Raw genomic sequence first — 144,179 nt, forward strand, 5'->3', positions numbered from 1 at the left:
TTGAAAACGTTTTAAACCTTTTGGAGCAGCAGCTCTTGGTAACTTTTAGGCGAGCTTTCTACAATTTTTATATTTTACTTATTTTGCAGCATATTGCGCAAGATGTTTTCTTGACCAAAATTGGTTTTTCACAAATTGTTATTACTGCTTTGCTTGATAAATTATATATATATATATATATATATATATATATACTATATTTAACAAACATTCTCTATTCGTAAAGAGCAAATTAAAGTTAATAAATTTAAATGAAATTTAATGCAAACAAATAAATGACTAATGATTCTTGCAAACTAATCTACAGAAGAAGGAAAATGGATATATTCAGTATAAGCAGTAAATGTGTGAAGCTAAATGGCACAATTTAAGTACCTTAATATGCATTTGATTTTAATCTTTATTCCTACATTTGATTTTCTCCTTACATTATTGGTGTGTCTTGTAACATAACTCACATTGTACAGTATTCCTATTACCTTTTGTGATTTTTGGCTTGAAGTAAAACAGTAAATGTGTATGTTTAATAATTTATTCTTTAAAGATGAAAATGAAGTGTTAATTTTGCATTTTTATATCAAATTATGCGTCCGTTTTACATTTTGTATTTAGTCTAGCTAAGAACCTTTCTCTTTCTTCTCTGAAGGAATGTATGAAGTTAAATTTTCAAAGTTAGAGGAAAGGCCTTTTTTAAGAAAGTACATGTAAATTTTGATATAAACTTTTATGTTTCAATAGCAAATAGACTATCTCTTTTCATAGAAATATATTGCGTTAATTGCATTGTAATGATCGGTGTTTATCCAAAGAATCTCCCTACAAATTCTTTGGTTTGTCCCCCATTTGGAAAAAAAAAAAAATAATAATAATTTTGTGTAACAATATAATTGTAAGTTTTATAGTAACTTGAGACCCAGTTTTGCTTTGTAGAGTGGATGCCAGTCTATTTATGAAACAAATGTTTTAACAGTTTGATTGAATAAAACTATAACAAAGGTGATATGAAGCAACTGAAAATTCCTAGTACAATTTTATTCCAAAATTTGTTTTAAAGACCAGATCAGTCTGGTACAGTACAGGGTTCTGTAGAATATATGGTGTGTGTTTTTGATTATGGCAAAGCCTCAAGGGCTATCTGCCTAAGAGGAGGGATGCCTTCGTGGAGGACTAAGGGAAACTGGCTCGTATACACGTTACACATGGGGAAAACCACGAAAACACCCATGCAGCCAGCCCGTTCGCGGGATTTGAACCTCGGACTGAACTACCAGTGTTCAGCGACTTTACCGCTCGGCCGCTGGTAGGCCCTATGAAGAATATATGAAAAGATGATATATTTATTAGATATTATTGTCCATTTTGTAGATAAAGTTATTATATATATTACCATTTGAGAAATTTCGATTTTGCTTAGCGTAAAATTTTGTATAATGTAAATGAATATCTCAATATATTTATAATTTTAAGTTATGGAGCTATAACATATATTTGATTAAACATAGTGTTATTTGTAAAACAATGCATATATTATTTTTTTATAGATTCTCAATAGTTCTCTCAAAATTTCTATAAACTGAACTCTATAAAATCAATATGGGATCTTTGTAGTAATTGATCAACAGGGCATTTACTTCAGTGTTGATTTTAATAATGCCTTTGTACTCAAATTATAGAACTTTCTATCTCATAATTGAGAATTTTCAATAGAAGCATTGTTTTGGATCTTCTAAAAGTGCTTTTGAAGGGGGAAAAAATTATATATTCATGCAATGGTTTATGCTAAAATTTTTTCATTAAATATGCATGTGCATTTATTTGAAAATTTAATTTAATGTTGAAAACGATATGTAAAAAGTAACAAATAAAAACTGTAAATAAATTTATATATACTTTAAAAGCTCTTGTTACTTTTTTTCCTTTGACTGACTGACATTAACAAACATAAAAAATAGATAAATATTATTTAATGTATTCTTTGCATATTTACATATTTCATGACACATTTTAAATACATATAGATCATTTTGCATTAAAGAAAGTGATAGAAATTGGTAAATATATTATTACCACAAATATCTGTGTTGCATATTTACCTCGTTAATTTACATATTTTATCTGTAATAAAAATAAAGGAACTTTCTGAGAGCCAATGCATATATTCTTCCTTTGCTAGTCTTTTAAGCAAACTGGTAGGAGTTGGCATTTGTACTAAATATGGATAATTATGTAAGTTTAAAAAAGGATGTTAAAAGTTACTCAGTAAAAGTGAGTATTTTCATTTACTTAAGTAAAAAATTCAATCCATTGATATACTTTTAGACTGCAATCCAAGGAATTAAATAAATGATATCTTCCAAATTAAAATTATTTTAGGAATTTTACAGGCCCATATATATAGACAAAAAGTAAAAAATTTAGAACCATTTCCATAAAGATCCAAAAGAAGTGAAAGATTCTATAATATATATATATATACATGTATGTATTATAAAACTATATAAATGTCGTTTTACAGAAAGTGTATAATCATTGATTTGCAAAGTCTTTTTGTGCTAGTTAAATTTACAATTTTTTTAAACATGTCTCCATAGAACTAATTTGTATACTTAGGTTATTAGCAATTTCATATTTTCAGTAACCTCCTTATAAGAATCTCCTGTGAAACTAAGAGAGCATTCTACTCGTAAAATCAAATTTCAGCCTTCAGTTGACAATGATTTTTCATAAAACCTCTTTAAAATTTAAAAATGTGTAAAGATTTTGTATAAAATCAATGCCAATTAAAGGATGAATTCTCATCTATCAACATAATTTACCTGGTTTACATCTTAAGTTCTGCTCATTTATTTGTACAACTAAGTGTGCGTTTCTCAATGGAGAGAACCTGGAACATAAATGTATTAAAAGTTAATCCATATATCCAGAGAGCTCTCATTTTTGATGGATGGCAGTCAGTCCTTCGTAAACTCTCCAGCTCATCAATAATTTGTAGAAGCATATTGTAAGGCTGCCATAATACCTGACCCAAATGTCACTGCAAAAAATTTTGGTACACCATGTACTCCAAGAATAGTTCTACGGTGTAAGATCTCAAAGAATGTAACATACAACAAAATTCCACATGTCAGTCCAATTATTAGTGCACCAACTAAAACTGGTATCTCTAGTACAGTGTTTCTAGCAAACATCGATAATGAGATTCCTGACGGCGACATAATAGAAAACACGCTTACATAAATTATAACCTGCAGCAGTTTGTCACTGTATGTTATAATATCTGTCCCTACAACAAAAGTAATTAGGAATTGCTGAAGACATACGAGCGACAACATTGTCCAGGATGGTGATGTTTTAAGTCCAGTAATCATACCCTGATAAAGGGAAAAAAATGACAGAGAAAGAAATATAAATAAATTATTTGTGGGTAATACTTGATGCACTGTAGCTGTTGTGTCTTGAACAATAGAAAGTACCCCTTCACCTTCTACTATAATAGGAGGCGCTTCATTTCTCCTTTCTTCGAGCAAATTGGATACAGCTCCATAATTAGGTACGGGTTGAGCGATTATTGACGATCGTATAAGACCTTTTGCATTATCCATAGACCTACATAGAAACACTGTATTATTATTTTAATGAATTAAAGATATTTAAGTATTCTAAAAGCAAGCATATAATAACTGAAAGTTCTTATTAATTTTTTTAATTAAAATTTAATTGAAGATGAATGATGTACATATAACGTGATTCTTATGCAATATTATGAAATAATTTGCAAGTAAGAAAAATATTGTTTTAAAATTTCATTTGCCATTGCCTATTATGTTATGAAAACAATCATTCTCTTGAGAACATTTAAACAATTTTTAAGGATATAAGTCGCAAAGACTTTTGCTTTACTTTCAAATGACATATGTTACTGGAAAGATAGATGAAGGGTATTAAATACCTATTAAACCCTGAACACTCTCCTCCGCCTGAAGCTACTGAAGCTGCTTCAGGTGGTAAAAGTTTCTTCTTCTCCAATCCAAATAACGTTTGATCTGGCTTTAGGACTTTAAATGTCCGGCTGCATTCTGTATGTCTTTTGGCGCAGCTGCAGAATCTCATTTTGGTATTTTCAGCTTCATCATTTTTAAGAAAACGAAACATAACAAAGCATATGATTTCCTCAATCATATAAGCAGCAAAAAATCCACACAAAATGACAAATTCTGGCAAGGGAAAGCCTTCATGATGGACATGTTCATTCCTGTCTGTCATAGGTATATTTTCTTCACCTGAAATTGCAAAATTATCACTATGATTTATATACGCAGCTTTGATACAAGAAATAGGTTATCATATTAATAAATAAGTAAAATGTAAATAAATGATTTGCAAGTTATTGTTGAGAATAATCACACTTACTCTCTGGTTTATGATTTGATGTTATATGTATATTAACCGTAACTGTTTATATTTTGCTTAGGTTGTATTGGCAACAGTCGTAGTAGTTTTGTTTTGGTGTGATATGTAGAAATGTGCTGTTCCATGTGCGTAATTAATTCCATCATTTAATAAAACCTCTACTTAATTATCATCGGCCTCTGATTCACCTTTTTAAATCATTGCAGCAGAGTGTGGTTCTGATATTGAACACGCTAGAGGCGAAGCATTTATGTTTGTTTTGTGGAACTTACTTGTTTGGAACAGAATCGCGCGTTAAGTGAAATTTGAAATGGCAGCGGGTGATGAGAACACAAAGTATTGTGTTGAGCCCTGTAACGGTAAAAACTTTTCTCTGTTTGCGTGTTGAAGCAGTGTTTGCGGCCAAACAACTTGATAAATATTTAGACGTTGAAGCGGATGAAACAGATGCTGAAATCAAAGATGCAAAATAGGCTTACGCATTGCTGCTAACCTAAAGTGACCACATTCGCATTGAGACAAAGCGGGACAAACCGAATGAAATGAGAATTGTAATGTAGTTATGAAAGCAAACCAATAATTCAAAATAATATATTTTATTCTATACATTCATTTACTTGTCTATAAATATACAAAAGTATATTTATTATTAACTATTGGTAACTATAAAAATATTTGTAAAAACTATAATTTTAATATTATATGATTTTAATTAATTTAAAATTTTATTAAAAAATTATGATTTTCTTTCACGGTCATATTTTTTTATCCGAGTGAATACTTTGCAATAGATTCGGATCATTTATTAGAATGTGAAATTTCTCATATGAATTGGTCAAATTATATTTTACGCTTAATACAGATTTTAAAGTTTTAATGTTCAACTGCGTTTTTTCAACTGTCCATATTTTATCGATACTAGAAAAAACACATTCTGTTTCTGCATTTTATCCTGGAAGGGAAAGCGCGTGTTCTACAATTTTCAAAATATTTTCATAAGGAATATTATTCTGTTTAAAATGAAGGAATAATTCCGTGCACTTTTTGTCTGTGTCCACATTTTCAGACAACCAATATTTAATTTTTTCTTCAGTATCGTAGCTTGTTACCAATGGCACCTCATCAAAAAGATCATTTTCGCAAATATTATTTTTCGGAAAATGGTTACTAATATATTAAAAAGATTTTTCCACATATGCCCATAAAAATCTCCTTTTTTTAATGTCACCCAAAGAAAATTTTTAATATCCTCGAATTGAACTATCCGTTCTTCAAGACATTCGAAGCAGTTATTATAAAAATTTCTCTTTCAGAAAATAAGTTCATTTCATAGCACCTCGTTCTTCTAACCTAGTGATGTCCTTTCAAATAACTAAAGGAACGTAATCGTTATCAATTCTCGCAATTTTTTGTTTTTAAATTATTGATTTCATTTGCCACTTCCGTAATTTCCCCGTCAATAATTTTCACAGCATTGTGAAATAATGTAGCTTGGTTGTGGATGAACTGACGCCAAATTTGTGATGTGTCATTTTCAAAAAAGAGCTGCAATATTCTTGGGACATTTATCTTGTGATAGAAAGTGTGATTTTAATGGTACGTATAATTTTTAAATATTTTCTACAGCTGGTAAAAGAGCTAGCCATCGTGTTTTGTTGTAATCAATAATTCTTTTATGGTCGATTTCTGTGTTTTCACAAAATCCTTCAAACTTTCAACACGCAAAGTATATATACGAATACAAATACGAGTATAATACGAATAATTTTTTGCAACAATATTTTCAATATCCACTGGAAGTAAGTCAAATGTTGTTTGATTAGTACTGTAGAATGTGCGCTACACAACCTACTCCAATAAATTTTTATTTCAAATGTTCGGTAAGTTTCGTAAAAACGATATTGATGCGTCTTCTAGCTTTCCCACCAAAATTTGCGTTAGTGTTATCCTCACAATAGGCAATAATTTTATTGCTCAAATTACTCTTTTTTAAAATAGTACTTATTGAATCAAAAATTATTTATGAAGTTTCACCCGGCAATGAAACAAAATCTAATATTCTAATTTTATTTCCTGTTTCTGGATCAAAAAGTCTAACAATTGTGGGAAATAATTTTTAATCTTTGTGGTTGGAATCATCATAATATATGGATATAAATGTACATTTATCCAATTCTTTCTGCAATTGTGAAAACGAATATAGTGAAAAAACGTTACAAATAATTGCTTCGTTTTTTGTCCTTGTACATCCAAATTTTTTGTCATACAATGTTTTGATCATTTACAGAAATAGCAATTCTGTTTGATTCTGCCGATCAACGTGACAGAGCGCTTGCTATCCTGATTAAGAAGACAATTCAGTTGATTAAGAAGGAAATTCAGTTTAGCACTTTTAGAGACAAGAAGGATTCTCCTTTAAAAGTTGTTATCAGAGGTCTCACGCAAGACTCTTCTACTGAAGAAATCAAGAAAGAGCTTTGCAATGATGGTTTTCCTATGAACAAAGTTACACAATTCACACGAAAAATTAACGGTTCAGAAGTGAAGCTTCTCGTTTTCTATGTCTCTCAAAGAAATGATGCTGGAAGGAGCATTTACCGAAAGAAGAAGCTACTGGATCTCAAAGTGACTTTTAGAAAGTTTAAAAGTAACAGGAACACCATGATGTGTTACCGGTGTCAAAGATATGGTCACGGGCAATTGTTCTGCAACAATCTCCCTAGATGTTTGAAATGTGGTCTATGTCATCTTATTTACACATGTAAACTTCAGAATGAAGCGAAACCTACTTGTGCCAACTGTAAACTGGAACATGTAGCGTCGGTAAACATCTGTGAATTTCGACTAAAATATCGAAATGTGGAACCTCCGAAGAAGCGATATCAATCGACTAATCAGAGAATCCCTGATGCTGTTTCAAGCAAGCCGTTGTCGAATGAGAAGCGAGAACTTGGAAGAAAACCTCCAAGTGTAAAATCCTACTCTGATGCTATTTTGTGTTGGACGAAAATCTTAAGAAACTTATTTGCAAACTTATGGAGTTTGTTGAAAAGTGTAAAAAGCTGCAGTCACCTCAAAAAAAAGTAATGCTTGCTCTTGGGATTGTATAGAAGAGATGACCAAAGCGGATTTACAACTTAGTTCACTTTCGGCGCAATTATTGGTAAGACCTCATTGTTAAGTATACTTACTCGGTTACGGACTTTCTGAATGGCTGATACTTATGAACGGAATTCAAGGGAATATTAAACGCGATGCTGATTCTCTAGCGACCTATACCCAACTTCTTAAAGACGAGGATGTGATCAAGAAACTGCGTACGGACTATGAAAAAATCAAAGCTTTTAATGAAGGAATCTACAGCATTTATCAAGGTACGTGCGATTCATATTGCGCTCTGAATCCTTCTTATGCAAATTTAACCTTTGAAGAAATACTTGTTTTAAAACATATGAGTAAAATTCCATGTGTTACTATCTGTAATGATAAAGTAAATACTATCTGTAATGTGTCAAATGTTAATAATGTAGATACTAATACCTTTAATAAGAATGTTGATATCTCTAATTAGAATGAAAACAGTAAACCTAAACCCCGTCGGCCTTCTAAAAAATTTCTAAACGTGTGTTTAAAAATGAGACTCAGGATAATGAAAGATATATCCTTCCTAAAAATACTACTAGACCCAGTAAAATTATGAAGTATACAATGCTGAAATTTCTCTTAAGAATAAATTTGAACAGTTATCTGTAAATAGTTCTGATAATGATGTGCAAATCATAAATGATAACATGGATACTAATTAAATTCTGATACAGCTCTTAATGTGGCTAAGCCAAAACCCAGACCAATAATGGTTAAACCGGATATCAAATTCGGCGATTTTATGAAAATTTTAAAAAGTGAAGCTAAATGTGAATTTGCGGGTCAGGTCAATGGGAACTTCCTTTAGATCTTTCCCAGTTCGAAGATGACCACAGAATTATTACTAATTATTTAGACTTGAAGAACGTTGATCACTATGTGATACTAACGAAACTAGACAGACCAGTTAAAGTTGTCTTTCGTGGCTTGCCCACTGACTGCCCAATTGAAGAAATTTCTGACGAGTTAATCATATTAGGATTTAAAGTGAGACGAGTTGCTCGTATGCATCGCATCAAAACGGGGGCCCCCCTGTCCTTATTCTAAGTTCAGGTGGAGAACTCCCCTGGGGTGGAAAAATTTTATGATATTGCCAAATTTTTAGATTTTTATGTCTCGGTTAAAAATACAATGTAAATGGAAGTTTTATGCAGTGTCATAATTGCCAACACTTCCATCACTCTTCGGATACCTGCAAGCTTAAGCCCAGGCGTGTTAAATGCGCTGGTCATCATAAAACAGTTGATTGTTCCAAAAAAAGATTAGAAGTTGTTCGTTGCTATAACTGCAATCAGACAGGACACAGTGCGAATTATTGGCGGGTGTCCTAAATTTCCTACACCCTATGTAAACAATAAGCCTTCTGAAAATGTTCAAACTAATGATTATGTAAACCTTAACTCCAGTGGCAATCATGTTAAGAAAAATACTCAGGTAGTTAAAAATAAAGCCTATTCTGATGTTGTTAAAAACCTGCATACTAGTAATGTAAGCTCTAGCCATGCCACAAGCACTAATGATTCTAATATAAGCAAGACTGATGACTCTAGCTTCAGTGCATTTCTTGAAATCATTAAACACCGCAGGGAGTTAGGTAAAATGTTTGAGGGTATTTCCCTCCGAGAAGTACTAGCTAAAATCACCTCAAAAATACCAGAAATTAAAGCTGCAAATAATTCGTTAGATAAGCTGTTTATTGTTTTCTTTATATTCGAAGATATCTTTAGTGCTATGCACAACTTTTAATTGCTTAAACTGTTGATGTTATTTACCTTACTATTTTGCATTCTTTACTAAATATCCTGTTAATCTGTATTTACATCTTTTGGATACATTTTTTGGTACCTGCATGTCAACCCAAGCTCCACCTATTAACTATTATTACTGCCTAGTATTTAATCATGTATTTTGTTTTTAATGTGTACATCCTGTATTATTTTCTACTGTTATTCTAAGGATTCAAAGTGCCATTTGATTCGTACTAACTAATATACTTTATTTTAGCTCTTGCTCATTAGCTCGACGGCTCTTCGCAGGTTTTCCCATTCGAATAATACACGATCAATTATTTAGGTCTTCCATCAATTAGTGAACATATCTTCTCAGGTGTTAAGTTATTAAAGAACACTTACATGCATCTTTTTGGCTATTTTTTGCACCTAGCATTCGAAATTTCTAACCTTTCTACAAGGGGTAGGGCTTTTGCCCAAGTACCCAGGTGATCTGACACCGTCTCACTGGAGACCTTCATTGCATCATTCTTCATATTCGAGGTAGCCGACCCAGTATCTTAGGCAGTCAGTGCAGTGTTTTTTATTTTTACTTACTACTTTACTAGCGTTCTGTTTTAGGTACCTTCGTGTACGTAAAAATGTCCTTCTTTAGGACACCGGACGACTTTACTGATGAAGATGACTTGACTTCGGACCAGAACTCAGAATGCTCATTTCGAGCTTCGAAATCTCAGCCAACAAAAAGAAATTAAGAAACCAAAGAAGAAAGCTAGGCAGATGCCTTTTTTGCCTCCTACTGTGGAAGAACGAGCAGCTCAAGCGCTGAAAAGTTATCAAACAGATCCCGAAGCATTTATGGAAAGAGTGAGGAATTCGCCCCATTTCGGAAATACTCCGAATTCGGAAAATGAGGAACAAAAAACGAATCAAAATAAACTTGAAGAAAAGGAACAATTAACATCTGATAAACACAGGATTTCTCCTAGGAAACAACAGCAAAAGCTCCGAAAAATCAAGAACCCATGGAAATCCCGCAAAGCAACCGCTTTGAAAACCTTGATGCTACTAAAACTGACGAGGAAACAAATAAACCCAGAAGAGATGCCTCCCCCCCAATAGTTTTCAAACAAGAAAATGTAGAATGGCTACTACTTGAAGAAGAAATTTGAAACTCGTGGAAGAATTTGAAGCTCAAATTAAGACAAAATCATTTTTCGTGAACGTAAAATCCATATAAGACTACAAATCCGTTCTGCAACTTATGAAGACGAAAAGCATACCCACCATACTTACCTAATGAGCCATGAAAACCCTTAAAAGTTATCTGCAAAACTTTCCGCACAAAATTACAGAGGAAGCAATATTTAAAGACTTAGAGAGACGAAAATACCCCATACCAAAGGTGAAGCAATACTGCAGATCCCGCAAATAAACTCTGAAAAACTACCAATTTGGCTACTCGAGCTGAAGAAAAGTAAAAATGGATATGCTATCCACAATGTTAATAATATGCTTAGTGTCAACATCGTGATTGAAAAATACAACACTAGAAAGAGACCGATCCAGTGTTTCAGATATAAGGAGTGGCGGCACTTCCAGCACAAACCAAGAAAGATGTAAATGTGGACTACTTCATCGAAGCAAAATTTGCCTAATTTTTGGAAAACCTACGTGCATTTTCTGTAAAAAAATCACGTAAGCAGCTACAGAGGATGTGCTGTTTATAAGACAAAATTCGAGCAGAAACCCGCCCCAAAGAAACTAGCAGAATTCCAAAAGAAGCCTGAAGACTTTCCACAGCTCGCTAACACAGAAACTGAAGAAGTTAAGAAAGCTCCCAGGCCACAGTACAGTGAGAAAGTGAAAAGGAAACCTTCAGAAATACCAAGAGAAGTAGAAGAGGTTATGTCTTGGTTATAAAACAAGAAGATAAGAAACTTCCTAGAAAATTTTATTGAATATCTAGAAAAAATACGCAAAGCAAAATCTCCGACTGAAAAACTTTCTGCAGGATTTAAAGCTGCCATGTACTTAATGAAGTTTGCTGAAGAAGAGAAGTAATTTCTTTTCTCCACCGAAAATGATGAAATTTACGAACTTTATCTCTTATCATGACTGAAAACCAAGCAGCATCGACTAAGGTCAGTTTCCGGGAGGGTGATCTCTCACGTGACCGGCCTCAACGTATCAGTGTTCCTTGCTTCCTTCTACCAACGCTGCATCCTGATTCGCCAGTTCCTGATCCAGGCTTTCCACTTCCAGAACTTTGGTCTTCTTCTGTCTACCGCCACCAGAGGGCGGCACATCCACTAACTCTTTTACTCTCTTTTCAGCCTCCTTATGATGCTTTCCTGCTGCAGAACCCACCTGATTTCCCCTTAATGCCATGTTCCTTCGGGATTTCTCTCAAGATACTGGGAAGTACTGTTTTATCCAGTAGATCAATCAATCAATCAATACATGTGTTGCCGGGTTATCGCTAATATGTGCGGTGTTGCTGACTCAATGACAAGTCTGCCCAAGAGGCGCATGACGTAACAGTCGGACGGAGTAAGAGAAGGTTTGAGGTGAAGAGAGGGGGCTGACCATACATTACAAGGTTTTAGAAAGCCAAACAAGAACGAAGACCAGGAGAGGCTGACAAGAGTGTGGTATTTGACTGATGTTAACATACATAAGAAAATGTATAGAATACATACATAAGAAAATGTATAGAAGTTTTATATACTAAAAATTAGTCAGAACGGTAAAATGAGAATGAAAGAATAAATGTGAAATACAAAATATATACATAATTATATACACATATATACATAAGGTGCAATTAAGTCGGGAAATTTGAGTCACGGGGAAGGTGGGCTGTGTAAGGTCTGATATTAACATCCTCAGGTAGTATAATATATTCGAAGGTGTTGAATTCTCGTAAGTGTGAGCAATTCTTGGTTTTATTAAAGGAATTTCTATTCATACGATTGATAAATTCTTCTACCCATTCAATTTTAAGGTCGTTGTGTAGAGTATCATTTGAAGCGTAGAAGTGCGCTTGGGTGATGAGCCTTAAGTATTTATTTTGAACAACTTGCAATTTATTTTTTTGTCGACCGCCGCCCATGCCGGCGAAGAATACGTAAAGATGGGTCTAATAATAGCAGTGTATATATGTCTCTTCCTTAGGAGATCCTGTTTGGAGTATTTCCTTATCGACGAAAATAGATTTTTCATCGTGGAGATAGCTCTGCCTCGAACCTTATTAATGTGATCGCTCCATGTGAATTTACTGTTAAGAGTGACACCCAAGTAGTTTGCTTTTTGCATTATGGAGGAACATTAACATCAAAAAGTAAGTCTGGCAGCGTGGGGGTTGTTCTTTTGGCCTTTTTCTCAATGATAAGAAACTGAGACTTCTGTGCATTAATAGAGATTCTCCACACTGGGCACCAGTGTTCTATCTGTGGAATAATGCGTTGCAATTTATTTAGAACATTTTCTACGCTAAGTGACTTTATGGCCAAGGCCGTATCATCAGCATAGCATCCTACGAAGCCATTTAAATCACTGAAAACACGCGGAAAATCCGCCACGTAGAAAATATACAAGATTGGGCCCAAAGTGGACCCCTGAGCTATTCCTGTGTTGAGTATTTTCTGAACAGAATAATCTTTGCCTATATTTACAAACAACTTCCGATTTTTGATAAAATTATAAATGAGTAGTATCCCTGTTAAAATCTAAGATTAATTTAAATATCAGCCCCTCAAGCCAGACCCGGTCGAAGGCTTTCGCCACGCCTAGCATGAGTAAGGCTACTTTCTGATGATTGTGAAGCGCTGATCCAATAATTTCATTGAGTGGGACAAGCTGCTTTGTTGTGTAGAGTGATTTTCTAAACCCGAACTGTTTTGACGGTAATTTGGCCAGATAAGGATCCATTTTTCTTAAAAAATAATTCTTTCGTAGATTTTGCCTAAACCAGGCAAAAGACTAATGGGGCGAAAACCCTCAGGTTTAGTGATATCTTTACCTGGTTTAGGTAGGAGAATGACTTTAGCGACGTTCCAACTCTTAGGAAAATAGTTATTCAGAGTGCAGGCACTTACGATACTTGTATATTTTGCGACGGTAATTATGGGCAGGTTTTTGCTGGCAATATTTGTTATTTCGTCGTAACCTGGCGCTTTCCTGTTCTTTAATTTTCTAATAACATCTTTAACTTCATTTGGAGTAGTCAGATAAGGTTTGCCTCTCAGACTTGGGCTGTTGACACAGTAATGTATAAAATAATTATGTCATAGGAAAACGTAAGGGAGCAAGGATCCATGTTTGGCATGAACTGCTTTTCCAGATGGACTGCCATAATTTTTACTTTATTAGTCACAGCAATTGCATCATCACCGTTTTACATCACCGTTATTTACAGTGGGCATATTCTTTAGATTCCTAGTAAACGATCAAAAGACATTATTTGGCTCGTTGAAGCTGGCAATTTTATCATTCCATCTCTCGTTTCTATAGTTATAAATATTCTCTTTGATTGTCCTATTAAGTTTATTGAACTCTCTTTTGATATTAGGGTCCCATGAGATGCGCCAACGTTTCCTGAGCTTATTTCGCTCCTTAATCTGGTTGCGAATAAACCAAGGGAGCCTTTCCGTATTCCGATCAACAGGGAATTTTTTCGTAGCTCTATTGTAAGCTGTGAGAATATTATTCGTAAGTGTCTCGATGGCTAAATTGATATCACTGATATTTCTCAGATTCCCGAAGTTCGGCGGGTTATTAAGAAGGTAATCATAATAAATCTCCCAATCCGTAACTTTTCTGTATTTAGTGTCATTGCACTGATTCGTTCCTAGCGTGACAACAATAGGGACATGGTCAGACGTAAGCTCCACTTTAACTTCCAGCTACATGGGTATTGATGCGGTGGCTAATATGATATTTAAAATATCTCCTCGTCTAGAGTTATCTGGAAAGTAAGTGTATCCTACAGGAGCGAAAAAATACATTGGATAAATATTAATAAAATCATAAATCTATTTTTGTTCGATCTTCGACAATCCCATTCGACATTTTTTTGCATTCAGCAAGTAAGTTCTCATCGAGTGGGTTTTTTGGCGGGTTATACATGGAACTAAAATAAACTACTCCAAAGAGATGGAGTAGAACAGAGACTGACTATTTCGCAGCCGTTCCTTCTATCTTCGCTGCTTAGACAAGCTTGAAGGGATCTCTTTACAAAAATTGCGACCCCCCACCTCTGTGACTCAATCTATCACACCTAAAACATTTATAATTTGGAATGTTCCAAGTTATTACTGGGGCAGGCATGGGCCGCAGTAATCAGAGCGAGGTCGATATCGTAGGTTAGAAGGAAGTTTTGAAAGCTCGTGAATTTTATTTAATACGCTGTGCGTATTCCATATCATTAACTGAATTGGAGCTCTTTTAAAGTTGTGTTGGCCCATTATTTGAACTATTATTTGTGTTGTTCTCCTAAGTAGTTTGATTCATTTCTTTGATTTGTTGTGTAAATTGTTAAAGGCCTGCGCTTTTTATCACTGAGACTAACTCAGCTAAGTCACTGAAAAGTTTGCGGGCCTCATTAATAGTGTCCCAATAAATACCCGAGGAAAGGGCTTGCAAGAAAGATTTACCTTCCACAATTCTGCTGGAATAAGTTTACTGCTTGTCAGCTTTTTTCTTTGGAAATTTTTCACACGCCTTATAACATGAGGTGTGAGATTGGCCACAGTTCGCGTACACTGGTGGTTTCTCCTTATTTCCCCTGTCAGGGTAATCTTTAATAAAATGCTTTTCTCCGCATCTTACACGCCTTGGTTTATAGTGACAGCCTGCCTGGGTGTGATTAAAACCCTGACAGCGGAAACATTGGATAGGTCCCTCTCTGCCATTGTACTTAACAATATTTATTCTGAGATCGCAAAGATATTTTTCATAATAAATTGCCTTAGAGGCCTCATTCTTTGGTAACGTAACTAAGTATAAGGGAAGTTTAATAACTTCGCATTCTCTCCTTCTTGACATCTGTTTAATCTCTAGTACTTTATATTTTAAGTCCTCAAGTTCGCTTTTTATTTCCTATATTTCAGTCCATTCAACACTACTTTGAGATTTTTATTTTCTGGAAGAATGTATGAGTGATGCTCAACACCTAATTCTTTTAATAATTTAAGAATTCCTCTATAACTGTCAGAGTTATTCAATTACTTTCACACCATCCCTAATATTTATCCCGATAAAGTCAAATTTGTATTGATGAAGCTTTTGTTTGAGTTTACTATATGTATATCTATTTTCTTTAAGAATATAAGAATAATTGGAGGTAATCTGGTGGATTTGGTAACTTCAGTATTAACTGCAGGAGCAGTATTACCTATGTCTGATTGTACATCCTCACACTGAGTTGTGTCAATGATTACATTATCAGCAACTGCGGCGTTTTCCTGTGTATTACTACACAGTTCCATTGATAGTATTACTATTTGTTGTGATTATTGGTGAAATAATTTGTGTTTGCGAGGTGAGCTTAACTTTCTTAGCCGTCTGGCGGTGAATTTTCGTTCGGACTGTCTGATCACCACGTCTACGTTTGGGAATATCATCGTCTGTGCGTCTGAGGTCTTTATCTAGCGTGAGTTCCTCATCAGCACTTCTGAGTGTAAATTAATCGGAATTCTAGCTCTTATTTTCAGCATAACTTTGGCTTGTACTAGCAATGAGTGTGACTTGATCCTTTTTAACATCATACTGTTTAGCATCATTATTTTCAGATTGCTTTTGTAAAGCCTGTATCATTTCTAGTGAGCTTATCAAAAAATTGTAGAATTTTACTTTCACATCAGTGAGTGAACCATTCCTATCCCTGGTGCATTCTAGTTCTGAAATCTGGGTATGATAGTGTTCAACAAGCTTCTCCATGGTCGCGCATGAAAAGGTAAGCATCCCAGCACAAAAAAAAAAAAAAAAAAAAAAAAAGAGTAAACTACCTTATTATCTGGGGAACAACTCATAACGACAGCGATGAAGCTGTACACTCCCACGTTAATTTTCCCCTCACCACAGGTAACTGTAATTGGACTTGATCCAAAAAGAAGGACAAACATTGTCTTCTTGTATGACTCATTTCTCGTCTTATGCAATGAATAGTAAACCACGCCTTGTAATCATCGCTAGATTTTTTTCTTCTAATACCTAATAAATATGTTATTTTGTGTGTGCTAATAATGATCGTGTTCCTTCCATCCGCAGTTTGGATTACACTTTATCAAGGTAAGAACTTTAATTCTGTTTTATTCCTCTGCTCGTGTCGATTTAGCGAAATTATAATAGTAAACAAAAATGAACCACGCTTACCTTCAACATTATCTTAGTATCTTCATAGCATATTCTTTTGCTTCTGATAAAGAGGGACTTGTACACCTTCAATAGTTAATAAAGTCTACGCCAAGCACAAGTTGTTTCTTTGCCTAATTTTATATTTTACTTCGGAACTACTCTGATACGCGCCCTCAAGGCGCCAAATTTCTCTCCACGCTGCCATATTGCTATCTAAATTTTTTTTTCTACATTTCGAACTGTAAGCCTAAAATGTTTCCAAAAACACGGTTTTCGCGTATGCTAGAACCACGTTTTGAACACACAATTTAAGCTAAAAATCCGAAACAAAAACAAAAAATTTAGATAGCAAAACCGTGAAGTTTCTAACCAAAATTATTTGACAAGAGTCCATGTACACAGCGATATGTTTTAACTTAAAAAAACATCTACGAATGGCACCATCTAAGCAACGAACGAATTTACGAACTACGCACACCTCGCTTTAATAAATTAACATAACAACAATAAATTTCAAAGAATACCATGTACACAGCGTTCTGTTTCAACTTTAAAAAACATCTACGAAATGCACAATTTAGACGGTACGCACTAATCAACAAAATAACTAAAATAAATTTCAAACAATTTCAAAAAACAAAAATAACGACAGAAATTCATACTAAAAGCAATGAACATAACATTCTACAAAATAAGAACAAGAATAAAATAAAATGCACTTACCATTAATGCTTTTTTGAACAGCAGAAATACCATTTTCATACCGCCTTTAACATGCCGCCACGTAATCACTATCGTATTTATATGACAGCCAGATACACTATCCAGAAAATTCATACTATGGTTCACAAATAAATAAAATAACAAATAATCACACATCCCTACTTCTATCACGCACAGCCACTAAAAATAATCTCCCATACCTTCTTTCCACACCTCCAAATAGCCATTGCCCCCAACAGGATGTCCACGACGATATATCCTTATGCCGAACTTCAATTCAACAACTTTCACCATTAAATCTTTCTCTCCTAGCTTCTCAGACACAAAGCATGACGGGAACCAACGAACTCCAGCGAAAAATTTTTCAACGTCAACAGGGTTGCCATACAACACGCAATCGCGCCAAAAACCAGCGCAGAACACATATCGCCACATTTGGTGAAATTAGGGCGCATATCAGAGTTGTACCTTTACTTCTGTCATGATTTTAAAATATCTTATTAAATAGACACTGGTTATTTTAATTACAGGAGCATAATCCTCTACCCGGCAATTCGATTCCATCACAGGGGTAGAAGTATAAAAAATGGCGGAAACGTGCTAGTTGCATAATATTTCAAATATCATGGAAAAGAGTTTCCTTAAGGTAGGTTGAAACGATATCTGAAGAAAGTATTATACTCGTTGTCTCTGTCTTGCAGACTTTACTCCTCGGCTTACCATGGAAATGGAAAAAAAAAATACAAAACTTGAAAAGAAATTCGATTTATGAACAACCAAAAAAGAGACAGGTGTGCACGCTGTGGTACTTCTTGGAGATCAGTAGAATGGTACTCGATACATGTATGCCTGGTCACAGGGTCTTACACCAAATCGAATAAACTTGAATTTTCCAGAGCTTGCAGGACGATAACTTACGGGGAATGAAAATTAGTGAAAAGAAGACATGAGTGCAAGTCAGATGGTGCAAGCATTACAATACATAAGTAGGTAAGGATCCGAAACAATATATACAAAGAAAATAAACTAACATGCGCTTAATGTAGTTAGAAAAAAGGTATTTTAGATTCAGAAAAAGACGTATTGAATTTTTATGAGCTTTTTGTTTCGTTTTGCCATTTAGGGATATTGTAATATTACTTTTTTTTAATTTTAGCTAAAATTAATGTAAAACTATATTATACATGTATGAAGAGAGTGAAATGAATTTAATTCATCTCGCTTTGGTCACTTACAAATTACAAATCCCTTCAGTTATAAGTTCTCACAGCAGATATATCTTTTGAAATTTAGCATTCTGAAGCACTGTATTAATTTATTGTATAATTTTAACTCGATTTTAGCATAACTGTGACATTAATTTTTATGCCATTTTATATGCTACTGCTATTCTAATTTATATGCTACTGTTATTTATATGCTAATTCCTTCTTAGGGACGTTGGAATTTCATTCTTATTCATTGTCACTGGAAATATTGTTATTCATTATCATCGCTCGCATTCTTGCAGCTGCTGCCAATGAATGAAGTGAGTTTAATACAACTTCAGCTATTGTTGCTAAATAAGCAAGCACTTGTTCTCCAGCAGCATTTTTATTTCGGAAACATTTCCCAAACATAAGAACTCTTTATTCTCTTCCAATGATTCTGCAGTCCTCAATAGTTGATTTTCTTTATTTATCTCTTCATAATTAGTTTCTTCAACCCGTAGAAAAATTTAAACACTACAAAAAGAGCCCGATTTGCAGATCTGCACTTATAGCATCGCTATAAGTTTCACTGTACGATTTCTGAGATTTATTTCTTCGAAAATTTGGCTAGAGAATTAAAGAAAAACAAATGCTTCAGAAGCGGTTAGTTTTCTGAAACATAATTATTAACTAAACCCCTCTCAGAAACGTTTCCATTCTGGCTTCTTGATATGCATTTTCTACGTCTAACATTCTTGCCCGATTTATCTCTTCTATGCATCATATTAGTAATGCATTTTCTATATTTTAATTAGGAGATTTTTTATTGGAGTTGAAACTGTTTTGGCTTGTTTAATTGTATTTCCTACTACTGTCAAGGTATAATGTTTGAATTCATATGTCGGATTCTCATGCTGCCGTTATTGTTATTATTCAGAAGGAAAGCATATACTAGAACATCAAAATTTAATTAAAACTATTTAGAGATAATGTAACAGTATAATAATGGTCTTTGGTAACCTTAAGTACGGCTTTAGCAACAAAGATTTCATGAATTATCAGAAAAACTGCTTTTTGCCTTATAAGTTCCCTTCGGAAAATTTGAACCTATGCTAATATGGGTGTTTTGTAATCAGTGTTCTAGTTAGCTCTAATCACAGGTTAGTCATATTAGTGCACTGTTAATACATGCACTTTTAAAATAATTTCACAACATCTTTCTTATTTCAACTAAATAAAAGCTTTGAAAACAAATTAAACAGAAATAGTATTTTCGGCTAATATTATTCTAAGTTACATGTACGTACTTTTATGCAGCTTTATTTCATGTTTCTCGAATTCCTTTCTTGAAGCAGGCAGCAGGCTCATAAAACAAGTTGAAATAAGAACACCTCCACTGAAATATATAAAGAAAGCTAGGATTTTACTCCTTCTCCTCGAAGCGTCTTCAGTTTCATATGAATACCCGACGATTTTGATAAAAAACACAGGTAAAATTCCACAAGAAAAATTTCCGACGAGTAAGATCATAAGAGTTGTCACCAAGACAATAAAGGGCTCCATTTCTTCTAAGCTTTATCTGCAACAGAAAAGGATAATCTTACATTAAAATATTTTGGAAGGGGAAAATGAAACACACAACAATAGGATGTAAATATTTAAGCATGATTCACTGCTTTAATAAAAGTATAGTCCTATTTATCGATCTAAAGTTATAATAAGTAATTATTCTCTAGCAGAAAGATCCTTTGAAAAATGATAATACTGGAAATGTAATCATTTATTTTACTCATAAAAATGCCAGACATTTGGACACTAAGTCGTTAGCCTCGAACCTGCTTCCCAATACTTAAGGACAATAGAATTAAAAGATGATAGTGTAGTGAAATTGTTAACCAGAGTTTCAAAGACTACAGACAAAAGAGTTCTTAAGTCAAATTTTAAAAAGATGGGCATTCAGACAATTATGCCAGTCAAAAGACGAAATAATGCCAAGGTTACATGACAAGGAAAATCTGGAATAATTGGCTTTGAACTAGTGAGACACTCCCAGGCCTTTCCCTTAGTTTCATTTGATAAGTAGGAGGTAAACCTTTTAAATTCTAATTTAATTAGGAGTTTGCAGAATTAAGTCATATGGTTATTAGTGGTTTGTAGAGACCAGTGAATTCAAAAACTAAATAAATAAAAATAAGATTAGAAACCAAAAGATTAAACAAAGGTAGAAAAACAGATCCATCACTGTTTGATTTGGTAACCTTGAGAAGCGTGCTTATTGTAATAGTGACTGCTTAATAGTATTAGATGTATTTCTTCGACAACATTGCTAATTATCCTTAACTGAAGACGTTTTTGTTTTCGCAAAATGTTTTCATCGGCGAAGCTTTCTTCAGTATTATTTTAACTTATGTGCTCTATTATTTTTAAAACTATCTGCTGTTCTGATTGTCTACCTTTAGGTAGGACGATTTGCTTTTGGAGCTAAGCATTTCTGATGTTCTGTCCTAAGTTTGAAATTTAGGACAGAGAACAGGAAAGATCTTCATTTAGAAAATATAACTTCAGTCGTTCAGCTTTTAAGTATTAATTATTCTTGTTTTCTAATTTTGGGATTGACAATAATTTCTATTAATTATGCTGTATTTTATAATGCTACGAGTATAAGGCTGAGTTACCGCATTTCTGCAGTAGACATTCAGCAGGAATATTTCTTTGATGTGTGGTCGAAATGAGTGTGAGCAAAATTATATAACAGTAATTCTGGGTTATAGACAAACTTTCCTTAATTCTTGTATATCGAACTAGAGGAAAACCATGTTGTAGAAGTGCCGTAATATAAAAGAAGATGATGTAAAAATTTTACAAGTAACCAAAAAAGTTCTGGCAATTTTGGACAGTCAGAAAGAAAAAGTAATAAAACAAATAATAATCACCGCTAATCCGCAAAGTAATCACCATCGGCATCCAGTGCCTTTCGTCAACGAGCCGCTAACTATGCAATGCCATCTCAGTTAAGCTCAGGAGTTCTGCATGAGAAGTCCGCGAGGGCCTTTCGAGGTCTGACCGGTTATTGGAGGATTTCCCAAGAAGATGACTGTCCAGGGACTGGAAAAGGTGGTAGTCTATTGGCGCAAGGTCTGGGGAGTATAGCGGATGTGGTAGTGTCTCCCAGCTCAGTCGCTGGTTGGTGTCCCTGGCCTCCCGAGCCTACTTAAATGCTTAAAATGCTAATTGCTTATGCTTATACTAGCTCAGTTGAGCTTTAACAATCTATATTGATCTAATCCCCTGAGGACAATCAGAGTGTCAACTATCAGCTAGTTCCCAGCCGGGAAATCGGAGGAGGTAAGGAAAAGAGGGCCCATCGGCCATAGTGACAAAAAGTCCGATCATCAAAGTAACTTAACTCTCAGCCCTGAGACAAGAATAATAATCACGTGTATGGAGCTATGAAGATGCAAAAGAAATGGAAATACATGAAATGTGCATAAGAAACAGTGTTAAACATGTTATAAGCAAATGAATGTGAAGTAATGTACGCATGAAAATGTGTTATTTACATATTTAAAAACGAGTGGGCTAAGTGACAAAATTGTGATCCCTCATTCTGGTGAGCCGTAAAAGGCCTGCTATTGTAGTCCTCAGAAATGCAGACATAGTTCAGTACAGCATTAAAGTTTCCTTTATTGCATTTCAAACCTATGTCAAAGAACTTCTGTTAAGTTTTTGCAGATATTTCTCAATATGTTCAACTTGTAAATCATCGTGCAGGAGTTGGTTACGGATGTAAAAATGCGCTCCTGTAAAGGTGCGTAAGATTGTGTTTTGAATCATCTGCAATTTGTTGATATCTGAACTCGTAGCAGTCGCCCAGACAGGGGACGCATAACACATAATTGGTCGTAAAATATAAATATAAATCTGCCTTTTCCTTCTCAGATCTAACTGCGAGCTACGCCCTAGCAGTACTTGTAATTGTTGAGCAACTCCTCTGGTCTTGTTTGCAATGTAATTGACATGCGAACTCCACGTGAGTCTTTGATTCAAGTAAACACCTAAATACTTGGCCATGTTTGCCATCGGGACACGTTGGCCGAATAGGTAAAGTGGCTGAGCTGAGACCAGTATTTTCTTTCTTCTAACAAGAAGTAGTTGTGATTTAGTCGCATTGATAGAAATCTTACACTTGGAGCACCACTCCACAATGTCCATAATAATATCCTGCATAACAGAAATTGCCCTGTTAGGCTGAATAGATCTGACCGCTACAGCGGTGTCATCGCGTAGCAGGCAAGCAATGTATTTCTATTGAGTATATACCGTGGAAAATCAGCCGCATAGAAAAGATAGAGTACTAGACCAAGACAGGACCCTTATGGGACGCCTGCAGCGATAGTTTTGCATCCAGAATGACTCTGCTTGCAACTAACTGTAAAATAACGATTTGCAATATGAGATCGGGGGACTAAGATAAGTTCTATACACAAATTCATCATTATCAATTTATATATTAAGCCCTCATGCCAGACGCTATCAAATACTTTGGCCACGACCAGCACGAGCACTGCAGTACAACTCTTATGATGCAGAGCAGAGCCGATAAATTCCACAAGCCTAATCAGTTGTTTAGATGTGCAAAGTTCGCTCCTAAATCCGTACTAATCTTCCGGAAGTAACTGTAAATAAGGCTGGAATTTCCTTAAAATTATTCGTTCAAAGATCTTGCCTATATTAGAGAGCAAGGTTATGGGCCTGTGATTCTCCGCCTTAGTGATGTCCTTTGCAGACTTCGGTAGTAGGAAAACTTTTGCGTACTTTCAGCAGTCCGAGAAGTAGCATAACGTAATGCAAATATTAAAAATGCTGGTGAGTCTTGTGATCCCACCGCGCAGGAGGTTCCTGATCATTAAGTTCGTAACTCCGTCAATACTCGGGGCTTTCTTGGGGTTCAATTTGGAGATAATATCCGTAACTTCTCTTAGATTAGTTAAACCATCGGCATTTAGAACCATGGGAGCACCTAGCCATTATTCTACTTTCATTCCGACTTGGTTCTCAAAATAAATATTACAAGGTGTCCGATTGGGAGAAAACTGCTTTTCAAGATGTGAAGCGAAAATCTGACATATGTCAGTATCTGAATAAGCAGTCATGCCGTTGGCAATAATTGGCCTATCACACTGATGCGTCCTCTTTAACATTTTTCTAAACTGCCAGAAGGCGTCACCGTCTAACTCCTCCATTTTATCAGTCATTAAAACATGTAATAAACTTATCAATCTCCATGTCAATATCAGAAGGGCTTTTCATAACACCTAATTTAAGGTACTTCACTTTCACAACATTGTGGTACATTCTCCAGTCGGTATGGGTCTTAACAGTATAATTAATACTGGTGACCCCTAGTGTAGCAATTACAGGAGTATGATCTGAGCTCAAGTCGTCTCGAACCTCCATCACCATATTAATTCCTATATTAGACAAAATGATATCCAGAATATCAGGCGTGTATCTGATGTTGCTGGGCCTGAACGTCGGCACGTCAGGCGCAAAAATACAAACTAGGTGGTTACTGGTGTACTCTCTCAGTATTTTACCATTGTGGTTGGTTCTTCGGCAGCCCAATCTTTATGCTTACTATTGAGATCGCCACCAACAATCATTATTGAGGAATTCGGAATAATATTTTGTAACATTTCCTCAGTTAGCCAATTAGTTGGGGGTTGTAGATAGCCGCAAATAAGGTAGTTCTAATCTTAGGCAAGTTAATATAGGCAACTACAGTTTCATAGCCCTTGGTATCTTTCAGTCGAAATTAAACATGATGAATATTTACAATGAACGTAGATCAGTGCTCCACTTCCTCTGTGATGTAACCTATCACATCGGTAGGTTCTATAATTTTTTATGCTAACTCTGTCTCCTGTGGTGGTGATGTGCGTCTCGGAGATCAGGCAAATATCAATCTCGTTCTCATACATAAAGTCCTCCAACTCATCTTTCTTTCGTCTCATGTTGTTAGCGTTCCACACTAACAACTTGATTGGCCTAAAATTATTGGCGTCCCTATCCAGGATTGGGTTTATTATTGTCCGCGTTGAAACTACTATCATTTGCGCTAGGAGTTAAATTTACTTGTAGAATGCCGGAGGCTTTAGTAGCCTCAACAAGGTTTTTAAGCTCTTCAAAAATACCTCTAGCTTCGTCTAGAGTATTCGTGGTTTGCCCGCTAACAACGGCGGCATAAGATTTATTGATAACTACTCTATCACTGAATTTCTTCAAAGGCGGATTTTGAGTATATGCATACATCCTGCCTGAGCATGATGAAATGTCTGACACCGAAAGCATTGTACCGGCCCTTTTCCTACCTTTGTAAGCTTCAACCTTAACATTGAGACCACATATCTTCGCTTTGTTGTGAATTCCTCTCGCGTTTTCATTCCTGCTCAAAATAACCAGAAACAGTATAATTAATTTTTTCTCCATTTCTGCGTCTTACTAATTGCGAGACTCGTTCAACTGGGAAACTTCTATCTATCAGTTCATCAGCTATCTCTGAGGTTAGCGTGTCGATCGGTAAGCTGCGTATAACAACTTTAACCTTCTTGTTTTCGGGTAAAATAAATGAGTGAAAAACAGGGGCAAATTAATTTTTTCTCCATTTACTAATTGCGAGATTCGTTCAACTGGAAAACCTGTATCTATCAGTTCATCAGCTATCTCTGAGGTTAGCGTATCGATCGGTAAGCTGCGTATAACAACTTTAACCTTCTTGTTTTCGGGTAAAATAAATGAGTGACATTTCACTCCTTTGGCATTAAGTAATGCTGTTAAACTCTTATGAGTTTCTATACTGTCAACTTTTAGCTCATAGTGGTCTTGAGCTTTCATTATACCTGACTTTAGCTTAATTCCTGCATCTTTAAACATTTCCTTCTATTTTGACCAGGAGTATTTACCATCTTGTATAATAATCGGGGGAGCTTTATTGCTCATTTTATTTGGATATATGAATTTATCCGCATCCTGCTCATTATTTTCGGCAGAATTGGTGCCAGCTTCATAATCATGAGCTTTACCTATTAGCCCAGCCGGGCACGTGACATCATCTGCAGTAACGATAGGCCGCCCATGCTTTCCGCCTGAGACGTACTTGCAGCCGGCTTCTCAGGGATCTCACTAGATGGCGCCACATTAGCGTGGCTACTGGACGCTACTTTAGATGAGGCCTTAGATTTCTGAGGCGCAAGCGAGAATACATCCTTAGGAATTGTAGCGAATTTCTTCTTTTTGACTTTTGCTGCGGTTTCTTGTATATTTGAGTTTTCCTCAGCATTTTCCGAGAAGGGATCAGTATGCACAGGGAGAGCAGCAAATCTATTGTTACATTTCGTAGTGAGAGAGGCCAGATCTCGTTTCCGCTTATTGCTCACTGGTTGGAAACCTTGGAAATCCATTTCCTAGGGGTCCTTATCTGGAACTGTTGAAGCAGCACCAGTGGTATGATTGAGGCCTAAATCAGGGAACATAGCATCGAAGTTGGGAAAATCCTTCACTAGAAGCGTAACAAACTTCTCGGTCAGTTCATATAGGAAGGTATCATCTGAATCCAGGGTGCCATTTTCGTTACGGCTCCTGAGTTCCTGGTAATCAATTGCGGGTTGTTTTAAGAATGCCGTAGTCCGTAAGCCAGTCAGTCGTTTTGCGAAAAAATCAGAGTGAAGAAAGCGCAGTCACACAGAAAAAAAGCAGGTACACTTTAAAAGTGCATCACACACAGGGCACTTAAGGCCGTTTTACAGTACCCAGAACGCAAAGTTCAACGGGACCAACCTTCTATTAGCGCCAGTAAATACAGAAAATTAACAGAGTGTCAATCCGTAGTAAGAGCGAGGGGAAAGCGCACCTTCACGCTCGAAAGCTAACTCGTAACTCCCTCCTGAGCCACATGCGGCATCGCATTGTCATGGAGAAGGTGTACACCCTTACGATTGACCAATGCTGGCTCTTTATGCACCACTGCCTGATGCACACGGCGACTAGTCCACCAGATACAGAGCATGATATTGCGTGAGTGGAGAGACGTTCTCGCAGTGTGAGACACAGGATCCCATGGTGACAACCAATAAATGGAACGCCTGGGTGTGTCATAATGGACCCACAGTTCATCGCTGGTGAGTACTCGTTCAAATATGGATGCACTGCGGTGCCGAGTAAGCAATGACAAACAGGCAGCGACACGCTGTTGCTTGTTTGCATCGGACCGTGAGTGAGGTACCCACTTGCTCAACTTGTATGCCTTTCCTATGGGGTGCAAATGGAGTCTGATCGTTTCATCAGATACCTGGAAAGTGTGCAGCCAGCTCACCACACTTTCTAGGGATAGTGTCAGGGGCCTCATCGTCCAGCGCTTGTGGTCAACCGTAGCCTGGTGTATCATTAAGAGACATATTCCCTGACCTGATCTTCTGGAACTATTGCTAGCGGTTCATTCGTTAACCGCATTATCTCCAAAGGTCTGGCAAACTCGGTGACTTGGTTCTGCTGCTGACAGGTCCACTTTAAAATCACACAGCAAACAACTCCGAACGAGCGCCCTTGACGCGGCCATTTCAATCAGTCACTGTGTGAGTTATGTTTGAAGTGATATTTTGTTTTTTTTTCCTGGCATTCAGCAACATAATTCGTTCCTGCTCTTGCCAGTATCCTCAGAGAATCCCGACTGGGCCTGACATATGATGAAGTCCTTACTCCACTTGTATGCCACGATTATCGTGCGAAAAAATACGACGTGTAGGTGTTTGAAGTTTTCATTTCCTTTTGTAACTATTGCCGTGTGTAGCTTGCAGATAGAAAGCTGTATACCGGCTGTCATGAATTAATAAGTACACTTCAAGTATAGCAAATGCATGAGTGTGGCCGAGGATGCAAGGTGAAAGAGGGCGTGACTACTTTGTCATGTAAGGCTGTAGCGGCATCCGGTAGGCTGGAGGGTGTTTGAAGTACCGATGTAACGCGCTTTTTTACTCTTGGTGAATGTCCGGATTCCCATCCTAACCACTTCATCGCCAGGTTTGGCGACTATTTTTACGTTGGGGTTCATTCTTCCAGTGTCATATCAGAAATGGGCCCACCAGCGGCCGAGCGGTAAAGTCGCTGAACACTAGTAGTTCAATCCGAGGTTCGAATCCAGCGAACAGGCTGGCTGCATGGACGTTTTCGTGGCTCTCACCGTGTGTAACGTGTATACGAGCCAATTGCGCTTAGAAAGTCCTCCACGATGGCATCCCTTCCTTTAGGCAGCTAGCCCTCGAGGCTTTGCGATAATCACACACATACACATATATCAGAAACGGCAAGAACTTTTTGGTTACCTCGTATGTTGGGGAGTGTCAAATTTATTGTTTAGTGGGAAGAAAAAATGATTATTGATTTAAATGACTGAGGGAAATTTTTGTTTTTTTATGAAGTTTAAATCATCAAAAATAAGTAAGAGTCAAAAAGCGTTGATTGCACATTTACGAAAAAAAGCAGTATTACTGTGATATGTGAATCTGCTATTGTCTGTGCAGAAAGTCTGAGGTTCATATGTGAGACAGAGATTGCAGTTGCCAGTTCCAACCTGATTCCAACTTGCGATTCTATCATCTTAATTCAGTCACATTTATTTTACTTAAAGAAGCATACCTTTATTTTGCGTGCTTCAATTCTCTATGTCTTATTACACTGAAGTATGCATTAAAATGTCTTTCAAGTAAAATATAAAAATTTGCGTTTAGTGAAATATAAGCTTTAAAAATATAAACCTTTTAATTAGTGAATTAGGAACCTTAAAATTTCAAAAAGTGCCCACAGGTTTGGCCATTATATCTGGATGTAAAATTAATCACCTATTGATCTTGACTTATGTATGGCTGATTACAACTATAAAATAATTTATTGTTTATATTGCAGTATAAGTGATAATGATTTCTTGTAACCGAAGATGACTTAAATTATTCAGGGGATCAAAACATAAACTTCTATTCATCATGAGCAAGCTCAACGTTTCATTATAAATGATTTTATAAGTAATTCAAGTAATGGATATGTAATTACATTTAACGGAAAGCAAGATCTCTCATGAAAGAGCATGACCGGAATATTTGAAACAGTTTCTAACAACGTACAACATGACTACACCTCATGTGAGAACGTTTTAAAGAAGCTCACATGACTGCTTATCAGTTGATTAGATTGCGAGTTGGGTCACCAAATTATTTTGCATTTTGATTCCGAGTCGCAGTTACGGATAAGCCTTTCGGTACAAAAAGAAACGGCTCGATGTCGTAGCAAAAACCGAATAGCGTTAACCTAGACTTTGAACTCTATTTTCCTATGACTCATTACTTGCGACTTTACGAACTTTTGTTTCAGCAGCAAACGAAAAAATATTAATGATAAGTTGATACTACGCATTTCGTATTATAAAGAATATGTATTATCCTTAATTATATTTTTAAAAAGGTTTACAGAAAGACATTTTACTGGCACGGTGTCATATTATCAGTTAATTAATAGTCCTATGACATTAAACTAAAGATTGCAGCTGGAAATTCTTCAGGCAGGAATATAAAATAAAATGTTAAATAGATTATTTTATTATAATTGTTCTGCTGAATTTTCAATCGGTTATCATGTAAAACAATTTTTTAAAATTAGTTTTATGCTTCCAAAATATTAATAATTGTGTCAAAATATCTATTAGAAGACAGCTTTATTTATAAGAGATTTTTAACATTCATTTAAGGCCTGCTGTTAAAAACTCGTGTTATTTTATTCTACGTACAAATGTATCTAATTTGCAGTGAACTAAGCAAGTAAGAGATACTCTAATTTTGCTTTTGATCATACAGGTCTCCTAGGAAGTCCGAACTTATCATTGACCGATTAATTGATATGTGATCAGTTATTGATCGATGGAGTTTCATAGTTTTTTATTGCTTATATGCAATGACTTCATTTAGGATTTTATTTTACCATTTTTGAACACAAATGTATTTGTTTTCGACATTGTAGTTAATACATTTAAATAATTTATTCATTCGTCATGTTATCTATATTTCATAAAGGAACAATGTTGAAGAAAAATAAGCAAATTACAATCTACATTAATTTATCATTACTTCTGTAACTTTTGTAAAACTACTCTGTGATGGTATTATTCATTGAAAGTGTTTATTCGTTGCTGCTGTAATTAATGAATACAAAAAACAGACTGTATTCTAATTCCAAAGCGAACTTGTTTAATTAAACTGCTATAATTTTAACAAAAGATATAATTTCTTATTGGTATTTATATTCATATTATTAAGATTGCACCTGTTGTTTAAATAGCGAAATCAGAATAAAGAACGCGATTACAAAATAATTATAATTAAAAAATAAAGGTGAATGAATAACATGCAATTTGCATTTAAGTTGCTGAAACAATTATATTCATTATATGGCATTTTTCTTGCCTCTTCACAATACTAGCCTAAAATGTCTAGTTTGAATTCGCTACCCATAATCGCTGTTTTGTGCTTTGTGGTGCCTTGTACTCTGATTTAATATATTGAATCAATGGACCGCTCTAAAGTTTACACGAGTTACGTGAAACTATGAAACCCGTTTCAGCAACTATAGTTCTAAGTAGAGTATTGTGTAAAGGGCTATATCCTATCTTTAAGAATTTTGTATATATGTAAAAAATTTTAGCGAAATTATAAATAAAATTGTAGCATATAATCTAATATGCTTATATAATGTAACATAAAATGCCTCAAGCTCCACCGGAAAAATAAGATTACAGAGACAAGGTTATGTAACACTGAGATATTGGCAACGTAACGCCAAGTTTTGTCTTCAAACTTGGCGAGAAATGTCGCCATACATGGTGACCATTTGTCGACACTTTGGTCCAATTCCTGTGCAACTGTAGGTGGTCCTATCACTATGTAATTGTAAATGTATCGAGAAATCGAAGCCTCTGGAAATTTCTGGGTTGCCGGAGGTAAACTATATAAGACCGGAAAGAGTATCAGTTCAAAGGTTCAAGATCACAGGTTCAAAAAATCCATTCTGACAGTTGGAAAATTCCCGATGTATTTGAATTCCTAATTATTTCTACCCGACGCTTTCTAAAGCAATCCACGCATGATGCAAAGACATCATGGTGATTTTACAAAATTCAGTTATATATATATAGTGACAGTAGAAAATGGGTGGGATTCCTGCCATCTCGCCGCTTCTCTGACAGCAGACGCAGCGGCTATCTGCTCGAAAAACTGAGGCTAGATTTTGAATTTGTATCCGTCACGTTGGAGTTACACTTTAGCGAGAAGTGAAAAATTTTATAGCTGGCTTCAGTTGAAATCTCGCCTACATAAGGCCACGGAAACACATCAGCAGCTCGCCACAGATGTCAAAAGGCTGTCTCATCTCGCTTTTCCGGACTGCTCAACAGAAGAAAGAGAAATCCTGCCCCTGCAGTACTTCATTGATTGCAGCCGGGATCTTGAGATTATAAAAGCCCTGCGAAAGACGTATGTCAGACGTATTTTTTTAATTTGCATTTTTAAATAATTCTTATATATAATTTTCAAAAAACGTTTTGAATCATAATCTATAAAATTTTTATCATCATCTTAAAGTAGACGTATTTCTAAGCATACCTGAAAAATTTTACAGCATTTTATTCAAAATTTCCGAACATATACGTGAATTTATATAATGGCGCGTTTTGAAATTTGATGCGTATATACTAGTATATACATATATATGGCATATTTGTTGAAAGCGATAAAACATCAAATGTGGTGTTTGCTAAAATTATTTAAAAGTAGGAATGAAGTGACTTTTTTCCCGAAAGGTAGGAACGGGGCCATTTTTTTTCCGCTCCAGCATAATGGAAGGGAAAGGAAAATTGGTCACCATATATTAAGAAGTTCGCCAAGTGAATTAATTTTTAAATAGATAAATTTTTGAATTTCTTCGTAAATTTCGCACTAAATTTTACAACGCGCTTTAGTGTATGCCATGAAATTCGAGGCAGTCCATCAAGCAACCCGTAGTCCATCAAGTAACCCGTAGACCACCATGTTCCACATCAGAGTTGCTCTGGTTCAGGAGCAAGAGGATCAACGAAATGTTCGTGTAGATTATTTAGTATGGCATGTCAATGTATTGAGGCGAGATAGGAGTGCAACAAACCGATCCCAAACTGCTGGAACTGCAGTGCTGATGGTCCCGTATGAACTAACACAGAATACCACAAGGCACGGAAGCTCAGACCGCTCCAAAGCAAGCAGGTAGGAAAAATATTAGTAGTTACTTCGCGGAGTGTAATTTGTCAGATGTTACGAAGCTTCATTTCAAAGAACTTCAGATTTCTGTAATGAATGGTGGCAGTGATCGATTCTTCATCATGGGACATATAAATGGAGTTCCTTGTAGCATGACCATTGATAAAGGAACATGTTACTGTAATACTTCTTTGGCGATATGAAGCAACTCCAATGATGGAACACAGCAATAACTTTTATTTAACACTCAAAAATGGCGACATACAAACAAGAAGAGAAAACATATTCTAACATTTAAAAATAATTTACATTCTTCGTGCGAGAGTCGCACGTGGCACTCGAGTCTGGTTTCAAATATTGCCATTCACAAATACCTTAATGTTCATCTATTTAAATTATTTAAACTACAAGATTTTAATACTATTTAAAGCTGTTACAACCTCTCCCCGAACGGAGAGACTTTTTCCGAAGGGAAAAGTTCTGTAAAATTTGACAGTTTAATAAGCTCAGCTTGCTCAATTACTTAAAGAGAAAAGATAACTTCTCTCATAAGTTTTCAAATATTCAGGCCGAAAATTTTAAATTTTAAACAAATATTTTTACACCACATTTAAATAGGAAGAAAATGGACAATGTTCAAATTAGTCTTCTTTTTTTTTTTCTTGACGGCGCCTAGATCTCTTCCATGGTGGACCAGTTCCTCGGCTATAATTCACAGCAAAGCCTTTCCTCAGTTCATCTGTGCCTTTCGGATAATATTCATTTGTCATTTGCTTTCGACAATTGTTTTCTTCGTCTATTAGTAGCGGCTTTAATATTAAATCAAAAGCCGAAAGATGATGATAACGCTGCATTGCAAAATGATTCTCAATATTAATTTCTTTATCGTTTTTCAAATTTTCGTGAACATCTTCCACGTTTAATTCTGGTGATTTAACTTCTTCTTCAAATACATCTCTGTATGCTTTATTTTCTTCCTTCATCCGTTCAAAGATCTGCTCTTCAGCTATTTTTCTTTTCCTTTGAGCTCTAGTAGAAACGGCATTAAAATGGTATCACTAAGTTTACGTTCAAGTGATAAACTAATAAAATAAGGCAGTTCAGTGTTAACAGGAAGTAATAACCTGATATCACTAATATTACGTTCAGTGATGAACTGATAAAATAAGGCAATTCAATATTAGCAGGAAGTAATAACCTGGTATCACTAATATTATGTTCAGTGATGAACTAATAAAATAAGACAATTCAATATCAACAGGAAGTTACGTTCAGTGATGAACTAATAAAATAAGGCAATTTAATATCAACAGGAAGTAATAATCTGGTATCACTAATATAACGTTCAGTGATGGACTAATAAAATAAGGCAATTCAATATCAACAGGAAGTAATAACCTGGTATCACTAATATTGCGTTCAGTGATGAACTAATAAAATAAAGCAATTCAATATTAACAGGAAGTAATAATCTGGTATCACTAATATTATGTTCAGTGATGAACTAATGAAATAAAAATACGCACGATTATTCGGTCTCGGTTGGTGCCTCCAAAATAATTATGACTGTAATATTTCTTTGGCGATATGAAGCAACTCCAATGATGGAACACAGCAATAACTTTTATTTAACACTCAAAAATGGCGACATACAAACAAGAAGAGAAAACATATTCTAACATTTAAAAATAATTTACATTCTTCGTGCGAGAGTCGCACGTGGCACTCGAGTCTGGTTTCAAATATTGCCATTCACAAATACCTTAATGTCCATCTATTTAAATTATTTAAACTACAAGATTTTAATACTATTTAAAGCTGTTACAAACTTCAGATTTCTGTAATGAATGATGGCAGTGATCGATTCTTCATCATGGGACATATAAATGGAGTTCCTTGTAGCATGACCATTGATAAAGGAACATGTTACCATAATCCGAAAATACTGACCTCAGCTATTGAAAGGTAAATTGATCTGGACGCCACCCTGCGTTGCACTCAACACTGTGTCCGGGGATAAAATCTAAATTGATGGAAAGTTAAAAGTTAACATCTCGTTTGAAAATGCCACCTACCATTACACGGCACATGTGGCAAGTAATACAGATACTTGCATACTAAAATTAGACTTTCTAAGGAAATATTTATTAAAAATAATGAACGGCATTCTGCCTCTGAGGACATAAACGTGTTCAGAATTAAAGTTGAAAGATTTATACTGTCCACCAAATCAAGTTTAAGAAGGTATCATAGTGCCAGTTATAAAAAAATTTTACTTAATGAATGCATAGCGGAAAACAGAAATTTTTGGTATGGCATAATGGAATATCATAACAATTCTGACGGACCGAAAGGATACAAATAACCTCGGCAGTAGTCGACCTATCGAGGGCCGTCATCTCGGTGCCAACGTACGCCATAAGGCGAAAGTCATTAGGAAAAGCGAAGTATTTGCAGCATGTACTCTAGTGACTCTTATTAAACAAACCAGTAATCCTTCAGTTTCTGAGTCTACGGAGAGCCTAACATTGGAGTTATTGCAGAATGCACGACTAAGCAATCAAGGAAGAAGGGCTGTCGAACGTGTCATTCAAGAATTTAAAGATGTTTTCTTTCGCACGTACCGTGGTGAGTCAGTCAGTGCATTGATAGCAGAGGCTAAATTTTTCTCTGCTGAGGCTTGGGCCGTCTGTAAGCTTCATAACAATCTGAATCCAGATGAAAAATAACTAGATCGAATCCGTTTAGCATATATAATGAATATGGGAGATCAATATACAAGACAAAAACCGTTTAGCATATATAATGAATATGGGAGATCAACATACAAGTAAGCAACATACAAGACGTCTATCCAATGCTAAACAAGAAGTAGTAGAAAAACTTCTAAAGGGCACACAAAAAAGCGACGTTATCTAGCTTTCAGCAAGCCCTTAGAGATCTCCCAACATCCTGGTTAGAATGAAGGATGGTTCAAGTAGATTTTGTGTTGACTATCGCTGGTTGAACGACACCATGAATATAGATCCTCTTCCTAGAATGGACGATATTCTGGACAATTTTTCTGGAAGACAATGGTTTTCGACGTTTGATTTGAAGAGAGGATATTGGCAGGTAGAGATACACTATGATGTGGTGTGAGGGGCCCAGCCCGACCCACCTGCCAGACTTTACGTCGCCTTTGTTATGTACACCACTAAGAACACCACTTCGGAGCAATGCAGACTGCATAGAATTCGAGAGCGTTTTAATAGGGTAATTTAAGGGCTGACATGCAAAACTGGTGCCAAACTTGCGATTCCTGCGGAGGTGGGAAGGAACCGACATATACAGCCGATGGTAGATGGAACGTTAGAACAGAGTGTCTTTTGAAAGTATTGCCGTCGACATCCTTGAACCTCTGCTGCGCCCGAAACTTGAAGTGGTTTGAAGCGTATCCTGTCTCTGATCAACGGGCTTTCACAGTAGCAGAGATGATGATAAAGCATTCGATTTCCAAGTTTGGAGTGCCTCTACAGTCACACTGCGGTCAAGCAAAGAATTTTCTCTAGGGTGCAATTAAGGAACTTTATAAATTATTCGGCAGACATAAAAACAAAATGACGTACTTTCATCCGTGGTCAGAGGGCATGTCAGAGAGGTTTAGTCGAACCATTCTTAATAACTTCTCCCGAATGGTTTTAAGAAACCAGCAGGACTGTGATGAGACGTTACCTCTGTCCTTGCTAGATTATCGCAGTGCTTTCTACGAGACTACCGACTATTCCCCATCCCAAATGCTCTTTGGTCGAAACATCCGTCTGCTTTGTGATCTCTTGTTTAGTGTCCTCCAGATGAGCCCTTGTCGCCTGAAGAATACACTCAGAATCTCCAGGCGCGATTTGAAATGATGCACAATTTTGTCCAAATTTTTTTTTATTGCAAAACTTGGCGAAGAAGAAGACACGATAAAGGCTGGAGGAATACAGGGCATGGATTGAGCAAAAGTGACAAGGCGTTCTTACGTAATCCGAATCGAGGGAAAGGACATTCTTCTAAACTACAGTCACCCTGGGACGGTGCTTACACAGTTCTAAACAAGATGAACGATGTCGTTACGTAAGTCTTAAAATTTTAAACTTAAATTTGTTCATTACGACAGAACTAGCCCTTTACTGTAGCCAGAGCAAAAAGTCCACATAGAGTATATAATGTAAAAAGTATACTAAGACCATAGTCCTGTTTGTATAAAAGTTTGTAATTCCACGTATTTATTAATTGATTTTAGTATTTGATTTGCTCTATCTTATTTATTGAAATTATTATTTTAGTATTGCACTGATTTTACTTATTGCAGTATGACTTCCCTTCAAGGGACGGTGTTGTGCGAGACGTGCTGTCCTTGGCAATCGAGCAACATTACGAATTCTGTATACATGTAAATAATTTTAGTTAAATGATATGTAAAATTATAGTATCTTTTGTACAATTTAACATGAGATCCATCAAAATAGTGATGCTCCGCCAAACAAATAAAATTACAGGTGCAGTCCTTTTAACATTGAGGGAAATATTTCTCTAAATCTGCCAACCTTAGCGACCATTTGGTGACATTTTGGTCTGACTCCCATGCAAACTATAACTGTTCCTATCACTATATAACTATAACTGTGTATGCTTTCCAGCAATTACGAGGAACCTGAGTTAGTGGAAATTCCCCGGTGGACAGAGAGAAACAATATAAGACCGGAAACAACATCAGTTCCCAATTTTCATTTCAGCATTGAGTTCGGTGTGCTGAGAGATGTCTGTGCAAGCTTTGCTCTTTAGATGCGCTTTGCATTGAGTTGTGTTTAATATTCTTAGTAGTTTGAAGTGATAACTACTGATGGTGCTCTGTCATTCTGAGAAGGTTAGGTTAGGTTATATAATTACGGCAAAGCCTCGAGGGCTATCTGCCTAAGGGGAGGGATGCCTTCGTGGAGGACTTTAAGGGAAACTGGCTCGTATACACGTTACACATGGGGAAAACCACGAAAACACCCATGCAGCCAGCCCGTTCGCGGGATTCGAACCTCGGACCGAACTACCAGTGTTCAGCGACTTTACTGCTCGGCCGCTGGTGGGCCGCATTCTGAGAAGAGTTGCACGAATACTTTTGTGAAAATTTTCAGAAAAGTATTCCTTTTGGGAAAATAAATTTTATCAAGCTCTCATCGGTTTTGTGTGCATTCAATCCATTTCACACCCGTACGAACGTAACAATATAATAAGGGCTTTATCATAGCATTATCAGTTTAACAAGTTGTTGAAACTTGACGTTAATTATCAGATCTGAATGCAGCTTTACTGGAAAGTATACTGGCTAGCGAAGGCTGATTGCAAGCTCGAAACCAAGAATGTTTGTTCGTTTGCCATGTTAAACATATATCATGGCTAGTTGTTTTAGTAGCTCTCTCTTGAAATACAGTCTTCCGCAACTAAGTTGAATGACGAATTTCTGTCCGAAATATTTTATAGTGATGAAAAAGCAATTGCTTTCGATGCTATCTTTGTCTATGTCAGTCCATCAGGAAGAAGGAAGTATCTCAGGACCTAGTCAAATAACGTACAGGGTGCGGTAAAAAAACCTGCGATTACGGACAATATTTTTTTTTTGGCTTATACAAATATATTTACCATTTTGTGGATACACGCACATAAGGTACATGAAATGTTATTGGTGAAAATGTTTTTGTTTCGGAAAAGTAGTTGTTCAAAATGCAATTGCTATATACTAAAAATCACGTCTTCTAAATGTCCTCCATTTCATCTGAGGCAGTCATGGCATCTTGCTTCAACATTATACATTGCATGTCAGAGCATTTCTCCGGGAATACTGGCACCCTCTTCACGAATAGTTGTTTTAAGTTCATCTAGATCTTTAGTGCGTTTGGCAAACACTTTGCTTTTGAGATATCTCCAGAGGAAAAAGTCACACACCGCTAAGTCGGAGGATCTGGCGGGCCAAGAAATGTCACCCCTGTTGGAGATCAAACTACCAAGAAAGAGTTGCCGTAAAGCATTCATGAAAAAGTTTACAGTATGGAAGTGGCTTCATCCTGTTGGAACCATGTAATTTCAAGAAATTGTGTCATTTCACGTGGCAAAAATGTTTCAAGCATATTCACATACTGCAGGACGTTACAGTCACTGCATTGCTTGCTTCATCCTCAAAAGTGAATGGGCCAGTGATGCCAAGACACGACATTGCACACCACACTGTCACTTTGGCACTGTGTAAAGGCTTGGACGCCATAGGGATATTCGGGGAGAGGACCAGTATCTAAAATTTTGTTTGTTGACATATCCGTTCAGTAGGAAATGTGCTTCATCAGACATCCACACGTGATCAAGAAATTCTCCATTTTCAGCAATCCGAGCAAGCATTTCGTGAAAGAATCTTATCCGACTTTCACAATCGCGAGGTTTTAATTGCTGTACGATCTGTGCATGGCGCCGTGCAGAACGCCTAGGGCTCCTGGCCATTGCCCTCTTTATCGCAGCAACGTTGTTTGGGCTGCGAAATGTTCTTCTGCCTCCTGGAGGTTTCTTTTTCAGGGTCGAGCCTGTTTCTTCAAAGTTCTGGACTCGTACTTTCATGGCATGACCTGATGGTACAGGATTGTGACGACCCAACTTTTCTATTTGACGAAACATTAGCTTGCCGCCTCGTAATTTTCGTTGTTCTGATAAAACGCTTTTACAGCAACAGCGCATTGTCGACCGGTCCACTGCTCCATCGTACCTCGAACGGCTTACATTTAGCTACGAAATAACGGTGCAAGAGAATTTTTCCTTCTGTCTGAAAGCAACGTATGGCTTAGCTATCTATCTTGTATTCTTTCTTCTTAGTATAATACACCCCTGTGGTGCAACCTGGGCAATGTTCTCGGTGATGAAGCGGTTAAATTGTCGATGCTTTCGGATAAAAATCAGATGGTAAATGCTCAACCAGCAAAAGTTTATCAAATCGAGGGGAATGATTTGAATATTTATCGTATCAAATAATTACTAATTTTCATATTCTTTTAAAGATGTTTAAGAGAACCTTGTTGTGTTGTTGTTCTTGTGACTTATCTCACTTTCCTGACAGAACATCAGATTAAGCTCACGAAATTCATCGTGGCAAGTATTGCAAGATTGCGCATGTCGTTAGAAATGGCCTTGATCATCATGTAGGTGACAGTACGACTTTGCTGAGTTCTGCCCTCAATTTTGATGCACAGCTTCCCGCGGAGACGGGTCCTAGCGTCTCCCACTTCTCTTTCCCTACCGCCAACCTCTCAAGAGGACTTTCAGCTCGTCGCATATTTAGAGTGCCCTCATGCCGGACAGACAGTATACATTTACAAACATCCATGCCTTTTCCGGGATTCGAACTACCCGGACTTTCAGTACGGTAGACAGAATCGTTAACCACTATTCCGGTTGGGGAGGCTATAGAATCTTGTAAATAATAATTATAATGAAGAATACGTTTATGAACCAGAAAAAAATCAACATTTTCTTTAACTTTGTAAAATTTGTAAAAATTACCTACAGAAGATAACCGAACAAATGGTAACATAAGAAAAATGTTATTCATAAAAATGTTATTGTTTAATTTCAAATGAGTTGTTGGTCTGAATGCAAGAAAGTTGTCTGTAGAGAAAACTTTGTATAATAGATTTTTAAAAACTGCAATGTGAGTTCCAATATTTTCATTCAAGTAAACTAGAAATTCTTATTTTCTTAGAATTTTGGTTTTTGTATTATCCTTATTATTTTATTTTTTAGACATAGGGTGCAAAATTCCAAAAGCAGCAGTTTTTCTCTCTCAGTAGACAGGCCTTTCTTACAGATCAGGGATTCACTATCTGAAGTCGCCCATAAATTAACGTAAATTAATTAAAGCTAGTTTTTGCGATCCCGTGTCTTTCAAGTCCGTTTCCTTCTTCTTGCAGCAAATTCTTCATATTTTTCTTTCGAAGTAAAATGAACAAGTCACATTTTTAAATTTTTCACCCAGAAGGTGAATTTGTAACAGTATTTAAATTTTCAGAATTGTTAGGCCTCATTTTAGAATAAATGATTCATAGCATTAAAACTCCACTGCAGTAACGTTTCACTAAACATTCTTAATCTTGATTAAAAAAATTGGGATAATAAATATTCAGTTAAAATCTTCAAAAGTTTGTTCATTGCGTATTAGTATTTAGATCAGTATCAAATTCTCTCTTAGAGCCTTACATAAACCTGTTCTAGACGACATCAAGAAATCAATTTATAAACTAAATATATTTGGGCGCCAACTGAATATATGTCATCCCTTCTCACAGCTGTTACAATTTTTTGAATGAGATAATTTTGTATTTCCCTTAAGGGCGCTGATAAGTTCGGAAACATATGACAACCACGTGCCGAGTCGTACGTCATAGTACGTTTTTAGAGACTAGCGGATTTCCTACATTAAGCTGAGTAACTCAGCAAGATGTCATTCGCTTTTTATGTATGAGAAATATTAAAATCTTATGGAATTAATGTGTATGTACAAGTGCGCGCTTTTTCAAGACATGTACGATAAATTTTACAATCAAGTATTCATTAATTTTTAAACGCAAGCGATCCGTGATGTCGCATTATCACTTACATAATATGCTTTAATATAAGATTGCATGCTATTACAAATATAGGCGAGTTATATATAATCTCCTTATACATTGCTGTAAGGCAATAACTAAAACCTTTTAAATTGTAAACACCTTTGTTTAAGCTCATATGTCTTATGCATATTGAAATCTAAAATACTTTAAATTTTTCTCATTTTGATAAAAGAAAACGTTTTTATTATAGATAATAATATTTTCAGTCATATAATTTTATTGTCTTAAATCAGACGTTCTCAAATCATGGGTCGCGATCCTTCAGCGAGATGTAAGGCAATTAGAGAGAAGGTTGTGTACACTATTTGGAAACGATTTCGATAATTCATTTTTATGCATAACTGGCATATTTCTATGGAAACGATTTTGATAACTGATTTTTATGCATAACTGGCATATTTTTTGCGGCTGTTTATTATTTCATAGCGTTGCTTTTATCTTGAATTTTCCGTGAAAGTAAACTTTTTCTTAGTAGCGTCATGCCAATTTTATCCCATTCCTCTCGGATGGTTTTCGAAATGTCCACTCAGTTTTTTCGATGCCGTTTTCCCAAGGCTCATGTTAACGAACCGAAAGTACGAAAACTTTTTATTCCTGTTCCTGATTCTTTCTTTATTAAATAAACGGAAGTTGGCTTAGACGTGTGACTAGAGGCTTAGTCCATATGAAGCTCAACATTATTGATGTTTTTCCACATAAGGTTCAAATTTCGTCTTCAAATATTGGTTCTGAATATCCTGGCGATAGAACAATGAACTTATTTTAGCCTAAATTGAGACTTTTTTAAGTTTTAATTAACCGTTGTAACAAAATCCTGCAGCTATCATAAATCCCGCAGGGAATCTTTCTGTACATCGACGAAACTATATCGTACTGTCATTTTCGTCACTATAGAAAGCAATAGAAAATTGATTTTTTATTACAGTCATTTAAATATATCCATGCTTCATCAGGTCTTACCAAAAATTATCATTTTATCAGCAGCTAGACATTTTCCATACAATTTTCTTTCCGCTATCTGCTTTCATAAAAAGATGAAATTTAAACATCTTTTCTAACTTCAAATTTTTATGAATGATTTTACCTATAGTGCTAGAAGACATTCCCAGTTCCTATGCAATGGATCTTCCCAGCTGGTGGATTTTCTTTCAAAAGCATACATTTCACGTACTCTTTTTTTACCCGTGTTAGAATAGTCTTTGCGACTATTTTCTTTTTCATTTTTTTCATCTAGATGCTTTTTGCCTTTCATATTCAATACATTTAAAAATACCTTCCTTTGAAATACAATAACCTCGGTTTTTATACGGATTTACAATTTATTGATACGAATATTTTTCTTCGAAGAGTGAATTTGCGTAACTTTCGAGCCATCTATTAATTTTAGGTGCTACTCTTATTCTGTATTTCAGTGAAAACAAAACAATACCAGATGATTGTATTGGAAATGACATTTTTTTATTTCAAAACACTGACGAGAAAATTTAAATAAAAGTCGTTTCCTTAAAGTTCGAATAATCTTCTGCATTGATGGACCGCAAAATTTCTTGAAGTTTTGTTTATCCTACATATATATAATAAAACAGACTTTGCAATATTGATGACTATGTACGCCCTAAGGAAAACGTCTAAAGCCCTTGAAGCATTAAAAAGTATAAATTTCAGGCGGAGAAGTAAACATGAAAGCAACTAAAAATTCTTCACAGCGATAATGCGAAAGAATTCGAAAGCAAGGAATTTAATCAATTCTTAGAATGCCAGTTCTCAGTTGAGTATAAACAGAATGGAGTTGCAGAACAAGTCAATCGTATCCTAGTTGAAATGGGCAGATTTCTATTGTTCAAATCAAAACTTTCCCAAAGATTATAGGCAGAAACTGGAAACTGTATCGACAGCCGCTTACATCCGTAACCGATGTCCTATAAAAAAACTTATCAAAAATTCCTGAAGAAATATGGTCTAAAAGAAAACCTACCTATCGCATTTGAGGATCATAAGAAGCAAAGCTTTTTCATTAAGAAACTCAAACAGGAAAAATAAATTTCTTCCGAAAAGTAAATAATACATTATTATTGGATATTGTGAGGAAGCAAAGGCATGTCATTTATGGGAACCTGGAATTTGTAAAGTAATACAAAGCCGTGATGTCAGATTTTTTTAAACCCCAGGAAACTGAAGCACGCTTGAAAACTTCAACAGTTAACGAAAAAGAATTAATCGAATTTGTTCCTACTTAAGAAAATTCAAAAGCCAACAAAAATTCCGAAATACCGAATGGAGGGAGAGCAGATGCTGAAGAAAACGCAGTTCAAGGTTAAAGGTAAAAAAAAAAAAAAAAAAAAACAGGAAGAACTACTATATTCCTGAAAACGGAGAAAACCGGGCAGACCAAGGAAAATCTCTCATCAAAACTTTTGAAATGAGGGATTTGAGCAAAAAAGAGTTTCGGCGTTAACATAAAATAAAATGAAAATGTATCTATTAGCCAAATTCAGTACATAAAAGAACTCTTGGCTAAATACGGTATGTAAGAATGTAAGCCTATATCAACACCGTTAGACCCTATCATTAAACTATGGAGGTCATCAAACATCGCCAGAAAGATTAAGAGTGTATACAAAAATAAGCATCAATCACTAATCGGATTCTTAATTTACTTACTGTAGATACATGACCTGATGTTTAAAATTTTGTTAGTAGACTTAGTCAATTTAACAGTAGCTCGAGATACTTTCACTGGATTCAAGCAAAACGCGAACTACAATACCTTAGATCTACCTTAAAAGCGAAAATAACTTATCCCAGAACAAATGAAAATCTTAAATGTTATGTTGACGAGGAATGGGCCGAAATGCTCTTGACAGAAAACTATTTAGTGGCTATGTTTCATATAGCAAGAAGCGTGATTTTCTGGGAATCACCCAAGCAAAGAATTGTAGCGCTAGCAAGCACTGAAGCAGAATACAGCGTTAACTGAAGCTTCAAAAAAATCTATGCACTTGAGTTTTCTATTAAGAGAGCTAGGTTTTTCGGAGAAGATAGCAGAACCAACTGTGTTATACAGTGACAAGCAAAGTACACAGCATTTCGTGAAAAATCTAGTTCATCACTATCGAATAAAATACATTGATAACCGTTTTCATTACATAAAGAGGACGTGTAAGAGAAAAAATTGACATTAAGTATGTATCTAAAGCAGAAATGCCCAAGAATTTTGGCTGAGACAAACATAGAAAATGCATGAATCTGTTATTCTCTTTTCAGCTCAGAGAGTTAGAGTGTTGGGAAATTTGAATCCTTCCTTTGTGACTGCGCTGATCCAGAAAAAGTAAAGTAAATTATCTCTCCGTAAAAATACAGGAAAGGAAGCGCAGACTGTATCCTCCCGAAGTATCCAGGAAAGGGAGCGCAGACTGTATCCTCCCGAAGTGCCTTATCGAAGTGGCCAACAGCCATGAATTATTCTGTGGTTGTGGATTTCAAGGTATCGAAATCTGTAGTGGAATATAGCTGTGGAAGACTATATTCTAATAGGAATATAAGCTCAGTTTCCCAGATAATTTACTAAACCGCTAAGTACCTAGATTACTAAATGAGCTGTCAAATAAACTGAACTCATGTTGCACCAGTCAAGTACATTCACATGTTATTCATCATATGGTTTTATTAACGTGTCATATTCTGACATTGTGTGCTCATCTACTCCGTTAAACTCAAGGAAAACAACCATTAAATCTTATGTTTTCAACTTACAGCAAGTGTACATATTCCTTTGGTAAGGAACCACGTTTTACACTACTTCGGATCACTCTCAAGAAATTTAGAAATGGAAACAACACTTCAAGTGCTCATTTCATATTTATAATTTATATATTATACTTTTTATTACCATTTTATTGTGCTTTATTTTTATATATTACACTTTATTTTCAGCACACAAGCACCTGAAATTATGAAATGGGTTACTCGGTGAACCGCGGAAAGAGGCCTCAAGTTGACTGCGATCAGCCCTCGACTATGGATGTTACTACTGCCGAATGTCCTTTTATTCTTGTATTTAGGGATGGCTGGGCGACTTTTACTTTTCTTAAATTTTATTTATATATTTTACCTTATTTATATATTTGTATGATTGCTTTATATATATATTAAGTAAGTAGGTAAAAGAAAAACAAGTAAAAAAATAATGTAACATAATTTGAGCATATTAATAGCATTACAAATGAATTTGTTTTTTTAAAATGAAACTAAAAATGAGGCCAAATAATATTTGTTATATCATATTAATTAAATACAGCTAGAAAAAAGACAAAAAGTAGAAAAAGCTGTATTCTTGTCTTCATACCCTGACATTATCAAGATAAGGTAAGTTTTCTTATTATAATACAGTTTTTCCGGGTAAATTTATTCCGTTTCAGAAAGCTTAAAAAGTCGTATAAATATTTTAAATGTACCTGAAAATAACAAACCCATAATGAAATAAAAATCGGTTTCTATTAAATATTATTAAAAGTCGTACTATTTATTACAATATATTTAATGGATTTTACTATTTATTGCAATTAATTATTACAATCTATTTAATTTTATTTCAAAACTATTTATGCATATTGTTTCTGATAGAAACTTCTTTTAGAAAGGCTAAGAAACGTCTAGATTAGATAAAACAGAAAACGAAACAAAATAAAGTAAAAGAGTAATGTAAGATAAGCTATCGGTTATTCAGAGAAAGAGAGGGGAAGACTTACCTAAAACTTTCGATAGTTTCCAAGGGCGAAATATTAGCTTTCAATCAAGATATATATTGATTAAAAAATCTCAAAAAATAAAAAATAAAAAAATATCATCAACGATTGATTTATGCAACAGTCCACATTTAAAAAACTTTAATCTTGAAATGTGTGTTTATTGTACTTTTGTCTTTCTACGCTGTTTGAAAAAGATATCATTACGCGATTGAGGGATCCTTAAATTAACTTGTACGGGAAGGTAACTTGTCTGGAAACGTGAAGAAGAAACGTGCTTGATGCGAGAAGGACGGCATGAAAGTGAGAAAAAATTTGAAATGAGTTTGGCTGTATTCCGAGAGTAGAGTTTGTCTTTTTTAGTCCAAAGGGATTTGAATCCCGAAGGACTATTAGTTTCGTTTTGGCATTTTGCGTCGGACTCATAAATGTCGGTTCCCTTTTCAAACTGTTGCCACAAAATGTTAGAGTCCTGCATTATATTTGAAGGAATTAAATAATGAAAAATCTGCATAAATGTATGTATATTTCTCGTATTGTGATAAAACAACGGTACATAGAGTCATCGAATTTTGAATAACGTAATCCTCCAACGAATATGAGCATGTGGAAGACCAAATTTGAAATTTGAAATTTGTTTTATGATCGATTTCCTATTTTTTAAAACTTTGACGAATTTTTGATTAACAAACTCAAGGATTTCAAAGCGAGCAATGGCAACGTTGTGCAGAAAAAACATTTTTATCCCCAGTGCGTGAGTCTCTGTATCGGAAATTCTAAAGATATGCTCGTTTTAAAACTATTTTGCGATATTGCTGTTGCACTGGATCTTATGGTTTAAGTGCGAGGAACATGATATTTAATAAAGAAAGGTAACACACAAAATGTTAAAAAACGCCCCTTTGGACGTAATTTAAAATCTGAAACATTTCAGATTTTTTTTTTTTTTTTTTTTTTGTTAAGAACTGAGAGATGCAATGTATTACTTGTGCGTTTGATGTAAATGTGAATGGCTAAATCGCAGAATAAGCTGCATCAGTCGATGCTGTGTTTACTTCTCTTATGCTTGGACACGCCTTTTTATGACGTAATATTGGTTACGCCTCTCCTTAAAAACAAGTTATAAGTATGCTATAGCTTCGTATTTAAAGAAAACTTAGATGAAGTTTTAACTGAGTTGAAATGGTAGGTTTATAATGTTCTGCGCGAGATTTTTTTAATTATAAATCTACTTTTGTGTGGTGTGTGGTAGTGTTAGCATTTAACGCAACGAATTATCTCTGACAAATGTATTATTAAGATACCAAACGATTGAAAACGATCATTACCAAACGATTGAAAATATTGAATGCATGAGTTAAAAATTATAACCGTAACTTCTGAAAATACAGAAAAGAATTCTTAAAGAATGTTTTGATTATTGATGAGTGTGTCAAAATCGGTGCTTACTGCAGAATGGATGAGTATCTGAATCTGGATTTTTTTAATCAGTTGGAGCGAAGAGGCAAAAAGAGCGTTATTGAGTGGTGTAGGGAGAAAGGTTTGATTGCAATATCGTATAAGTGCCCAATTTGTGGAACAAATATAAAACTAGTAGAGAGACGTTTTTGAGACGTATAGAAGATTTTCAGTGGTGCTCAATGCCGAGTTTGTGCAACTATGAGATTTTTTTAAGTGAAAATTGATCGATGTGCACATGGGCAAAGCCAACGCGGTGCGCGATGCCGAGTTTCTGGCAATTCTGGGATGTTTTTTTAAGTGAAAATAGATCGATGTGCGCATGGGCAAAGCCAGTGTCGTCCGCAATGCCGAGTTTGTGCAATTCTGGGATTTTTTAAGTGAAAATAGATCGATGTGTACGTGGGCAAAGCGAATGTGGCGCGCAATGCCGAGTTTGTGCAATTCTGGGATGTTTTTTGAAGTGAAAATAGATCGATGTGCACATGGGCAAGCCAATGTGGTGCGCAATGCCGAGATTGTGCGCGATGCCCAGTTTGTGCAATTCTGGGATTTTTTTCTAAGTGAAAATAGATCGATGTGTACATGGGCATAGTTAATGTGGTGCGCAATGCCGAGGTTGTGCGCGATGCCCAGTTTGTGCAATTCTGGGATGTTTTTTGAAGTGAAAATAGATCGATGTGCACATGTGCAAGGCCAATGTGGTGCGCAATGCCGAGTTTGTGCAATTCTGGGATGTTTTTTTAAGTGAAAATAGATCGATGTGCTCATGGGCATAGTTAATGTGGTGCGCAATGCCGAGTTTGTGCAATTCTGGGATGTTGTTTGAAGTGAAAACCGCGTTGAAGTGAAAATAGGTCGATGTGCACATGGGCAAGCAAATGTGGTGCGCAATGCGGAGGTTGTGCGCGTTGCTGAGTTTGTGCAATTCTGGGATGTTTTTTGAAGTGAAAATAGATCGATGTGCACATGGGCAAGCCAATGTGGTGCCCAATGCCGAGGTTGTGCGCGATGCTGAGTTTGTGCAATTCTGAGATTTTTTAAGTGAAAATAGATCGATGTGCACATTGGCAATTGCGCAATGCCGAGGTTGTGCGCGATGCCGATTTTGTGCAATATGGTCATTATAGTCATAATACAGGGAAGACCCAATCCTCCTAGTCCCACTGGACCATATGACCATAAAGGGTCGACCCCCTCAAGACCACAAAAGGAAAGAAGAGAGAAAAAGAAGCTAATTAACTAAAAAAATTGGAGGTTAATTAACGAACTAAAAATAAGGAAGAGACATACAAACAACGAAGCACAGCACGAATCATTCAAAATCCAAAAACAATTAAAAACCCCACGGGCAAACAGAGTGGCGGAAACTCTCAAGAAACATTCATTCACATGAATTTTCGGAACAGGCACAGGCGGTCCAAAGCCATCGAGGAATTCCCAATTTAAATAACCTGTATAAGGTCAAACCGAATTCACTACAATATTACTTTAATAGCATATTATTCGTATAATCATAATTCTAATTAAACTATTAATTTATTTCAAAAATTACTTTAATAGTCCTACCACTATCTGAATTCAAATGTATTAATTATCTTTAATAATCATAGAAAAGAAGCTCCAAGACTGCCAATAACCAAAAACCAAAAACCAAACCAAAACCAAAACTGGTAAAACTTAAGATTGCCATGTATAATATTAAAACTTTAGCAATTACTCCATTAAGAACAGAATATAAAAAAAAAATTTAAAACTTTAAAATTTCAGAACATTTTAAAATCAAAAACTACAATTTAAAATTTAAGAAAAAATATAAAAATTCCATAAAATTTAAAATTTAAAAATCAAAATCCTGAAACTCAAAACCACCATTAATTTCGATAATTTAAATCTGGTAATCCATCAGGATTCTCAACATCTGCAAGGCCACATCCACGCAACAACCAACTGCATCCCCTCGAAACACTATATACACAAAACATCTACAATGCATTAAATAAAACAATACAGAGAAAAATTTCAAAATTTTCGTAGTAAATCTATAAATACTCATAAATGAGAATATAATACATATAATCAAAAGATAAATATACATAATACTAAACAAATATTCCAAATTCAACTCTATTAGAATTAATCAAATTCATTGCACATTTAGAATATGTTTTTAAGATTTCCAAGTTCCATGACTTATCTCTTAAACATTTCCTTCTCAAATTTTCCAATAAGGAAGAATGATTCAAGAAGTGATCTGCGTTACCAACTTGATGGCAATGACCACACAAGTCTGAATTTTGTAAATTAAATCTCGAGAGGTACGCGGGAAATCTTCCATGCCCAGTTAAAAACTGGTTTAAATCAATATTACTAATTGGTCGCATACCATTTTGAATTTTAATAGACTTCAAAAGACCCACGCACCTCTCTGCTTCATTCCATCTAGTATTCCAAATATCATCATAAAAATTTTTCATGTTTCTAACTGCATAACTTCTCGAACCAGAAATTTCTATATATTCACAATTATCATTAGTGGTCGCCTCTTTAGCCAGCACGTCGGCCCTTTCATTTCCAACAAAGCCACATGGGCTTTTATCCAGTGTAAATGAATGCACATATTCTGCATCAAAAATTTCAATAGACATTTAATATCAAATATTTATAAATTAGTAGGACGGGCCGAGGTCAAGGATTGAAGCAAAGACATACAATCAGTATATATATGAATAGAATTAACACAAGTCAAATTTTTCTTAACCCATTGAAGGGCTTTAAGTAAAGCACAGCATTCCGATTGAAATACAGAATTATAATTATTAAGCTTATATTTTTTATTTTCAATTTCAGTTCCATAATGATAAATCACAAATGCTGCACCCAATTTATCATCTTGCCTGGACCCGTCAGTATAAATATCCAATTCTCCAATTATTGGGAGTTTACAATCAAATTCAAAAACACATAAATCAGAAGGATGTACCAAAATATTATTAATTCTTTCAAACATATGCCTTGTAATCAAAATATCTTTATACAATTTAAAATTAAGTCTACCAGTTCTGAACAAAAATTTTTCAAAATATAATTTATATAAAATTGAAAGAGGCGGCGTGCCGGCTAGAACGCAGAGCACCTCAGTTGAGACAGTACGGAAACATCTTGTAATCATTAAGCACCAGCTCCTCTGTATCGCATCGAGTTTGTTCCTCAACCTGACCAAATCCCCGGCTCTGGATCCCCAGGCACCAAGTCCATAGAAAACTCTAGGGATAATTACATTATTCAAAATATTTTTAAGAATGCATGATTTGTTACAAAGTGTCTCACTAGAAAAAGATCTCCTGTAAAACATTAACATATCATCTGAGTGCCGATGAATTGTTTTGAAATGATCTGCGAAGGTCAACTTGCAATCAACTTTGACTCCCAAATATTTAATATCATCAACGAACTTTATTCTTTTTCCTTGATATCTAAATCGTGGAGCTCTCACTTTGATCCCAGCCCGCGGGAAAAGGATTGCAAAAGTTTTTTCTAAGTTCAATTCAAGACCCTCGCCGATTGTCCAGTTTTCCAGTTTTAACATAACATTCTCAAATGATTTCTCGAGTTTTTCCAATGATGCACCATACATCAGAACAGCAAAATCATCTGCATATGCAATAAATTTAACATCACTGGGGAATTCCAAAATAAGAAATTTGTTTAATATGATATTCCAGAGCAGGGAAGCACTGCAGTAGCCCTGCGGACAACCAATGAAAATCTCTAGTTCTATCTCTGCAGTTTCATCCTTAAAAGCATTAAACAAGATTTTGCGATTGTTAAAATAACTCCTATAACATTGAATCAAATTCCTTGGCAATGTAAGGTTAATCATGGTTTGTAAAATAGAGTTCCAGCACACTGAATCGAATGCAGACGAAACATCCAAGAACAGCAGCACTACGTGATGCGAACTCTTATAGCTTCTAATAAAGTCAATAGTATCATATAATGCATCATCTGTAGAACAGCCAGCTGTGAAACCATACTGTCGCCGACTGAGTATCATTCTACTATTCAGGTAAAACTTCAATCTCTCAACCAAGATTCTTTCATACACTTTTCCAAAAACACTCAAAAGTATAATTGGTCTATATCTGTCATTCTGCTTTGGAATTAAAACAACTCGACCGATTTTCCAATTTCTTGGAAACACATAAAATTTAAAACAGTAATCAAAAACCAATATAAAAATATCCAGATATGTAAAAATTAAAATCTGAACAAATATAGGATTAAAACAGTCCGGGCCCGGAGCGCTTCGACGCCTCATTTGTTCAACTGCACTTCTGATCTCTGCCTCTGTAATTACAGCATCATCCAATGGACAATCAGAAAGTCTATCCTCATCTAATGAAATATCCCCAGGTGCTCCCAATTTGAGTGATTGCAAAAGCTGCTGTCTATTGAGTTCAATCAAATTGTCAACGTGCTGAGGATTATACAGAGCAACAGCACGTCTCACTTTTTTAGAGGCAATTCGATAAAAACCATCATAATAATAAAGATTATTAAGAAAAAACTTCTTCTCAGTTTCAAATTTTGTCTTCCGAATTAGACGTTTTTAAGTTGCCAATTCTTTTTTATATGCAATTTTCCTTTCATTACGTATATTGTCCGCTAAATTAAAATTTGCGAACTTTTCCTCAAAGCACGTATCTGGCGTTGCATACAAGTAAGTTGTGGAGTTCACCACGAAATCTGCCTACTTTCCTTTTGTTTTGTTTGTAACTTCTTTTTTACATCGATAGAGAGATCCTCAAAAAATTTTTCAATACAATTTTCAATTGTATCAATACAATTTTCAATTGTATTTTCAATTGTCCACCACGAAATCTGCCTACTTTCCTTTTGTTTTGTTTGTAACTTCTTTTTTACATCGATAGACAGATCCTCAAAACATTTTTCAATACAATTTTCAATTGTATCAGAGTCCTCACACTTCAATAAATCTTATTTAAATTTCTGCATTATCGGAGCAATTTTATAACAATATCTTGTAATACGGTGGACATCTCTTGTTAAAACAATCTTAGGAGCACAATGAATATTTTCATCATAATTCAACTGCAAATAACGATGATCACTAAGACTCTCATCCATCAGAACTTGCAGAGCTCCAGAATTGATAGACAAACATGGTGAGGTCATAACAAGATCAGTCCATCCCTCACCGATGTGGTGCGCAATGCCGAGGTTGTGCGCGATGCCGAGTTTGTGCAATTCTAGGATGTTTTTTTAAGTGAAAGTGATCGATGTGCACATGGGCAAGCCAATGTGGTGCGCAATGCCGAGTTTGTGCAATTCTGAGATTTTTTAAGTGAAAATAGATCGATGTGTACATGGGCAAAGCCAATGTGGTGCGCAATGCCGAGGTTTTGCGTGATGCCGAGTTTGTGCAACTCTGGAATTTTTTTTAAGTGAAAATAGATTGATGTGCACATGGGCAAAGCCAAAGCTGTGCGCGATGCCGAGTTTGTGCAATTCTGGGATTTTTTTTAAGTGAAAATAGATCGATGTGCACATGGGCAAAGACAGTGTGGTGCGCAATGCCGAGTTTGTGCAATTCTGGGATTTTTTATGTGAAAATAGGTCGATGTGTACATGTGCAAAGCCAATGTGGTGCGCAATGCCGAGGTTGTGCGCGATGCCGAGTTTGTGCAATTCTGGTATGTTTTTTGAAGTGAAAATAGATGGATGTGCACATGGGCAAGCCGATGTGGTGCGTAATGCCGAGGTTGTGCGCGATGCCGATTTTTTTATTTATTAATGCGTAGAATTCTAGCATGCCTACACAGAATGTGGCGTGATTTAGGAATTTTAGAAACTGATATGAAAGCTGTGTAATGATGTTCGTATGCAATAAAAATATTCTTTTTTTTATTAATGTAAAGTTTAAAATTTTTAGAAATAATGAAAATTGTCGAATTATTGGTATGTAAGGAATTATGTCGTTACGTAGCAAGAAGGTAATTTGTAAAAATGATAAAATTGAAATGATCAACAGTATGAATTTAAATTTAAAAAAAAAATTATTTTATTTGTATAAATAAAAAAATTAATAAAAATAATAATAATAATTTAATAAAAATCTTTAAAAATATTGAAGCTCTACAAGTATTAGAGACTGCGTCGTTGTTTATCGTTTTAATAATTGGTAGAATTCGCTCACTGTATCATGGTAATTTTAAATATAAACATTTTATTATACTTATTATCAGTAATGCCTAAGCTTAAATGTTATAAATGTAAATTAAAAGTAAATAATTTGATATTAATTTACAATAATAATCAATTTATTATTTTTATTTTTAAGAGAAAATAGAAAGTACACGTAGTGTATATGCGAGACTACATTGTGACGTCATAAGCTTAGTCCCACCCATTTATGGACGTCACGCAGCTCCTCCTACTGAACTTTGTTGATGCAGCCTATTCTGCGCTTTTACCATGTGAATAGAAGCAATACTTTGTGAAAAGTTAATGTGTATTTACAAAATAAAAAATATAGCTCATGTTATTCTTAAACCTGCATAAGTGTCCCAGTTTATTTCCTGCAAATAGAGTTGACTAATAACATTCATAAGTGGATGGAAAACGAACCGACCAAGATGAAGTGTCAAAGGATCAATGTATGACAGTGGTGGCAGCTGGTCGGATGTATATTTGTCGACTCGGAAAAACCTCAAGTGAGTTCCTTACGAATGCTGCGAAGCTTATTAAGTGGAATAGTTATCTTCTACCAGGTTCTCTCGTTAAGTGATTTATTTATGTTTTTGTGTTTATGAAAAATTTGCTGTTAATGTAAAGGTACACTTTAACAAGTATTTTATATGACAAAAATTATCAGTGTGATTATCATATGAGACTTGAACTACCTTGCAAGAGCATTTATCTTTTATTATATGAGTGAATGATCATTAATTTAAGTAATGCTTATGTTTTATTTATGAAATATGATTGCATTGGTAAAAGCGCAGAATAGGCTGCATCAACAAAGTTCAGTAGGAGGAGCTGTGTGACGTCCATAAATGGGTGGGACTAAGCTTATGACGTCACAATGTAGTCTCGAATTTACACTACGTGTATTTTCTATTTTCTCTTAAAAATAACAATAATAAATAGTTTATTATTGTAAATTAATATCAAATTATTTACTTTTAATTTACATTTATAACATTTAAGCTTAGGCGTTACTGATAATAAGTATAATAAAATGTTTATATTTAAAATTACCATGATACAGTGAGCGAATTCTACCAATTATTAAAACGATAAACAACGACGCAGTCTCTAATACTTGTAGAGCTTCAATATTTTTAAAGATTTTTATTAAATTATTATTATTATTTTTATTAATTTTTTTTTATTTATACAAATAAAATAATTTTTTTAAATTTAAATTCATATTGTGGAACATTTTAATTTTATCATTTTTACAAATTACCTTCTTGCTACGTAAAGACATAATTCCTTACATACCAATAATTAGACAATGTTCATTATTTCTAAAAATTTTAAACTTTACATTAATAAAAAAGAAGAATATTTTTATTGCATATGAACATCATCACACAGCTTTCATATCAGTTTCTAAATTCTTAAATCACGTCATATTCTGTGTAGGCATGCTAGAATTCTACGCATTAATAAATAAAAAAAAATCTAAATTCTCAGAATGAAAGAAATTAATATAATAAAATAAATACTACAAACTTGGAACACTAAGCAATGCTTCACATACGCACACACACACATATTATCAATGAACTCATATTATCAAGTGCAATTACGATACCAAACACTACGTATTAAAATATGAGGTAAACGTTATTTCAAGATTTAAAGTTAACAGTTTTGCTACTGTTGAGTAGATCGTCGGGCTATCGATATATGTAGTAAGTCGGAAAGCGTTATAAACATATCAAAGTAAAAAAATTAAAAATACAATTTAAATTAAAGATGACGTCTTAAATATAATTCACAATTAAAACAACAATACAAATTTAAAATACACTAACAATATGTTAAACATTGCACATAAATAAAGTTACATTACTGCTCGGCATCACACACAACCTCATTTTCTCTTCTACACAACGATCAGTATTCTCTCGAAAAACATCAAAGAATTCCACAAACTCCGTGTCCATGTGTTCATCCATCTATTTTCACTTAAAACAAATTCAGAGAATTGCTCAAACTCGGCATTGCGCACCACATTGACTTTGCCCATGTGCACATCGATCTATTTTCAATTAAAAAAACATCCAAGAAATGCACAAACTCGGCATCGCGCACAGCCTCGGCATTGCGCACCACATTGGCTTGCCCATGTGCACATCGATCTATTTTCACTTCAAAAAATATCCCAGAATTGCACAAACTCGGCATGGCGCAAAACCTCGGCATTGCGCACACACACTGGCATTGCTCATGTACACATCGATCTATTTTCACTTAAAAAATCCCAGAATTGCACAACCTCGGCATTGCGCACCACACTGGCTTTGCCTATGTACACATCGATCCATTTTCACTTAAAAAATCCATGAATTGCACAAATTCTGCTTTGCGCACCACACTGGCTTTGCCCATGTGCACGTAAATCTATTTTCACTTAAAAAAAATCCCAGAATTGCACAAACTCGGCATTGCGCACCACACTGGCTTTGCCCATGTGCACGTCGATCTATTTTCACTTAAAAAACATCCTAGAATTGCTCAAACTCGGCATTGCGCACCACATTCATTTTCACCATGTGCACATCGATCTATTTTCACTTAAAAACATCCCAGAGTTGCACAAACTCGGCATCGCGCAGAACCTCGGCATTGCCCACCACATTGGTTTGCCCATGAGCACATCGATCTATTTTCACTTAAAAAACATGCCAGAAATGCACAAACTCGGCATCGCGCACAACCTCGGCATTGCGCACCACATAGGCTTCCCCACGTGCACATCGATCTATTTTCACTTAAAAAATCCCAGAATTGCACAAACTCGGCAGTGCGCACCACACTGGCTTTGCCCATGTGCACGTCGATCTATTTTCACTTAAAAAAATCCCAGAATTGCACAAACTCGACATTGCGCTCCACACTGGCTTTGCCAATGTGCACATCGATCTATTTTCACTTAAAAAAATCCCAGAATTGCACAAACTCAGAATCGCGCACAACCTCGGAATTGCGCACCACATTGGCTTACCCATGTGCACATCGATCTATTTTCACTTCAAAAAAAATCCCAGAATTGCACAAACTCGGCATTGCGCACCACACTGGCTTTGCCCACGTGCACGTCGATCTATTTTCACTTCAAAAAAAATCCCAGAATTGCACAAACTCGACATTGCGCTCCACACTGGCTTTGCCAATGTGCACATCGATCTATTTTCACTTAAAAAAATCCCAGAATTGCACAAACTCAGAATCGCGCACAACCTCGGAATTGCGCACCACATTGGCTTACCCATGTGCACATCGATCTATTTTCACTTCAAAAAAAATCCCAGAATTGCACAAACTCGGCATTGCGCACCACACTGGCTTTGCCCACGTGCACGTCGATCTATTTTCACTTCAAAAAAAATCCCAGAATTGCACAAACTCGGCATTGCGCTCCACACTGGCTTTGCCAATGTGCACATCGATCTATTTTCACTTAAAAAAATCCCAGAATTGCACAAACTCAGAATCGCGCACAACCTCGGCATTGCGCACCACATTGGCTTACCCATGTGCACATCGATCTATTTTCACTTCAAGGAAAATCCCAGAATTGCACAAACTCGGCATCACGCACAACCTCGGCATTGCGCACCACATTGGCTTTGCCCATATACACATCGATCTATTTTCACTTAAAAAATCCCAGAATTGCACAAACTCGGCATTGCGCACCACACTGGCTCTGTCTATGTGCACGTTGATCTATTTTCACTTAAAAAAATCCCAGACAAACTCGGCATTGCGCACCACACTGGCTTTGCTCATGTGCACATCGATTAATTTTAACTTAAAAAAACACCTCAGATTTGCACAAACACGGCATTGCGCACCAGTCAAAATCGTCTATATGTCTCAAAAACGTCTCTCTACTAGTTTCATATTTGTTCCACAAATTGGGCACTTATACGATATTGCAATGAAACTTTTCTCCATACACCACTCAATAACGCTCTTTTTGCCTCTTCGCTCCAACTGATTAAAAAAATCCAGATTCAGATACTCATCCATTCTGCAGTAAGCACCGATTTTGACACACTCATCAATAATCAAAACATTCTTTAAGCAAAAGAATTCTTTTCTGTATTTTCAGAAGTTACGGTTATAATTTTTAACTCATGCATTCAATATTTTCAATCGTTTGGTAATGATCGTTTTCAATCGTTTGGTATCTTAATAATACATTTGTCAGAGATAATTCGTTGCGTTAAATGCTTACACTACCACACAGCACACAAATTAGATTTATAATTAAAAAAATCTCGCGCAGAACAATTTAAACCTACCATTTCAACTCAGTTAAAACTTCATTTAAGTTTTCTTTAAATACGAAGCTATAGCATACTTATAACTTGTTTTTAAAAAGATGCGTAACCAATATTACGTCATAAAAAGGCGTATCCAAGCATAAGAGAAGTAAACACAGCATCGACTGGTGCAGCCTATTCTGCGATTTAGCCGATTGCATTAATTTTCAAATGCTTATATATAAACATACATGTTTTTTTATTTATTGAGTATTTGGATGTTGTGCATATTTAATACAGATACCATGTGTTTATGATTCAACAGAAGTTAAGGATTTAACTTGATGTATAATTTTATGTAAGGAAATTTCGTTTTAATTTTCTGTTATTTTAATTAAGTTGAACATAAAGTCGCATAATGTCATTTTTGGCCAAATCTAGAAAGGCTGATCTAGTCGCCCTTGCACAAGAGTTTGGTGTTGAAGTGTTCCCTACATTTAGGATTTTGGACTTGAGGGAAAAGGTTCTTGCTAGTGAAAGCTATGAGGAGCAGGTAGCAAAGGATCTTCTGAGTGTTATCATTACAGATAGGGAGGCAAAGGAGGAAAGGCAGGAAAGGGAATATAAACTAAAGTTAGAGGCAGAGGAGCGGATTGCCATTGAAAAGTATAAGGTAGATTGCCAAGATCGTTACTCGAATAGGAGTACTACACCCGAAGGGGGGAGAACATGAAGGAAAAATCAGTAGAAGAGTTAGCGAGGACAATCAGATTATTGACAGCAAAGGTTTCAAGTAAAGCAGATGGCTGGGACTATTTCTTCTCCAGTTTAGAAAGAGCTTATGTCAATGAAAGTGTTCCTGATGAGTATAAGGACAAAATTTTGATTTACCTTTTGGGAGATAAAGCGGCAAATTTATTAACATTGATAAGCGAGGATAAGTATGGGAATTATGAGGAAATAAAGGAAACTGTGTTGAAAGAATTTAAACCTTCACCTCAGGTATGCCTGGAGAATTTCAGAAAGGCAAGACGAAGTTCAGAAGAGACCTTTGGCCAGTTTTCTACTAGAGTTACTGCCATGTGGGAAAATGATGTGAAATCAAGGGGGGTGATAGACTTTGAAGGTCTTAATCAGTTGGTGGTAGCGGACAAAATCTACCAGACCCTTGATATGGAAACTGCAGTACACATAGGTATAAGGCAGGGAGACTCGTGGTTCAAGCCAAGAGAGCTTGGAAAGGAGTGTGACATATTCTTTGCCGCTAAAGGGAAGTCCTACAACGTACGTAGAGAAGCTTGTGAAACTAAGATTTTAAATCAGGCAGTAGGTGAGAAACCTAAGGTGTCGAAGAAAGACGAGGCAGTCGGCATACGTCAGAAACCATAAGGAAAACCACACGGAACGTTAAAGGTTTAACATGTTTTGTATGTGGTTCAGCTTCACATTTTAAAAGGCACTGTCCTCAGCGTCCTCAGATTAAAGGTTCTAGGCAGTATAACAGAAATGAGGAAAAGGATAAAGCCAGGGTAAATTGGGTAAAGAAAGATCAGGATAATATCCTAGAGGACAAAGTTGGGGTAGCTCGTGTCAATCCTTTGAGGAAGTTAGGGGATGTAAACGACTATAAGCTGTGCGAGTTGAAAAGGGTTCCTATTAGTGTGAATGGAACAATAGGGAAGGCCCTAGTTGATTCAGGAACAGAAATTACGGTGGTTAAGAAAGAGTTAACCAAAAGTCTCCAACTGAAGGAAGGATCGAGTATGTATTTGAAAGGTATATTTGGTCCAGCTGTTAAATGCCCTTTGGTAAGCATTCCACTGAGTATTACTGTAGGAGAAAGTGCCAATGTTACACATCAAGAGATTTTGTGTGCAGTTGCAGAATCGCTGGCAGAGGATGTGTTGCTTCCTCCGGAAGTATTCACCATGTTAGGAGGTCGGTTATATGACACAGGTGAAGGTGTGGAAAACTTACCTGAAGAAACCACAAACATCCCAGAGGTTAGGAGAAAGGAAAAGTCTGTGAAGGTAAACACAGGGAAACTAGAAGGAAACGCTAGTATGGGAAGGAATCTCAATGAGGAAAGGAAGGTGGAATCAAGTGAAAGCCATAAACCTCAGCCAGGCAGACTATGTACAGCGGATGTATTTAGAAGAGAGCAGGAGACTTGTGAATCTCTGGTAGGTGCATGGGAGAATGCTCAGAAAGGAAAGGGGAATTATTATACAGTGGATAACTTTCTCTTTCATAAGGACAAAATTCATGGGGAAGGTGTGGGGCAATTAGTTGTACCTAAGAGTCGAAGGGAGGAAGTCTTGCAGTTAGCACATTGCTCGGTGTTTAGCGGCCACATGGGGGTAAAGAAAACTGTGGAGAGAATTAGATACTCTTTCTATTGGGAAGGTCTGAGGTTAGACGTTCATAAATTTTGCGAGCCATGTAAAGAGTGCCAGTTGACTAGACCAATTAAAACTGTTGATAGGACACCAATCACCCTAGTAAAGAAGCCAGATCTGCCCCTCCAAATTGTAAACATTGATGTGATAGGTCCGATTGATCCTCCCAGTTCTAAGGGTCATAAGTATATATTATGCTTAGTTGATCAGCATACCAGATGGGCAGAAGCAATACCTCTAACTAGCCTCTCCGCCAAGTCGACTTGTGAGGAGTTATTACATATTTTTTCAAGAACGGGTATTCCAAATGTAATTGCATGTGACAATGGAACAAATTTTAAAGCAGATTTGACTCAAGAATTTGAGAGACGAATAGGGGCCAGTCCTAAGTTTTCGACCCCTGGATATCCTCAAGCTAATGGATTAGTTGAACGGTTTAATGGTACTTTAAAAAGAATGTTGCATCATGTCATCAGAGAAGAAGGTAGAGGGTGGCATTTGCAAATTCCTTATGTGTTGTGGGCCTATAGAGAAGTACCCAACTCAACAACTGGGGTGGCTCCATTTCAACTCATGTACGGCAGGACACCTCAGGGACCTCTGTCGATAGTAAAATCATCATGGACAGGGAAACATGAAAATTTACAATTAGATGCAACTCCTGTTTATACATATTTACAAAATCTAAAGGCTAGGTTTGAGAAGGCAGCGGAGCAGGCAAAGCTCACAGCTAAAATTCAACAAGAGAGGACAGCACACTATCATAATTTAAGGTCTACCATAAAAACATTTAAGGTGGGAGATAAGGTGATAGTCTTGATTCCCGATTCTAATAACAAGCTATATGCTAGGTGGCAGGGTCCTGCAAATATATAACTAAGCATAGTATATATTATGCAGTGAGAACAGAGAAGTTCTCACTCATTTGTAGTACAAATGCCCGATGGGACCAAAAGACATGTTCATCAGAATAAGATTAGACCTTATGTAGTTAGATTCCAAGCAGTAAATGTTATCTTGGAGGGGGAATTAGAGTTTGGGAAATTGAATCTATACCTGCCAACAACGGAGAAAAGAGTTTTTCTGAATCTCTGGAAGGATTAGAAATGTCTAATTTAGATTCAGTCCAAAGGAGTAAACTTTTAGGGCTACTGAGGAAATATCTAACATTATTTACACGTCCAGTGCAACCAGTACGAGTAGGTACACACAAGATCGAACTTATTCCTACTGCTATTAGGAAGAAACCCCACTGCTATGGAATACCCATGGCATACCGCAAAGCAGTAGATGAGCAGATACGTGAGTTGCTAGAATTAGGATTAATTGAACCTTCTGAGTCAGAAATTGCTCATCCTATAGTTTGTGTGGCAAAAAAAAAGATGCTACAGTTAGAATGTGTATAGATTTTAGATCATTGAATGCTGTAACGAAAACTCCAACATTTCCCATGAAAGATATGCAGGAATTGATTTTTGTGGCGGGTGCAGCAAACTGGTTGACAAGCATAGACTTTTGAAAAGGGTATTGGCAAATCCGAATGGATGAAAAGAGCAAACCTTTGACTGCATTTGCAACATGTAATGGAGTGTACCAGTGGAGAACAATGCCTTTCGGCTTATCAGGAGGGACATTCCAGAAGGAAATGAATTGTTCTTTGCAGAGTCATAGTGATTATGCTCAGGCATATATAGATGATGTGGTGATTTTCTCGAAAACATTTGAGGAACACTTGAAACACATTTCTCTGGTTCTGGACACTTTAGAAAAATTAGTATTTTCTGTACGTTTGGACAAATGTACTTTTGCACCTATAAAAATCAAATATTTGGGGCATATAATTGGAGGACGCAAGCATGGTCCTGATGAAGAAAGGGTCAAAGCAATTAGAAAACTCGTCAGGCCAGTCACAAGAAAAGATGTGAGATCGGTTTTAGGATTAATGGGATTTTATCGATCTTACATTCCCAGTTACGCAGAAATATCGGCACCATTGACAGAGTTGACGAAGAAGAAGCAAGCCAATATTGTTCTATGGGGGGAGTTGGAACAGAATGCTTTTAAGAAATTAAAGGATACTTTGTGTCAAGTGATATCTCTGGCCACACCAAATATAGGAAAGCCATTTCAGATCCATTGTGATGCATCCAATTTGGCGGTAGGTTGCTGTTTAACCCAGATAGACGAGAGTGGTAACTATTGTCCTATTGCATTTGCAAGTCAAAAGCTTTCTCAAACTCAGAAAAATTGGGCAAGCATTGAGAAGGAAGCTTGGGCAGTCTCATTTGGCGTGAATAAATTTGATAAATGGATCTATGGGGCTCAGGTAGAAATTATAACGGATCATAAACCTCTCAGATATTTGAACGAAACTACTCCTCGAAGTCCCAAATTGACGAGGTGGGCTCTGGCATTGCAGAAATGGAACTTGCGGATTAGTCATAGGCCAGGGATCCAGCACCAAAGTGCAGATGCACTTTCACGTCTGGATCAAATATGATATGATTAATATAATTTGATTGTTTTTTTCTTTTTCTTTGTTTATTTGTATGATTGTAATAATTTATTGCTTGTTCTGTTTTGTTTTATTTAATACTGTACGAGGTTGGTATTGTGTAAAAGTAATGTACAGAAAATTTGCTTGGATATTGATTAATGAAATACGTCCCAAAGAAAGGACAAATTTCATTTTTGGCGCAGGGGCGTGTCATGCACATACTCGGTAAGGGGATGCTACCGACCAAGCCTGCCGGAAGAAAAGTTAAACAAACGACTTATAGCTGAAAGGAGTGAGGAGAAAATCTGGCAAAGAGAAGAAGAAGCGTGCTTGATGCGAGAAGGATGGCATGCTCGTGTAAAAAAACAGTTTATCTGAAAGGAGAGGAAAAAATATCTGGCAACGTGAAGAAGAAACGTGCTTGATGCGAGAAGGACGGCATGAAAGTGAGAAAAAATTTGAAATGAGTTTGGCTGTATTCCGAGAGTAGAGTTTGTCTTTTTTTTTTTTTTTTTTTGTTGTTGTTGTTAAGAATTGAGAGATGCAATGTATTACTTGTGCGTTTGATGTAAATGTGAATAAAAGCAATACTTTGTGAAAAGTTAATGTGTATTTACAAAATAAAAAATATAGCTCGTGTTATTCTTAAACCTGCATAAGTGTCCCAGTTTATTTCCTGCAAATAGAGTTGACTAATAACATTCATAAGTGGATGGAAAACGAACCGGCAAAGATGAATTTATCAAAGGATCGATGTATGACAGTAATATTTATGCACATGTATTGCTATTATTATTTGCTCTTCATATATTTTCACAGTGAAATATTGGCTTTCAAGATTTGCATCATGCACTTCCAACTCCCTTTACAGGCACTGCAAATGTTAATCAGCTTCAAAAATCAGGTTAATAATAATCAGAATTGAGTAAAACCACACATATCGTTGTAAACAAAGCAATTCAAATATAAACCTCATTCTTGACATATTTAACTTAAATGCTATTATATATAATAATATGCTAGCACTTCGTACTTTCTCCTGCTTATATAAATTGACACAGACTGTTGAAAATAAATGAGATTAGTATCAGACGTAATTAAATAACTAAAATAGCTTTCATGTGATAGATATTTTTGTTCAAAGTTTTATTTCGTTTAAATAGTTTAAAATAATTTGAATAAAACATTTTTCAAAAGACGGGACTAAATTTCATCATTCCTGAAAATATGATTTTCAAATTATCTTTCTCTCAGCAGAAGACTGAAATATTCTCACTGAAATTAAGATAGAAAAATATCATTAATAAAGACTGTTGTGATCATAGGTCAAATGAGGAAAAAACACTGATGTATCAAAACTAAATGGCACGGTTTTATCAGCAGCCATCAACAACATATGGTTTCTTCTTTCAAAACTATTTATGCATATAGTTCCTGATAGAAACTTCTTTTAGAAAGGCCCAGAAACGCCTCGATTAGATAAAACAGAAAACAAAACAAAATAAAGTAAAAAAGTAATGTAAGATGAGCTATCGTTATTCAGAGAAAGAGAGGGGAAGACTTACCTAAAACTTTCAAAAGTTTCCAAGAGCGAAATATTAGCTTTCAATCAAGGTACATTGATATAAAAAAATATCATCAATGATTGATTTATGCAACAAGTCCGTATATAACTTTGGAGAAACCTGGCAACTTTTGCTTTAACAGAGCAATAAGAGGCTAATTTATTAAAAGTACAGAAGCTAAAATTTAAAGATTAAAAAACCAAAAAAGGCAATTGAATTTAGAGTATCTAACGTAACGTTCTTTCTTTAAATTTTTTAATGCCACTTAATTATTAATATCTATGAATTTATTCTACCTAAATTTTAAGAAATTTTATTGGATAATCTAAATTTTTATTTATGTTCTAAAAATATGTTCTAGGAAATGTTATGTAATGTTAAACTACGCACAAAATATTAAATGGATAAGTTTAAGATAAATAAAATCATTTTTAGTAATCACAATAATGTAATCTTTGTAGATAACAGTTTTAGCAACGAAACAAATTAAGATAAAATGAGTAAACCATAAATGTAAAAATGCTTGACGATCTCGCCCCATACCTCGCTTATAAAGCTGTAAATTTGAAAATGATTGTATGTTATTCATCAATTTCTGAAAGAATTGTACTAGTAATAGCCGTTAGCGAAATAATGAAAATGATGAGAAATTGAATAATGTGAGCTCTTCGTCAGGATGTGGAGATGGGATGTATACTGGAAGTGACATTATCAGGAACACAGAAGAATCGAGTTGGTGGACAGTTACTGCTATCAAGCTGATTTGTTTAGAGTTCCTGATGCTGAGTTCGCACGGAACTTGTGTACTTCAAAGCTCATCTGTCTCTGTGTAGAAAATCATGCCTATTGCCCCTCTTAGTCTTCCATCGAAATGATTACGAACTCAGAAGAAATAAACCTTTTCTTTAGCACTTTCGCGATTCATGTAATTAATAAAACAATTCCATCGCTAATTGCAAGATTTAACAAAAAGTTAACATAAAACTTAAGTAATTAAAGTATGCAATTCAGCAGGCGAAGTCATACAGCAAACTTTGGCTCAGGATCCGTAATCACGCGACCAAATACGGCTAGCAAAAGTCTAAGCCGATTCAGGTAAATCTAAGAGGTGGTCGAAACTAGTTTGTAGAAAGCAGCGGTCGTAGACAAAAAGCTCTTTCTTAATTTCAAAAATTCTGATTTCGTATACATTAATTAATATACATCTTAGTGGAAGCCGAAGAAAGTAGAAGTGACATTAAATATAAAAATAAGAAGATAATGGATTGATAAACATAAAACCCTAAAAGTGCAGTTATTTGCTTTCTTTTCGCAAAATGCTAGTAATTGACGTTTTAGGAATAACGGTGCCATCAAAGGACAAAAAAGGGAATTATTTGATGATTTACCCGAATTTATTTCTATCATCTGAAGAAAAAATTGAGTTTTTTTAATTCAAAGTTTGTTACTCAATCTACTACGTCAAATGAGCGATTTAATTTATACCTACAAAAAGGGAAGGATTTTGAAAATTAGGATATCATCTGTAATTATGGGGACGCATTATAGAGCCATAAACTGCTCCTTTCGTTCACCTTCTCTATAAACGATAGCAGAAGGAGAAAATCTTCATCGTACGGAGCAGAGGACGAGCCTTATAGTTGACTCAGTTAAGAGATGGCATGAACTTAGCGCATCAGTATCCAGGAAATCGCAAGTTATAGGAGCGCAGATGTTTTATATCGTGCTACGCAAGGCAAAATACCCATGGGGAAAAAATGAAAAGTGACTAGAAAGTAGGTGCTTATAAGTTACACAAGACTCTTCGCCAAAAGTTTCGAGTAATCGTCTCATAAATTTACGGTAAAGACAGCCAATTGAAGCTTAGCATTGGTTCTCTAGTATTTAAGTTCGCCAAATGGCGGGTTTTGATACATTTTTAATATGTTTAGACGTCTCATCAAAATTTGCTTGAGCAATTCAACAGAAACAGAAAGGAAAGACGGTATGATAAAAGTGTTTGCTGAAAATTTTAGAGACCGTCAGTGGAATATTTTGCAAACTTCAGGAAAAAGTATTAAAAATATGAACTTAAAAATTTTTGAAGGAAAAGTTTTTACATTTAATTCAACTAAAGTTTCTGTAGAAGAAGATTTAATGGCACTTTGAAAAATAAAATGTGAAAACACCTTACGATCCATAATACTTCCAAATGTATCTGTTTTTTCAGTAACCGAGTGGTTAAGTTGAGCATTAATGTAATTCAAGCCGAGTTAGAGCCTAGACCAGCAGTTCTCAACCTTTTGAATAACGCGCACCATCTAAACAAAAACTGAAAACCTTTAGTACCACCACTACATTTTACAATGATTATTTTTCAATTTCTGAATATAAATATCTAAAAAATTCTAAAAGCTTCCAAATTTTATATTACGCCCAAGGGGGCGTGTTTTTAACGTTTTGTGTGTCACCTTTATTTATTAAATAACATTTTCTTCGCACTTAAACCATAAAATTCAGTTCAGCAGCAATATCAAAAAATATTTAAAGAACATATCTTTAGAATTTCCGATACACAGTATCGCGCGCTGGGGATAATTTTTTCCCCCATACAGTGTTGCCATTTTCAAGTTTCCGTCATTTCAGTGCTCCGTCACTGCATCCGGCAACGCGCTTATTCCAAGGAATATCATTCTCAAACATAAAATTGTCAATTACTTTGAAAATTTAATTTTCAGTCGCTCTATCATGAAGATATTCACAAAATAAATAATCTTCGGCAATTCGTTTATCCTCTTCGAAACGTATGTAAACTAATAATCGAACAAAGTTCGTTATATCAGTACGTTCATCCAATTGCAATGTGAAATACTCACAGTATTTTATTTTTTGAATAAGTATCTCTTTTATGGAATCTGCCATTTCATGAAACTGTTGACTTTCTGTATTATTTTATAACGGCATATTATAAAGTTCTATAGCCGCTTTTTCGTTGAATGATGTTTAAACGATATCTTTAACTGCTGGTAAGATAAGGTTTTCTCCAACAGTGTGAGCCTGACCAGTCTCAGCAATTCTTAGGCTTACCAAGTAACTAGCTTCCAAAGCTTTTTCACTTGAAGTAACAAAACTTTCATTACTTGTCTACTGAACACCGATAATTTCCTCTTGAAATATTTTTCAGATTTATCCTTTAAATTGACATGCTTAGATTGGAGATGTCTTTTAAGAAACGATGGTTTCATACTTTGATTGGATAATAGTTCACCGTAAACAATACATTGAGGTTGAGGGTCGATTTCATCTCCATTCCAGGTAAACCCAGATGATAAATAACTTTCATTATACTTTCTCTATAAAGAATTTCCCTTTTCTTTTCAATTTTCTTAGTGTTTGTAGATTGTCCTAGATCTACCTGTGAATCATTACTTTTCTGCTTAGTCAATCCCAGCCATTTTCCATTTTGAAAAATCTAGGTTTGTTTGATTACTTTTTCACAACTATTTAAACGCATAATATATTACGAATCCTTCAAAAACGGAAGACGATATTCTGAAATCACATAGAAAAGTAAGGAATACAAAGCAACAAACCCGATGTCAAGACAAAATACCTGCTGTCAGAGACAGAAAAACCGACGCAAAAAATGATTCTCATTGAAAATGGAGCAATATAAGCTCGGAAATGTCGACTTAAAGTGCTGACATGCTAATAAATCGATAAACGCTAAGATAATTAATGAATTATTATTATATTTTTATAGGAACTTATTTTTTTTCCTATTAAATACAGAATCCATTTCTGTCATTCCTTTTAAAAACATAATTTATGGTAAATTTTATTATGTCTACGGCTAAGAGAATATTTGGAAAACGTACAACATGCAGACAGAAAACTGCCATGCAGACAGATCGTTCACCTCTTGCTAAAGTCTATAAGTGACTGTTGACTTTGAACAAAGCTCAAATCGCAAAATTTTACGAGTGTTAGAGAAAAAAAACTCAATTAGGATGTTGGGGAATTAATTTTAGAATTTAATAGTTTACGGAGGATGACGTGTTTTACGATGCTCTTGAGAAACACTGTAAAAATATTGAATCAGCACTTCTATCTAAATGCAATATGAATCAACAGGTTCGCGAGGAGGCCAGGCAGGCTTTGGGTGAATTGAAATCTTCTATTTATAAGAATTTTGAACGTATCAAAGCTGTTAAATTTATGGATGCATGTAAGGAAAGTTTGAAAGACGCCTTTTCAAGACCTAGTTATGCTAGTGTGGTGGCGCCATCTGATGTTACAAGGATTAATGAAAAATCCTTGATTTCCTCGGATTGTTGTTTAATTGTAGACTCTGAAAACTGCTCTTCTGACGATGTTAAGAAAGTTATTAAACTAAAAATTAATCCATTAGAAGCTAAGTTAGGTGTATATACTTTGAAAAATATTGGAAAAGATAAAGTCTTGGTTAAGTGTTTGACAGAAAATGATCGGAATCGACTTCAAGCCGAGATTAATGAAAAGTCTCCGGAATTAAACACGTCCTTACCAAAAAAGAGGAATCCTGTTTTACTTGTAAAAAATGTGCCAAATGAAATACCTAATGAAGATCTTCTGAAAGTGATTTTTGAACAAAATCCCGAAGTTGTTGAATCTGATGAAAACAGAAGTATCTGTAGAGTTCGTTTTACTTTAAAAACCTTCCAGTTCACGAGGCACGTTGTGATTGAAACGCACCCCATGGTTCGTAAACGTATTCTGAATCAAGCCAGGTTGAAAATTAATTGGAGTATATGTGAAACTGACGATTTTATTATCATCAATAGATGTTTTAAGTGTCTTGGGTACAACCATCGTGCTGATGAATGTCGTGAGCGAACAGCCTGTTTTAACTGTTCTGGAGAACATAAGGCAAGGGATTGTTCGAATAGGAATGCTGTAGCTTGTATAAATTGCATCCGCTTCAATCATAAAACAAATAACAGCTATAAAAAAGTGAATGTTAATCACAAACCTTTTTCAGAATGCTGTCCTACTCATGAATTTATGAGAAAGAACATTCAATCTCGAATTGATTATGGCTAGACGCATTCTAAAGTGTGTGCAGTTAAATCTTCATAAATCCAAATCTGCGACACAACAGCTAATTTTAAATATGGAAGCTGATGATATTGACTGTGCTTTGGTTCAGGAACCTCATTATTACAAGAATTTTCTTCCAGGATATCCTGGCACTTATAGACTTTATTGTGATCCTAACTCTGATAATGTAAAGGCGGCAATCATTATTCGATCACGTGATCTATCAACATTTCTTGATTATAAAAATACGGATTATAATATGGTTACCTTGGATATTACTGTTGGCTCAACTGTGCTCACTCTTTTTTCATACTATTTTGAACCCTCAAGAAACATTGACTTAGATCTTCATAAAATTAGTCAAGTCTTTATGTCCAAAATCTTAATCGAGTGGTTTGGTGTATGGACTCTAATAGCAAATCTGAATTATGGTTTAGTCCCTATTCTGACTCTCGTGGAGATAAACTGAGTGAATTTATATCTGCCAACAACCTATTTGTTATTAATGAAGATTATGGACCTACGTTTCAGGCAACTCAGGGTTCTAGTTATATAGATGTTACTGTTATTGGTTCAGATCTTCTCCAGGATATTTCGAGTTGGCGACTGTCTGAAAAAGAATCCCTTTCTGATCATATGATGATTGAATTTGAATTTTGTCTTTCTACGTTCTTACGAGACACCTCAAATGTTCCTTTTAAAATCTTCAATACAGGGAAAGCAAATTGGGATCGTTTTCGAAAATTTTGTTCTTCTCGCATCACCCGTTTCATTGATATTCTTAACGACTGTACTGACGGTTCTCGACTAAATACTCTTGTTGAGAATTTTAGTTCTGTTCTTCTCCGGGCATCTCAAATTTCCATATCTGTTAGGAATCATGGTAAGCACAATGTTCCTTGGTGGTCTGCCGAAATTTTTTGTATGAGAAAAAGGCTTAATGCCTCTAGGCGTAGATTTCAGCGTTGTAAAAATCCGCCTCTTAGAGAACTTTATAAAAGTAAATATCTTGAATATAGAAAAGTTTACAATCTAAAGCTTGCCGATGCTAAATCTCAGTCTTGGAAAACATTTCTTTCGACCATTGATGTTCACAATGTATGGAAAAAGATTTACACGTATGGAGTTAAAAGAGATTTCATGAAAAAAATTGAAATAACTGGTATTTGTCTTTCCACTGGAGAGACAACCAACTCTTTAGAAGAGACAATTACTGCTGTGCTTCAGAAATCTTTCCCCTCGGATCTAGAGGAAAATGATGATGATTTGCATAAGGAATACCGTCAAGCTGCGCGTACTGCTTATTCTTCTTTTGTAGATCCTATGTTTTCTTGTGATGAAGTTAATGCAGTTATTTCTATGCTGGAACCAAATAAATCACCTGGTCCTGACTCTATTTCGAATGAGATTATTAAACAGTTTCATTTAATGTTTCCTCAATTTCTCCATAAACTTTTTAATGTTTGCTTAAATTGTGGCATTTTCCCTCGTGTTTGGAAACATGCTCAAGTAATTCTTATTCCTAAAGGAAATGAGTCTAGGATTCCTTGCCTAGATAACCTTAGGTGTATAAGCTTACTTCCTGTTTTGGGTAAGTGCTTGGAAAAACTTTTTATTAACAGAATTTGTTGGTATCTCCGCGATAGAGACCTTCTTTCTGGTAATCAGTATGGTTTTACACCTCAAAAAAGTTCTGAAGACGCTCTTTTACGCTTGAATGAAATTGTTCAGAGAGGAAAAAAGAAAAACTTGCACACTATTTTGGTCTTTTTGGATATTAAGGGCGCCTTCGACTATGCGTGGTGGCCTTGTATTCTCAATCTTCTCAAAAAAGTGGAACTTTCAATGAATATTTTTTTACTTGCTGCTGATTTTTTAAATGATCGGGCGGCCAAATTGCAATTGGGCTCGGCTTCTGCAATTCGTCACCTTGAAAGGGGTTGCCCTCAAGGTTTTGTTTCAGGACCTACGTTTTGAAATATTATTATTAATGATCTCCTATTAAAACTGGAAAATCTTGCTTGTTGTGATACTATAGCCTTTGCGGATGATGTTTTGTTTTGCTTCCAGAGTAGGGACCTTTCTGCTACTTTTTTACAGGCACAAGAGACTTTAAATTTCGCCTCCAACTGGTCAAAAGGTTTTAAATTAGATTTTAATCCTGATAAAACCAGGGTTATGATTATTGAAAAGCGAAACATCTGTTATGATGCATTTCAGTTATCTCTCGATGGCACCCCTTTGACTGTGGTAAAGCAAATGAAATATCTTGGGGTTTTTCTTGACTGTAAATTTTCTTGGAAACAACACTTAACTTATGTATCAGAGAAATGTGATAAATTACAGCGTGGATTAAGTCGTATTGCACGCAACACATACGGTATTAATTGCAACGTTCATTCGCTCATCTATAAACAAGGAATTGCCCCCTTCATTATGTATGGCTCTAGAGTCTGGGGTATATCGCTCAAGAAGAAGATAAATTATAGATATTTACGACGTGTTCAAAGGCGGATACTTCTGCGGGTCATATGTGGATATCGTACCGTAAGCTATGAGTCTGTTTATGCAATTTCTGGCTTTCCTCCGATTGACATTGCCATTCTTCATTCTATTGCTTATAAGGATAATATTTCTGCTTCTACTGTCTCTCAGTATGATTGTATATTACCTCTATCTGCCGTCATCCTTCAGAAAGAAATACTGTTAATTTTATTCAGTTTAGCAATAAAATCGTAGATGATTCGCCTGTAACTTGCTATACTGATGGCAGCAAAATTGATGGCAAGGTTGGTCTCGCATTTGTTGTCTTCAAAAATGGTCTTGAATTTGAGCACTTTCAATTTAGAATCAGAGATGAATGTACTGTTTTCATAGCTGAACTTTTGTGCTTAAACTTCGCCGTCAAATGGGTCTCTAAACAAAACAGTGCTGTTTCAGACTATCTCATTTGTACTGATTCCCTTTCATCCTTGGAGATCTTAAAATGTATTTCTTCTTCTAATAATATCATTATCGAGATTCAAAAAGAACTGAAAAATCTAAAGGATAAAAATATTTCGGTTTCATTTTCATTTGTTCGTGGTCATACAGGTGTTGTTGGGAACGAACGAGCCGATTTCCTTGCTAAGACTGCGACTAAGCGGGAAATTGACACTTTTGACAATATCCCCAATTCCTTCTATAAGAAGGTCATGTGTGAAAGCATTGTGGAGTCGTGGAATCACGAATTCATTAATTCAAATAAAGGGAGTTTAACTAGAAGATTTTCCCCTTCTATTAAAATGAGACTGTCGTGTCATCATTTCTTCACAAATTATAAACTAACCCAGTTTCTTACTGGACATGGGAATTTTAAAAGTTATTTGAACAGATTTAAGTTGAGTCCTGAGTCTGCCTGTGACTGTGTCCTCGGCGGCGAGGAGAATGTAGAACATGTGCTTCTTTTATGTCCTAAATATGAGAGCGAAAGAAAAGTCTTGAAACTGGGACTGAAAAATTTTAATATTAACTGGCCTCCAGAGTTTTACCAATTTATTTCTGAGAGAAGTGCTTTTAACACTTTTTGTCAATTCATTGTAAAACTGTGTAATCATCCTTAATTTTATTTCAATTTTCTCTTCTGTTTAGTTTGTATTGTGTTTCTTACTAACTTCTGTAAGCCCCATGTGATACTATGTGGTACACGGGGAACTTGTTGTGTTTCTTTTAATTAAAAAAAAAAAAAAAAAAAAAGTACTTTGCTTCTTTTGCGTACCACCTATTTTTCTCTTGCGTACCACCGGTTGAGAACCTATGGCCTAGACAAAAGTGTTGGCTGCAAGTCTGTTTTCACAGTTTTGCCCATATATAATGTAATTAAAAGCTTGTTTTATTTAGAAGGTCCTTCGCTAAGGCATTTCTTCTCTTAGGTAGTTAGACCTCATGAGCCTTGCCGTATTCGAATAATCTAAATAAAATATATTTTATAGACAAATTAATGAGTATCAAAAGAATTCTCACGAATGTGAATGATAAAAACCAAGCAACGGTTTGAATTGTACAAAAGTTAGAACTGAAACCATGCATTGTATTATCAGTGAAGGGTATGTAGTTTTCGTCTCGAAGCCCAGATTCTTGTTTGAGAAGGGAACAAAACAAGCAAGTCTGAAAGAATTGTTTATAATGGCTGAGTGCATTGTATAGTTTTTAATATCACGAAATAAAATTCTCGCGAATTCTGCGTCCATGCTTGCCGTTCCTTATACTTCATCAACTGATATGCGACAACCTTTTCCAGTGGAAACGTTAATTTCTGCAACAGCAGTTCTAGCTCATTGTGCAGGTTTTGTTCCTGTCATTGGCATCAATGAACCCATTTCTTCAGTTATATTGAAACTGTAATCGATTACTTTTAAAATATCGCTAGTTATGATGTGTCACTGACGTCACAGCTCTCATCAAGTGCCGAGGAACACCATTCAAATTTCTCAGTGAGTTCACCTAAAGTTGCAATAATGTTTTTGGACATGTCTGCAATCCTCCTTGCAAATGTGAATCTTGAGAAAATAACTTCGGAACAATGTCTTTTTTTATCAGTAAAAGCGATTTCTACAACAGCAGTTAACTGTTCCTTAATTAACTCTCCGTCAACAAATGGTTTCATTTTTTTTGGCTAAAAATTTATTAAAAGTGTAATTAGCTTTCACCGACAAATATGATAAAAATATTTGAGCTTTAAATACAGTTTGTTGTTATTTTAAGCTTTTCTCCAATTCATATTTCCGTATTTGGCCTTAGTGTTTCTATGATTTATGTCAAGTTTCGTTTTAGAATTCTGTTTAATATTATATTCTTTTAACACGAATATTAAATTCCAGCATAAAAGGAAAACAGATTTGTCTTTCAACAAGCGTGAAAAATAATCAGATTTCCATTTTTCATTGAAACTTCTATTTTCATCCTTAACTTTCGTTCATTTACTTATTCCTTTCGTTCATTTACTTGTTTCAAGGACATTTTTTGAAACTGTAAAAATAAAAATAAAACAAGTGTTCTTTATTTGTGCAACGAGTTATTTGTAGATAAACTGATGTTAAAAGATAGCTTAGAATTGTTGCGTAGATAGAATGATGGACTTGTAGACAAACGTGCCGAGTTAACACATAATTTATGCCTGTATGTATTCCTGAACATTCTTGATACATATCTTCAGTTACACATCACTAATTTCTTAGGACATCTATTATTGACTTATTGACATACTAGACTGACATATTATTGACAGTACTAGGGGTGCTGCAATAGCCGCATAATTTTGAATACACATATTGCATCTTAAACAATAAATGAAGAAGCAAAGCGATTAATTACGTGCTTGCGAAGCTACAGCAGGAGAGAAAAGATAACTGCGAATTGGGCAGGTAGGGTATTTATAAACTCGGTTCCTTTGCTTCAATTTTGAATGGTGATTGGACAAGAGCGTTACAGCCTGGCGGATCATTGCAGATGAAATAATTACGTAAACGACGCAGTACAGATTCTTTAAAAGGAACGTAGCTAAATTAAAGTTAACAAAAAGGCTATTAAGTTAATAATTTTTTAGTAATTTCCTTCATATTTTATATCTTACACACTTATATAGATCGCGAAGAAATTAATTTCGATCAAAGCAATTAGTTTTTTAATTTGAAAATATTGTCTATTTTTTAATTACAGAGACGCACTAACAAGTTACAAAAATAGTCGATACAAAATACACACAAATGTTCTATGAGTAGTGAAAAAACTTTTAATTAACCTTGAAAAACTATCGCGAAACAAGCAGTCCGTATAATTGCGAACCACTGTCAGTATAAATGCATGCACCCAAGTGCTCAACTCTTTGGCTCTTCAGATAAAATAGGCAAATACAAGCAACTTAATATGACTTTGTTACACACGGATAGGAAAGAGAACAGTTCTATTCTTATGAACAGACACAGAACAGTCACACACTTCTTATGAAAAGTAGTTATTAGTATTTCTTAGTTATAACGATGATAAATTAGTTATTATGATATGTAGTATTATGATAGAAGAATTGTGATAAGTAGTATTATGATAAGTAGCATTATGAATTATGATAGTTATTATGATAAGTCGTTATTAGTATTTCTTATTCCCTCCTAGCTGGCATCTGGCGATATCTGTGTACGATATGCGATCACTGCCTGCCTTATAGCGGGTGCTTCAAATTCAGTTCTAGCAAGACGTCTGTGTAATTTGCGAGAATTCACGGGAAATAAAATGGCCGATCACAGATAAAGATGATTAGCTTTTATGCTGAAGCCTCACATCTCTTTAGATTTTGACAAAATTCGATATTTAAAACACACTCCCGTGTCTCCTTTAAACGCGCTTATCCTAACACTAAGAAGCGGACTTTGTCGAGCATCAGTTTTAACCGGCTGCACAAAAACATAGCCGGGCATCAAGCTGGCTTCGTATTGCTCGGGTAACCTGCGAAGGGTACCCCTAGCTTTTTTATGAAAATTTACAGAATATATTTAGAAGCTATATTGAAGAGACTATATTCTAATAATAATTCTTTTTATTGTCAGTTTTGTGCTGAAACATGTCAGTATATAAGGATTGTGAGTAAGATTCGTGTGACATATGATGTATTATATCAAGTGCTTATTTCGAGCCTATGGTATGATTTAATGGTAGTTTCTTCAAGAGTACCTGAACTAAGATAATTATACCTCATGTAGCTTACCTTAATAATTCTTATCATGTTTTATTTCTCTGGATGAATAGTGTAAACCTCAAATCGTGGAGACCTTTCTATACTTGGAATCATGAAACTGAAGGGATGCGACGGTGAAGTCGTGTCAAATAGTTAAATAGGCCTCACTGTATCACAATCCGTGCACTGAAAATTATAGAAAGAATTAAAATCACTGCAAAAAGGCGAATTAAAGGCATCTCAGCGCGGGCGTTTGTATTCGAAACTTCATCTCGTCAAAAGTGCATACCATGATGTACGCGTTTTAATATAATTCTAAATCTTAAGATAATAAATAAAATTTTTTAAAATTAGTTTTTAATTTTTCTTAATTAGTTCGGGGCTCCTTTTAGTTGTTCACTTGTGGCAAACTTTTGAACGAAAATCGAAGATAATCGCTCCAACTTTAGTGAAATTTATTTCTTTTCTCTGCAGTTTGTTTTGCGTGAGTTGAACATTTATACATGTTTTTTTTTTATTTTATTAATTATGTCGCCATATCTGCTTACACATTTAATAAAATTATACATAAAAGCAGTTTTATATCAGTTACTGTACATTATTTTTCCAAGGGGTAAAATATTTATGGTTTTGAAGCATTTATTCAACAAATGCAGTTTTAAAATGACCGGAAGAAAATAAAAATTTTTTTTGTACACATAATGCTAAGTTTCACTGTATCTGAAAAACAGTATTAGTTGCGAAACATTTAGTAAAATTTAAGGAAATTTAAGGCATATATAACGTACAGTGTATAAGCAATATAAATAACATGTATATACAGTATAAATAATATAATTTAAGAAAAATGTATTTATAAAATAAACTGGCCATTAATAAAGTAGGAATTTCAGAGACATTTAATTTCATAAAACATAGGTAGAATACTTAATGAAAACTGCAGGTATGTTTTTATAAAAGTGGATGAAATAGAAGCCGCAGTCTAAAAAATGGTAGGTGTCTCTTATCGATTTTGATTTTCTTTAAGGTAAATCATATAAGGATTACACATTTTTAACATTTGCTTAGTTATTTGATAATTCAGTGAAAAATATTATGGATTTTTTAAATAAAAATTTATAATTTGGAATTACTTTAAAATATTTTTATTTTTCATCGCAGTAACCGCTTTATATAAAAACATCAAATTCACATATTTTTAGAAAAAAAAATTTACTTAATGAAAGACTTTTTTTCTTATTTTACCTTATTGCATTTAATAAACGGTAGGAAATTTCAATACATGCATGAAAAAAAAAAAATGTGTGCATGGTGTTTTTTAATACTGCATAGGTATAAATATTATCTCATACATCTATGTATTATTTTGCCGATTTGTAATTGAAAACGCCGGTATGCAAAATCATTCTTTTAAAACAACGATTCGTAATGTGAATATACTCGTATTATCTGAATATAATTATAGAAGAAGTATGGTACTATATGTATGTATACCTTTAAGAATATATGTAGATTTCACAGGAAAAAAAATGTGCGTATAAATGTAGCAATGGGTTTAAGCAAATCTTTGCTGAAATTGCGGATTATAGTAAAAATATAGATTTATGAAATTAGTAACACAACAACCTTGAATTTGACGAAGATTTATTTTAAGATCTCAATCGATTTCGAGGGCAAGCAGGTACAGACAGGTTCCTCTTCGTCAGGAAATCTTGCAGATTTCTTTGCTCTTGACGAAAAGGGACCTGTACCTGCCTGCCCTCGAAGTAGATTGAGATCTTAAAGTAAATCTACGTCAAAATTAGGGTTGTTGTGTTATTAATTTTACGTTTCACTTGACATGTTTGTTTCTCTTCTGTTTTCATAGGATATTTACTTGAATTTTTTCCAAAATGATACATATATGCGAGGTAAAAAAATGGGTTTTGTTTGCTTAGTTGATTACAGCAAATCACACGAGGGTTATCTGCCTAGTTAAACAAAAGGGAGGGAATCTACATAAATTTCTACCGAAAGGATACGTTATTATGTACAAGCGAAGTAAAAATTTGGGAAGACTTACGTACCGGGTGGCCATACTTAAACTGACAGTGCTCACAGTGTTCTGTAGCGCGATCTATTTGCGAGAATGACGCCACATTTTGTAGGAAGATTAAACAAGACGGAGACGAAGGATTCCGCGAAAAAAAAATTAGTTCCAAAAGTCACCGCTAGGGGAATACTTGGCGCTATGTAATAGAAAATAGAGTGTTACCAAATGCAAATTAATGCGGAATAAAATTTATCGTAGGTTCATTCTTCTATGAGAACATTACCCCAACAGGACCGGAAACCTGTTCTGTTACCGGAGAGAAATATCGCCACATGTTGAACAGCTTTGTCATTCCGGCATTTCAGCAAAGACAATGCCTGGGGGAAATCGTTTTCATGCAAGATGGAGCCCGTCCACACGTTGCTGTACGGGTGCAACAGATGCTACGACAGAAATTCACAACAGATAGCGTTATTAGCCGCTACTTTTTAAATGCATGGCCACCTCGGTCGCCTGAACTTACCCCATGCGACTTCTGGTTATGGGTTACCTTAAGTACAATGTCTATCAAGGAATGGTCCAGGACCTGGCTACGTTGAAGGATAACATATCACGGACTGTACAGGAGATTCCTGCAGACATGTTACTTTCTGCTGTTGTGCATACTGTGCACAGAATGCAATATGTGGTCCACAACAACGGCAGCCACATTGAACCTCATTTGAATGCAAAGTAAAAGGTAATTTCCGTATTGATTTGCATTTGTTAACACTATTTTCTATTACACAGCGCCAAATATTCCCCTAGCGGTGACTTTTGGAACTAATTTGTTTTTTCGCGGAATCCTTCGTCCCGCGTCTTGTTTAATCTTCCTACAAAATGTGGCGTCATTCTCGCAAATAGATCGCGCTACAGAACACTGTGAGCACTGTCAGTTTAATTATGGCCACCGGTTATATGTGATAAATATACCCACAGTTTAACCAAAATATACCAAAATCCTTAAAATTTTCGTATAATACACGCAAAAGCTACGAATAAAGCGCGATTATTCGCATGAAATATACCTAAATTTTATGTATATTCCAATTTAAAAAAATAACTTTTCTCGTGTAGCATAATTTCTCACCCTTCTATGACTGTTTACGTACCTCGTATTAGAATGGCGCCGACATGGATGACGCAGTTTCGACTTTGATTATACTTAATAAATTCAGCCACTCTCGGTCTATTTCAACCAAACTGAATACATTTAATAATATAACATTCACACGTAAACATTTAGTAATAATTCAGAAGTACAGATAAGCATAAAATAAGAATTACAACCGTTACAGGCCAGCTACGCTTTTAGAATCGTTCGAATCCTACGAACGACAAATCTCAAAAGCATGTTGCCAACGCAGGGCAACGAGAAGGTAGAAATTAATTCGATAGGCGTGGCAGTGAACAATGACTTTGTTTTTTAAAATGTGTTGAACTTTTTGGAGCCACAGCTCCTGATAACTTTTAGGCGAGCTTACTACAATTACTAACTTAAAAAAATATATAAATATCTACTTTATTTTCATGACGCATTTTACGATAGTTTTACGTTGAAGTTTTACATTTTTTTGTACGAAGGCCATTCATAAATTGCACGTATTTTTCCGCTCATTGTATATTTTTTGCGTCCAATACATACGTGCAATTATTCGTAAAATGCATGTATTTCTCACATCCCTACCTGGGTAGGGTTGTGAACGTCAACGAAACATTCTATCACGGTATTAAAACTGTTTATAAACGCTGTAAATATTTTGCCGACTTTCAGAACGCAGCGTCTAACGTATATTGCAGTTTATGGGATCTTGATTATGCCGATCAATTGCCAGTATAAATTCGATTGTCAAACTCTTGATCATCAACTTCCCCTCTTTAAAATTTTATGGACCCTCAGGAGGTCAGAATCAACCCGTTGGGAACTCAGGTTTAAATTGTAATCTAATCCATTCTTACTATGTTCTGCTTAAATTTGCTTCAGTTCTTTTTTTCATGTGAAATTATTTTCCACGCATAATATGACCCATTCATGTTTATTTTCAAACTTGGAGCCAAATTCTGGTTAACTCGAGGCATCATCTCGGCGTAAAAACATTTGAATTCCATCTTTGAAAATTTACAGAACCTAAAAGCAACCTCCACCATTCACAGCCACATTTATTCCCATTTAGCCTTCTTGGACAAGTTTGTTTACTATTTAGATAGTACAATTTGCCAAAAATATCTGAAGAGCAGAAAATTACGCATAGACTTTCAGTATATGCTAGTTTACAATTGCGAGATTACTCAAATATTAGAAGCTGTTTGTATTGAAATGGAATTTTAAACACAGATAATATAATACATGCAAAGATCTTTTCAACCAACGCAATCAGTGAAGAGGTTAAAGTGTAAGAGTGTGTATTCAAGGTTATTTGCGGTAGGTCTCAAGATTCGAAAGGGGCATTTAGATCAAATAGGGTATGGATAACGATAAGTGATGACGTGCTAATTGTAAGTATAGTTCGTGAAAAAAAGTAAAAGGAACTCATGTGATTCATAGAACGCAGCTAATTTACATAAATTTTCTCTCTGTTTACATTTTCTATAATGATAAAACTGCTTATTCCTCTATTAACATTATATAACGGATACAGCGGCATCTTCTTTTACAGAATTTTAAATAATGCAGCACTGATCCATATAACATTTTTATATTATGTCCCTCGTAAACGAACCTTATGTGCCAGGAACCATCTCGGAGAAGTTAGAAATAAAAATTGAACAAAAAAAGGAACAAGGCTTTTGGATCGAGAATGTTTGGCGATCGGGATAACATTCCAATTAAGAAGTCTTACTCCTCTTTTCCGACTCATAATTTTAATTTCCTAAAATTTGAATAGGACCTCTGTTCCGACTTCTAATAATACTAATTCAAAATTTTTTAAACAAATAAAATTGCATTTACTCACTTTTCTGTTATATTCCAGTTGATTAGTGGAGCCTTTAGTCTATCTTTCCGAAGAAATTGATAAAATTCTTTCACCCCTCAAAAAGCTCTAAGCTAGACACTACCCAGAAAAGAGGATTTTATTAATCGAAGTTTATATTTTACATTGCTGACCAGGTATAGAATAGCAGTGTCCAATCTGCCCTAAAATTTTCAAATAAATCTCACTAGCATAAAGGCGAGAGAGACTTTTCTGTGCTTCCGTATTTGCGTGCTTCCATAAGCGTCCTTTAGGCGATCTGGGCTGGAGAAATTTTTTAAAGAGGCAGAAGACGGCTCATTGAGCATTTTGATTTGAGTAAAATAACCGAAGTTTCGTAGGTTTCTCGATACGGACAAATATTAACATCGATGTCTGATGTAGTCTAGTCGTGACGGTCTTTAGTCTTCTGTTTAAAGAATTTTTTATCTATTATAGTTATGCCAGAAAGATATTCTTATTCGGAAACTACTTTTCAAACGGTACCTAATCGACGGCACTACGTCGAAAGAATTCTGTATGAACGCTATAGTACCGAGTGCTTCTAGTCCTAAAGCTTGTTTCCGCCGGCTCCTACGAGTTTCCTACGCGTCAGTTTATATCGTGAGCCGTCAGGCATTACATTTTAAGTTCAACTCAGACTTTAAAATTAAATATCTCCATCAACGTTTTCTTGCGGGAATTGATTTTTCTTTTAGAGTAAATAAAAACTTTTACTAAACATAATTATATAACCTGGGGAATTTTATAAAATGTTATACTTCGAAATCAGTGCAAAACTGATCTTGTAAATTAAAAAAATGCCATAACCTAGATATGTTTCTTGTCTAGAAAAAATGCCATAACATGAATATATTCCTATCTAGAACACTTTTGTACTTGGAAGTATTTATTTACAACCAGCGGCTTTTAAAATAAAGGCCGCGTAAGAACATTTATTGATACATTTTTGGGAACTTGTTTGTATATCACATTAGTACTAGATTATTCAGTAATGCTTGAAGAGAAACACTGCAGAATTTAAAGTGATCTACGCTTTATTAGGCTTACAGTGGCTGTTTATATAATGAATGTATTTGTACTGCACAATTTTTGTCTTTTTCTATAAGCTATAGACGGCGAACTTAAAGCAAAAAATCTAGACATGAGATGTAAAAAAAAAATTGCTTGTATACTAACGATTACAGGCGCTATTTTATGGCGTCAATAAATTACTAACATTACTTTAAAAACTTGTACATACATACAGTTTCGTCCTGCATGAAGAAACTAGTCAACAAATGCAACTTGGCCTTAGTTCAGTTGACAGACTGCTGATGATTCATGTTTAATATCCTTTGGATCTTTGTTTATATCTTAACTGAAGCGTGTTCTTCGCGCTGCATAGATAAGCAGCAACAAGTTCATTAACGTTGATCTTGCGCAAAATATATTTAAACAACAAGATGATTTTTTAAAATGTTAAAAATTTTAATTTATTTTTTATTTCAGTAAATATTATTGTTACTTAATAAGATCAGTGAAATAAAAATCAGTAGCATCAGAATCAATCAACACGGAATTCCTGGTTTGGTGGAGTGATGAACATGATCATTACAAGGACACCTCGTGTCCTTCAGAAAAAGACGTTATAATGAAAAAAAAAAAACTCCATATATCTTCATTAATTATGAGAAAATAAGATTTTTAAGGAAGAAATTCTATACGTAGCACATGGTAACAAGCTGTTAATCACTTTGTTACCAAAAATGCTAGTAATAGTAAAATAATATATATTCAAGATAATATAAAAATTTTAAGGTAATATGTTTTAATAGATATTTCTGAAATAAAATTTCGAGTTTTTAATGTAAATTAATCAAAAAATATTACTGTCATTTACTATTAACGTAACTAATATTTATCTTCTACAAAATAATAAAAATTCCCTGTTTACTTATTTTTCCTTTAATATTTTTAAAACATAATTTCTCATCTCCTTAAAGATCCTGAATTTTCTGATCTTTCAAAATACATTTTAAAGTGTCAAGAAGAGTGGCGACAGTTATATTAGATAATGGCGCTGAATGAACATCTTTTTCATTCCATAATGACGCAGTTATTTCTACTCGTAACAGCGAAACGAATGCCATTTTAAGACAGATTTTCCACATATTCTAGGTCAGAGATCCGTTTTTCTTTAAAATTTATTTTCTTAGAAACTGCGAATCTTCTTTCTTAGAAACTGCGTATCTTTAGTTTCCTTTGTCCAAATTTTCATCATCGATTTCTTGAACATCTAACATGTCATCAATGTATTCTAATGTTTTCGGTTGCACTTCAAAGCCAGCCTCAGGAAAAGATTTTTCTATAACTACGAGTATATTATTCCATGTCGTTTTGACAATCTGTAATGCTGTTAGAATATTAACTTCGCAAGTTTTATTTTCGTCTACAGTAGAAATGAATTTTATTAGAAGTAATTTCCTTAATTGCGTTAGAAGCTGGAGGCGATTCCTTGATCGAGAGGCTAAAGAACAGAAGTTTGGTAATAAATTTTTATATGGCCTTTAAACCATTGATTTTGGATACAATTATAAATTTACAATGATATTTTTCTGGATTTTATTTTCATTTGTCCGTTTAAGGAACGCAACCATTCCTTAAAAATGCTTGCTGTCATTTACGATTTTGTGTTCTTGTATAGGTAACTGGCAACTTAAAACCAAGCAGGACTTTGGAATTTGATAATCATTATAATGGAAGTTGTCCAATACCAACGTAGGATATTCATATGTGAGATAATTGTTAATCGTTTCCTAGTAGTCTTCTCTTCTTGTGAATATTGTCTACTTAACAGTATATAAGGAATCTTGTGAAACAATAAATTTATTTGTGAGAACGATAGAATTAAAGGGTTCTACGATGTAAATTTAAAAAAAAATTTCTTGCTTCTATTCATTCCAAAGCTTAAAAATGTTTGAAAATATTGAAGCTGTCTGAAATACAAGCATGCGAGACTCGTTGTGTATCGTTTTAATAAATACTAGGATTGAATTATTCTATGATGTTTATTTAAAATAAGCAGTTTTATTATGCGTCTTTTCAGTAAAACCAAACTTAATAGTCAGAAATGTAAATAAAAAAGAATTTAATATTAATTTAAATAATGAACAACTGATTATTCTTATTTTCAATAGAAAATAGTAGTAGTAAATATAAGAATACACTGTGATATCACAAGCTTAGTCCGATACATTTATTGACGACACTTGACATATATGCAGCATAGCAAGTCAGTATTTTACCTGCAGATTGTCCAAAACACGTTTTGAGCAAGAAGTAATATATCAAAATGCGCCCACCAGCGGTCGAGCGGTAAAATCACTGAACACTGGTAGTTCGGTCTGAGGTTCGAATCTCGCGAACGGGCTGGCTACATGGGTGTTTTCATGGTTTTCCCCATGTAACGTGTATACGAGCCAGTTACCCTTAGAAAGTCCTCCACGAAGGCATCCCTTCCCCTTAGGCAGATTGCCCTCGAGGCTTTTCCGTAATTAAATAACCTAACCTATATCAAAATGCACGAGTTCTCAGTTTTAATTCAGAGAAAAACGTACATAAAAGAATAATTGTTGATAGATCTACATAAATGCTTATGAGCTCTGTCCAGATGTTCTGGGAAAAAATTCCTAAAACTTTCAAAGCGCTAATGCAAAGAATTGAAGAAACGAACACTGATTTTTTTCCTAAACTCAAGTATTCTGCTCTTGATAAAACTTGAATAGCACTTACCTTGTGTTGCAATCGCCTACTTCCAAATAATTTCAGCTTTCGATCAATGGTTGTCTTCATTCGCTTTGAAAGGCGCTGTTCAATCTATAAGGTAAATAATATTAATTACACGCAGAAGGCATATATTTCAAAATAAAACTTGAGTTTGTATAAACAAAAATTGTTTAAGAGTATTTCTTTTGTTTCTCCCTTCTTAAATAAATATTAATAATGTTATAAATTTCTTCTGTTACTTTTGATTTTTGATTTAATCCACTTCTTCGAGTGCGCTTTCAGAAAAAAAGAGAATTGTGAGATTATGAAATTAAAGTGTTGGAGAAAAAAGAAAGAAATACGTATTTATAGTCAAAATAAAGATCACAAATGATATCAAAATAATATTTTCTTCTATTAAAACAAAAATTTTAAGATAAAGACGAAGATTAATATAAACACAAAATAAATCAAGCTCGAAAAAATCTGATTTATAGTTTAGCGAAATAGGATCTGTAATTTTGTAACGAAGCGCATTAGGCGTTGTCTAAGAGAAAGACAACGCCTCTCTTTAAGTCTTCGTGGGAGTCGTTCTAATGGAAACTTACTCATATGCATCACCCACGAAAAATAAATGACGCAGAAATCTCAAGTAATTAATTCGTTCATTCGCTACAATCATAGTTAAACACACACAAAAAAATAATTACAGTTACTGGAAGATATACCGGCACATTAGTGAATTCAAATATGAGAGAAATTTCTTAATTTCTGCAAGGCGGCGTTTTTTTAAAGGAAAATATTCAGCTCCACGCTCAAACTGGGAAGGTGCTGAATCTCTGATCCTTAAAGAAAACATTTGTAAAGCATAAAACATAAAAATAACCAAATACCATACAAATGAAAACAGTTATCAGTGCAGGTTCGTAATTTTGGTATTATAGCCTATGATATATTAAATCTAGGGATAATATTTATTTTCGTTTCCTTTAAATCCTTTAATGCGATTTACAGAATAAACGAAAAAGAATATGAATGCATAATTTTCGTTTCATCCGCCATACTTGAAAATATTTCTTGAATTTTGAATATTGAACTTTAATATTAACACATGAAAATATACTTCCGACCTCACTAGAAGCTAATTAAACTTTCAATTTATTAAAAACAGTTATCTACCAGGAAGTGTCAAAATTTGATCTTAATCGTGTTCCCTCTATCTTAAGGTGTCAAAGCAATCTAGAGCTTTAGTCTTTTGCTAAATATGAAGTTAACGACGACAGCTTAAATAGTTGCCCTTTTGGAAAAATGCAGAAAGAACATGGTGGCCATTTACCTACTGAATGTGAAAAGCAAAGAGACATTCATTGGAACATGAAGATGTAGTATTGGTAAGACCTATTTATTTCCGCAGAGATTTAAAAATCTAAAGAACAGAATGTACAGTACGAAGGCTGATAGAAAAGTAGCAGCCTATCAGTGGCTGTTGTTAATTGGAAGGCACTATTTCATGCGTTATCCAGATATTACTGAGTGATGATTATTTGCATGGACTGTATGGAGACAGTATACAAAATAAATGTGTTCTCATTTCTAGCTGTGCTTAGTCTATTAGTAAAAGTTATTAAGGTTAGACTCACGTCGCAGTTGAATTAATTATAATAAGTTACACACTTTCTCCCTTTTTCTGTAGCAGTTTTTTTTAATTAAGAATTTTTTATGTTGAAAATATTTTTTTAAGTTCCTTTCAGTATGAAAATATTATTAGTTCTAATGAGTGAGAGCCCGGAGGAGCTATTAGTTTCGAAACGGCATTTTGCGTCATTTCACTATAAATGTCCGTTTCACTTGTTTGCACTCCGTTTCAAATTGTTGCCACCAAATATTATCGCCCTGTATTATATTTAAAGAAATCGAATATTGAAGAATCTGTATGAATGTACGTATGTTTCTTGCATTGTGATTGATGGTACCTAGAGCCATGAAATTTTGAATAACGTAATTCTGCATCCGAGCATGGTCATTTGGACGCCAGACTTTCGAATTTGTTTTATTACCTATTTCATATTTTGTAAAACTTTAAAGAATTTTTGATTAACAAACTCAACGATTTCAAAGCGAGCAATGGCACCACTGTACGGAAAATAACATTTTTATCTCGAGCGCGAAGATTGTCTATCGGAAATTCTAAAGATATGTTGTTCTTTAATATTTTGTGATATTCGTGTTGAGTTGAACTTTATATGGTTTAAGTGCGAGTAACATAATATTTAATAAATAAAGATAACACGCAAAATATTAAAAAAAGACCGTTTGGGCGTAAAATCTGAATGCTTTCGGATTTTATTTTTTTTTTTATAATTTTTGTTACTGTTAGCATTACTGTTAGCATTATTAAAACAAGGTTATCTTACCACATTTAAATTTTTCTTAAAATTATGGACCAGAATTTGTTCTGAAATTTGCTTCTAGTTTATTCTCATAAAACGAATTAGCTTTAAATAAATTAACTATTCTGCACTTTTTATCGTAAAGTGTAACAGGTGCTAATATTAAATGAATGTTGATTTCACTTGAGTAATTTCTTTAGTATTTTCCTTTTAATTCGAAGCGTGTAATAGAAAGGGAAACATCCAATGCATCTTTTAGTTGTGGGGTTAATTATTTGTTGTACTGATTTTAAAAACTAGTAAAAAACGTTAAAATCGCATTATGTAATGTTTTTTAACTTTTCATAATATGTGAATATGGTAAACGATTAAAGGTTTTGCTACATAGGTATTTAATTCAATTGATGATATTGATAGGCATCTCCTTTTCAGATATTAATAAAGAAAGCACTTTAAAAACAGAGGTAGAATCGCTCAGTTTGAAAAAACAGTTTTAAATTCATTGAATGTAATTGAACTCTGAAAGAATACGTACAATGAAAACAAATTTAAAGTTGTTTCGTAATTTTTCGTTTTCAAGAAAAGTTTGTTACAAAGAAGAGTCTTTTTCTGCGTTTAAATCAAACAATAATTCACTTTGTGAGAAATCTTTTAATCTATTTAAAACAATAATAAAAAAATAGCAAACAAATCAGGGTCTAGAAAAATAAAAGTGAAGTTCATATAAATTAAATATATGCATAAATAAAAATGGAATGTATGAGCCAATGACTATTAGCTAACGTATTCTTGTGCTATTCATAATAATAAAAATCATGCAAAATGCCACATAGCTTACTGCTTTTATACGAATAATTAAAGACTTTTTACTAACGTGAAGTGATTAGCACATAATAAGAGTGCAGATGTGTATAAAAGAATTTGTATACAACGTAAAAATCATGAATGAAGAAATCTCAGCTACTACTATAGCATTAATAAATTAACTCTTACTCTTTTTTTAAAATTTGTTCATAATGATGCCCCCCTTTGGCTAGAATACATGCATATGAAACATATTCAATTTATTAAGCCAATTCATACCCTAATATACATATATGTATTTGAGGGCTATAAGATAAAGTGTTCCTACTAATAGAAATAATGACTGAATATTTCTTCATTACTTTAAGAAATTTCGTAGTTGAATTTAGATGTCTAGGATCAATATTTGAGGAATGTAGCCACCTTCTCGAACAGTCTGTGCACAGAAAAACATCAAAATATATAATACTGTACTAAGAAAACATTAAAATTTTAAGCTGTATTATTTTTTTAATTTAAATTTATAATTACGCTCAAAAATCATATTAATATTATGTCAGTCAGTTATATGTACGATATCTATGTAAAAATGTTTGAAAGTGTCACAAGAAAGTACTTACATTTCAGAGACCACCAACGCTTTGATCCCTTTACGTTCTATTGGAATAGAGCAAGCTTTTGCCGGTATAGTCAAACTTGATGAATGCCTTGCAGGCTATTTCGCGCAAATTATCGCAGACCGAAACCGTAGGAACACGTGATAAAGTACTGCAGATAAGCGATGACGAAGCCTTGAAGTTTGATCGTTTCGCGAGCTGTTACAACAAACAAAAACAAAAAGAATAATAATTGCGAAAAGCAATTACAGTCTTTAACCAGTTTTACGTATATATGGCTACTGCTCGCAACTATAACAGTGTGTAAATTGCCATATTTTATCTTTTCAATTTGCATGAATATTATTATGCGACAGGAGCAGTATATATAGTTAAACCTTAAACATGTAAATTTAATGGGAATACAGCTCATTCAGATATATATAAACAAATTGGGTAACATATTTTGGGTATTTTCAAAATACATATTTACTGAAATATATGTGAGGGAGCTTCAGTTTTTCATTTGCCATATTTCATTTCAGCAAAGATTATGCAATTTAAAATGTAATTTTATTTATGTAAAAGCAAAAGAGAAAATATACTGTAAAAAATTAATGAAGTTATCTTTTATTAGTCTGACTCATGAGAGCTTTCTCATTTCATGCGTAATGAAACTTTAAAATGATGTGAACTTTAATATACAATTTTATTTTTACTTTTATGTATTAAAAATTTAAAAAATTATTTCTAAATACAAATTATCTTTATCAAAAAATTAAAAGCTTCATATCAAACATAGTGTATGCATACAGAGATAAGAAAATAGTGTGTTTGCGGCCTCCGCAAGTCACTGCTTCCAAGCTTTTACGACGAATCACACAGCATGGTTTAGACCTCGCAGACGCAATAATTCGTTCCAGTTGACAGTACAAGAGGCATAACTTCATGACCAGTGTCAAGAGATTTTAGCGTTTTGCACTGTCAAAGCCTCTTGATTTCAGGAGAGCCTGACGAACCAATGATGTTGTTTTTCCTCTGATATTGTTTGTTGGTAAGTTGAAATTAATAATTATTAAATAGCTTACCTTGAATTTTCATTGACTTATAGTTACCTGGATATACTTGAATTTGACACAGTAAAAAAACTCAAAGAATTGAATAAGATTTTGACTTTATCAGGTGTTAGAATTGTTTACATGAGTTCATTCTTTCTTAGCATCGAATACTAGTCGTTTGGTTTTATTTAATCTGTTGCTACATGCACACGGCAAAATTAAAAATATATTACGAATTAAACATCTGGCGCGAGGGCAGCGCCATCTATAGAGAAGGATAAAATAAGGCATAAACATTTTTAAAACTGAACATATCTCACCCCCCCGAACTGAACACTCAAGTTCAGGAATGACTACTTAGGAAGAGGATAGCATTTGGAAATTGGACGTTGATAAAGTCCAGTTGACGTTTTTACTTCAACAACTCGAACGACTCCGTATTTTCCAGGAAAAACTTCTGTGATTCTTCCAAGATTTCTCTTGAAAGGAGAAAGAGAATCCTCTTTGAAATAAACCAAGTCATTCACATGAATATTGTTTGCACGCAAAGTCTACTTTTCTTGTAGTTGTAGTTGATTCAGATGTTCCTTCTGCCATCTTGACCAAACCTGATAATGAAGCTGTTGAATCAGATCTTGACTTTAAGCAAAGAGACTTTGTTGGAGCTTTCTCAGGTAGGTAGGTAGGTAGGTGACGGAAGACGGGGACGCCTGGTGGCTACCAGAGATAAACAGGCATGTGTCCCTCGCCTTCCACTATCTAATGGCAACAACTCCCTGTGGCCTCAAGAGTCCACACCGGGAGCTTATTAAGGGTGCAGGAGCTTACATGGCCAAACAGGGGCGACTTATTAACATTGCTTGACTTTACAGGTATGAGACTTGTGGGGCGGATTTCCAGGTGAGGGGCTCAGAGCTAGGTACTAAATGTATGAAAACACAAAAACATGAAAATGTACAGAAAACACACACGCAGAGGGAAAATAAAGGGGGGAGAGGGATACACTTGATTAACACTGAAGACTTATGACAAATAAAACACACTTAAAAAAATAATAACATATACCACATGTCAGATACATATTTGGCCTCATTGATCACATATACTGTACATTGTGGGGTATGGTTACAGACGAGGGGCCATAAGATGGGAATAACATGTGATTGCTGGACATTGATATGGGGGACACGTAGAGGTCCGGCGAATATATATTTGTGGAGCGCATAGGTTGCTGAGTGTATGAGCATGCCGAGCGCGGTGACATGTTAGCAGCACAGGGTGATGTTCATGTTGACTTCTGTTAGTGGCGGACGTTTTGGGATTATGCAGCGTCGCATATATCTTGGCCCATAGCGGCGAGCTGGTCAATGACCTTACAGATTTTATTGATTGCAGGTTTGTTTTTATTAATGAACCGTTGAAAGGCGTCTGTAGGAGGAGTGGGATGCTTAATGTGGTTGTCTGCTGTGAGTGGGCAAGAGTAGATATAGTGTTCTGGTGATCCAAGTTGGCTGCCAACGCAAGCATCTGTAGTGGAGATGTTGTGCCTATAATAATACGCTGGATAGGGGCCATGTCCCGTTATGAACCGGGTGAGTTGGGGTATAGCTATAAAGCGTGATAGAGAGACTTTGGGTAGGAGATTATAGGTCCGCCGTCTGGTGTCACACGCGTTCCATTCCTATTGCAATATTTTGAGTAGGTCTTCTTTGAGAAGCCTCTTTAGATGCGATGGTGGTGCACGGATACGGATTTGCTGAACTTCAGAACTGATGGAGGCTTCTTTGGCTAGGGTGTCTGCTGCCTCGTTTCCAACTAGACCAGCATGCGCTTTGACCCAGGTGAGATGAATGCGTTGCTGGTGGTTTACAGAGGGTAGCTTTTGGATTTCGGAGATAATTGGGGAGGTGTGGCTTAAGTTTTGAATTGCCAGGAATGAAGATTGGCTGTCTGTACAGATGCATGCTTGGTGGTAGCCGTTATTTAGTATGTCATTGGTGGCGTTGAGGATGGCCAAGGTTTCTGCCTGGAACACACTATTGAAGTGCCGCAGTGCTGCCTTCCAACTGGTATGTTCATCATTTTGGTGGTAGCAAATGTAGGCGCTACCAACTCCGTCTTCAATCTTGGATCCATCGGTGTAATAGACGTACGTAGGTTTGGGAATGCTAGAATTGCTAGTGTTGTCTATGGTGATGCGGAAGTTTCTTCCTTGAATGCCTGCGTGTGGGTGTTGGGTGGGGCGAGGGTTTTCATATAAGGTCGGACTGTGGGTTCTATCGTGGAAGGTGGCGTCTTTGCGTAGTTGTAGGACTCTGGTTATTGTAGCTTCTTGCTCGGCTCTAAGATATAGTGGCGGTATGCCTGCAAGGATGATGGCCGCAGAGGTGGCTGTGGTGCGAAAACCTTTGCACATCATTAGTGCGAAAGGTCTTTGGATGGTCTGTAGTTGTTTCCGGCTTTGCATCGGCGTCGCCCATATTGCGGCAACGTATAGGGCTATGGGTTCAATCACTGTCGTGTACAAAACCTTGTTTTAATATATGGGTTTCGTCCCCAATTTATACCTTGAAATTGACGGGCCTTGCGTGCAATGGTTTGTGTCTTAATTTTGAGTTGCTGTAGATGTGGGATCCATGTAAGCCCTTTGTCCCATATTAAGCCTAAATACTTGAGCTCTTTGACGATTTTTAGATTTTTCTGTTGGAGTTTAATACATGGATTTCTGCTTGGGTTGGTGCCTGGCTTGGGAATGATAAGAGCGGTTGATTTGGCAGTGGAGATGGTTAATTTGAGTTCTTGACAGAGGAAGCTGAATTTTTGTAATATTTGAGTGCTTCTGTGTTCCAATTCGTTTCTCGTGAGACCCTGGATTAGGAACGCAACGTCGTCTGCATAGGCAACTAGTTGTGTATGCTGTGGCGAGTTGGTGGAGATGATGCTGTTGAAAGTTAGATTCCAGAGCACTGGGCCGGCGCAAGATCCTTGCGGGCATCCTCTCTCCTGCTGTTTGATGGTTGTCCCGTTGTTGTGTGGGACCAGGAGGAAACGATTCTGGAGGTAACTGTCAAATATGCCATAGATGTTATGGGGGCATCGAGATGAGTGGAGAGCTTGTTTAATGGCCGGCCACCAGAGGGTGTCAAAGGCACTCTGAAGGTCAATTGAGACAAAGGCCGTGTGAAGCTGTTGTTCTTTGTTGTGGTGGATTATCCGTCGAACTTCCTCCAGAGCATGCAGTGTGGAGAGGCCAGAGCGGAAGCCGAACTGCCTGCTGCTTAGGATGCGGTTGTCTTGCAGATGAAAGATGAGTCTTTGTACTATTAGTTTTTCGTAGACTTTCCCTAGAGCCGGCAACATGCAGATCGGTCGGAGAGAGCTTGGGCTTTGGGGATCTTTGTTCTTTTTAGTGAAGAAGACTACATGACCAGTTTTAAAGGCGCTTGGGAAGAGCTCATGTTTCAGTAGGTTGTTGAAGAAGTGAAGAAAGAAGATGGGATGTGATTTGTAGGCGACCTTGAGGATGCTATAGTCTAGGCCGTCAGGGCCTGGTGCTTTCTTCTTGGGCAGGGTACGATAGATTTGTGTGATTTCTTGCCTGGTGAGGGGAATGTCGTCTTGGGTCATCGGTGTTGCGTGGTTGTTTCTAAGAAGCTTTTGTTCCGGTGAATCATCAGCTGGGTTATCGGAGGGAAAGACGGTGCTCAAGATAATTGCAGCAGTGTTTGAGGTAAGGCTGGTGTTCGAGTTGGCAGTTTGTTGCTGCAAGTAGATTTGGTGGGGTCGAAAAACTTTGCTTGTTGAGATTTTGTGGAGAATTCCGAAGGGATCAGAGTTCTCGCTGCAGAATTTTTTCCAGGTGGTAGTTTTTGCAGTCAGTATGCTTCGTTTGTATGTAGCTCTCTCTTTTCTGAACTGTGTTAGGAAGAAGGCGCGTTCCTCTGGGGTGTCTGCTTTGGTAAGGCGGCGTCTTAGTGCCCGGCATTTTTGGCGTTGCTGGCGAAGGTCCTTCGACTACCATGAAAGACCTTGGATTTTCTTGGCTGTGCGGATGGGGAGAGTACTGTCACAGCATTTTTGTAGCTCCTGCGTTAGATGGTTTGTGTACTGGTCGAGGTCTGCGGCGTTGTGGCAGCTCTGCAGTGATGGAAGTTCTCAGGTAAGTAGGTCGTGAAGTTGCCTTTTCAGTGTCTTGATTTTTGCTTTCGGTAGTCTGTAGCGTTTAAGTATTGGGATGGTGCTGGTGCTGATACTGAAGTGGATGTATTTGTGATCCGACAGGCTACAATCGTCACACCTCCCAGTTTTGCAATAAGTGGCTGGCGTTGTTGCTGGTAAGGGTCAGGTCTGGCCATCCTTTGTTGTAGGTGTTGTCAAACGTAGGGGGGCATCTATGGAATTGTGTAGGTGTAGGTTGTTGGCGGCTATGTAGTCTTCTAATTCTTGACCTTTCCTATTGATGTCGGTATAGCCCCAGATTGTGTGATGGGCAACAAAGTCACCGCTGAAGATGGTGGGAGCGGAAGGGCATTTGAGACGAATTCTGTCCATTGCGGCAGTTGCTTCTGTGATGGTGTCCGCGGGGGAGGAGTAGATGGAGCTGAGGATGAAACTCATGTCTGAAGTTTCGAAGAGGATAGCGACACAGTCTCTTTCTGTTGTTACTATTACGGGAGTCCAAATCGGGTTGCATATTATGATGGCTGCTCGTGGGGCTTGGGTATTTTCGTTCACTTGGATTGTTCTCCAGGAAAGCGGGAAGGAAGCTACTTGGCCGTTCTTGCAATAAGGCTCCTGAATGAGAAGGATGTTGGTATCGTTTTGGATGGCATGTGCTGTTGCTTGTATGGTTGCCGCCTTTGCTCGTTGCAAATTTATTTGAATGCACTTGAGGAGGCTGTCTGGAGTTGTGACTGTTAAATTGTATATAACTGGTGGGGAGTGACCTGGCGGCAGATTGTGACACGATCTGGAGCTCTGAAGTGGGAGATTGTAAGCTTGTGCAGAATTTGGGTAAGACTGACTTGGTTGGGGTATGGTAGGATTAGTAGTTGGTGCTGCGTCGAATCCTCTCGATGTACTTCTGATAGGTTGGACAGGTGGGGTGGCACGCTGGGTATCCACAAGGGATTGTGCCTTTTGTCTTATGATTGAAATCTGCGCAGTTGATGCATGTTGGATGGATCGCGGCGCAGTCTTTGACGTTATGTGCGCCGGAGCAGAAGGCGCAGTATTCCTTGTTGTGGCAGTTTTGTTGTAGGTGGCCAAACTCTTGACATCTGTAACAGCGTTTGGTACTGAAATATTCTGTGATTCTGTGCGCATGCCATTCGATGTAGATTCGGCCAGTTTGCATAATTTGTCTGAAGGCAGGTGGTTGGCATTCGGCGATCCACTTGACATTATTATTCTTGTCTTTAAGCCGGTGTAATAGTTTGAACGCTGTTTTGTTGAGGCTGAATTCCAATTCTATGATGTTCGCGAGTTCTTCCTTCTGCAGGGAGGTTGGGATATTGTGTATGGCTATGCGCGGGGATCTTGTGACAGGAGACTTTGTTGAGACAAGCTGTTTGCTTTTGTCGCTTTGAAGCGTGGTGGAGAGTTTGGAGAGGTCTGCTTGGGTGACACACTCAACAGCGGTACCTCCGTTCTGTATATGCCGGATCTTGCGCACCTTGCTGCCAATCTGCGAAAGGGGAAATTCTTCTGCGAGTTTCTGTCGTAGTGTATTGCTCGTGGCTTTTTCTTGTGGGTAGATGAGCAGAGTAGGCGAGGGTTGAAATGCGTGGGTCAGAGCCTGAGCGTAGGTTGGGTGACAGGCTGGTTGGAGCCTGCTGTTTTGGTTGGTGCTGGACAATTCATAGTCCGTAGTATTCCTTGGTGGAGAAGGGACGTGGTCCGTGTTGGTCGCGCAATCTTTTGTTGTCTTTAGATTGGGGCTGCTTAGGGCTAAGGTCTTGAGCGCTTGCAGGAACCGCACTTAGTTGCTCTTAAGTTGGTTGGCAGTAAGTGCCTGCCGGTTCGTTTAGATGTACAGATTTCGAGGCACTCCTCATGCAGGGCAGAAATTTTATCTTCGTGAGAGAGGTGGAGTTAAGGATTGTGTCCAAATTGAGTTTGCTGACGTAGTATGAGGTATCTGTATTTGGCATTCTGTGAAGGAGCACCGGTGCACTGTGCGCTGCAAGGACCAAGCTTAGAGTCCCTAAATGTGGTAAGCACACTAGGAAATTGCTTGAGAGGTCGAGTCACTAGAGTTGCGCACGCACTATTGCACGCGCAGTTGCTGAAGAGTCACAGTTGAAGTGCTATATAGTTGGTAGTCACTACTTCGCAAAGTCACACAGACGCTGAATAACTGAATGGCAGACACTGAGGAGTTGTTATATAGTTGGAAGTCACTAAGTCACACACTAGTTGACAGTCACTAAAGATTTACAGATGATTAATGTGTGTGGTAAGTTGTGTGCTCATCGATCGCGAGTGTTTGAATGGTATGAAACAGGAATACAGGGAAGAACAATAAATTGCGGCAATCAATTAAATGCAGTTATACAGATTAAATCAATCATATAACGATAAGAACAATCAATAATAACCTGGATACGGTATAAATCAAATATGAAGGACAAGGAATGGATTAATTCACATATAAGAACCAGATATGGTGAGATTAACCAGAATATAGTCAATTAGGAAGTATTGCTTACTATATAATTGCTAATGGTTTCAGTAAATCCTGGCGTTTGATATTGAGGACACAAATATTCGTACAATTAGTTAGCCAATTAATGCAATGGTTTAGACATTACATTTGTATGCATAATCCATGAAAATGGCGTTTGTACCGGTAATCCGATCAAAATAAACACTATTTATGCAGAAACAGGTAGGCTATACAAAAGACTAAATTGCAAAACTTAACGCTAATTACACAAGGACCAGTCAGATCGTAATTTCAACTATGCAAGAACTAGCTTATGGGAATTCAATTTGCTATATTGAAAAGTTACAAAGCTAATTATTACAAAAAAAAATTCTTATAATGATTTAATAATGGTAAGGTAATGAAATAAAGCTAATAATACTGGATAGATGAGTTATGTCCTAATAAACCAATTAAAGTTGTCAGCAAAAGAACTATTGTCAAAAATACTTAGATGTAATATAAACACATAGATTTAAAATTTGAATGAAAGTAATCATAATCACTATTAAGGCAATTTGAGAAGAAATTCCAAGATTTTGAGTAAAATTGAGATAATTAAAACTAGCTGACAGCGTAATTAAATGTATGTAAATAGTGGCATACCTTGGCCACAAAACTTCATCTGTTCTTTTGTGCTTGTAAGTATAATGGTAATACAGTAAGGAACACATAAGAAGTTAGAAACACATAAGTAAGCTGAAGAAACACACTGTGTATTGAAATCCAATTAGCGTTGTTGTTGATCGCACAAAGCTGAAACACTGGCACAACACAAGCACAACACTAAAACACGAAGAAAACTCCAGACACTAATTAATGAGGCACTTAGTTGAAGTTCACAAATTCGTTAGAAATAGTTAAAAAAAATAGAAATGACCGATTTTCTTAATTTTTTTTTTAAACTTGTGTCGCTCAAACGATGAGATCGACTTTAGACATGGCTCTGTGAAGGTACGATGCTAATTAGTTGAGTAATTGAATTAATTAAAATCTTCAAGTACCTTGTATTGCCGAGGGAAGCAACTTTCTTTGGTTAACAGTCGCTAAGTCCGAAAATTAGGCAAAAAGTTGTAAAAATTCAACTAATTGTCCGATTAACTTGAAATTTAGAATCTTGTGTCATTCAGGCGATGAAAATAACTTCCGTTCTGGTACTATTAAGATACGATGGTAATTAGCAGGGTTATGAAGATAATTAAAAACTCTCAGTTCCCTTTGTTGCTCTGGGGGAGGGGAGCTTCCTTTTGTTAACCGTCGTCAACGGTCGCTGAGGTATGCGATGACTCTCGTTTCAGTGTGCTTGCAACGTTTGAAAACCATACTTTTGCTCGTAATTAATTAACTAATCGACCGATTCACTTGAAACTTGCACCAAATTATTCCTCAGGATGTCGTACGTATACTGATGTAAGACACTTAGACGTCGAGAAAGCAAGGGCTTCTCCAGGGGCTTCTAAGCTCTGATGAAAGTACGCGAATGGTAGATATTACGAATATTTGAAAAAAATTAATTAAACAGGAACTAATGATCACAGCATCAAAAATTTGGTATTGTTATGTTCCTTACGTAATGCACTTCCGTTGATGTTACTTTTGGCAGTGTGGACTGAAGTAATCCGCTGAAAAGGACTTGAAAGACGGAGCGACAAAATGTCGACTTACAGCGCTAACGAAAGACACTAACTCTAGCCAACGAACGACGAAACTCTAGCTTTTCGCGACGACGAAACTCTAGCTTAACGAACTCTAGCTTAGCGAACGACGAAACTCTAGCTTAACGAAAGACGCTAACTCTAGCTTAGCGAACGACGAAACTCTAGCTTAACGAAAGACGCTAACTCTAGCTTAGCGAACGACGAAACTCTAGCTTAACGAAAGACGCTAACTCTAGCTTAGCGAACGACGAAACTCTAGCTTAACGAAAGACGCCAACTCTAGCTTTCTCAGGAAAGGAAGTTACAGGAGCACCTATTAAAAAGTGTCCTGGAGTAAGCGGTTCGAAATCCTGAGGATCTGAAGAAGAGGAGGCACTGGCCTAGAATTTAGACATGCTTCAATCTGTATTACTAGAGTGGTAGGTTCCTCAAAAGTTAAGAGAGCTGACTTGAAAACTTCGAATAAATGTTGCTTCGCAGATTTGATTCCAGTCTCCCACAGTCCTCCGAAATGTGGAGCTGAAGGTGGGATAAAATGCCATACAATAGATTCTTGAGCTTCAAAGTTTTGAATTTTAGCAGAATTGAGAAGCACTGATTGGTATTTTATGTGGGTTGCTGCTCCTCGAAAATTCGTTGCGTTATCAGAATACAGATTTACCGGCCTTCCACGTCTAGAGATAAACCGTCTTAAAGCCGCTAGAAAGGCATCTGTTGGTAAGTCTGAAACAACCTCGAGATGAATTGCTTTAGTGGCAAAGCAAATAAAAAGACCAATGTACGATTTAATTCTTACTCTGCTGCGTGCCAGGTTAGGTTTTCTAATGAATGGTCCACTAAAATCAAGTCCAACGTTAAGAAATGTTCTGCCAACACTAAATCTACTAGAAAGCAAGTCTCCCATAATGGTATGGCATGGTTACGACTTCAGTTTTATGCAAGTCAAACATTTAGATAGAATTCGTCCCACTGCATCTTTTCTAGAGGGTATCCAATACTTTTGACGGATACAATACAAAGCAAGTAAAGGACCACTATGTAAATGCATTTTGTGAAAATATTGTATTAATAGACTAGCGAAATGTTGATATTTTGGCATAAGAATTTGATGGTTTTGATTGTGATCTGTGTTTATTAACCCTCTTCCTACTAATTCCCTCTGCATCAAGGAAAACATTCAGGGGCTCAGAGAATCAGTTTAATGTTTTGAGGAAAGGAGGAGTCTCTTTTGTAAGTAGTTGTACTCAAGCTTGAATTTTGATTTTTGAATGAGCTTAATTATAGATTTAGTTGCTTCTTCAAGCTCTCCAGGTGATAATACACATTTGATTCTTAACTCTGAGCTTGTATTTTACAATTTCTAATGAATCTTAAACATCACGAAATTATTCTAATGCATTTTGAAAACGATGGAATTTTGAAATAATTTCTAACATAGCAGTAACTTCAGGTGTATCTGAAATGGTGACGTTGACTTATTCAATGTGAATTTCATTAATTCGATAATTTGTGAGACCTAACTGTTTTGCTTCCTTATTATTCTTCGCTTCTGTGAGAACATCATCTGCATAGGTATCTTCCAGTATGACTCTCAAAGCTTCTGGAAAATTCGTTTGTTCCTCCATGACAAGTTGTTTTAATGTCCGAATAGCCAAATATGAAGTACAAGAAGTGCCATACGTAACTGTCGGAATTCTTTAAGGATTCTTTAAGGCGGTTCTTCAGGATTTTCTCTCCAAAAGATTCTCTGGAAACCAACGTCATTTTTATTGACTAGGATTTGTATCGGAAATGGTGACGTTGACTGACCGAAACGATTTCTTTTCTTCGCATCTGATATCATCTACATATGCTTCCTGTTGATCTCTAGGCTGAGGGAGCATATTATGCTGATACAACCATTGAGGATCATGCCACCACAAAGTGTGACGTTTCAGTTTTAATGCAGAAATACCTTGGAGGCACAATCTGCTGGATGTTCTTGATTTTTCACGTAATTCCATGAAGCTTCTTAAGTTGAGTCTTGAATTTTTTATATTCTATTAGCAACAAAACTTTTCCACCTTTTAGGAGATGAACTAAGCCAATCTAAAACTATTTTTGAGTTTTGAGTCTGAATATAAAATAATCTGATCAATGTGAATATTCTTCCTTAAGGATGTTGAAACAACTTTATATAGTCTAGAAAGGAGAAGCGCTGCACATAGTTCGAGTCTTGGCAATGTTATTGTCTTCACAGAAGCAACTTTTGTTTTTGAAGTAATCAAAGAAACGTAGAATGTTCCATTTTCGAATATTGTTCTTAGATAAAACACTGCAGCATAGGCATGTTCAGACGCATCGCAAAAGCCAATTAATTGAATATTTTTAATAGAACTGTTTTTATCATGAAACGTGAAATCTTGATTTCAGCTAAATATTCTATTTGATATTTAAAGAGATTCCATGTTTGAGAAATATCATTAGGTAATAAATCATCTCATTCAATATTTTTCTTCCATAAATGCTGCATTAAGATTTTTAATTGAATCATTGTAGGTAATAAAAACCCAAGAGGTTCACAAATTTTCGCGATAGTTGACAGAAGTTGAAGTTTTGTTAAAACACCATCCATAGGTGGGTTTATTCTAATTCTGAATACATCTTCTTTAGCATCCCAAATGATTCCTAGAATTGTATGGATTTGACTTTCTTCACTTTGCCAAAGGTTCGTTCGGCTTTTTAGTTCTTGGGGTAAAAATTAAATGACTGACGGTTCATTAGATACCCATTTTCTTATTGGAAGACTGCCTGTCTTCATTAATTCGATAATTTGTGAAACCTAACTGTTTTGCTTCCTTATTATTCTTCGCTTCTGTGAGAACATCATCTGCATAGGTATCTTCCAGTATGACTCTCGAAGCTTCTGGAAAATTCGTTTGTTCCTCCATGACAAGTTGTTTTAATGTCCGAATAGCCAAATATGAAGCACAAGAAGTGCCATACGTAACTGTCGGAATTCTTTAAGCGGTTCTTCAGGATTTTCTCTCCAAAAGATTCTCTGGAAACCAACGTCATTTTTATTGACTAGGATTTGTCGGAACATTTTGTCAATATCTCTAGTGAAAGTGATACAATGAGTTCTAAATTTCAATAGGATGTCAAACAATTCATTTCGAAGTTTCGGACCAGTATGGAGAACATCATTTAAAGAAACTTTTGAATCAGACTTTGCAGAACCGTCGAATACAACCCGTAATTTGGTAAGTGAGGTAAACAGAAAAACTCTGACAATGATTTTGAAAAATCAACATTTGGAACAATCTGAGTAGAATTCATCGTTTGATACTCCCGCATCAAATGTATTTAGTTTTAAGCTCTGGATACTGTTGAACTTTTCTTTCCAAGGCAAAGAACTGCTTCTTAGCTTGAATTCTTGAATCACCCAATAGAGCTTTATTGTTAAATGGGAGGCTGACAACAAATCTACCATCAGAATTTCGACTAGTGTGATTTAAATAAAATGCCTCGACATCTTGCTCTTCATTATTCAGTCTACTCACTTCTGGAACTGATTCGACGTCCCAGAATTTTTTCATTAAATTTTCAATGTCTACTAAAGCATCACAATTAATTAAAAAATTCTGAATTCTCTTTGAAACGGACATCCTTCCTGAATGAGCCAACCCAATTTTGAATTTAGAGCGGATGGTTGGTTTTAATTTCCCACCATCTTTTCAGCTTGAATTAAATCTAAGAATATATCCGCACTCAGAATGATATCAATCCGTCTACTTTTGTGAAAAGAAGGGTCTGCTAATTGTAATTCTTTCAAATGAAGCCAATTGAATTCTGATAGATCAAATTTTGGTAAATTTGACGTCAGCTTTTTGACTACTAAAGCCTTAACAGAAAAGTTCTCGTTATTAAAAGGGGGAGTAAAATTTAAATTAGCTACTTTCGTAACACGTGCAGCAACTGTATCATCAAGTCCTAGAATAGTGTGTTGAGACTTTTGAAATGAAAGTTTTAGTCGATTACAACACTACGCAGTGATTAAAGATTTTTAAGAACCACTGTCAATTAGAGCACGGCATTCGAGAAATTGTCCTTGATTATTTTATATTCTTATTACAGCTATGGCAAGTAAAATTAAATTAGAATTTTTTACATTCCCAGTGAAGCAAAACTGCTGCTCTTCCGAGGTACCAACCGAAGGTTGATATAAAGGCTGATTTTGTGATGGACCTTTTGGGGTTGACTGTACTTAACTTTCAGCAGAATGATTTTTATGAGTTCGAAAAGCATGAAAAATTGTGTGATGTTTCTGTTTACACGCCCTGCAAGATGTAGTGAATCGGCATGAGGATACACCATGATTTGGTCTCAGACAGTTAAAACAAAGGTTTTTCTTTTCGTATAAAGTTATAAATGCTCATCAATATTCAATTTAAGAAATTTCTCGCACTTATGTAAAAGATGTGGTAATTGGCAAGAAGTGCACAAGAATCCTGCCTTAACTTTGCACTTGTTTTAATAGCATAAGTTTTGTTAATGGATTTTACTGATTTGTCTAGAATATTATAATTTCCCTTTACGCTTTGAAGGCTTCTAGCTTGTTTTTCCAAAAACGAAAGAAATTTTTTTAAAGATGGAAATGTTTTATTCTCTAGCGTTAATTTCCACTTGATTTTAAGTGAATCTTCTAGCTTATCTTGTAACGCAAATATTAGAAGAATTTCGACTAACTAATTGCATTCTAGACCAAGTGTTTTAAAATTCCGAATAACTTCATTGCAGGTATCTATCATTGTTCGAATGCAATCAAATGTTGGTTTTACAAATTTTAAATTAAATAATTTTCTACACTTAGAAAATCCTAATTCCCTTCGGTTACCATATCTGTCGAGTAAAGTGTCCCAAGCATTTTTATATTCAGAGCTATTCAGAGGTTATTGCGAATCCCCTAATAAGTCTTGCAGCATCAGACGAAATTGCACTTTGAACATATTGCAATTTTTGAATGGCAGTTAAAGATGCATTAGAATCAACAGAACTTAAAAATATGGATTTCAAACTCAACCAGGATTCAAACTGGCTAGAAAACGTTGGAAGATCATACTTCCGAAGCTTTATATTCACATAGGATGTGGCAGATTTTATTGTCTTATCATCATTGAACTGTGATTCTTTATTAAATGAATTTAGATATGTTTCTATTTTAACCAATGATTCGTCTGACAAATCCTGAGCCTCAGACAAATTTTTAAACTCATTCTTCATCAAAATCTTCAAGAATAGAACATCCATAATAATATTCTTCAAGCTTGTCACAACATCTTTGCAGATTTGATTTTAATGTAAGAATTTTCTCTAAATTTTCTGATGTTAACACATCGCCAACAGTTCCAGAAAATCTTCCAATTTGCTTCATTTGAATTCGATACATTAACGGAACTGATTATTTCCTTTTTGGCATATTTATTTTACCTTAAAGAATAAAATTACGCACAATATAGTTATGCACAGATGTCGTGCAAACTTCAAACATATATTTAAAAAATGTATAATAGAAACCAGAGTTTAAGAAGGAATTTTACATGAAAATAATCTGAATAAAACTAAAATTTCCTTATAGTTTTTCATTTACAACATAAAAATGCATACTTCGATTTTTTTGCAAACCAGGTAACTTTAATGGAATACTATAATTGGATTTTCGGCTTTTAATATTAATATCTCGTCGGTGCCTCCAATTTTTCTTGCTAAGTTCAATAATCAATAATTATTAAATAGCTTACCTTGAATTTTCATCGACTTATAGTTACCTGGAAATACTTGAATTTGACACAGTAAAAAGACTATATCTATAGAAAAGGATCTATAGAGATATCTATAAAGATCTATAGAGAAGGATAAACTAAGGTATAAACATTTTTAAAATTGAACAGATGTCGTTCCAGGTATAATGAATGAGAGGACGTAAAATACTACTGAAAATTAAGGAGGCGTGGCTAATTTAGTCTGAAGAATTTTTTCTCGGAACAACATGTCAGAATGCTACTGAGCTCTTGACTAAAGCGACCCAGAATGCTCCTGAACTCTTGCCTAGAGAGATCCAGAATGCTTTTGAACTCTTAACTAGAGAGAAGCTCGTTATTAGGATTCTCACGCCACGAGGACTATAATTCACCTCATTAACTGTTTGTTCTATGCTATCCCTGAATAATATGTATTTGTAAAGAGCTTCTCGTGATTATAATAAGTATGTTTTAAGTAAAAATTCAGTAAGTATTACACAATCTCACAAGTGTACCAACCATTATACGGAGTCAAATGCGCTACCTGCCGCCAGCCCTGAAAAATTAAGGAGGTGTGGCTAATTCAGTCTGAAGATTTTTTCTATCGGAACAACACGTCAGAATGCTCCTGAAATCAAGAGGTGTTGATGACAGACATAGTGCACAACGCTAAAATCTCTTGACACTGATCGTGAAGTTATGTCTCTTGTACTACAACTGGAACGAATTATTGCGTCTGCGATGTCAGAACCATGTGTGACACGTCGTAAAAGCTTGGCAACAGTGACCTGTGGGGACCTCACAGACGCCGAGACAAGAAATTACAAAATAACCCTCAATTAAAATAGAAACAAGAAAAATTAAAAACGGCAAATCATTAAAATATCATGGGTTACTGCTCGACCAAAAATAAAACTTCATAAAACATCTCCAGGATCCTCACGCCCATTAAATTGGGCAGATCCTTCGGAGGATGCAGGGATTTAACTGTTCCCCAGTTAATTGCTCGCATCACCAAGGTCCTATACAGAACTCATCATAAAGATCGTCACACATGGAGCTGCGATATAATCGTTGCCGATGACGGAAAGAAAAAAAAATAGATTGGTAATAAAAGTTTGATTTTATCAGTTGATAGAATAGTTTACATGAGTTTATTCTTTCATAGCATCGAATACTAGCCGTTTGTTTTATTTAATCTGCTGCCACAAACACACGGCAAAATTAAAAATACATTACGAATGAAACATATGGCGCTAGGGCTAGAAGGTTAAACTAAGGCATAAACAATTTTAAAACTGAACAAATATCGTTCCAGGTATAACGAATGAGAGGACGTAAAATACTACTGAAAAATTAAGGAGGCGTGGCTAATTTAGTCTGAAGATTTTTTCCATCGGAACAACACGTCAGAATGCTACTGAGCTCTTGACTAAAGAGACCCAAAATGCTCCTGAACTCTTGTCTAGAGAGATCCAGAATGCTCTTGAACTTTCAATTAGAGATAAGCTCGTTATCAGGATTCTCACGCCACGAGAACTATAATTCACCTCATTAACTGTTGTTCTATGCTATCCCTGAATAATATGTATTTGTAAAGAGCTTCTCGTGATTATAATAAGTATGTTTTAAGTAAAAATTCAGTAAGTATTACACAATCTCACAAGTGTACCAACCATTATACGGAGTCAAATGCGCTACCTGCCGCCAGCCCTGAAAAATTAAGGAGGTGTGGCTAATTCAGTCTGAAGATTTTTTCTATCGGAACAACACGTCAGAATGCTCCTGAAATCAAGAGGTGTTGATGACAGACATAGTGCACAACGCTAAAATCTCTTGACACTGATCGTGAAGTTATGTCTCTTGTACTACAACTGGAACGAATTATAGCGTCTGCGATGTCAGAACCATGTGTGACACGTCGTAAAAGCTTGGCAACAGTGACCTGTGGGGACCTCACAGACGCCGAGACAAGAAATTACAAAATAACCCTCAATTAAAATAGAAACAAGAAAAATTAAAAACGGCAAATCATTAAAATATCATGGGTTACTGCTCGACCAAAAATAAAACTTCATAAAACATCTCCAGGATCCTCACGCCCATTAAATTGGGCAGATCCTTCGGAGGATGCAAGGATTTAACTGTTCCCCAGTTAATTGCTCGCATCACCAAGGTCCTATACAGAACTCATCATAAAGATCGTCACACATGGAGCTGCGATATAATCGTTGCCGATGACGGAAAGAAAAAAAAATAGATTGGTAATAAAAGTTTGATTTTATCAGTTGATAGAATAGTTTACATGAGTTTATTCTTTCATAGCATCGAATACTAGCCGTTTGTTTTATTTAATCTGCTGCCACAAACACACGGCAAAATTAAAAATACATTACGAATGAAACATATGGCGCTAGGGCTAGAAGGTTAAACTAAGGCATAAACAATTTTAAAACTGAACAAATATCGTTCCAGGTATAACGAATGAGAGGACGTAAAATACTACTGAAAAATTAAGGAGGCGTGGCTAATTTAGTCTGAAGATTTTTTCCATCGGAACAACACGTCAGAATGCTACTGAGCTCTTGACTAAAGAGACCCAAAATGCTCCTGAACTCTTGTCTAGAGAGATCCAGAATGCTCTTGAACTTTCAATTAGAGATAAGCTCGTTATCAGGATTCTCACGCCACGAGAACTATAATTCACCTCATTAACTGTTGTTCTATGCTATCCCTGAATAATATGTATTTGTAAAGAGCTTCTCGTGATTGTGATAAGTATGTTTTAAGTAAAAATTCAGTAAGTATTACACAATCACATAAATGTACCAACCGTTATACGGAGTCAAATGCGCTACCTGCCGCCAGCCCTGAAAAATTAAGGAGGTGTGGCTAATTCAGTCTGAAGATTTTTTCTATCGGAACAACACGTCAGAATGCTCCTGAAATCAAGAGGTTTTGACGACAGAGATAGTGCACAACGCTAAAATCTGTTGAGACTGGTCGTGAAGTTACGTCTTTTGTACTACAACTGGAACGAATTATAGCGTCTTCGATATCAGAACCATGTGGTGTGACACGTCGTAAAAGCTTGGAAACAGTGACCTGCGGGGACCGCACACACGATTTTCTCATCTCTGTGTTGTCCGCCCCCCACATATATATATGCATATATATATGTGTGTGTGTACGTATGTGTGATATGTACATGTGCGTAAGAAAAATAAAAATTAAAAATTCTCGTGAAATTTCTGGAATAAATGCTTTAATTTTTGTTCAGATGGCAGCAACAATTAATCTCTCTTAGTCTATAAAATTTCGAATATTTCCTAATTTTTTAAGACCTTATGGAAAAAACTAAAACAAATATTAATAATACATATTCGTAATTGTTAGTAAAGTAAAATGAATTGCAAAATAATTAATTTAAAACCAAACATGAAAGCTGCCAATAATTAAGCAGCGAGGCATAAATCCAAAATAAACAACTAATATAAGTCTCATTCAGCTAAGCACTTTCTTTTTTATTAATTATAAAGTAAAAAGCCATTTCGGGGACCGCATTTAATCAAATGATTTAAATTACAAATTAAATATGTTTTAAGTACATGAGTTAAAGGTATCAAATTACTTTACAAATTTATGATTGAAATATCATAGCATTTACCTCCTAAGTTTAATTTAGTTAATTTATTGCCCTTGAGAACGTACTTATTTGAATGAGTCATATATTATTACTTTATGTTGGATAGCTTTGATTCTTAATTATTGACAAATTTTATTTTTGTGTTCTGCATAAATATTTTACAGACAATTTTAGTTGTTTAAATATTTTAAATGTGCTTTTACTATTATTTGATATTTGGTTTATTATTAAGGTACTAATATTACGAAATATCCGAAATATTAATATAACTAAAATTACCAAACATAAGAAATCTTCAAATATTAAGCTACTAAAATTACAAAAAATTCAGCAAAAAGGTAATATGCACATATATATATATATACGCATATACATATGCAGTAAAATAAAAAGTGAAATGCTTCATGAAACACGCAGAGAAAATAAGAAGGTAATATGCATATTGCAGCTATTTACTTTTTTCAAATTTGAGTAAGAGACGCATTAGTCATCAAAAATTAAAAATATATTTCTCAAAATCTTCTTTGCGTACATTTTCTTCCTGACATAAAGAGACAGCATTTACTTTTAAAGTTGGGGATATACGGATGCCATTTCAACGCATGAAGGTTTACTTTCAGTTGTATTTCAAAGCTATTCTTTTAGATAAATGTTCCTTGTTTTCAAAATCTGATGTAATTTCTTTAAGGATTTGAAGACTACCGTGAGTCAATAAACCTCATAATTCACTCGTCATTTAGAAGCTAAGTATTTCATACGGTGATAGGATGAAGTAAGCTTTCACTTCGTTCAAAAACAAAAGAATATTTTGCAGAACATTTATCAGAAATCAAGTAGTTAAGAATTTAATACATGTGCTTCGTTAAAATATCTGCCGTTTCTTTTGCCAAAGCGTCATTTGTATCAACCATAATTTAACTCCAAAGCTGAGAAAAATATTTTAATTAAAATAGGCAAAATTTCCATGCCTAGTCTGCTGGAGACATCTGCAGATGCACATGGGTATACTTAGTATTTTCTAACTAGTGTATTCTTTGTCCTTTTAATTTTTTAAAGTCTCTTATTCGTTTAAACGTTTAAGTACTTTTTTGGTGCTTTCTCAAGAAAAACCTTTTGAGATATTAAACAATCAGTTAACACCCATCTAAGATATTTATTGAATTTTCCATGCCTTTCTCAGTATATACTTATAATTAATTTCTTCTGTTAAATGAACCAGTACCGTTTCAAATAATATAAAATTTTATCACATTTAGAATATTTTAGACTGTAATATAAGTTCCTAGATATTTACACTCGAACATTTGTTTCCTGATAAGTAAAGCCGTAGTCTCATTCAGGTGAAATATAAAAACAGGAGTTTGATAATCATCGCTCAAGTTATTAATAATAGGCAATGGTACTTTTGAATGTTATCACTACTGGCGAGGAAGGGTAGACAGATTGAATCAACAAAATCTTTTAACAGTTGCTGTTTTTTGAGATCATGGCCTTAATTTTTCCAAGTTTGACACTCAAAATAAAAGCCATATCGTCTTTATTCGATTTATCAGTTTGTCCGATGAAAAAAAAAAACCATCCGCATTTTTATCACTATTGAAGCACTTTTCACTCTCACCTGAGTAAATAGTTTTATTAGTTGGCATTTGAATACAACGAAGCTGACGCAGTTTTTCATTTGAAGTGCACTCTGATACCAAGCCATATTAAAGTTCAAGTAGCAACTATATGCTATCTATCTAGCATCTTAGTAAATACGAGGCCATAGATTTTACAGCAAAAGTTTCGTGAAAACTCTTCGAATAAAAGTAAAGACGTGAATAATATCCAGAATTTTGTGCAGCTTTATTTTAACAGAAAATTTTTCTGGATGCCTCGTCTTTTTAAGTTAATATTTTCTTTTGAAACGATATACTTGATATACTAGTTTTATGTCCATATAGATCGTGAACACTAAGGTATATCATAATCACCGCAGTATAGAATAATCTGATGCGATATGATTGAGGCAAATTAGAGTAATGTGAATGAGATAGCAGAATACAGCAAATTTAGCAAGTAAAATCCTGTGTGGTTGGACATTTAAACCTCCTTCCGTATTGCGCAAGTATTCAGATTTTCTCTTTAAAGCTCATGAAGTGCTGCGTTGCTATTTTAATTCAGGTTAATTGATAAAGACAAAGATACTTGAAGGCTATTTGTCTATGGGAAACGACGCCTTCTATGGAGGCCGTTTTTACATGAAACTGGCTCGTATCCAATTTAACCCAAAAAATCTTCATGTAGCCAATCTGTGCGTCAGAATTCAAGACCTGGTCGAATGAAACTCGTGCTTGAATATTAGAGAGATCATTATGAGTTCCCCCCCCACATGAAAAATAGGTGGAAAGGAGTTTGTGGCTTAAATCTCACCTCATTTTCAAAATACATTCGCATTTTCTCCATGAAAGTTGCTTTTTGAAGAAGTTCGAATAATGTATTTTGTGAGGTGAGATCAGAAGGACACCAGTTGTATGGAAGAAAAACCACTTTCGCTAATCCGGCAATATAGGTTTATTTCTGAAGGCAAATTATTTGGTAGTGCGAGATCTGCTACGATTTGTTTTTTTTTTTTTTTAAACTGTATATTGGTCAGCATAAAACGCCCTATTAATTACAGGGTTTTAATCAAAATTTGCTAGTCCTTAACAGCGTCGATTAGGTATTAGAAAAACAATTAATACGTGTAGAAATCAACTAAACTATTATCAAAGTAGCACTCCTCCTATTAGTGAGTGAAAAGACCTCATGCCCAGTGACAGATTCATATGGTTATTAAGATCTATTTTCACCAGTCTAAACGTCTGTTATGGAAAGCCAGTGGATCACTCAAACCTTTATAGCCATTTTCGAAATCTTGTTAGACCTTCATGTGAAATATTTGGGTATAAGAAGAGGGAGGCTTAGTCATTTTGTGTACAGCAAGAATATATTTATTTCCTTCATCCCCATGTGCGAAAAACTCAGACGTCGAGTTTATGGATACACCTAAAACGAAAATTTATTGCAAGCTTTTTATTTCGGATAGTGTATGCATTAGTAAGAGATACTGAACTAGAAAGATTGTATTTAGATCTTAGGTATGGTAGTGTTCATACTCCTTACTCTTGTCAGCAGTAATGTGAAAGATAAAGGTATAAAAGATGTGTAGAACATATTTGCACACACTGTTAAGCTTATGGTAGGCGTAAAAACTAAGAAAAAGACAGAAATACCCATATTCTCCTAAGCTGGATGTTCAGAAAAAACTTTACCTTCTGAAATGCAAAATTCTCATCGAGTTAATTTTATGATTATATAATTATGATTACAATATATAAAGAATGACAGAAAAATAACGAGATAAACTTTAAAAATCGAATTTAATTAATTTAAAAATAATTATAATTAATGAGAAAAACTCAAAATTAATCACTAAAGTATTTTTAAATTTACTTAAAAAGTAAAGTTCTGCTTAATTGTTTATTAATTACACTTATTATTATTAATTTTCAGTAAAATGCACATTTTTCCTAAATTTCATTTCACATTTCATAGGAGATAATTTTCATTTATATGTATAAAAGTTTACTGAAAAAATTTAGTCGTAGATAACTTGATGTTACAAGATAGCTTAAAACTGTTGCATATATGTAATAAGGGACTTGCAGATAAACGTGCGGAGTGCAACACATAGTTTATTCCTGAGCATTCTTGATACATATTTTCAATTGCACATCATGAATTTCCTAAGGTATACATTCTTGATTTTCACAACACTGTGGATGCTATAAGCTTTTCACAAGTTTATATATGCCTATCACGACTCTAAACAATGGAAGAAAGTAACAAAGCGATTATTTACATGCTTGCAAATTGGGAGCGAGGGAGAGAAAAAACTGCATACCACGCAGCTAGAGTATTTTTTCATAGAAATAAAAAAATTGAAGTGTATGCTATTAGCAAAATAATAAAATTGAGTGTCTCGGGAATTTTATAAAAGCAAAACCCTTTAAAGAAATTATTGAGTTTTCATTTTGTGGAAAATTCTTAGATAGCAGGAAAGATCCGAAAGAAGGCACTGCCAGCTTTACCCTCTCGTCCGGTAGAATTTGTGATTGGACAAAGCAGTTCCTCTCTAGGAGCCATCAGTGAAGCATCGAGGCGACCTGGATCGTGTTGCGTGTTACTGGCTTTTCGAACTAGCATACTTGCTACCACTGTAGAGACTCTTCTTTGAACTAATATGGTTTCTAATCTAATTAAAATAATAGGCATATTATCTTCATTCTTGCATTAACACATGTTTCTATGGATTGTGACTCTAATTTAGACTAAGATAAGTCGTGACTGTTCTATCAAAGATAATATTTATCTTTTCTCAAATTAGCAAAATCAAAATAAATTGAACAAAAATATTTGTTGTGAAATTGAGTGTCCGTAGTGTATTTTCCAATTGTGTGTCACTGAAGGAATTTTAATATGACATTTACAGGAGTTGGACAAAAATATGGAAACACCTTTAAAAAAACATGTTTCTTTGCTTAATATGGTGTAGGAAACCCGTTGGCATCCAAAAAAGCTTGCAGTCTTCTCGGAATGGATAAATACAGTTCCTGTATGTTTGCCAAGGGAATATTATACCATTCTTCCTGCAAAACGGTGGCAAGTTCAGATAACGATGCTGGCAGTGGATAACGAGAACGCACTTTCCGTTCCAATGTAGACCACAAAGGTTCGATAATATTCAGGTCTGGTGACTGTGGTGGCCAGAGGAGATGGGACAACTCATCCTTGTGCTCAGAAAACCAGTCCTGGACAATGTAGGCTGTGTGAACAGGGGCTTTGTCGTCTTGGAAGACACCATCACCATCGGGAAACAAAGTTTGTACCATGGGATGAACTTAATCGGCCAAAATGTTCGCATAAGTCTTGGCAGTCATGTGCCCTAACACAGTTATCATGGGGCTAGCAGAGAACCACGATATAGCTGCCCAAACCATAACAGAATCCCCGCAATGTTTCACTCTTGGCAACAAGCAATCTGCATTATAAGCTTGAGATGGCGTTCTCCAGACGTAAACTCGGCCAGAAGTGGGAAACAATGTGAAAGAAGACTCGTCAGACCATATTACTCGCTTCCACTGTTCTATAGTCCAGGCTTTATGACTTAAACACCACCTTTTCCTGTTACGGGCATTAGCATCACTGATGAGTGGCTTCTCAATTGCAGCACGGCCAGCAATTCCCTGTTTATGAAGCTCCCTTCTAATTGTTTTGGTACTCACAGTGTTCGGTAACACAACATTCATTTCAGCAGTAACTTTTGCAGCTGTGGTCTTCTTATTTTTCGTCACAATTGCCCTTAATGATCGTCTGTCACGATCACTCAGGACACACTTTCGTCCGCGCTGTGATTTAGCAGATGATGTTTTTCCGCTTTTCAAATATGCGGAATAAACCTTCGATACAGTACCTCTTGAAACACTAAACCCCTCGGCTACCTTGCTTACGGAAGCACCTACCATACTTGCTCCGACAATTTGCCCACGTTCGAAGTCTGTTAACTCTGACATAATGAAATGACAACCTCACATAACAGTACTCCGACAACAACTGAACTGTTTAGCACACTTACGAAGTTGTATAGGTGGCGTCAGTAGTCAAAAACGCCAGCGCCACCTACATATTTCATTAAAATCAATCTTTCTTTTCAAACATGCATTTCACAAGGTGTTTCCATATTTTTGTCCATCCACTGTATATTGCAAGGAAATAATTGTCGATCTGTATTATAGACAAACATCATATTTTAAACTCTAAACCAAAAACAGAAAAATGAAGTGGATGAATATCACATTGAGCAGACAACTGAAAGCATTTTCGTATAAAATGCTTACGACCTTGAAATCAACGCTAACGCTTGTCCTCTTGAAATATGAAATCGGTGATTATTTAGAGAATATATTTTTGTTTGTTTTTATTTCCAAGTATTGGAATTTTTCATTAAACACCTGAGTTATCCTGTTGACTAATTAAATTATGACAATTCGGTGTAGATTATTTGAGGGTTAAAAGATAGCGTAGATGCTTGAGGTGACATAATAACGGAGAAGAAAAACTTTATCCTATGTGGCGTTCATTCAACACAGTTTTCTTTTGTAATTAAACAGGTTCACATATCATCACGGGCGCGATATGCACCCGCACCATTTTGAAAGCTTACATTTTCAGACAACGGGGGCAAATCACAGCGCAAAGCATGCGTTTCTGCGGCAAAGCAAAGTGGAAAGAGAAAAAGAACTACACAATTAGTAATTGTGGTATTAAAGAGTTGATTTCTTTGTTTGAATTTTGAGCTCTAAGACTGGATGAGAGCCAGCTGCAGTGCAGAAGGATAGGATGACATAATACATATTAGTTTTCAAGTGACGTAAATTTAGATCCCAGGAAGGGGAAATAGTCAAATTAAAGGTATTAGAGTGTATTGTGATGTTCTATATATATCTAAAGGTAATTTAAAGTACATTTAAGTACATTTAAAGGCTGAATTATATGTATCTAAAGGCTGAATTATAAGTACCTAAATGTCATCAACAGAGAGAATGTATAGATCAATTTTTAGATTAATACAAGAGAATGAATTCTAAAACTCTTCCAATAAATTAATGAATTCCTCGAAAGTTCGTTTTCGAGACCAGGCTGCTGTCATCATTGCATTTACATTAATTTTTCATCAAAGTAAAATAGGTCAATTTAGTTAGAAAATGACATTTATTATGAAGGAAAATTCTGTGGTATGTAACAGTACGTATTACAGTGGACGCTCGTTAATTCGAACTAATGCAAAGGTTCCCAAAATTTTGTATTAAAATTAATATTACAAATTTGTCATTAATTCGAACCAAATTCTTATCACTTCGATTAACTCTTCCTTTTTCCTCGTTTAACGGAGAAAATACAGACTGTTTTTATTATACTGTGTGTTAAAATCATCTGTATTTATTTTCTGTGTAAAGAAGCCCATGCCTACATGCCTAGACTATTGCATTTCCACTAAACGTTATTGGCTATTATCCTACTCTCCACCTCTTATCAGTGTTTAACGGACAGAGATCCCTGGCCTAACCTGTTTCCTCGAATTCATTCAGAACCCATCATGAATGGGTCGGGATAGGGGGAGAACTATTTGTTTATTTATTATCAATTTTCTTAGAATTTCAGCGATTCAGAGGTTAGCGTCGCTTGGCGCCGCACGCATCTTGAATTGCTGTATTTTGCTCTTTCTTCCTCATGGCGGCCAAAAAATCACCAGATCGGCGTTGGAGTAGGCATGACAGCGATAGCGAAATGGATCACGACTCAGATTATTCCACCTCATCTAAGAATAGCGGAAAACTAAAATTTAAAGATTTCATCAAAAACTCCCCAGGCTCAGAAGCTAAATTGCAGCAGACTAAAAGAATCAAGAAAAGTAGCTTCCCTATTCCTGAGACACCAAAAACTAAAGAATTTCTCGAAATTATGGCTAAATATAAAGATATCTTCCCAAACTTAATTCAAGGATTCAGATCAGGAGCTGAAGAACCCCTTCAATTTACATTAATCAGAAAAGGAATATTTACAGAAATCCTAGATAAATCTCAAGAACGCATGACTGAACAATCGAATTTAAAGGATTCGGGAACAGCGGACGAAAAAACTTACGTAGAAAATGAAAGAGAACAAGAAGATTTAGATCATCCCCAGAGCAATTAGCCGTATGCAATTACCAGATTCAATCACCATCAATAATGAGAAATACGAATGGAAGTACCCCTCAAAAACAAGCAAACCTAATTTAAAACCCAGGGAAAAAGAAGAAATAGAACATACCAACAGATTCGAACCCTTAAAAAATACACAGATTAAGGAAACTACCGGAGAAAAAATTAACGAAAAAACAGAAGTAAAAATTCCACCTATTGTTATTACTCAAGAACAATTAGATTGGATAGATTTACAAAATACCTTAAGTACTAAAATCCTAAAAAACGAATATGAAACCCAAATGAAAGCCAGGAGAGTTTACTTAAATACATCAACTGAAGAGGATTACAACAGCTCCATCGAATTCTTAAAGAAAACATGCATTGAATTTCACACTTATCAACTTTATTCCCAAGCTACCATTAAAGTCATTCTTAAAGATATGTTCAGAAGTATTTCCGAACTTGCAATATTCGAGGATCTAAAAAATAGAAAATTCCCAGTGCTGAAAGTTAAACAATTCACTAAGAAAATAGAAAACGATTTCATAAAACTACTATCTACTTCATTGAACTCGAAAGGAATAAAGCCGGAGAAGCGATATTCAACGTAAATAATATTTTTAACTTCAACATCACTATTGAAAAATATGCACCTAAAACTAAAAGTCCGATCCAATGCTTTAAATGTCAGAACTATGTTCGCTCTCAAACGAATTGCTTTATAACGAATTTCCAAACGAATAGCTTCCTAACGAATAGCTGTAAATGTTCACAGAATCACCGATTTAATACGTGCACTTTAAAACGTGAAGAGAAACCCATTTGTTATTTTTGCCGTGGAGAACATGTATCGTCATATCGTGGATGCACGATCTACAAATGCGTTTTCAAACTCCTAAACCTGCAGAGAAAACCCAAGAAATTCCCAATCTTAAAGATTTTCCGGCTCTTGTATTCAAATAAGAAGTTAAAGAAATTCAACGAAACATCCCTTTTAGCTCCGTCTTTAATCAACAGAAGATCCCACCAGAAGATAATAACTCTATATCTCAAGGTTTTCAAAATCCTAAAGTGTTCAAATTTATTCAAGACATGAACGATGTCACAGTAAAAATCAAGAACGCTAAATCCAATACAGAAAAATTAGGCATCGCACATTCAGCAGTGAAGATTGTACTTGAATTCTCAGACGAGGAAAATTAAGCTCAGAAGTATTTTACCTGAAGTTTACTGACACCCCCAATATATAGCGACACCCATAAGCCGATGTTAAACACAGTTTTTCAGCATGATTAAACATGATTTAAGCACAGTTCTCACCGGTGCCAAAGAATGGCGCCACCTCTCTAATAGAAGCGCACTGCTTCTGGAATATTTTAGGCTCCCTTTAAAATCACCACTTTTTCGGATGGCCCAGAATTTCCTTTCCCCATCGATGATGAATAGCTGATAGCTTTGCACTTTGTAATCGATTACGAAATTTGTAACGATTATCGAATCTCGATACTTTGTTTACGTTTTATGCGGAATTGTGGTAAGGTTGTATATGGAAAATCTTGCGGAATTGTTAAGGGCCGCTCTTCATATATAATTTTTTTCCATTGCTGTATACGAGACTGGACGCAATACTAATAAATCTCTATGCTACAGTCAATTATTTCTATTATTCGAATTAATTCATCGTGAGAACTTTAAAAGTCTTAATAAACAAAAACTTACTCATATTGCTGATACAAAAGTATTGATATGCTTTGTTCAGTTCTCTTGTTAATAAAAAACAGCAACTGTGCATGTAATGACAGTAAAAAATAGTGAAAATTTATATATGTCTGTATTGTTGCCTAAGCAGTAATAATGCATGATTATAAAATAAATATTAGAATCTACTGAAGTAATAATTACATATGTTAGAACACAAGAAAAGAATCTGAATTTTTATTTATCTTAGTGACCCGTATTTTTTTTTTTAAATTATATTCACAGAGTTCTTTTTTAAGTTCCCTCCAAACAGCAGAGATGCGTGTCCTAAATTTTGTATTGAACAACACAAAACTATATTCAAAGAAACGAAATGCATAAATTCTGCATTGCCTACGATTGCTAGTTAAAAAAATCATGTTTTCCATTTCTCCACATCAAAAAATTATACTGTGTGGGGAGACACCACTTCATTTAGCATTTGATGTTTTATATCAATAAAAATCCCATGGTTTTAACCATTGATTCTAATTTTAATCCCTCTTCATTGTTAGCTTTTAAGGAAATTTGCCTCTTATTTGCATTTTGGTCTCTTTCTGTCAATAGTGGTATTAAGGATTTGGTTTTTATCATTTAACCATACTCTCCAGTTTCTTTCTGTTGCTTCTCTTTCCTTACACCCAGTGTGCATGCCGTGCTGAATGCATTATTTCAGATTCAAAATGTATAGACAGAGAACATTACCAGGACGAAAAAAGTAGTAATTTAACAACATAAATAACATTACCATCAATTATCCCATCTCTAAGACAACCACATTCATAGAAAATTTTTTATAGCAGCTGTGTCTGGCTGTCTTACAGACAGTTTACTGTATTTTGTGATTTAAAGTGTATTATCTCGTTATAATACTGATGCAATTTAAAAGTTTTTTTCTTAGTTAGTTCAAACAACCCATGCTACTAATCAAAAGGTAGTGTCTTATGATTTTAGTCATATTACTAAAAATTTCAAAATGGCGTTTGGAAATTTTCCTCCTTACACAATGATTTGCAGTTTGGCAAAAAATATTTCACAAGTTGGTCTTACTATGGGCAAGTATTGAATTTTGTTTCCGAAACGATAACCAGTAATTTTGTTTAGAGTTAAAAATCATTTCTATGGTATATGTACATCTTTTTAGTTTTTAATATATTTCAGAAGTTACTTTTCTTATGCCTTAAGGCATTTGTAAAATAAGCTTATTTCCTTGTATTATTATTAAGCCTTTCTGACAATTGATCACTGAAACTTACGCCTTTCTGACAATTGATCACTGAAACTTACGCCTTTCTGACAATTGATCACTGAAACTTACGCCGTACCTTTCTGCTAATTAGAAAATAATTTTGGATAATAAAATAAATATATTAGAAAAGTATTACAGTGGTACCTCACACAAAGAACTTAATTCGTTTCAGGAGGAAGTTTGTTATGCGAAAAGTTCGTTATGTGAAACGCGTTTTCCCATAACAATACATGTTAAAAAAATAGTTCGTTCTGTAGCATAAAATATGCTAAGATGACATAAAAAAAGATAAAATTTTTGTTATTATTTTTATTTAGATACATTTAAAAACATAATTTTTTAAAAAAAAACACACATTTTTTTAATTTTAAGACAGACTAAGTAGAGTCTACCGAATCTTGCACATCTTCATCCATTTTCTGCTTTTTGGCCGATGGTTTCATAAAAAACCTGTCCAAAGTCGTTTGTTTTTCTTTTTTCTCCAACATCTGCCGGAAATAACGGACAAGGGTATCGGAGTAAAGATCGTTGATCCTGTTTGCTTCAGCTGAATCCGGATAGTGGGCATTGGTAAACTCCTGAACTGCTTTCCATTTGATCAGGATGTTCTTGATGTCTGCAGTTGGGATTGGTTGATTGTTTGATTGTTGCTCCTCGTTATCAGATGACGCTTCCCTTTGAGCATTGTCCTGTTGCTGGACCAGAAGTGCTTGGAGCTCGTCAGGTGTCAGCTCTTCTTCGTGTTCCTCAATAAGCTCCTCTACATCCTTTTCCTCTACCTCTAATTCCAACCTTTGGGCCACTGTGATGATGCCCTTCACTACTTCTGTGTCATCAACTACTGCTTCTTCCTGGTTGCTTCAACAACTACTCAACATCCTGGGTCCACGAAGGCACAAGCATCTTCCAAGCAGAAATGAGGATCCTTTGTGACACTTCTTCCCAGGCCTTCTGTATAAGTCGTATTGCCATAAAGACATCAAATTTCTCCTTCCAAAACTTTCGGACAGTCATATTGTCTCTACCAAACTCGCATTCTTCAAACACGTTATCAAAGAGGGCTCTAGTGTAGAGTTTTTTAAAGTTCGCAATAACTTGCTGATCCATTTGCTGAAGAATGGATGTGGTGTTTGGTGGCAAATACTGCACCTTGATAAAAGGATAATTTTCCTGCAATATTTCCTCTAGGTCTTTTGAGTGAGAAGGGGCATTGTCAAGTATCAGAAGGGCTTTGAGCGGCAGTTCTTTTTCCAGCAAGAATTTCTTCACGGCAGGAGCAAAGGTTTCCAGAATCCATTCGTTGAAGATAACTTCGGTCACCCAGGCTTTTTGATTGGACTTCCAATGGACGAGCAGTTTGGACTTAATAACGTTATTTTTCTTGAAAATTCTTGGATTTTCAGAGTGATAAACCAATAGAGGTTTGATCTTGAGGTTTCCGCTGGCATTAGACGAAAACATAAGGGTAAGTCTGTCCTTCATCGCTTTGTATCCTGGAAATTTCTTCTCTTCTTTTGTAATGAAGGTTCTGCTCGGCATTCTTTTCCAGAAAAGACCCGTTTCACTTGTTGTGGGCATTGAACACTTGTTGTGGGCAGTATCCTTCATCCTTAATACATTTTTGAAAGTTAATAGAGAACTTTTCTGCTTCTTTCTTGTCAGCACTGCCAGCCCCACCATGCATAGTAACGCTGTGGATTCCACACCTTTTCTTAAATATAAAAAAACACCCCCTGCTGGCTTTGAATTCTTCTTCATTATCTTGATTGCTGCTACTTCCAGGGACGTTTTTCTTTAGATCGTCATAAATTCTCTTGGCTTTGTGACAGATTAATATCTTGGGTTGTTACGTCACCTTTCACCTGCCTGTCCTTAATCCAAATCGCTAATAGCCTCTCCATTTCCTCGTGGATTGAAGACCTATGTTTTTCATGAAATAGTTTTGATACTCCTTTGGCTACTTTGGCTGATTTGATTGCATCCTTATTTGTCAAAATGGTGAAAATGGTGATCTTGCTGAGGCCAAATTCTTTGACGAGGTCACACTGTTTTACCCCACATTCACTCCTTCTAATTATTTCCTGTTTCATTTTAACAGAAATCACCTTCCTGCATTTTTAGAAGCCATGATATAAAAAAATATTGATTTTAACTTAAAAGGACGATATTGAGTTTAACTTAAAAGGAGGTATTGCCGCGATACGTGCTTAAGTTAAGCGCAGTGACTAACGAATGCCTGCAGTGCCTGCGCGGAAGGATGCAATACATCGGCAGCGATCGTGGAAGCTCGGGCGAAGCAGTCGTGGAAGCTCGGGCGAAGCAGTCGTGGAAGCTCGGGCGAAGCAGTTGTGGAAGCTCGGGCGAAACAGTCGTGGAAGCTCGGGCAAAGCGGTCGTAGAAGCTCGAGCGACTTCGTTGTGTGAAACGAAGTTCATTGTATGAATCATGAAATGAAGTTCGTTGCGTGCAGCGTTCGCTGTGCGAGGCGTTCTTTATGCGAGGCACAACTGTATATTATTAAACTATTTTTAAAAAATATATTAAATTAATGTGTTTGAAATCTCTGTAATTTAAAGCAAGCCTTTCGTTCTTCAACTACATATCCATTTCCGATACCCAAAGGCTAATTTCATCATAATAACTTATCTTTTACCCGGTCATTATTCAGCAAAACCTTTCTATCTGAAAATTCTGTGATCATCCTTTATAATAAAGGCACAAGATACAACCTCTATGGCTTTGGCTACTAATGTTTAAAATTAATTTATGATGAGGAACAGCATGAATTCTAAACAAATAGCTAAGTTTATTGCATTTTATTTTCCAGCTATCGAAATGCGACGCTACGAGCAACGTTTTGAAACCAAAACCTAGCAATCATGAATCAGAACTAGTTGCCGTTCAGCATGAAGAAATTTAAATATAAATATGAACTACTTGTTGACATTCAGCATAAAAGAAATATAAATATGAATATTAACAAAATATTAAAGTTAATTTTATAAAATAATTAAACACATGAACAAATATATGAAATAAAAAAAAAAATTATTTCTCATGCAATAACTGGGCCACTACACCTCCACCACCTGCAAAATGCATACTAAAGGCATAAAATCCTTAACTCTCTTTGTACAGGTTCTCTGTGGCTGTTACTGGAAGGCACTAAATAGTATGTTCGAGCACTAAATAGGCTTCTTTATTCTCTGTTTGTTATTTAGTGTGTGATATATTTTTGTGTATGTGTATTTGATAGTGTATATATATATATATATACTTTTGTCTACCATTGGAAATAAAAATATATGCATTACAAATCTGAGTTATTAAGCACATTAAGGCTGTTTACACCTTTCGTTCCAGAACAGATATTCAAATTAAATACATTAGGCAATTTGTGTTTATTTACATTTGTTTCAATAATAATGTTTTTGTTGGCATTAATTTCTCAAATAATTTAAACATGAGGTTGTTTAAGGCCATTTTTTATCCATTCATTAATTGAAATATTTGCATTTATTACTTCTTATATATTAATATTTAAATTTATTACTTTTTTTCATTAGATAATCCAACAATTTATATATGTTACAATTTATGGTATAGGCTTGTATATATGCAATATAAATTTTTTTTTTTAAATTTTCCGGAAGAAAAAAATTCTTATCTTCTATTTGTGATCTTATTATCGGACTGTGTTATAAGGTATTTCTCCTGCCTTCGTAGCATGCCTCGACACATATTTGAGAGGTCCATGGTTCGAGTCGCGGGAAGGGCATTGCTCGTTTTTCACGTCTCTCAGCTTCCAAAAAAAATCCTAATGTCTCTACAGTGTCTTCTTCAAAATAAACAAATAATCTCATGGAATGAAAATATTTTGGTCATTAAAACTTTTTAATCACTGCTGTTTACATCTACATTTCCTTTTTTCACATAATTTGAAGTTTTCAAGTAGTTTGAAGGTTTTCAAACTATGTTTCAGAGAAATTTTAGATCTCATGCAACTCCTCTGGGGCATCTGTTGTCAAAATCAAAATTTTAAACTATTTTTAATATCACTTGACATACTTAAAATAAAGAAATATTTTTATTCTATTGTTATTGTTACAAAAAATAATATTAAGCAGATCTGTTTTTATGATTTAAATTATAATGTACTCGTAATAATGATTTTATTTTCACTTTCTGCATAAAAAGCACAAATTTTGTATTTCAATTCTTTTTACTTCCTTGTACGAAGTAAAAAGGAAGTATTGTAATCGCAAAAAGTTTCTGGCAGCATATTTCAACGAAAATATCCATTTTGACCGCTATCGAATGCAATTTAACGATGTTTTTGCGTGATATCTGTACGTAAGGACAGAATAAAATACTCTTTTCCTTCAAAAAAAATTATAAAACTGCTTTAAAATTAATTCTGAAGAGAATGTTTTGTGGCGTCTGTACGAACGTATGTACGTACGTACGTACGTATCTCGCATAACTCAAAAACGAGTAGCCTCAGAACGTTGAAATCTTGTATATAGGACTGCTATAACATGTAGATGTGCACCTCATATTTTAGTTGCAATCGGCCGCACCAAACGTATATAAATATATTTATATATATATATATATCCACTCTGTTACCCGGCTCAGTGATCTCAGTTTCTTTACTCTTATATGTTGGTAAATTGTACATTTTTTGCTTTAAAAATGATTGAATTATGTTGTTTTTATCTTCCGGTTAAGGATTTTATGCCTTTAGTAAATCTGTGTGCAATATTTTTAGAATTATCAGCAATTTTAAAATTGTTTACTTGCTGCAAAGCCTTTTTTAATGGCGGCCATTGATGTTTACATTTGAAACAGGAGACTAGTGGATTTGTTGCCAATCTAGAGAAACTTAGCTTCGCAACAACAAAGATAACGCCTTCATTTATTATTTAAAACATGCTTAATCCTTTCTGGAATTTTTTCGAGGAAATAAGCGTTTAAGATTTACTTCGTAATTTTTAATATAGATATTTTGAGTTTTTATGTATTTTTGCCTTCTCGCGAAGTGAGAACTGAATTAATTAAATGAAAAATACTCAATCGTCTGTGAAAAACTGTTTCTTTTTTGTTTTGTTTGCTTAATTTCTTTTATACATCATTCTAGCTTTATTATAGTATTTGAATAGAACATGTGGCAACGATTAGATAATTCTATTCTTTAAATGATATAAATTTTGTGCATTATGAGTTATAATATGAACGAAATAGATAAGTTAACTGTTATATAATTATTGGATTATATAACAGTTAACTTAGTTTCCGTTATAAAATTATTATATAAGTTAACTGTTATATAATTATTAATACTGTTAAGTGAATCTAGCGCCAGAGTGTCGCAATGGTAAACAAATACTAGAGTGAATTTTAAAGAATGCATTTATTCTATTGTGGTTTATGTACTGTCGGAGAAGTAGATTTAATTCAATCCAATAAGTTTAAATGAAATGCAAGAAAAAATGCGTATAATTTAGTATTCTAATTTAATATTCCAATACAAGGAAATCATGTGGTGTGCACATCAGATTTTTTAACATTTATTTTTCTGAGGATGGAAATGCTTTTCGCTAAAAAATTACAATTTTAGAGTTTTTTCTGAATTTACAGATTTGAAGACAGTTGGATAGAAAAGCTACAATTTTTGAAATGGATGAATATGGCTCATGTTGTTTTATGCATTTAATAATATTCCGCCTGACTGTTTATTCTTTAATTCTACCTAACACAATTAATTGATACTTGTTTCTAATATAGAATTTTAGCATCAATTCTACATAATAACTCGAGTAATCTTTTTTTAATTGAATTTTATCATTATTAACAAAATACTTTGGCACTATGAACTGAGAATTTTTTCCTTGACTTTTATCTTTCAATACTTTAGGAACTGGTCATTGTTTTACATCTATAATAAAAGAAATAAATGCTTGCATGAGTTTTAATATATTGTTAAAAATGCAATAAACCTCAGCTCCTTTGTTGCATGAATAATGTTAAACTCCCTGTTAAGTATTTTTTTAGCATCTTCTATGTAACAGTATAGACTCCATGATTATTCCTTAAAATTGGAAGTATCAGAAATAGATGTAAATATGTATTGTCTTCTGCATTAACTTACAAAAATAAAAGTGTGAATATATGAATGGAATTATATAGAAAGAGCTATAGGATGCTATGTTTTCATGATGGTCATTCCACTATACTGGAAATATTAAATCAAACAATAAGTGCAGGAAAAGATTCAGTAAGAGGATATACTCTTATCTCAAACAATACATTTGACTGTAGTCTCAAACAATACATACTTCTATACAACATCACAAAATCTTGGTAGATAACTTTCTAAACCAAGTTTACAGTGTAAAAAAAGTAGTGGAAAAATGTTGTAGTCATGTAACTGGGCTACCATACATAAAAACTAAGCAGTGTTACAAGTGTTTTTATCTTAACTGCCTGTTACAACCAAATAACTAGATATGAAAAAGAACATGCAGTGTCAGTACAGCTGCTGTACAGCTTTGCTTTTATAGAGTTGCTAATTTGAAAACAAGTTAACCTGTAAAACTACCCTTCATACTGGTTTGCTTTAGATTCATTTGGTAACAAATATGCCATTAAAGTATGTACCAATCAATCAATAAACCTTGTTACAAGCAAGTTTTTGTTTGCAGGATGCTGTTCATAATTGGTTTTCTTTTGGTGGTATAGCAACAGCGAAGGGAGAAAGATTCCGGGTAATTTAAATTCAACTAACATAGCAAATTCCATTCTTCTATAACTTTATAATTTGATACAGCTTTATTTTTTCAGAATTTTATTCATACTACTATTTCATCCATTGCAGATAAATTCCACAAGTGCATATTTTAAAATTAATTTCACATTAAAAAAGTATGATTTGTTTATAAATTATTTATTATAAAAATAAAAATGAGTTATAAAAGTCATTGTAACTTGGAGAAATACACACACACAAAAAAAGGGAAAAAACATACAAAAATGGTGATGCTGCTTATTAAAAACTGAAGAATTGTTATAGGCACATACACATGGTTGACACAGTTTGGTGCATCCTGCGAAATTTGTTGTGGTAATATGGTAGCAAAATTTTTTTTATCACTTTGTATTAAAATTACTCAGGTGTTGATGGCTATGCTAAGTTACACAAAACAAGGTAATGTACAGTAAGAGCTATGTACCTTAGGTCTTTCTATGAGAAATTGACTTGTAATCACATAATACATGAGGAGAAACAGGAAAATTCCCAATCAGCTATCCCATTCACCAGTATTTGTACCTGGATCAATCATCCAGTGTTCAGCTATCTTATCTGCTAGTCTACTGGTGCCAGTCAAAATAGACAGTAATGTAATATTGTACAAGCTAAGTAGCTTTGACTTATACACCACTAAAGAAATAAAGACACTTCAGAAAACTTTCCTGCTTTCCGCAAGTGTCAATATGTTTATTATTATAACTTCCTGATATTTCAATGCATGTAATTTTATGATGAACTATTAACTTAAAATAAAACAGAATATTTTTTGAATTGGTTGTGTTTAATTATAAGATTATTTTGAAAAATATTGTTCGTGATAAAACTAAAGAATGAATTTTCTTTACACACTGACTGTTAAATTATTATATTTCAAATCAACAGATTGCATTTATACAATAAGACAGGATGAAAAATACAGTAGTCATGAGGCAATTGTTGAGTTTCTGAAGAAACAATAAAAATTTTCAAATCTAACACAGTATACCCTGTTTAATGTTTAATATAGTATGGAAGGTTTAGTAAAGCATCAGCTATTTAAAAAAAAACATGCAATAGCTGACAATGAAACCAAATAAAAATCAAACAGAACTCTATTACACGTTATGCAACAAAATCAATAAATATGAACGTCTATAAAACTTTTTTTTTGTTTTTTTAAACTTGGACCAGATCTCGAAACATGAACTAGATCTTAGGCAAAAAAATAATAAAAATTTATGTTGATAAGTACTTAAGAACAAATAGAACAAAATGGCCAAACTTTCAACAAGATAACCAAATAAAGCGTTTGCGTTCTAGAGGATTTTATTTACTTCACATACATACATACATTATCTTTACATTTACTTTCATAACTCATATCATACATAACATACTTCATAACATACTTTTATCATCGAATGATTATGATTTTCTATAATAGTAAACAAATTTTTTTAACAGTTTCTACTTCGTGTCTGCAAAGTATTCCTTTAAATTGCAAGGTTTCTCGATATTAATTTTCCTTCTGACAAAGTTCATACACGAATCCAAAACATTAAATCCTTCGTAATCGATAAACATCGGCCATTTCATTATCGATGACAAAAGTCTGCCTATCGATAATAAAAGGAAAGTCAGGGCCGTCTGATCACCAGTGTTTAGGATCAGGTTACGGTTTAGAATTTCAGGAAAACCAGACTTATTACAGATTCTAGAGAGCTGCGTCAGTTATGCCTGCAGTGCAGACAAGTTAGATTTTCTTCCTCAGTGTGTGGTGTGAACATGTAAAAATTCAAGATGTCTACACGTGGAAAATATAAAACTCTAACTTTAGAGACAAAGGTAGAAATTTTAAAGAAAGGGAATGTAAAACAAAGTTAGCAGCTGACTATGGAAATAAAAAATTCATTGTCAACTTATTTGAAAAACTAGGAATCAATTTTAGATTCATGGGAAAAATCTAAATTTGCTAGAGGAAGGAAATGCATGAAAAATGCTCACCAAAAAGATCTAGAAAAAGGTCTATTGCTATGGTTCTAGCAAGCTAGATCTCGAAATTTTACGATAAATGGACCCCTATTGTAGACGAAGGCTGATGAATTGGCAACTCAAATGGGTATTGAAGATTTTAAATGCAGTGATAGATGGCTATCTTGATTTAAGTCAAGGTACAAGATTTCCTAGCAAACTGTATATGGCCAAAGCTCTGATGTAAACGAGGACGCATGCACTAATTTCGGTAGGAAACTGTCAAGGTTTTTCTTTACTTACCTGCCGAAATATATTTTTAATGCGGACAAAACTGCATTTTTTATAAAGTCTTGTCAAACAAGACATTACATTATAAAGGGGATGCTTGCGTAGCAGGTAAAAGCAGTAAGCAGGTAATTACAGCTTACGTTTGTGCTAATATGGATGGGAACGAAAAACTTAAATTATTGATTATGTATCCAATAAAAAAGCATGGATGACATATGACATCTTCAGTAACTGGTTAAAAAGAATAGGTACGCAGTTTTCGAAGAAAAAGCGTAAATTCTCTTATTTGTGGATAACAAAACCTGCCACTATAAACTTTCAGAACTGAGTTCCATACATATAGAAACATGTGCCTCCAAACGCAATTGCGAAGCTATAGCAAAATGAATCAAGGAATCATCCGAATCTTAAAACAAATTATCATAAAAGTTCTTACAACAAATCATAAAAGGTAATCATGAAAGGTTACGTTTTCCCCTCAGAATGTGGTAAAAACTTCTACATTACACTGCTGACAGCTGTAAATGATCTATACGTATGGGATGCTGTCAAAGAAAGCACAATTAGTAATTGGTTTTGGTCATGCTAAATTCGTGCACGCCGAAGAGAACAATTATATCGAAGAATGCGACGATACTGATACAGCTTTTTCTGAATTCAAAGAATTTAAATGTGATAATGTTCCTTTTTCTGATTATGTAAGGGTAGTTGAGAGCTTGGAAATCTGCGCAAAACTGAACGATGATGACATAATTGAAACTATCCGAGAAGATGAAAATGTAGAAACCTTATCGGATTCAGAAGAGAATGCGGAGACTATTAGGCCCATATCACACATGCAGGTGTTTCATACGAACAACTGTTTCGGAAGAAAGAAAGGCGCGCGAATTTTTCCTTCCTTTCGAAAAAAGTTGCAAGTTGTTCATTGTCAACCTATCAGCTTCGAATGCTTGTTTGTAATGGAGAACCAGTTTCCCCTTTACATGTTAACTCCAAAGTGATCTGTGGTGATTGGCTATTGTGACAAAGCAGTAAAATTATTTCAAACAGTTGTTCTTCCGAAACAAACGGAGGTGTGATAGCAGCCTTAAGCGTCCTAATGTTCAGGCCATAATGGACTCTATGAAAACTCTGACAGCATTTATTCCGATTGAACCTTCCTTTCAAAATGAGCTGAAATGGTTACTTAATGGTTTAAATCGAAAAGCTGGCTGAAAACTGTAGGCATAATGAACAAACTCAAAGATCCATTTTACAGTTTTTCGCAAAAGTTGTAGAGACATTAGGTTATTTCGAAGCCGGAGAGATGAAAAATGAGCAACGCCTTCGTCGGGACTCGAACCGAACCACGGTCCTGTCGAAAACGCGCCGAGCATGCTGACTACTATGCTACAAAGACAGGAGAAATATCTTATATACTCTCCCTTTTAAAGGGCGACTGGAGATTAGGGAACCCAATCGCCAAATCATGGGGGATGGAGGATTATCATCCACCACCCTTTCGGGCGCTACTGTAGAGACATTAGAATTTTTTGGAAGCAGGAGATGTGAAAAATGAGCAACTCCTTCGCCGGGACTCGAAAACACGCCGAGCATGCTGACCACTACACTACGAGGGCGGAAGTATAATTCATAATTTTAATTAAAGTTTACTTTCTACTGCATATCTTCTGCTGCATTTTATGACTAAGGTAAGTGTTCATTCTTTTTAAATATGTTTAATATCTGATAGGATAGTATAATTTATTTTCTGGGGTTATATTATTACACATATATTACACTTTTATATTTTCTCTTAACATCGGATAATTCGAAATCTTTTTTGAAAGCCTTTGAATTAACGAGCTCCCACGGTAGTTAACTGTCTTTATCGTTTATTGTGTAGATTATTTGGAAATTTTGCTCCTTTCATTAAAATCAATTAAATTGTTTTAGAGAAAAAATGCTATTTCGTAGTGTCATCGTTAGATAAACAGGGAAGTAATAAGAGTTCCTAAAAATTGCTTTTTTTATCATTCATTTAGTTTTCTTAATGTGAAGGAAACTAGTAGTTGAAGATTATTTATTTCTCATTCCGTCACTTAGCTTCTAAATCAAAGACGCCATGATTTTTAGGTTTACTGATAAGCGTTCTTGAAATTTGTAAAGTATGATAATTTTGTTGTTCTTTGGTTTCTTTTCTTTGATGGTCAGTTTCAGGAATGTGCTTATGATTCAAACTCTTTAATCAAATACTGAGTTCTTAAGAGATAATGAACTAGAATAAAATCTTTATAAATTATTTTCTAAGCCGTTATCAAGAAAGTCAGAGAAGAATTTTCAGTTTTATGTCTTATCATTTTACTTTGTCAGCGCAATGTGCTTTGAGGCATTCTTCATAATAAAGTGATTTGATAATATTTCATGACGTAATCTGACAATGACGACATTTGCCCTACATTTAAAAGATAGCGAAAAAATTACTAAATATTCATTCAGAATAACTATGCATATTAAGCAAATACAGTACAAGGTTAAAGTAGAAGAATTTTTTATCACGTATTTATTTATAAAATATTTGAAAGAAAGCAAAACAATCTATTTTATTGCTTTTTGATTCGCTTTTGTATTTATTTCTACTTCTATGTCTTCACTAAATGATTTCATTGATATGAAGCTCTAACTGGGTTGGTTTTATTATCTAATTTTTAATTCCCTTGATTTATCATGTTATAATAATCTCAGTACATTTAATATGTTTATATTTATGCACTTATATATTTATTTCAATCACGGCTAAATTTCTTGGCATTTACTAATTAATATATGCTAAAATGTAGATTTTTTTTAAAAAGTCATTTCAAGACTACCAAATTATTTCTTAATACGCACCCTTTGAAAATACCTAAAAATGAAACTTCAAAATTTCGTGTAAAAAAAAATCGCATTAATTAGAATATGACGAATTCTAGTTTTTCTACTTCATCCTATTTATTTTGATTATGATTTTCTGAGCATCATTTAATTTGACGAAACTTGACTCAGACTGTTCTAACCGTGAGATTTACTTTTGTAACTTCTTTTCGTAATAAAAACGTCTTGGACTGTGAGTCCATTTCAAAATCCTGAGTGTTCTTTAAGGCTACCATATACACATACGATTGAAATCATGTTTAATCATGGGATATGTTTGAAAGGTTTAGTTTCGCAATAACATGTGAAGGGGAAAAAAGCCGAACTAAATCAATTTTTCTGAAATAATAAGATTAAGTTTTTAAAAAAAGTGCTTTCATTTCAGATGCCGAAACTGAATTGTCCCGCATTTGTTAAATGTTCCGATAAACCTGGTTACATTAAGAATATACCTTTAAATTCAGGTCCAATATTTCACTTGCTCTGAAGAACAATGATGCCTTCATTAATTTTAACTTCATTAATACTAGGAGCGATGTTTCTGTGAAAACGGAAACATTCATCTTTCTCATACACTTCCGTCAGAAAAGACAGGAAGCACACTCTTAAGGACGAATACAATTTTTAATCTTCGGGAGTTAATATACTCATTTATGGCCAAAATGTTTTTTAATATAATGTTTTTCTTTATTCCGTTTTCACAAAAAGCCACAGCATTTTATGTATTTAAATTGCAGAAAAGCAAATCTTCTCAGTCATGCCATTCAGTGTCTTACATAATTTATACTATTTAGCAAATATGTCATGTTTTTATAGGTGTCTCTGAAAGATCTTTATTTCGCTTTGAGGTAAGGCTGCTCTTAAGCTTATTTATGAAAACCCTCTATATTCTAAGGTAATGTTGGCGTACACAAGTGTGTTTGCAATTTATAAACTTATTATTTCCTGAAAAATAATTATATGTGTTTTAATAATTTTCCGTGAATATTGTCCAGTTATTTCTGCGATAATCACCTGAAATCACACTCTAAAATGGTTTGAATATATATTTTATTATTCTCTCATCACATTTTGAAAGTGTGTTTGCGAAGTCCCAGGTTCTTTAGACAATATAGGCCAGCCACAACTTCATTAATGTTGTGATAGTAAAAGGGGCCCAACGCTCCTAGACTAGTTGCTTCTCGAAGAGTTGTCGAAATGTTTTAATTCTCGCAACAAACTCTTGGAAAATTTGTTTATTTACTTCTCAGAATAAATTAGCAGATATCTTTGAAATCATCCATCATTTTTAGTTCTTCGCTCTTCTTCTCTCCTTCTTCCTTTTTCTCTAAGCCCGTCTTCTTTCGCTTTGCCCAACTAGTTCTAGCGAAAAACCGTTCTTTAAGCAAAGGTACTAACTGATTAGTAATTCAACCCCATGAAATACTCAAGGATTCACCAACACGTTATTTGTAACATATTACATTTATTATTGTTTCCTGTGCCAAACTTCACAAAATGCATTTTTAATCTTTATGTCAATTTTGAACACGATTATCTAAGCCAAACTGACTGGAAAATATGTAATCCAGAGTTTGAGAAAGGCAGCTAAGTTAATCTCTGAAGCAAAATAATAATGTTAATGGAAAGTTTAATTACAAATTATTATTTATTGAAAGTCGATGGCAAAATATTGATTTCAGAATTGAAATCAGCATCTCTCTCTCTGTATACATGATCACTGTTATCTCTGTAAGTGATGTATTAAGCTTCAAAGCTTAATACACCACTATCAGGAATTGTGGATAAATGTATAATATGGATCAAGAAAAGTTAATATTAGAATGTGGGCAAAAATTAAGTCTTTACATGAAATTAAAAGTGGAATGCGCTAACGTTAGTTACTGTAAATACCCAAGAAAACATAATAAAGTTATTTAAATCAGATTTATAATTTCGCGGAAAAAATATTAAAAGCGATTTGTAATTTAATTAATAAAGTATTAAAATTCAATTTTTGACATCATTGATAAATATAGTAACTGATTTAATTTTTAGTAAAATCTATAAATAATTAAAATACTAGAACTTTTGATATATTAATGCAATCCTCGAAAGAGTTGACAGAGTATTATTTTGCATAAAATTGTTAAGGAAAAGCATGGGACAATTATTTGTTTTATGGGTATGCCTAAACTTCCTGAAAGCATCATAGCAGCAGCAGCATATTGCACAACAACACCATAACTGCTAGAGCATAAGCATGTGAATAGCATGTGAGTATGTGAGCCAATAAGCATGTGAGCCTGCATGGGCGCAGATCTTTGAAACATCACCCTCAACGATATTATAAACCTAGGATATTATAAACCAGGAACGGCCCAACTTTGCCAAAATAACAGCGTTTTGAGAAGATGGCACCCTCGTGGTCAGTGGACGAACTCAGAAAGCTCTTCAGTAAAATCGCCAAGAAATAGTTAATCTATTTCAGCATCATTGCAAGAGATATAAATTAGAATCCTGGATTCCCAAGTTGCAAGTAATAATAATTCATAAGCCGAGACAGAAAATTACAAAACAACCTTCAATTAAAATAGAAACAAGAAAAATTAAAAACGTCAAATCATTAAAATATCTTGGGTTACTGCTCGACCAAAAATACAACTTCATAAAACATCTCCAGTATATAAGTACTCACGCTCATTAAATTAGGCAGAACCTTCGGAGGATGCAGGGATTTAACTGGGGAATGATTACTCACATCACCCAGCTCCTATATAAAACTCATAGCAAAGATCATCACATATGGTGCTGCGATATGAGCGCTGCCAATGACGGAAAGAAAAAAAAAAAATAGTTTGGTAATATCCGTACAGCGGCAGTTCATACTAACCACCAGGCATGGCTTTCGAACCCCCTCCATCACTTGTGTCACATCCTGAATGTCTTGACAAGCATTATGCGCTACATCTCCAAGCAATCGATGAAGCTATTTTTTCTTCAGTCGTTCAACTCAGAAAAACATCAGTTTCAAGGACTGCATCTATTCTGCAGAAAGTTACGAATAGCTCCCATCTCCATACAAAAGACACACAGTCTATCTCCATACCAAAATAAAAAAACAAAGATAATAAAATACAAAAGAACGTCTACCCAAGAAACAAAAGGAATTAAAACCTATACTGACTAATCAAAAATCGAAGGAATCGTCGGATGTGCAGCATTCTTTCCAATCAACATCTGGAATCTGAAATAAAATGGAGAGAGTACTTGAACATATCCAATAGCATACATACATCAAGCGGAACTCTCAGCAATAAAAGCTGCTATAAACATTGCGTCAATAAACAATTTTTCCAAAATATCCATCAACTCAGATAGCCAAGCAGGAATACTCTCCGTCTGAAATCGAAACAGTCTTTCTCACCTGGCCCATGAAATAAATAAAATATCTAAAAATCGTAATGCTGAAATAACCATAACCTGGATCAAAGAGCATAGCGTTAATGTTGGCAATGACGCTTCCGAACAGTAGGCCCCATAGGCAACATCTCTTCTGTGGAGAAACTTATGGCTACATGTTGACTGGATGATACCATTATCGTTACTATCCAGGTCTGGTGTCTTCTTTGGATTTAGAGCGTTAATTACACTGGTGAACGCCTTGTTTATCTGAAATTGCTCTAAATCTGGTAAGCTGGATTGAAAGTATTGTGAAAAAGTAAGTTTAATTTCTCTTCATGCCGGCGTGCCATTTTGTGCGTCACCTTCTTTAAAAATGCTATTCAGAATACCTTCAGTATCCCGTATAGTGAGCTCTTCATCATGTTGAACTGTTGTAGCAAAGATGATGGGTCTGAACACTGTCATGTGCGATTTAAAAGGCGGCACCGTTTTTGCAAGCTTAGTTGTCCACGTTCAGTTCAATTGAACCAATCCTGGCACCTGTGCATTCTCGAATACACACACACACACACACATATATATACATCATATACTATATATATATAGTATATGATGGCATATTCTCGAAAATACATATATATATATATATATGATGGCAACCTAACCTACTTTGCCAACTCACTGACTTTGGCAATGCTCCTGCCATTTTTACAATATTGTTTGGATCTTGAAGACGAGTGACCTACGTTTTAATCGACCTCGAAATCGATAGAATTTTATTTAAAATCTACGCCAGCCTAAGACTTAATTTTAAACCTTACATTCAAGTGTTTCTCTTCTAGTAATCTTGCGGAAGAGCTGTGGTTCTGTCATATTCCTCAAGTTCTACTCATTATGCTTTAGTTTTACGATTGAGGATACAAACATGAATATCCTCTAGATTAATAGTGCAGGTATATGATATATATGGCATTAGTAACTAAGAGTAGACAAGTAAAGATTAAATTAAAAGAGGTCTACTTAACTGACTGGCATAAAGTGTAACTACGAAGCTAAAGCACAAAAAGAGATAAAAAAAATTGAGCATACTAAATATCTTAGTTACAACGACAAAAGAAAATGTAGCGAATAGATAGCTACGCAACTGCTCTGAAGACAAAATCTTCTAACTTAATTTTAGCGCAAAAACGGTGGTATGCCGGCTAGGAGCTGTATCTGATGGTTATATACTGGCCTTTATTTCTGTTAGCAGCACATTATAATCTTTGAGGAAGATTCACTACTGGTGTTACAAATAGCTGCGCCGAGGCTGTGTTCCTGAACCGAATGCTAGCTCAAAAATGGTGGTATTCCGGCTGGGAATGTGCTATGCTTTTATTTCTGTCAGCAACGCATTATAATCTTTGAGGACAATTCACTATTGGTATTACAGATTGCTTCGCCGATGTGTCTGAGTTGTTGTGTTTCTGGAAATCTAGTACTGATTTTACTTTTTGTCGCAGACAGCTGCTGACCACCTGCTCTCTTTTCTTTTTAATTTATGTTACGTTATGTTATGTTTAATAAATATTCTTTTTGTTTCGCTCTCTGTATTATTCTTGAAATGTTCTTAAAGGAACAAAATTTTTTTGTGAAATCACTGCATTTGATTTTTATATAAAGAAATTTAATATCCGGTGTTTTTAGAAAAGCCGAAAGTCAGATGAAATCTTTGCCGCTATCAAAACGAAAGCAAATTGCAATTATGGAATTTGGTTAGTAAACGTTTAGTCTGGTAACACTGCTTTAATATACCAGTGAAAGCAAATGAAAAATAAATAAATAAATAAAAATAAATATTCTTCATTGAACATATATGAATGAAAGATGAGCTAATAATATCTTCTCGATTCTCTTAATTATATAATTCTCGGTTAATTCTAGCTGGGTACAGCAGGGTTTTATTTAATACTCGCGGAATGATGATTACATTAAGATAAACATTGATTGCTTGCTTTCGTTTCCTAACTTTTATTAACAAATGTGCTTGAAACTTCTGTCAATATATGCTGCTTATTTATGTAGCAAAGAGGTTAAGGTCATGCTTAAGGTACCGGTTTCTTTCATAAGATGCAACAGGGATGCATCCCTCCATCTCATTGGTTTATTCGTCCTTGAATTATGTTATGGTTCCTAGAACAATTTTAGATAACCATTAACATTGATGACTATGCTAATCTTAATAAACATATTTTAGTAAATCGGGGCGTGGAGACACTGCATGAAGGGCAACATGTACGTACTTTCACACTCGATAAGGACTTAGAAATCTTTTAACATTTTAAGTGCGCTGATATTTGAACAATGCAGCTTCTCAGCTACGCACCTGTACTTATCCGTGGATGCGTCGAGTGCGTTTTTTCTTTTTCTTTTTTTGATTTTTGCCTCTATGAAAAGCTTGAATCGCAGATACAGTCGACGCCGCTTAATGTTGTCAAGTTTGTCCACGGTTATTTGGGCAATGCTAACAGATTGATAAATTTAAATGATAATTAAAATAGACTTCAAAACAGCAGTACAATTTATTTAATCTATAAAGAAGAAAGTCTGTGTGTTTGGTTGTTCTCTAATAACTCAATCACTACTATAGCTATCGCCACCAAACTCTCTACAATTCTTTTCAGGGTCCTGGAAAAGGTCGACGTTGACTTCCCCCCCAAAAAAAGTAGTTAAAATTAGAGATATTAATTAAAAACTCGGAAAAACGATAATTTTCGCCCTCATTCTTCCGAGTGGCAACAGTCTCGCAAGCTGGAGATAGAAGTGCTTTATTTCGAAAAGTGTTGCTACAGCTTGCTTTTGTTATGTTATATTGTTTCTTAATTTTGATTATCAGTTATTAACTGTTTCTTAATTCTGATTATCAGTTATTCACTGTTTCTTAATTCTGATTTCCAGTAATTGAATTTTATTTATTTGATTTTATTTGTTCAGTTTAAATAATTGTTGTAAGTTATGTTCTTTTTAAGCTGTAATTCTTAACTTTAAATTTAAATTTGGTCACGTTAATCTTTCTATACTTTAAAGTAAGGTTTCGTTTTAACTTTTAATTGGTGTTTAACAAATTAAATATAGTTATCTGGTTTTATTTTACTGTTTGGTTTGAGGTTGTTGTAGTACATGTATTGAATATTACTTTGTTTCTTTCGCATTTTAATGCATTACAGTGACGCATGATGTATCATATTCCTTATGACGTGTAATATGCTATTTTGTGATGTCATGAGTAAAACAATCGAAATAGTTTCTTAGTTTTTCTTGATATATATATATATATGTCTTTTTATAGTTATTTATCAAAAACTACAGTTTCGTACAATATTTACTAAAGTTTCTACTCATTCCAATAATATTACAAGATGCCACTGAGAAAAAGTTCTTTGGGAAGAAGCACATCAGCTTCAAAAAGAAAGCCAGTTTCAAGAGCTGCTGAGACAGTGGAATATGCAACAACTCGGCTTGGAGAGCAACGCACAAGATAAGCCGTTTCGAGAGCTGCTGAGACAGTGGAACAAACTAGCATTCGATAGAGATGAAAGCATACGCCAAGCGGCTTCAAGAGCTGCTGAATCTTCAGAACAACAGCAAGTACGACGGGAGAAAGATCGAAAAGGATCTTCCATTTCACGAGCAGTACGTTGGATGTTCATGGAATGGCAAGCATTTCAATATGATCCAACTAAGAATTATGACAATCATCCTCAACTTTATATTGGTCGAATGGTAGAGATCTGCTCATATTGTGACGCACTCAAGTGGCCTAGCGAAGCACTAGGTATATGCTGCTCCAATGGTAAAACTGCCATCACTTCGACAACCTCCTGAACCACTGGAATCATTAATGTCCGGAACAACAACAACATCAAAGCACTGCTTGGAGAATATTCGAAAGTACGATTCATGCTTTCAAATGACGTAATTCGGTGTTACAAGCGAAATGTGTGAACCAAGTTTCATGGCTAACTTCAAAGTTCAAAAGTCAGGTTTACCATCGTATAGGATCTTTGTTATCGCTGACCAATGAAGAACCTAAAGTTTTTCAAATTTATTTCAGGGAGATGAACAGCAACAGGCAAGACAACGATTCAATAATATTCTAGGTACAAGACAAGATATTGTTATAGATTTGCAACGAATGCTTCATCAATATAACAACTATGCCCATGTGTTCATGTCTACTCTTGAGAAAATGCTTTTTGATGAATACAGACTGGTTAACAGTGCAGACAAGATGCCTACTTGGGGGCATGCAAAACCCTTCAACGAACCTTCTGAAAATAAAGTATCAGTCATAATTGCTGGTAACGAGTTCGAGAGACGGGACATCATTTTAGAGAAGAAAAATGTCAGTTACAGAAAGTGACAGAAACGCACAAGTCATATGATGCCTTACAATATCCGCTGATATTTTGGGAGGGAGAAGATGAATATAATTTTCTCATTATGCAGACTCATCCGACAACATGAACACCCGTCGATAGCAAAAAGGTTTCAGTCATGAACTTTTATGCCTACAGAATAATGATGCGAACTTGTGCCATAAATTATATCTTAAGATGTAGTGAACTTTTCCATCAATTTATCTTTGATATGTACACCAAAATTAAAAGTGAGTGGTTATGGTTTATACACCTTAACCAAAAGAAACTTAGAGTAGACGAATACATTCATCTAAGAGATGGAATAGTTAATCATGGCAACGCCGGTATCCTCGGTCAATTAGTAATACTACCATCTACATTCACTGGAAGTCCTCACCACATGCACGAGTATACAGAAGATGACATACGTGAGAAACTACAGAAGACCTGCTTTATTTGCGACATTCCACCTTCAATCCAACATGAGAAAAAATTACAGAAGAATTATTAGATGGTCAAAATCCGTCCGATCGTCATGATCTGCTGGCCAGAGTATTCAGGCTAAAGAAAATGAATGAATATGAATTTAATGAATATTATCACCAAAAGCCGTGTATTTGGACAAGTGCGATGTTGAATGTATTGCATTGAATGGCAAAAAGAGAGGTCTACCTCATACTCATACATTGATATGGTTGAAAGACAAAATGAATTCGGATGAAATAGACTATTATTAGTAAAGAAATACCATATCGTCAACAAGATCCCCGTCTATTTCATGTTATCCTGAAAAACATGATTCATGGACCTTGGGTAATATCAATCCTGAATCTTCGTGTATGAAAGATGGAAAGTGTGCCGAAAGGTATCCCAGACAACTTATACATAATACACAAACAGGTGAAGATGGTTATCCACTCTATAGAAGGCGAAGCCCAGAGGATGTTGGTTTCAAAGCGAAAACCAAGATGAAAATTGGCAGCTCGATTCAAGAAATTGAAATCGATAACAAATCTGTTGTGCCAAATTTCCCGCTGCTTTCCCGAATTTTTCAAGCTCATATTAATGACAAATATTGCAATTCGGTCAAGTCAATCAAATACATTAATAAAGGTAGCGATCAAGCGATGTTTGGCTTTGGAAAAGATGGAACAGCAACTGATGAAGTTGAGCAATATCAGATAGGACGATACATCAGCAGTAATGAAACAGGTTAGCGAATCTTGAACTTTTTGATTTATGCAACGGTAGTGCATCTGGTAGTTCACTTAGAAAATGGATAACGTGTCTACTTCCCAGAAGACAATTTGCATAAAAGAATTACTGATCCATCCAAATCAACGTTGACGGCATTTTGTTTACTGTGTCAGAACGATGAACTCGCCAGAACACTACTAAATTGCTATGTTCCAAAATGCTATTCTTAGAATGCATCAGAAAAAAGTTTTCAAACGTCGTGTTCAAGGAATGACTGCCCCTGGCTATTCCAACATCAACAAATGCTTTGGGTCGCGTCTACACTGTACATCTACATAATTTTGAATGCTTCTTCCTGCTTTGTTTATTCCATATGATTAGAGGTCCAACTTGTTTTGAAGCTCTAAAAACTATAAATGGTCAGGTATGTGTGACATTTTGGGAGACCTGTCAACTAATTGGCTTGCTTGAAGACGATATGGAATATGATGCTACGATGAATGAAGCAACTACGATTAAATCATCTGCACGGCTTAGAAATCTATTCGTCATTTTACTAGTAGCATGTGATCCATCTAACACAGGAGAATTATGGGAATCCTACAAAGAAAGTTTAACCGAAGGACATCCTCATACAAGCTCGCAGAATCCTGGATTAGTTTTAAATTATACTACACCAGAAATGTTCAATCAAACATTGATTATTCTTGAAGATAAAGCTTGGCAATGGCTGGCCAAGGTTTCAAATAATTAGGTCTTCCAACTCCTCTAAGAACTCTTGGTGGTCGATTGACCAGAGTAATACTGGGAGAGACGAACTATAACTTGAACGATTTGAACGACAACATATCAACAAATGAACCATTACTGTTACCAGATCACGTGGCTGATTATAGTGCTATATTAGATCGGATCAATCAGAAAACCGGTGGAATAATTTTTCTCGGTGCACCATGTGGAACAGGAAAACATTTGTCATGAATCTACTCTTAGCTAAAACTCAACAGAAGTCTGAAATTGTAACTGCAACCGCTTCTTCAGGCATTGCTGCTACACTACTTCATGGTGGTCGTACTGCGCATTCAACATTAAAGCTGCCACTTAACCTTACACAATAAGAAACCCCACTGTGTAATATTAGCAAAGGTACGGAAGGAGCCAAAGTTTTACCAAAGTGTAAACTTATTGTATGGGATGAATGCACAATGGCGCATAGAAAAGCATTAGAAGCTCTTGATCGAACACTTCAAGATATTCGCGACAATGGAAAACTCATGGGTGGAGCTGTTTTATTTCTATGGAAAACTCATGGGTGGAGCTGTTCTGTGCTGGTGATTTTCGTCAAACATTATCAGTCATCTCGACAGGAACGATGGCCGATTAACTCAAAGCTTCATATCTCTGGAGACACGTTCATAAGCTGGAACTCAAGATCAACATTCGAGTTCACTTACAGGCTGATGTTGCTGCTAACCAATTTTCTCAACAACTACTTAGTCTTGGAGGTGAAAAATAGTTGCTGATCCGACTAGTGGACTTATTACAATACCAAGTACTTTTTGTAATGTAGTAGATTCAATAGAAACCCTCAAAACCAGTGTATTTCGAGATGTTCGACGCTATTTCAATGACCACAAATGGCTATGTGAACGTGCTATTCTTGCTTCGAAAAAGAAAGCGTGGATACAATTAACTTACAGATTCAACGACAGTTATCTAGAGTAGATGTATCATACAAGTCAGTTGATACGGTTGGGTACACTGACCAAGCAGTACAATATACTACCGTATTTCTCAACTCGCTAGAACCTCCTGGAATGCCCCAGTACACAGTCTGGTACTCAAAGTTGGCTCTCCGATAACACTTCTAATAAATTTAGATGCACTAAGACTTTGTAATGGTACACGGATTTGTGTGAAAAGTCTAATGCCCCATGTGATTGAAGTAACTATCTTAACAAGACTGCGCAAAAGGAGATGTATTCATACCCCGAATTCCCATGGTTCCTTATGATCTGCCGTTTAAATTCAAGTGTCTTCAGTTTCCATTGCGTCTTTCTTTTGCAGTGTTTATCAATAAAGCTCACGTTCAGTCGCTTAGAATTGCTGGTATTCATCTAGGAACTCCTTGCTTTTAGCATGGTCAGCTGTACATAGCATATTCAAGAGTAGGAACTAGAAAGAATTTGTAAATTTTCGCTTCTGGTGGTTAAACTCGAAATCGCACAGTTTTACAATAACACAGGATTTTGCTTCATCAAAGATCAATAATTAAAGAGGGATTACAGTTGTGTCGTTCTCTCTGTTGTTAGATATATTACTCTCAATCTAACTTTACTGGCATTGGATAGTTCTGCTAGTTTAATGTAAATGTAACTAGAATCCACCAGCTGCCGAACTATAAAGTACCAATCCATCTTTACTTTCGGCCTTTAAAGAAATTATGTTTTAGTTCTGGTTTCATCAGCAGAGGGCGCCACTAGCTTATTTTCTGTCCAGGCTTTCTTATCTTATCTGATCATTATATCCTATCTCGTTCATTTGTGCTTTTGCAGCTGACGATGGTGGTTAAGTAAAACCATCGAAACTAGTCCTGTGAAAATTTGAAAGTATAACGCTGATTTTTGTTGTTTGACCTCTGAATTAGTTGTTAACTATGTTTAGAAGAGACTTTGCTATTTTGTAGAAAGGGGGAATTTAGGTCTGTTGCTAGTTTAAATTATCACTTTGAGATTTACATATATTTTACCTGACATATCTTACACACACACACACACACACACACACACACACACACACATACATATATATATATATATATATACAGAGAGAGAGAGAAAGAATATTGACAGAAATATCATATATATATGTGTGTGTGTTTGATGAAAAAGACATAGCAGTGTTGATGGCGTAGAACGTATCCATACTGAAGAGGAAACTTAGCAGCCGAGTAAGATTAAATATTCAACTTTACTTCAATTGTGGTTTGCAGTCTCAATTTACTTAGCACTCTTCAATTTCTTCGCAGGAAGAGAGATAGAAGCTAAAGTGCACAATTATCCAATATGGCAGCCTATTAAGAGAAAGGTTTCAGTTCTCTAAATTTTAAGTTCAGGTTTTGAATGAGCTACGTCATTATCGCTATGCAAGCTATGTGACATATACTGATCAATACATGACGCACTCCAGAAAAGTTATTATTAGTTTTATAATAGAGAGGCGAAATGAATGGCTATTGCTAGTTTAAATGATAATTTTTAAATCTGCATATTTTTTATCTTACATTTTCCCTCTCCCCCCTTTCAAAGAGAAAAAGGCTTGGCGACAGAAAAGCTTTCTTAGAATAAAGCATTAGCGAAGCAAAGAAAATACAGTTTTGAAAAATAAAATCATATAATTGAGCACTTCTGCTTCAGCTATCTTGTCGCTAAGACGCTAGTTCGCTCGCTTAGCCTCTGCCAGCTATTATCTATTGTTCTAAAAATATAATCTGTATAAAAGTGGCAGGTGTATGGCGCACTTATATATAAATATCTATATCACGGAATATTGTATATATATATATATAATATATATGTGTTTATATTTACAGAAATATGTTATACATATATATATATATATATATATATATATATATATTTGTAATTACGGAATTTCAGTATATGAGCTTTATGTTTTTAACAGCTTATCTAACCGATATTCAGACAGAGTACAAACATGCCCCGAAACTGATTAAGAAATTATCTCAACTACAAGATTTATTTATGTTTTGATTTCAGCTTTGTTTGTCGCTTGCGATAAACAGGACTTCAGTGTGATGTAATCCTAAAAGAAGAGGTCAGGGGTTATAATAATTAAAGAAACATGTACACAAAATTCAACCATCATGTTAAGCCATGTGTTGGAAAATTTCTGGTCAGATATTTTCTCACAACAACTTTACCCTAGCAAGGAAATGCCCAATAATATTTAGATGTAAATAAAAAATTTGAAAGTTCACAAAACTTTTATCCCTGTAAGTAAGTTTCTCCGAAACAGAAATTCCGTTAAAAAAGTGTTTGTAACAACCTCTGTAAATTCTTTCGTAATTTTTATATTTTCTTCTCAGTTGGTTCTCTCCGATTTGTGTGAAAGGCGTTTGGGCTGCTCTATATTTTCAGCTTTAATTTAATTAGATTAATCACGATGCAGAGGATATATATTACTTTTCGTCTCGAGATGTGAACCAAAATTTAGATTCTTACTAATTCTATGTGACATTGTGTAGAATTGAAGAAAGCTCGAAGTGAAATATTGCGGGTTGCTATCATAATTTGATTATTTCTTTATTTTGCCTTGTTAAAGAAAGGGAAATTTCAATTCATTCCACATATTCCTTAACTCCCAGCGCTCAAATTTTTAAAACATAGTATGCAGCAGTTTCTGAATATAGACCATACTCACAAAAGTCCGTACTCAGCCCTTTATTTTTGCAACCTTTGTTCAGACATATCCTTCCAGTTAGAAAAAATGCTTTAAATGATGCAATGATTCATGTTTTTCTAGTTTTAAATTAAGAAAAATTAGTTTTATGTAAAGTATAAAACTTAAATTCTTATACGTTTCTCCGGTCTCTATACTTAGATGAAGGAAAATTTTGAACTAGTTATAAAAACTAAAACACACAAAGTTTGATTCTCATGACAAAAATTGATGAAGATAATTAATAGGAAAAATTGGAATTCACTGTCGGCACATTTAATTTGAATTTGTACGAATCTAAAAGTAAGATATCGTTTAAGATTACGTGACGAGCACGTCTGTGAGACGATTGTGAAAAAATATTGATCAATGTATTTTTTTCCCCCAACAGGGTGGTTTTATTCGCAGAAATTTACACAATGCATGTTCTAGAAAATATTGGCAGCATTCAGTATTGGTACGAAATTAATTCGTAATAAAATTTGCATTTATTAAAATCAAAAAATATTTGCACTTTAATGATTTTTATGATTCTAAAGTAATAAAACATAAGAATATTAATAAAGTATTTTTAGATTTCAAAAATTTATAAATTACTTGTGTGAAAATTCTTTCGGCATGCCAAATATAGCAAAGTTATAAATAAAGACACTAAATCATAAATGTCACTGAATGGTTTTTAAAGGGGAAAATCAACTTTGAATTATCCTAATTAATTCATTAACAGACACCTGAATGCATTCAGGAGGACTTCAAATAACGCAAACCGCTAGACTGGAGATTACGGTCCTGTCGCCAAGGGAAGCGAAATCTCGCCAAATCTGGTAACCTCTTGGCTTAAAAACATATCAATGCTTTCCAATCATTTATTGCTCATTTACTTCTTATTACAATTTCTTAAATTTCGCGATAAAACGCTTTACTCCATTTTGCTACTGTCTTAAAAATGGTATATAATATTATTAAAACTTTTAATATTGTTGATCCTATAAAATACATAGTCATTAATTTCAAATACTTTAAGTAAAGTGCAGAATCGTCCACTTATTTGTTTGGGCTCACCAGCGGTCGAGCGGTAAACTCGCTGAACACTGGCAGTTCCG

At 35.0% G+C, this 144,179-nt stretch overlaps 1 protein-coding gene across 1 annotated transcript; it reads right to left on the bottom strand.

Annotated features, from left to right (window-relative positions):
* Positions 1–1,944: 1,944 nt before the first annotated feature.
* LOC118202628 (zinc transporter ZIP1-like) lies at positions 1,945–88,261 on the bottom strand. Its single transcript, XM_085818672.1, has 5 exons — positions 88,112–88,261; positions 84,325–84,408; positions 19,864–20,135; positions 3,950–4,280; positions 1,945–3,606 (listed from the first exon to the last, which is right to left on the bottom strand). Exons 3-5 carry the CDS (start codon positions 20,117–20,119, stop codon positions 2,979–2,981), a joined length of 1,215 nt encoding a protein of 404 aa, XP_085674798.1. The 5' UTR covers positions 20,120–20,135; positions 84,325–84,408; positions 88,112–88,261; the 3' UTR covers positions 1,945–2,978.
* Positions 88,262–144,179: the final 55,918 nt, after the last annotated feature.

This window comes from Stegodyphus dumicola, chromosome 6, assembly GCF_044657685.1.
Source record: "Stegodyphus dumicola isolate Sdum_Otavi_A_Nest chromosome 6, ASM4465768v1".
In the NCBI taxonomy this organism is placed as follows: domain Eukaryota; kingdom Metazoa; phylum Arthropoda; class Arachnida; order Araneae; family Eresidae; genus Stegodyphus; species Stegodyphus dumicola.

Coding starts and splice junctions, on each gene's coding strand:
- LOC118202628 (XM_085818672.1), bottom strand. CDS start 20,119: ATGGAGCCCTTTATTGTCTTGGTGACAACTCTTATGATCTTACTCGTC. Junction 4,281..19,863: donor TGAAATAAAGCTGCATAAAA/GTACGTACATGT, acceptor TTGCAATTTCAG/GTGAAGAAAATATACCTATG. Junction 3,607..3,949: donor GAGTGTTCAGGGTTTAATAG/GTATTTAATACC, acceptor GTTTCTATGTAG/GTCTATGGATAATGCAAAAG.